Below are 144,179 nucleotides of genomic sequence, written 5' to 3' on the forward strand. Positions count from 1 at the left end.
GCAACTTCACGCTTTTATTCACGCTAGGTGTCTGCGCGGCCCGCAGCCTCGTCACGCTTTCTGACGGACGTTCTGTGCTGCTTGTGACCAATTTCAGTAATGAGTACCGGCACCTTTTTCGTCACACCGCCATCGCTTTTGCCTACCGTACCCTGTCGCAGTCGTTGCCGAACGTCTGCGACAGGGTAGGCAGACGAATATATACAGTCGGCCCAATAAGCGGACTGTGTGGTTTTGATTTGCCGTGGGGAGGACGGGGAGGAGCAGCCGAGGTGTTAAAACCAGTCTCCCCACGAAAGGGGGTTCTTGTCGCAGGAGCGGTGCTACACACTTTTCGGCTCTGCTGAGTTATGTAGCGCAAGTCCCTTGAATATATATTTTGTATATAAAGTCAAGTTGTTTCCTAAGGACCATTCTCCATCCCTGGGAAGCGGCAGCAACAACGACAAGGCAAGGCAGCTACAAACAACCTTGCACTCCCTTCTGCAGTAACAGAAAGGGTCGTGTGGTCAAAGTTTAATCCTAAATTAATGGCAGCTTAAAACAACAAACTATGCCCTAGCTGCTGCACCAGAGTATTCAGGTTATCGAATCGGGGAAAGAAAAATGAATAGGACAGATGTCAGAAGAAAGTTTTGAAAAAGGAAAAAAAAAAAGACACAACTACCGTTGTAGTTCACCACAGCGAAGGGAACAAGCCGGCAAGGTCAGCAGGTTTTATTCACGTTATTTGTGTCTATTAATACATATTTTCATACATTTGACATTTCAAAGCTTTCTTCCATCAATCCGCTTGACTTACAAGTATTCTCGACTTACGAAAATATATCAGTCTTCGATGTTTAACTTGAGCATACGTATCCTTGTTGAACTGTGGCTCACACCCACTGTAGGGGATTGGCCAAGAATTGAGTGGTTTAATAAAATGTTATAGAATTTTAGAATAAGGGAGGTTGTAGGATAGAAACATTACAAGTTTGACAGCAAATCTTGGTGCTCGATCAAATGTGTAAAAAAAAAAATTTTCTTTTGTTAGTAACAGATAATAAAATAAATCAGTACCCTAATATTTAAAACACATACGTGTCGACACAGAAGGATAATACAGATTGTTCTTGTATTTACACCACCTGGGCTCTGGTGCTTCTTCCTCTCCGAATCCTGCGTGTACCGGCCAAGGACACTGGCCACCCTGTACTTTCTTTGCCTTTCCCCCCCCTCCACTCCCCCTTCCCGCTGTATTTCCCCCTCCCTGCCTCTTTGATTTTGAACATCCCTTCGTTCTCCCCCCCCCCGCCCCTCCCCTTCCTTCCCCACTCGGATTTTGGGTCTCTGTCATTCCCTTACAATCCGGACGACTGGTATATTTTAGCGACTAAATATTTTCTTTGTACTTCAATTAATATTTCACATCAACTCTGCATCATTATCTTAGAACACTCCTAAACAAAACAGCCGTCTAATGAAAAACATCCATACTGCCAGCTCGCTTCTTGTTTTATTTTGATGTATTGAGTTTCACCCACAAAAGTTGTTAGCAACAATCGCTCGGCAAAGACCGCGCCGCAATCTTCGCGAAGCTTCACGTAGAAATACTCACGCGCCTTACCGCAGGTCAGATTCAGTATACAGCGTGCATTGCTTGCTTGCAGTTCGACTTTCCGTTTCCCAGCCAAAAGTTTGGCCAAATAAAGTTACGTACTTCCAACTTCTGCTGCAGTCTTCTCCGTCACGACCACGTGACAATATGACAGAGTATTTATCTTGGCCGATATTCCGCATTTTTTGTTTCTTTTTCTTTTTTCTGTGTACCTGTTTTATTTTATCTCTCTTCATTCTCCTTAATTACTTTTTTTTTTATTTGAACGGAGTCTCTTCTTTTTTTTTTTACGAATAGAATTCTTATTTTTCTTTCTTTTCCTTGTTTTCTCCCCCTCTTTTTGATTATTTTTAGTTTTCTGTTTGTTTTTTGTTTTTCTTTTGTTTATCACACATTTCATGAGTGGTCATGCCAAAGAGGTCATTGGATATTGTTAGAGAATTGTTAGCTTAATATATACTTTTACTCCCATTTTTTTTACTCCCCCCCTCCCCTTTTTTTTCCGAGCCTGTTTATTTTATTTGGAAAGGATGGAATGTGGGAACGGTGTGGTTATCACCGTAACCGCCACAGGCCGTTGGTGCGATTCATGCATCTCACCAACGCGTTGCATTTTCCTTTTCTTATACCTTTCGAGACCGGGGTTATGCTGTCTCCGACAGTCATTTCAACCAACGTGAAAGAGGGTATGACAGTGTGGTTGACCCCAGGTGAACTCCAAAGGAACAGAGGAATTAGTGTGGGTTCAACCTAGTTTAGTTGGTGTGAGTAACGAGTCATGCTGGGTTGACCTCACAGATGATGGTGAATCCACCTCAAAATTTTCCCTTTTTTTCTTTTTTGTTTGCCCCCTCCCTTTGAGCAGACGAAATCATGCATGAATACATATTTACTTAATCGTAAAGACCCCTGACAGTTGATGACAGCCATGTGGTAAATTTCTTTGCCAGGGCGGTCAAATTGGCATGAAATGCGACGGTCATTCTTGAGCTCGTCGGCGGCTGCTCTTGCTCGTTCTGGAACGTCTCGAACGTGACGTCCAGCTCATCCGCCGCCAGCTCTGGAACAAAGAATACACACCTGTTATTCACATCTAATAGATCAATAAGTTGGTGCTGTCGATAACATTTCTGGTTCAATGTTAAAGACAAAAGTTATATTGTGAGCATTATTCACATGCTTCATCCTCTCACTTGTAAATACTGATCATAATCACTTGGGTCTGAGTAGTGGGGCTCAGGCTCAAGCGAAATAAAGAAGTCTTTCGGCTTGAACGTCGTCTCACAATTTTTAGTCTGTAAATCTGTGTGCTTGTCTGTGGGCTGAAGACCACTTTTGCCTTGCACACACCACAAGACAGCTCAACTGCAGGTAAATGACGTATACAGGGTGTTTTTTTTTTTTTTAGACAGTACAGATTTTTAAAATAAAATTGCTATGAGAGTCAGGCCCTCGTAGTATTCGCAAGCGTACTCTACGCTTAGGCGGAAAAACTTTGGCACACCTAAAGTTTCATTGAAATGAGTAGTTATCAAAAACTCGTCAATTAATTGTAGAACGTGACAGTTAATGGCGTACCCATTTTTTTTTTTTAAGTCCCGAAAAACGCGCTTAATTTGAGATAATATTCTTCGAGATCCAAGGCCTCGATCCAGGCGATATTGAAACTGAGTTCCCCTGTCAGAACTGCCGAAACTGAGCTCTCCTGTCACGTTTCCTGCGCCAGGCGCAGGAAATTTGACGGGTGAGTTACGTCAGACCGGAAGCTCACGTGACGATTATTGAAAAAACGCACGTCGCAGCAGAATTTGGTCAGGAAGAACGGCAAGTCATCCCAAACACCCAATTGGACTACGTAGTGTTTGCATTTGATGTGTAGTGCTTATGCATTTCTTTCGCGCCATATACCTAAGAAAACTGAACCTTGCCACTTTTACTTTACAGCGTAAAACTGGGCGGCAGCCACTGCGGTGCTACTTCTCATGGAAAAGCGAATGAGTTCTTTGCACTTCTTCAAGAGTTTAACAAAGAAACAGATGAGCACTACACACCAAGCGCACAGAATGAGTGGTCCAATTGTGTATTTGAGAGGACTTACCATTTTTCCTGACCAGATTCTGCTGTGAAGCGCCTTTTTCCAAAGTTCCTCATGTGAACGTCCGGTCTTGACGCGGCACAACTGCTGCATTTCTAGCGCGCGCGGTGTGATCAGCTCCGATATCGCTGGGATTGGGGGCTTGAATTTCGGTAATTAATATCTCAAATTGCGTGTGTATTCCGGAAGTTTTAAAAAATGGGCACGCCATAAATTGGCACATCCTGCAACTGTCAATATAAACAACTACCCTCAAGTTAATCATAAAAAAATTGGAGTTCTTGTTAATTACTCATTTCAATGCAACTTTAGGTGAGTGAAGTTTTTCCGTTTCGACATAGAATTTGTTGGCGAAGACGGCAGGGGCCTGACTCATAGCATTTTTACAAAAACAAAAAAGAAGACACCCTGTCCAGTATCATGACATACAAAGCACAATTGTCCACCATGTTTACTTACAGAACTGAAAAAAATTTGGAGGAAGCCTTAGAATGGAGAACGCTTCATAAGGGTTGCAAAAATTTCAAACTTAGTATTGCCAAGTGCTTAATATGCCAGCGAGAAAGAGGCAGACAAAGACGCAGTAGTCCTCGCGCTAGTGCCTTTGTTTTGGCTGTGCTGTGCCGATCCGTTTTGGGACTTGGGCCTTGTATGGCCGCCTTGTAAACGTTGCCTTCGTTTTGAACATAACAGTATGAATAGAGTAAACAGTGCTATTCTGTTGGTACTGAAGTTTACAATTCACTATTTGCACTTGAATATTCGGTTTTTGGGACTATATGCGATTGACGACAAACCGTCTTTGAGTCTTCAACGCCTGATGTGAGCAGCGTTTGGGCTTATTTCTATGTGATACAGCTATGGTTGGCACTCAGCCTATTTTACGAAGTTTTTCCTATTCCTAAAACACTCCCTTAAGGGAAACAAATTCATGCCAAGAGTGGCACGTCAGTGCATCAAGAAAATCTGGGACGTCAACGTTATTGACAAGAATGCTTCAGTAAGTAAGAAATGAAGGTAAATGTAGGATATAATCTGCGACTCCGGGGTACATTCTAATACCAGTCAGATGGTGTACCATATGTACTTGTGAAACGGCCGCAGGTTTTCTTATTGAGATTGGCACGGGAAATTGGGAGTGCAGCCATCACACATAGAAGACGACTTTTATTTCGTTATGATTTAAAACAAGTGAATGGTGAAGAGAACAACAAGCTGCGAGGCCACTCTCGTCACAGCATTGAACATGTGAAGGCTTTGCCTCAGCCCAGCAGGACAGTACCGCACCAATCAGCTACACACCAAGTGTTTAAAAAAAATATAAACATATTCTCAAAGATCACTGGCTACATTTGGCATTGTTTTTATATGGCAGCATCATCTTAAGATGGCTACAGGCATTAATTATGGCAGTGGTTACGATAATTAAGACAGTCAACTTTATTGTTATGATTATTTTTTAAATTTTGATAGCTTGCCCTTGAGCATGTTACAAGAAAAGAGGTGGTTGCTCCAAATGGGAGAATGGAAGTCCTTCCTCCAAAAGGCCCACAGCCGCTTTTCGACTTCAGAAAAGTGGCCACACTCAATTTTTTTTAATTGACGAGACCCAACCAATTTTAATTTAATTAGCGAAACTGAGCCCGAGAGCGCAACTGTCGTATGTATTTCAGTCATCCAAAATGATGACAATGTTTGCGACAATGACTGCAGTGGTGTTGTTTTGGATTTGTTCAACCTATGTGCACCGTGCATGTTATCATGACAAGTGTAGCCTGCACACCCACAAAGCGAAGTCTGTCTACGTTTGACAGCAATGCACACTCATTCTGCTCATCCAGAAGGGTTATGGCAGTTGCTCTTTCAAGTGACGCAGTTTCCATTTCGCTGGTGAATACACTTGAATTTCATCCCTCCGCAAAAATTAGAAGCAATGGGCTACTCACAAAATAAACTTAAATTCTCCCACTTGGCCTGACCACCTGTTTTTTCTAATTAAGAAGTAATCACTGTTTCAGAAATTACTGCCTTAATTAATTTCCCTAATCGTCTTAAAAATGTCTGCTGCCACAGAATAAATGTCTAAAGTAGTAATCAAATATCACAATTTCCTTATTTTGAGGATTTTTAGACATTTTCGGACACGCCCAATATCTGCAACTGGCTGCCGCTGTGGACGACTGCACTTGACAACATCGCAGATTGCTTGAAGAGCGTGTAAAGCAGGCATCTCACTGTTGCCATTAGTAGCTATCTGTTTCACGCAAGTTCATCCAACATGTCCGGGATCATTTATCACTTGCATGTGATGAATAAAACTTACATTTTATTTATGCGATGGCTACAGAGATTGTAGCAGTTTAATGCCATCGGTTTACAAAGAAGCTTAAAAGGACAATTCAACTTACAGTGAGGACGACATAGCGAGCAATGGAAAGGAAAATGATAGATGTAACCTGAAGGGACAAGAAGAGAGCAGAGTGAGTCAGGGAACAAAAGGGTGTCAAGGACACCTTAGTCGAAATCAAGAAGATATGGGCATGGGCAGCGCATGTAGTGAATAGACTGTATTCCAAGAGGAGGCAAACGCACAAGGCGGAGACAAAAAGTTAGGTGGGCAGATGAGATTACGCTCGCAAGTATAACGTGGCCGGAGCAAGCGTGAAACCGGGTTGATTGGCGAAACGTGGTTTGCCCTGCAATGGGCACAGTCAGGCTGATGAGGATGATGAATGTCATCGGTGTCATTATGTTAAACTCTCGGGCTAGCATGCGGCACGTTTATGCGTGCCACAAGCTGTTGGCACATGTGTGAATGTTCCACATGTGCACTTACTCCCTGAAATTAATGACGATGCAGCTTGCAGCGACCAAGCTGCATTCGTCAACTGGCGACAACTGCGATTTTGTGTGGTAAGACATTTTGAGTGCTTGCAGTCTTTCTCCATAACACGCCCGAAATGATTTCTTCATGCAGGCCTGCAGCAAATTCTAGCACTTGCCCGACCATTCTGACTGAGAAAAGCACTGGAGAGTTCCCGGTGCCTCCATGCATGCTGCAGTGGAATGCCGATGTCGATGTAATCAACCAGTTCAAGAAATGAACATGGCAAACACGACGTGTCCTTGACCGCAAAGCTTAGCCTTTGAGATCTGAGGGTGCGGTCGCTGAGGTTTCAATCTGACAATAGTGATCAGACGATGATGATGCTGGCTAGGAAGTCGCGCAAGCTGTCGTTTAGTGGGGCCGCATAGTTAGAGTTATACAAGGCAGATCAGATTTGTATGAGAATCAATGAACATTACAATAGTACAAGGAGTTATATGGGCCAGAGTCTGACTAGGCTACTTAGTTCAAATTATTGAAAAATTCAAACTAATGAGCTGCAAAATTAACGATATTTTACCGTATGGGTCCAATTTTATTTCAGAAATGTGTTAAGTGCCACAAAAATTAATGAGGGCTTAATTTTTACAGCACTTCAAAAATCCCAAGCCTTATGTCTTGTTCTCTAGACAGTGATCTAATAACTATGCAACAATAAATAAGCAATATCAGAATTTTGCACCGTAATCTTAAAAATAGACAGTGTGTAATAAATTTAAAGAACCGATGGCGCCATGAAGTGCTTATTATGAGCAGCTTTTAGTAATGAGTGCATGGTGCATATTGTCGAGGATTCACAAATTTATGTTCCACATTTTGCGAGTTTCAATGATTTCAGTGAACTGTGTTTTGTTTGTTCATCGTGCATAATAGTAAAGTGTAGCAGAGAGTAGCCGACTCGGCAAAACATCCACGGAGATCACGGACAGGATTCAAACAGCTTGCAACAATGATGCTCTTTCTCAAGCAGACGTTTTTGCATGGCATCATCATTTTCATGAGGGCCAAGAAGCAGTCACAGGCAACCTCAGACCTGCCTGTCCGTTAACCGTTCGAACTGATCAAAATGTTGAAGTGGGAAAAAAGTACGCTCGAAATCATGGTCATTCCAACAGGATGATTGTAGAGAGACTGAACATTTAAATGACACCATTAAGATCGTAAAACAAGATTTGTTCCACATACGTGCCCTACAGCAGAGCAAAAGAAGACTGGGAGTCATCACGTCAGGAGTGAGACCAACTGGCCGAAAATGGCCCAGAATCACTTAAGAATATCATAACTGGTGATGAATGACTCTTCCACGTGTACAATCCTGCCACAAAGAGGCAATAAGAGGCATGGGTGACAGCGTTTTGACTCAACTTCAGACATCCAAAGGGCTATGACAGAGGAACTTCGTCACAGCCCTTTGTCTTGTCGAACAAAAGGGCTTCCAGAAAAGTACCCAGAAACTATACAGTCTTAAAAATTGCCTGTATGCAACAAGAGGGTCTTATATTGAAGATTAGCAGCCACTCAAGGTAACTTGAAACTTAGCAGGCACAGTGTGTATACTGTCGTCGTTTATGAAAGGGAACACACTGTGCTCTGTGGCGGCTGCCTACGGCACCATCAATAGACAGCTAAGGAAAGCATGTCTGCTTTTGGTGTCATCTATTGGCAAACAAAGTAACGAGTGAGGACTGGTGCACAACCGCTTCTTGATCATGCCCCCTCTCCGCTCGCGAAACTAGGGTGACTTAGAATACGAAACGGGCGAAGCCTGCAGCGTGTCGTCCGCTGGCAACAAATAGAGCGTGGTGCGCGAGCATGGTCGAAACGGAGAAGCTCTGTCACTCGGCTTACGCGAGTTGCGCTTCGACTGAACTAGACACTCAGGGGAAGGCTTGGTTGAGATTTGCTTTCACGAAAGTGTATCACTGAACGCCGTGAAAATGTTCTTGAGGCAGAATCCTGGTCCATTGCCAGAGAAAGTACTCTGTAATTTCGTATATCCGCGTTTGATTCTATAACGCCATGCACAATCAGACCACCCTGCCCATGATCAAAATGAATAAAATGTTTCGTTAAAAAAAGAACAAAAAGAAAAAAAAATGCTTCGTATGGTTGTAAACATTTTAATCACTGTTGCATCTGTAATGCAAAAAACAACAAAAAAAATCACCACCCAAGCACTCCATACACGTGGTTAACCAGTGAAGCTGAAACGTGTGGCCCCGGTGCTAAGTAGCAGTTAATCCCAACGGTGTATTGAAGCATTTCTCAGTTATTGGTATGGTTTGAACGGCGAAATCTGCTTGTCTTTGAGGATGCCGAGGATGACGTCGAAGAGCTTGTTAACGTATATCGCACACGCCACAGGATCATTGTTCCAAAGTTTGACACGTTCGAGGAACGACATCTCCTGCACGGACCAGCGTTGCGTGTCGCGTCACCGTGTAGCTTAATGTGTTCGAGCAGCTGAATTAAGCGGTCCCAGTGGACCTCGGAGGCAGGCAAAGTTAGAAATGCCGTTGGCTTGCCAAGTCATCTTGTCATCGCGAACACCTCCTTCTTGCATTGCTGCCAGTAATGGACCGTGTTTGGGACTCCACGCATGAACGCCATGTCTCGATCAAGCGCATCTCTCACGAAGTCACCGCTCTCTAGTTGTCGACGAGTGATGGTGCTCGTAACATCGTTGGTATGGAATGTGACAGTCTTTTCGCCAACGTTGAACTGGATCACTTTCATGGCCATGTACAAGATGTGAGCCGGTTCCACGCCTCGATGGTTCAAGCACCGTGCCTCACTGGTGGCTTTGGAGAACGGCGTGGCATGTGAACTTGTGATTTTCTGCGGATGGCCGAAATATATCTGCATGTGGAAGTAACTCCTCCATGTGTTCCTCGTAGAGTAGGAACACGAGAACCTGCCCTTCTCCGGGAGCGATGGCTAGGTAATACGTGCCGTCGACGAGACGGGCTGAGTCCACAGATGCGTCGTCGAACACCGCTGTGTGGCTTACTGTGTGCATAGCAGACCTGCAATGAACGGGATCGTCGGGATCCGTAACCTGGGCAGTGGCTTCGATCTCTCTTCGTTAATCGGCTCGCCTTCAGGGATGGCGTTTAGCGTGGCGGGGTCTACTCGTATCTTGTGATGTCGGTACAAAGGGGTGTCGAGGTACAGTAGCCAGGCTTTGATGTTACATTTCTTGACAAGGCCCCGCTTGTACGTAGGCTTTGCAAGGAGATGGCGCTTGATATATACCTCGATTGCTACGCCGTCAACGATGTTACCCGGCAGATATTTCAGGTTGTTTTGCGTGTTGATCGGAATGTTTACAACTTGTCCCTTGATTGCTTATTGTCCATTGCCGTGTGTTAATCACCGAATGCACATGAATGGCAGACACGGGGTCACTAGTCGTTCCTCGACGACGTTGAGCCTGGGCAAATTGAAGGTATCGGTGGGTGAGCTAAGCCATCAACGGTGCTTAATTTGGCAGACTGCCTTTGATTAGCGATTACTAGCATGTCCCTCAGACCCGAAACTGACGGACGTCGGGAGCAGCTGGGAACCACCGCGTCAGTACCTCCATGGCATTGTTCCGTTGTTGTTGAGACCGAATCCCGTTGATCGTAGCCAGGTTGTTGTCGCAGTTACAGCCGAAGTGCCGCTCGAGAAACTCCCGTCGAAAGCTGGCGTTGGCCCCGGCAAACACGTTCACGCCACTGCCACGTTGGCGCTGCTCTGCCCACACCACCGTCTCCTCGCCGCCTCCTTCAAGCATCAACCCGCCATGGCGGACATGGCGCACATGCTTGGGTACGTCACAGAGAACAATGTCACAGACGGCGCAGCCAATAGCGCACACGCTTGGGTACGACGTAGACGACGTCACTGATGTGAAGTTTCTATCAAGATTGAACAGACCGATTTTTGTTTCGCCTAGCCATATACAGCTTCACTTTAAAACACCAGACTCATGTAAGCCGAGTGACAGAGCTTCTCCGTTTTGAGCGTGCTTGCGCACGGCACTCGATTTGTTGGCAGCAGACGAGTTGCAGGCCTTGCCCGTTGCGTGAGCGGGATCAAGCAGTTGTTGTCTACCAGCCCCGACTCGTTATTTTGTTTGCCAATAGATGGTGCCAAAAGCGGACGTGCTTTTTATTTTTAGTTGTCTGTTGATGGCGCTGTAGGCAGCAGTCACAGAGCGCAAGCCGCGTGCCCACATGTTTCCCTTCATAAATGACGACAGTATATGTCTAAAACATTTTAAGGTCATATTAACAACCTGCTGTAAATAAGCCAATCAGCACTTAACAATTCTGCAAAACCCCGTAATCATTGCAATAATGTCAAGTTACCTGCAAATTGATGTGCCCCACTTGACCTTCTCTAACAATTTCCAATTAAAAAAAACAAAGTCTGTTTATGATGCAAGGTTATGTGGCTTCTAACCTACATGCTGCTTGTTTCTAGCTCACTTTATTACTATTTTTTCAAAGGCCCACAATTGAAGTTCTGCCTCAGAGTCGTTACGAAATATTTGTGACGCAACTGAGACAAAGAGGTGAAAAAACGAGAGAAAACAGGATAGGGCACCAGACTTTCAAATAGTTTATTTTCCGCACATCACCCAAATATATCTGTTTCCAGATATGTGCACCAAGGGAGGGTGCAGCATGAGCAAACTATCGCATAGCACAATAAATAAAACTATCACACAGTGATCGAAGGGACATTGACGCATCCGTCCATGACCTGTATGCGATACGCCTCAAGTACTTCATGTGCTAACGTTTCCCTGCTTCTACATATCACACGAGTTTCTCCGAACAGTAGTGCACAGTCATACAAATCACAATGGAACGACAGATGTGAATTCACACCATTTTGAATTGATAATATATGGTCCCTAAGGCGATTATTAATGCAGCGGCCCGGTTGGCCTATGTTGCTTTTTTTGTTCCTTGTCTCAGTTGCACCACAAATATTTCGTTAAGCTATGCACAACTCACCCAACGTTACACTCTACTCATGCCTCAGAGTTTACTTCAGATGCTGGACATCTTACTGGCAAAAACATGGGTGCAATACTAGTTACTTTTGACAACTTTACACGCTATTGCTCTCCCAATTGTTACTATGCAGCAAGCTACAAAAGAAGGGGAATGGACTAAGGCTCGTTGTTTGTTAGTCATAACCTAATGACCTTTTTTTCGTTTTGCAACAGAACTTCAGAGATACGAATTTTTCTGTGGGTCCCAGCCAAGGCCCATTAGCCTGCAATGTGTTAGAGTGCGGCTGATGCAAACAATTTCCCCCGCACAACATTTGATACGAACGTACGTTACCACACAGGCACTAACAGGTGCCGCCCGCGCTGCCATGGAAGATATGGAGATCAAGCCAGCCACGCCGCCAGTTTGACGGGTTGTCAGCATCGCCTCTCACCGGCGTGTCGTATCCTTCAAGATGATGCATGCGAATCTGGGATGCCATAATGTGTCTTCGCGATCAGATTACAGATGACACTGGCATTGCATTTTTTTTTTTTCAGCAAGAAGCGTGTGCAGAGTTGTCTTACTGCGTTTACACTTGCCACATCGAAGAAAATTAAGCGATGTCCTTGCAATTAGACATTATATGAAAGGTGTACAAAGACAGAAAGAGGAAGTGGACGGGCTCGGGGAATGAGCTAGGTCTTGCAACATCAACATGCATGATTGCTGAGGATGTGCACACCAGCCAACTCTCCCAATTTGTCCGAGAGACTCACGAATTTTGAGCAAATCTGCCGATTGTGCAGGCGAGGCTGTAAATCTCCCCAAAAAAATGCCTCACGCTCACCGTGAAAAGAAAATAACAACAAAGGACAGCAGTTGACAGCAATTCTAAAACCTCCTGGCATTCATGTATCGCCTGCGGAGTGCTTCTGAAGTCACTTTTGCTGCGGTACCCTGTGTCATGTGGAAAAGTGTCATTAAGATTAGGGACGGCCCTACTAGCTGTCACAGGTCACAGCGCATTTGGTCCCTCAATTACATGCACCGTATGTTTACGAGTACCAGTATGATCACTGACGTCCAAAAACTTTACATGCAATGTCTATGATGCAGTGGCCCTGAGAAAAATCTATGAATATGTGCACCAGCGTTCTTTTGTCGCAAACTAATTTTCCATGTTGTCTGGTCATACAAATTTCTCTTGACACAAATTTTTCATGACCCCGCGCGATTCACATGGCCGAAGTTTGACTGTAATTCCCTTCCATTTATGTCATAATCACTATACTGCAGTTAAGGACTTCAAATAGTGCCCCCCATACTTTTCTTGGCTTCATTTCTGCTGGTTTCATTAAGGTAATGCAGCAAGCTGTCACTTTTATACAACACCATTTCGTGCATCCCCGTGGAAGCCCCTATTAAGTCCTAAGCCAACTGAAGCTGTGCCTTCTTGTCTCAAAGTTTCTACGAAAACTCCGGCCATGGGTGACAGTCTGTGCATGCTCATCCTGAATGCACAGACTATCACCTGTAGATCAATAATACCACAACAAGCAGACAAATCATATTGGTACACAAAGTTTGTCAACTTGAGAATAAGTACAAGCTCCACTCACAGAACTCCAGTGCACCTGCCCCCACCAACCTTTGTAAGACAGTTGTGCTAGCTGTTCTTAGATTGAAGCAAAGTACTTTGTCTTTGCTAATGTAAATACAGTCGACTCCCGATAATTCAGTCGCTTAATTGGAATTGTCGGTTAATTGGAAGTGGAGTGGGGGTCCTGTCAGTTTTGCATACAATTCAACAGGAAGAAATGCTCCGTAATTGGAAGCTAGAGGTCTGAAATTTCGGTTAAATCGAATTTATTTTCAATCGAATTCCCGGAAGAAATCATAATGTTTGTTAAATTTCCTATTTTTAAAGTGCAAAACAACAATGCGTGTGCGACCGGCACCCAAGGGCATTGCAGTTGACCGCAGGGCCGCAGCTCAAAGCGTCAGCTGATGGCATCGCAGCTGCGTACAGCGCCGCAGATCACGAAGCAGCTAGTTGTGCATATGCAGTGAGAATGTTCTGGGCCTCATTGTTTATCTCGTTACGGTCGTGAGCGGACTCAGCGTTTCCACGTGCGACGAAGCTCCACGCGCATTTCAGGTGCAGTCGCGACTATGGCAACTCACGGGCCTTATTGGATGCTTGACTTGGTGACGAAAGTCAAGATTTTGAAAGAAGTTGAACAAGGAGGCACTGCCAAGCAAGATATTGCACGGAAATACGGCATCAAGCCTAATACCCTCTCAAACATCCTGAAGAACAAGCGCTCCGTGCTGGACGCATTTGAAAATGACCAGTTCAAGATGTCTCGCAAGAGAATGCGCACCGGCGCCCACCCCGAGTTGAAGCAAGCGCTGCTCATCTGGATTCGAGAGGCGCGAAGCAACCGACTTCCTCTCAGCGGCGATATCGTTGCGACGAAAGCCTCATCAATTGTGATGATGCTAGGCATCGAGAACTTTGCCTCGTCCGATGGGTGGCTCACACGCTTCAAGCAACGCCACGACATGGTGTTTAAAAGCGTGAACGGGGAAAGGGCTGCCGTCAACGCTGCAATATGTGCTACGTAGAGGAAAAATAAGCTTCGCAAATAGTACTTGGGAGAACATCGGCCAGAAGATATCTTCAACGCCGACGAGACGGCATTTTTTACAGAATGTTGCCGAGAAGACGCTCACCTTCAAGGACGATGACTGTGCTGGAGGGAAGCATAGCAAAGAAGGAGTGTCGGTGCTGATAGCGGCGAACATGACGGGCACTGAGCGACGTCGCCTGCTCGTGATCGGCAAAGCCGCTAAGCCTAGATGCCTGTCGACTACGCGTCTAACAGGAAAGCGTGGATGACCGCAGACATATTCAAGGATTGGCTGACAAAATTGGATCGCAGGTTCGCGTTATCTAAACACAATGTATTGCTCCTTGCGGACCAATGCAGTGCACACATGTGCCACCCTTGAGTGCCATACGTGTCGCTCACCTGCCAGCGAACACTACATCGGTGTTACAACCAATGGACCAGGGTATTATCAAAAACGTGAAAGTACTGTACAGGAAGCATCTTGAGCAGATGCTGTTGTGTATGGACAATGGAAGTGCGTATGAGGTGAGCCTTCTCAGTGCTATCTATATGCGGGCGCGAGCATGGGGTCGCATAAAGGACGAAACCATTGCGAACTGCTTTAGGGCGTACGGCTTCATTGCATGTGGTGTAGATGATGACTCGTCTTGTACAGTGGGGGAAGCAGGCACAAGTAGGCTTGACGTCGACGGTCTCCTGCCAGCTCTCGGCGACGTCCCTTTCGAGGAGTACGTTGCCACTGACAGTTCGGTAGAAACGTGCGGTGTGCTGTCGGAAATCTGAGATCATGGAGATGGTTCGGCCCAGCGAGGCTAGTCACGAAACTGAGGTTTACGACGACGACGCCGCAAGTGAGCCACTACCGCGGGCTGCTGATGTAGCCGCAGGCCTTGCGCTTGCGCAGCGGCTTTTCGCTGCTGAGAGCAACAATGAAGAAGCACTCGGGCACACATACAGCCTGCAGGACTTGCTTTCTGCAGCAAGATTCAGCAAACGGAAGCAAACGGCAATCACAGATTTTTTCTCATAAACTGCTTTGAAATAAATGTATCTTTCGTTCGTTGTGGTTAATTGGAATTCGGCTTAATTCGAAGTTTTTCGCGGTCCCCGTGAATTTCGTATTAACCAGAGTCGACTGTACCAGGCTCATTTAAAATTTGCCAGAACGCCTAAGTTTTGCACCTAGAACCAGCAACACAAACGTATATCTACATGGTGAAATCAACGTGAGATTGCTTGATGCCACTAAAATGATTGACTGCAACTGGATAGGACATGTATGTGAATTGCTTTTGGGCAGGACAGCCATGGCCGTGGGTTAGCATATACTACTTTTTCTCAGGTTGTAACCGACCAGAGAGTTCTTTCATTTGTAAACTATAGAATAACATGGCAAAGAAAATGCTACATATGGTAATGCGGAGGTGTAGTAAAAAGAGGATGGTCACACCATTAGATGACAAGCACATGCGTTACACGCAGTGAACAAGAGGGAGAAAAGCGTGCACAGTTATCTATCGCAGCTGCTATTGTTTCCACATTCAAGTAAGAGTGACCGCTTTGGATACACAAGCAAACAACCGTCAAGAATTATGAGATGCACTCCTCCAGTACTTTAGCACATGCTGCCGCGCTCACAATAAATGGGATCAAACTTAAAAAGTGACATATCTCACCCATCACAATAGGCTCAATGGCCCCCTCATGGTCCGTGTGGTTCTGCACAAAGTTTTTGGCCGTGCCTTGATGCCCCACCTTGAACCTCACATTCTTGGCCGAGAAAGAGGCCACCTGCAGCTGCAAAAGGAAGCATTCCTTTAATATTTTTGCTCACTTTTTACATAATCCAATGCACATGATCTGCGCTCTGCAGTATGGGTAAAGATCAGCACCAATAATGATTTTGGACACTGCACTGGATAACACTGAAGAAAAAAAAAAACGCAAGAATGAGCGAAGCCTTGATGTAACACAATATAAAATTTTTCAGAGCTCCATCTGTCTTGAATCTCCATATGAAAAGTCTGTTTATTCATAATTTCGGTACAACTAGATTTCACTGCCACGGCAAAGGAAGAGCAAGGTGACTGTAGTCACTGACCATCGACCACTGCTTGACATATACTGGGTCTAGGGAAACCAATGACTCAAGTCCTCTCACCAAAAATGACCAGATGATAGATCAAGTTATCTGCATATAACAACTATCTACAAGCATGACAAGAACCAGTGAAATGCAGATGCTTTCAGCCGATTACCATTACCAGAATGCATCGATGAACCACGGCCACCAGGCGACATACTACTGTTTGAAAAGTTATCAAGACAAAGATAGAACGTGTTATACAACAAGAGAGCATCCTGCGAAGGTTGTACAAGACAAAGCAGGACGGCACAGCGGACAAACTCACTGAAGATGAGTTTGCTTGCTACTGCCGAAGAGCAACCGCACAAGCATCTCACTGGGAATGCTTCAAGCTTAGATCATGGGTAATTATACCGATCTCACTATGATCTCGCATTCTATCACTTATTCATGCTGGTAACCGAGGCATAGTAGCCATGAAGAAGTGCATAAGGAGCTATGTACGACGGCCAAAGACTGACATGGTTATTGATGAAATGGCGCAACAGTACTGTGAATGCCAGTCAATGCAGAAGAGCCCACCCAAGGTGCCTATTCCCACCTGGGACTGTCTCCATACACCTTGGTACACAGAGCACCTCGACTTCACGGGGCCACTACTTACCTACTTGGTTGTTGTGGACACATAGACAAAGTGGGTGGAAGTTGGTCATGCGACACAATCAACATCTGCAGTTGTCATCGATGTGCTCCATAGTCTCTTCACTACGTTTGGCACCAAAAAGTTGCCTCTGACAAAGGAAAATCTTTGATTTCCAGTGAAATATGGCAGTTCTATGCATCAGATGGCATACAGGCTACAACATCAGCTGTGTATCATCCTGCGACAAAGGGCCAGGCAGAACGCCATGTGGCAGAGCTGAACAGAGAACCCCTAAGGGATACAAATTTGTCCATGCAGTACCAACTTGCGAAATAAATCAGCAACACGTGACGATTCACGCTGCTGCAGAAACGACACCTGCGAGAGCACTGTTTGGAAGAGAATGTTTATGTCCTCTCAATCTTCTCAAACAGGAGACTGAAACAAATCCCAGAATTGCCAGGAAACACCTAAACAATCATGTCACTTCACAGTAGAGGAAAGGGTATTTATCCAGCAATTTTTTAAAAGCCAGATTGGTTTAAAAGGGCCAGCAAACAGGTTCAGACTTTTTTTTAATGCGAAAGTGTTTTATGCTGGGGTCCACCAAGACTTTAGCGACGTATTTGCATCACAGATATGACGTTGATAACATGGACGCGAACTGATGAGAAAGAAAAAACTAAGAAAGAATTCCCCCCGTCGGGAATTGAATCTATGACTTCTTGGACACGACGATACGTGCCCGGCGCTCTACCGACAAAGCTACCGAGGCAGATGCACTTTGCTATACACAAACGCGCGTTGTATCTCGCACATTCTCTCTTGCATGGTGCTCTCTGTTGGCACGGGTAGGTGGGGCGGAGTGGTGCCGCCATCTGTGAGCAGGGAAGTGAAGTAATGCGGCATGACACTTACTAGCGCCGATAGAGAACGATTCGGTGACAACGCAGTGAAAGTGTGGCCATGGTTAAAACACGGACGCCTAGATCGGGGTGCGCGGCGGTGTGCCGCACGCCGATGATCCAGGCGGCCGTGGTTAAAACGTCTCGATGCCAGCGTAGAACACTGGCCGCGCTAGCATCGGGGAGTCGCCCAAGACGCAATTATGTTCTTTGCCTTTCGCTTCGTGTTAGCATGTGACGGCTCATTGTCAGAGTAGTGCAGCTTCCCCATCCACCAACGGTGTTTCGTCGCTGAGTGCTTCGAGTGCGATAGCACCAACTAATATAGCTGCTGCAGTAAGTGCTGCAGAAAGGCAACGATGTCAACGGGCGAATGTCGTGCCTTGGTGGAGCAAGACAGAGGCCAACGGGACGTGGAACACTTGCGCGCATTTGAGGCTCTAGTTACGAACCTCTCCTCCTCTGTGGCTGAAGCGCAGTGTGGTAGTGTATGCATGAGGACAGGCGTAGGTTACCCTATTACTAGGGAGTGCACCCTGTGTTGTTTCTCCTTAACTGACGACGCTTTGAAGAAGTGCATATCGAGCACCATTATTTTTTATGCACTTGTTGATGTCCTCTTTGCGCGGGATTCACGGTACGCCGAGTCCAGGTATATGTTAAAAACTCCAGCTACTAAAACGGTTAAATCATGATCACAGGCATTCGTCGTCGCTATGGAGATATGACACTAGGCGTCAACGTGGGTGCATCCCCACCAAACGGTGCTATAGCTGCAAAACACCAATAGACATTGTACAAGATCTCATATATCCCTATTTTTCGCACCTCCCAAACAAGCTTGTTAATTCGTGCAGAAGGCCGCGGTAATCACATTTTGCGAATATCACAGCGTTGCTTGCCGTGCAGACACTCCATTAAAAAAAAATTACACCATCTCCCGCTAAAGCAGCGGGGAGATGGTTCGCTTGAGCAGGAGATGGTGTAATTTATTTTAGGAGCTGGCTCGCCAGGTTCTTAAGCTGGGGAGAAGTCTCATGCCGTAAGCTGCATCCCTCCATTCAAAGCGTCGTGGAACGCGAAAAGGAACGCTACGCGCGTCGTGTCTTCCCTCTAGCTTGGCCGTTAATTCTCACAGGCCGAGCGGGGAACGCGGTCGACAGGCACGCGAGAGGGGCGGTGGGAGCGGAGAGGGGGGGAGGGGACGTGCATGCGCTGGTGCTCATAGCAGTGTTGCGCAGGAGAGAATGAGGCACACGAGAGGGGGGAGCGTAGGAGGGCACTCATCGCGGCGTTGCACAGGAGTTAATGAGGTACGTGAGAGAGGGGGAGCGTAGGAGAGTAGAGGAGAAAGAGTAGGCGCATGCGCAGTGTAGTGCGGACGCCACCGCCGAACACAGCCCTGAGCAAAAGCTGCTTTGCATCTAAATGACCCTCTCCTGCGCCTGACCAGTCCTTCTCGCCTGCGCAGCGATGTAATCTTGCCCATGGGCAACATTGCATACTGCCGACTTCGTCAATTGGTCTTTTGCACTAAAAAACGTGGCCTTGGCCCTGCGGTGATGCGATTTTGGCCGTTTTGGCCACGCAGTCCACATTTTCATTTTCCTGTGCTGCCCTCTGCCATTTTCGTAGAGCTGAGACCACCGGGACAAGCGGTTTGCCGTGAACTGAATGTGGGGATCCACGGAGTTCAAACGGGCGAGCAGGTTGCTGGCCTCGCCGGATTTCACCACGCACAAGCAATCATCTACGTAGCGAACAAACAACTTGGGCTTGGGTCACACACGGCAAGCGCTCGCTTTTCAATATCCTCCATTACGAGAGCTGCTACTGTTGCCGATATCGAGGCCCCCATGGCTGTCCCACTGGTCTGTCTGTAAAACACGTTGTTGAAAGAGAAATAAGTGCTTGAGAGGCAAAATTCCAACAGCTGGCATATCTGGTCTACCGAAAGTGGAGTTCGGTCGTTCAGGGTGGGGTCGTCTTCGAGGGCCCGGCACGTCACAGTCAGTGCGAGGGGCACGGGCACGCTGGTGAAAAGGGAAACCACGTTGAAAGACACCATGCGATCGGTTTCCTCAAGCGCAAGGCCCTCAAGCGCAAGGCCCTGCGCAGGAATGAGGGCGGTGGGGGTAGAGAGCCAGCGGCGCCGCCTCAGCGACGCCGTGTGCCGATTCCCTACATCGCGGGAACCAGCGAAACTTTAGCGCGCATTCTGGGAAAGGCGGGGGTCGGCGTGGCACACAAGCCAACCACCACCATCGGCCGTTTTTTCCCCCTTCCCAAAGATCGCGCGCCTGCAGAAAAAGCGCAGGGCGTCAGGTATAGGATCTCGTGTTCAGACTGCCCCGCCGCTTACGTCGGGGAAACAAAGAACTTCCGCGAAAGGATGCGGCAGCATAAGAACGATCTGCGTCAGCTGAACAGCGAAAGGAGTGCAGTAGCGGAACACTGCGAAAAATGTGACCACCGCATTAGTCCTGACGATGCAGTGATCCTGGAACAGGAAAGCTGTTGGCCCCGGCGGCTTCTCCTCGAGTCGTGGCACATACAGAATACAGCGGAAAACAACCGCACCACGGGGACCTTGCCCCCCCTCTATTGTCAAGGCTTGCGGCAAGTGACGGCAAGAAAGCGCATATAAGCGCCATGCACCTCGGGCCATCTCACCTTTGAAGAAGAAGCCGGTCAGGCTTTGAAACGTCGGGTTTCTTAAAATAAACCTTCTGGTTGGAGATTTCTCTTTTTGTCTTCAGATCACAATTGTACAGTAAAGGGCTGGTTACACTCCAGCATTTTCAGCGCATCATGTGGCACTGGCCGAAGATAGCTATGTTGCATGAGATACGAAAAGTTGAACATGAAAATAATTACGATGGGTATTTAATAAATATTACCGATATTTATGCCATGTCCACAGCAAAATTTCAGTAGTACGTTACTAAGTATGCACTCACTCCTTGGTTTGTAATAGCCGTGCCGATGGTTGTCTGATGGTCAGCTGTGAGATTGACGTCAAGGCCCTTAAGCACTGTTGACATTTTCCAAATGTTCTGGTTGGCCTGCATAGACGAAGAACAGTGTGATTAGTATTGAGTAAGAGTTCTAAGCTTCCGGAAAATGCTGACTTCAAAAAGGCATCTTCTATGCATTTTAAGTTTAGTCACAATGTTGTTGCATTCGTTTCACAAGTTGCTCTCTCATTTTTTTTTCAGCCACCATTTAACTACAAGGCCGTTACTCACTTTTGGTCAATCCCTGCACAAGATTGGTTTGCCCCGTGACCCGCTTCCCAAGAATTTAAAGAGATACTCATGCAAAAATTTTGGTTTGGCGTTTTCTTGCTGCAATATGTCGGTGGGTGCCTGCAAGTCATAACACGGCAAAATGCTTGTAGCAGCTCGCGACAGATAACTTTAGTCTGTTTATTACCGACCAGTGCCACTTTCGGTTTGGGAGAGCTCCGAGAACGACAAGCCACAATATGCAACTAACACCCTCACTCATGCGTGTGAAACCAACGTTACTAGAACAAACTCAGTTTCAAAGCTCCGTATCTCCGCCAGCGGAGAAGGGTGGTCCGAACGGCGGTCGCGAGAACTAGCGGCGCTGCAGTTCCGTCTTGCGCCACTATCGGCGCGTCGTCTGCTGCCACGGCATAACGCTGCGGTGCGCCGTGCAGTTGCTCGCGGCAACTGCGCGGCAACTTTCTTATTGTACTAGTTAGGTGGATGCTTAGGTGGATATGCATGAGGTCGTCTGTATGCATATTGGCCCGCGTGCGTTGTTCATTGATTGGCTAAGAATCGATGTTCGGTCTATATTGCCACGCCCACTTCTTGTTTTATTTTGATGTATTCGGGTTTGACCAGCAAGGACGGTTATCAACGCTCGACGCTGTCCGCGAAGCAGTGTTCGAGAAGCTTCGCGATTGTAATAGGTCGATTTGGTAAGATTGCGCGCTGCACACGAATGTTCCAGCTTTGTCGAGAGATAACGCCGCCACCAGCGATATCGCTGGAAAGTTCGATAGCGCCTGTATAAAAGCCGACGCGCTTGACTGCTTGTCAGTTGATCGACGGTCGGTGCTCTGTTCGCCGCTATCAGTGTATTGCTGTAGTTTGACTTTCAGTTTCCCGGCCACAAGTTCGGCCAAATAAAGAGTTTCATCTTGGACCTGCTGACTGCTGCCTTCGTCTACGTCACGACCCTTTGACAATATTTGAGCTGTCTACATTGCGCTTAACTTCCAAGCATAGGTGTTTCTAAGCGAATGAGGGTTTTCAGAGTAATTTTTATAACTACTACCACAATTTTAGCCGCTGCCGTCTTATCTAGACCAAGAACAACCCAACACATTTGTAAAAGCCTTTATAGTGCACAAAGAAGCGTACTTACTCGAGATACAAAAACGTTATAGAAAAACAGTACTCATGTTTCTACAATTTATTGAAAAAAACTTTCTCGAAAAGCGTCACCAATGCTTTGCAATGTTTACAAGACACGTTTTCGCGACGGTTAAAGGGATACTGACCCAAAATCGGAAAATTTTACGAGAACTCGGTAAATGAAATCTCAGTGTGCGATTACATCGAATAGATGTCTTCTCTGAGCAATTTTTTCAGCGGATAGTTGTATTTTCGGTGTCTCATCTTTCTACGTCGCATCCTTCTACGGTGCCTTAAACAATTCGAACAGATCGGCCGTGATGTGAGCACCGAGCAATTATTCGCGCGTACTCTGTCGCTAGAAGAGTCGTCAGTATTCAACTTCAGTTTTTCAACTTCACCGAGCAGATGTTCCATGCCCGCAGCACTTTACGCTGTACGACAGCCGTTTGCGTTTCGTGCTGTAGCCGTTCACTACGCAGTTAAACTGCTCGTCAACTACAATTATCTTTTCCACAAGTAAGTCTCCCTTCCCGAAGCAAAAGTGTGGGATTGGGCTAGTTGGTATTCCATTATTAAACTGCTCAGCGCAAAAAATTTGACACGGTATACATAGAAAAGACGAGGGCCAGCGCTGGGCCTCGTCTTCTCTATGTGTACCGTGTCAAATTTTTGCGCTGAGCAGCCCGTTCCCGAGCCGGCGAGTGTAAAATATTTCGCACATCTTGTTCAATACCTCGTCGTAAAATCTCTCGAAAATCCACTGCTTTGAAGGCATAGCGACAGCTGACAACTGATCGAATGTCAGTGTGATGCAACTCTCATTCTCGGTAGCGTATATATGCAATCGCCTGCCTTTCGTTTTGCTGTGCTATTTCTGGCGGCTCCTCCAAAATGGGCACTGGGCTTTCGCGGGACGCCGTGCGTTTTGGGGGGGATCTGCGCCTAAACCCCCAACATTTTGGCTTTGATATGTGGGGTGGAAGTGCTGGGAACAAGCGCGGCACGGCACCTGGCGCGAGTTCCCACTTTCCACGTGGGATCAAAACTTCTTGTCCCGAAACGACACGACGATAGTGCTTTACAATGTCGTCACTCTCAAAATGAACGTCACAGACCTTGCATTTCGCAGTAAGATTTCTATCTTTGCGATGCCAAGCTTGAATGGCTTAGGATCTTTTGGAGGTCCGAAGAAGTGTCGTGAAGCGGAGTCGTCGTTGCGGTAGCCGCTCTTGCAGCCCGGCGCAAAGCAAGTCGGCATACCGCACTGTGACTCTGTTCGCCCTCGTTACGCTTCGTACATCATGCACGTGTCTTCGTACAAGACGCTAAGCCTGGTCAAGAACAGTCGCAAAATTGACGAGCTAACAAAGCGCAGACGACGCTGTAACCAACGTGCGCTCGTACATCGGCGGCGCCGATCACAACAAGCGCCAGCCGCGGGAGCTAGACGTGACTGCAGCGCCACTAGTTCTCACGACCGCCACGCGGACCGCCTCTCCGACGGAGCTTTTAAACTGAGTTTGTTCTAGTAACGTTGTGTGAAACGGCACACAGAACTGTGACGCGCTTCTGCCATGCCTGCAACGTCTGCTGGCGTTCTTTCGCCGGCCACATGTGCTGCGCCGTTATTGTCGTCGTTATCGCAGTCTGGTGGCAACGACTTTTTTTAGGCTTCCACACTCTCTACACATTCGCCGAGGCACGGACTCTTTTACGATGGCATTATGGGAATTGTGGGTAATTTGTGTACTAATGGTTAAATGTACAGAGGGCTTATGATATAGTGCGCTAATTTCTTGCTCCTGCTTCTCGTATTGCACACTAGTTTGGGGCACTACAACGACTACAGATTACAACAAACCGGAGACAATGCAAAAGAAGGTGCTGAGGCTATTCCAGAATTATTTTGGAGAACTAAAACACTTACCTATTAATCCTTTGTTTATTAAACATAATTTGCAAAGTATACTCCTGCACGTACATAAACATAACTTGTTAAACTTTGCACATGCAACACCAGGACGTTATTCCCTGCATAATGAGCAGATACCAACACCGCAAACACCAAAAATTATGGGTGATCAGCCCTCACTTATCATAATAAATCGCGTGTCACCACAAATAAACTTTGACATCCCACGCCATAAAGTAAAAGCACAAATAAAATTTTTTTTAATTAAATGAGAGTAGAATCATTGCAACATAAGCTTATTTATGTCACTATACATTTTTTTTGCATTACTCTAGTTTTGTATATATGTGAAAAGACATTACATTTCCTGAATGTGCATTTTGCTGCACCTCTATCTTGCTTTGTATGATATTTCTGCTATTTTAATTACCAAGTTATAGAAAACCTATTGCCCTTTTTTCTGTGACTATTCATTTGCTGCTGCCTGTTGGCCCTTCAAGCTATTTTTCGACAGCTTTTCTGCCTGGGGGAATTCCCAACTTTTTTGTTTTGGAAATAAAGTTCAAAGTTCTATACCACTTGGCTAGTACCAGAATGTACCGCTGGTAACAACAATTGTGTCCTACATTTAACTTGATTTCTCGATTACTGTAACACCGCTTTAAGTGATATTGACATTTTAGACATTCTCAAACATTGACCACTCACTCTGACATTAATTGTTATTTGCTTTTGTTGTCCATTTAAGGCCAGTGTGGCATAGTAAGATGTTATGCCTACTTTTTCTGACCTCAGTTTCATATGGACCATTCCATCGAAAATCGCGGACAAAGCACAATCATAGTTATTAACACAGCCGCAGTGATGCTACCGAGGACTTCTGATTTGGAGGAATTTTTGGAGCAGCAAAATTTTCATTTTGGAGCACTTTGGAGCAACAAGATAACACAGCCGCAGTGATGCTGCCGAGGACTTCTGATTTGGAGGAATTTTTGGAGCAGCAAAATTTTCATTTTGGAGCACTTTGGAGCAACAAGAAGTTCCATCTGGATCACTTTGAAGCAGCTAATTTTGCATCTTGGAGCACTCTGGAGCAGCAAATTTCACCCTCTGGAGTATACTGGAGAAGTAAGTTGCATTTACATTCAAGCACCTGAATAATTATTATGGGGCTTTACGAAGAGTTAGAAATATTTCGATTCATTGCAAATCTCATGGAGAAAATCACCTCAGGGGCACTCCATATTTCACTCGATAATGCCAAAATAAGGGCGTCATGCACTTGAGTGTTCTCGAATAACCTTTTCAGCTATTTTTTTTTTTTTCGAAACTAGCAAACAAACAAAATACTGGATACTGAAAATTGTCCTCTATGACGTAACACTATGAATACATCTACGTAATTATCAGCAGAAGTGGTAGACGAACGCCACGACATACAACAGTGCCTAAATGCTAAAGATTACCACTGTCGCATTCCCCTAAGACGACTAATAGGCAAAAGCTAGTTTCTTTTTCTCCTCGATCGGTTGCATTGCTGGGCGCCACTTGACGTCACTTAGCTGAGCTCAGAAAGCGAACTTCTCCTGACAATCCCTGCTCTCTCTCTGAGGCCTCTCTGTGCTGAAACAAGAGCATTCTCGCAGTGCTTCCAGACGATCGCCTGCATACGCCGGGTTGCCTGGAAGATGGAGACCTGCTTTAAGCCGAGCATCTGCAAAAGTGTCCGAAAGTGCATTCAACAGGGGACTACGTGATATCACAAACTTCGTTTTCCTTTTACAGTGAAGTTGTATACGGCTAGGACATATCCTAGTACCCTCTAGAGAGCAGTGCAAAAAATAATGCGTACTGAACGTTAACAGACGGGCCGTTAACAACCTGGCCTTACATACCAAACTGGCGTCCACCATTTCATATCTTGGCTGTGCGCTAAACAGCTTCGCTGGTCGTGCAGCTTACCGGGTGGAATGGCTCCTTATTTTTGGACAGTGAAGCTGATTAAACTATCGATAACTTGTGCTCCGCCGTGCAAAACTCCTCAGGTGGGTATGCACGACAAGAATAGGGCAAGCCCCACTACCATGTACAGCAGGTGCGAGGATTAAACGAAAACTCTGCTCAGCTAAGTGGAGCACGTGAAACATGTCAGAGAGAGAGAAAAAGAAAGAGAGAAAGAGAAAAAATGCAGAAAAATACAGGGAATAAAGACATAAAAAGATAGAAAAACAGAAAAAGACATAGAAAGAGAGGGAAGAAAACAGCAAGAGGGTGTGTCCAGATAAGATCGAACACGAGGTCCCGGTCACCATTCCAGATTTTAATGAAATTTACTGTAGGTCTAGGCATTACACCCAGAACAATGGTTTCGAAGTTAGTTTTGCGAAAAAAAAAAAAATTTTGTTCGCCTGAAAGAAAAAATACAAATTTTGGCCGCAAAAAACACTTTTCCGCCAATTGAGCGATTTCTGAATTGTGAGCGCACCTAGGGAAACAACGGTGCACATCTTGGTCACAATATTTATTTCCCTTAAAGAACATGTGAAATACAATCCTACGAGTCTATTATTTTCCTTGTTTGTCGAAGCACTTTTGAAGAAAAAATTCGCAAACTTGGCAAATCGGTACATATTGACTGATATTTTTGCTCTCTTAAAATAATTTGCATGGTTTTATCGCGCTCCGTTTCACTCGATGATTGGGCTGAAACTTAAGTGATTTACCAAAAATGCTGAACTTTGAAAATAGTTTTCTCAAAAAGGCCATTCTTAATTTTTTTTAAATCCCTCTGATTGAAGTCAAGGACGTCATTACCATTCTGCCGAAAAAAACGTTGCATTATTTCGGTTGCTAACAAGTTATGGTGCTTCAAATGTGACCAGGCCAGCCTAGCGGCTGCCTCGTTCGTTATGTGCTAAAACTCAAATATTAGTTGTTAAAAATACTTGTACATGACATAATCACCAATCAGCAGCTCCACACCAACAAATGCGCAGCCAGGTGTCATGATTCAACAAGCTTTGTCTTGCGATCAGCCGCTTGACAAACACGCAGCAGCGGCCGCTCGATGCTGCGGCCGCTCACATTACACGAGTGCCGCTTCGACTGCGGATGTGCACCGCTTGTGCGCCAAACTACGCTCAGAGGACGAACGAGAGAAGGAATGCATCACTGTGAAAGCTAAAGGCCGTTACAAATGTCATAATATGCAACGAAAGCTCTGCCGCCAATTTCACAGTGAGCACCTTCAATACAGCACGCATGTATTTTTTTTATCCTGCTGTTATACCCGAGCCAAAAAATATCGTGATAAACGCTCAACTTGCATTGAACATTCTATCTGCGGACGCACAATAATACAGTATTGTAAAAGCAGTTCCTTAACGAAGCAAAGGACTTGGGCACACTTCTTTTACAGCCTGCTGACACAAGTGTTCTGGCACGAGGTGGAGAACAACTGCAGTTTGAGTTCGACCATCGCAAGCACGTATGACAGATTTTGTCGCAATTAAACGGTCTCGCGTTTTTTTGCTGGAATTACAAACTTTACGTTCACGATCTCATACACAATACAGAAGTGTCCTCTTTTCGATGGGAGGTTACCTCAAATACGCACACGTTGGCATAGCGCCGAATGGCTACTAAACAAGCTATTAAAATTGTGCAGTGCCACGTGAACAGCTCATCGGCCAGATCGGGAAATTGGGCATGAGAAAGGAAAAGAAAAGGCCTTACACCCACTCTTCAACAACCTAGGCTTAACGTTCCGATTACATGACATAAAGAGAACGCATAAATCGCTGCCAGCTGAGTTCGAATACGATGCTGCAGGCGCAGAATGTTTGATTGCGGCACGTACCAGTACTTTCTGGACTTTTGCAAAACAACGCTTCTCAAAGCATTTCAGCATGCAGCGCCAGTGTCTGCTACGCACGAACAGCCAGGTAAATGTGGGCTTACATTTCCCTGCATACTATAAAAACCGAAATATAGGTCGAATTTTTTTTCAAGAAACAGCCTTAAAAAGTCGACCCCCATCTTATATACCAGTCATTGGCAGAAAACCTTCGCAAGTCTGGCCACTATGGGCAACTGAAGTCAACCGCTTGCCGCAATCATCGACACTGCTTTGTTTACTACCAGCGTTGTGCCATGGGCAGCCTCATCTTGCGTTTTTGTTGTTGCCTTGTGAATCTATTTGGGCTGCAAGGTGCTTTTTTTCTTGTTCTCGACCGGTAGCCAACGACAGCTTACCGTAGCGTTCAAGAAAACAGCGATCGAGTTCGCGAAGGCAGGAAGAAATCTGGTCTGAAGTGTCTGAAAGGTGTGTTGTGATGCTAGTGCACGTGAACACGAGCGGGCGCCGTGAGTCCCAAACAATAACTGAAAATCTATAGTTGCAAGGGTGTTCTCGATGCTCCAATCTCGCCGTATATTCTTTCTTTGCTTCCTGCGATGCTGGCAGCCCTGGTTACAGTGGCACGTATGGCTATGATCAGCAGGCAGATCGAGTGCACCACAGAAGCATTCGCTACTGGTGGACGCTGAAGGATCACATCACGACACGCAGCGATCAGAAGAAAACTGTTTCGGAGCTGGAGACGAAGGTTGCACAGTTTAACCGGCAGCCGCGCTCGCATTGCGATTGCTACCGGGGACCTCAAAGTGCATACAAATTAAAGCTGTCAAGATGGTTGTGACGTTTAACGAAGATAATGCTTGAGCCCATCTTTTGGCTTTCTGCCATGTCGAACTTACATGTAAACACACGCGTAAATAAATGGCATTCTCACTGTGCACCATTTGAAATTGCGTTTGTCTCATGGAATAAGTTCTTTCTGATACTTTGGCCGTTGCATGTAACGTTTTTTTTTTTCGATTTTCAGAAGTGGGGGAGGGGGGGGGGTGGTAGGAGGGGTCGACTTATATATTTCGGTTTTTACGGTACAAGCCGCACAATATACGCTAAATTAACGCCAGGACTAAAAATATGCGAAGAAGCAAACCAGCACGGAGAGCGTGCCACAGGGTGTCTGCTCTTTTGTTTGCCCCATAAATTTGATGTCACTTCCGCCATGCTTTTCACAATGCATTGGGATACGATAGGGCCTCTCCTTAGTCTTTCTTCCTCCATGGGTTAAAAGAACAACAACAAAAAAAGACCATGCACCAAGCACTGTGCAGCAGTACCCGCTGTGATGGCAGCAGTGGTGTTTTGCCAACCAGTTTCGACACGTGCGCCAGTGACGTCACTTAGTGATGTAGCCCCCCACGGTGCGACGTATCCCTCGACAGATCCTTTTACTAGTACACTTACGTTTTGCGCTGGTGGTGCTGGAGCTCCGCCCCCAGGAGCATTAGAGCCACCACTTGTGCTAGAATCATTGCTGCCAGAAGTCGACGAGGCTGCCCCAGAAGAGGAGGCCGACCCACCGGAGGATCCAGAGGAATCACTGCCTGCGGAACTTGTCGTTCCCGTGGAGATTGTAGAGGTCTCCCCAGCAGTCATAGGCTTCAGCTCTGACACTCTTCCAATATGGCCCGAAAGCTACAACAAGTTGGCAGATGAAAATTTTTTCATTTCACCAACCTTGCAGGCTTTTTATTAGTTCATTATATAATTAGGAGAACAATCTCTATCGTTCTTCCTACAATAGAAAAATAACCACCACCCAAAAATTTACAAATGACATATGGACCAATAGAAGAAGGCACAAGACACACAACAAAGGAAGCACTTTTATGATTGGGTCATTATTTTTTATTTTACAGTGCACTAAACTCCATAGTTCTGAATGTGGCCATGGAGTTGATCACGCCTAAGACAAATTTTAAAAACTTAGAACAAAAAAAACTAAGATCTATTTGCTATGTTGTCTGCTCCAAACATCTAGCTACATGCTGCAACAAGAATTATTCTCCTATCTTTAACAGTTTCTGATATATTGCAGGAAATGTCATGCTGGGTGTACAAAATTGGTATTTGGAGAAAATGAAGAAAACAGACAAATGTGACATTTTGTTGTGGAGCTCGTAGTGTGAAGCGGTCACTGCGCGCAAGTATTTCAGCTGACTGCGCCTGCAATTTACTTTTTTTTTATTAGTCTTAATTCGTGCATACTTGTTGCTATTGCCCGATTACTCGTGTGAATAAGGTTCTTTTTTCGTTCTTTGCTTGTGTGTGTTTTTACGCACGCACCAACCAACGTTCCCGAACTCCGTGACCGGAACTAGGCCACGCTGATGCCGCTTGACACATGATTTTTTGCATTCTGTTGTTGCCCCAGCATTAACACAGCGCTTAAAAATGGATAAGTTCCATTCCGCACAGCATTATAAAAGTTAAGTAGACTTCAAGTGCCCTGTGTGTAAACGCGGCGCAAGAAACTACAGCGCGTAGCAGACGCCCCTCGCTTTCCGCGCGCTTCCCGAGCAACGTTACTAGAACAAACTCAGTTTAAAAGCTCCGCCGGAGAGGCGGTCCGCGTGGCGGTCGTGAGAACTAGTGGCGCTGCAGTCACGTCTAGCTTAGAGTCACTAGAAAATTTTCCAGTGACTCTAGTCTAGCTTCCGCGACTGGCGCTTGTGATCCGCGCCGCCGGTGTACGAGCGCACGTGGGTTACAGCGTCGTCTGCGCTGTGTTAGCTCATTTTTGCGACTGTTCTTGACCAGGCTTAGCGTCTTGTACGAAGACACGTGCATGATGTACGAAGCGTAACGAGGGCGAACAGATTCACAGTGCGGTATGCCGGCTTGCTTTGCGCCGGGCTGCAAGAGCGGGTACCGCAATGACGACTCCGCTTCACGACACTTCTTCGGACCTCCAAAAGACCCTACGCCATTCAAGCTTTGCATCGCAAAGATCGAAAGCTTACTGCGAAATGCAAGGTCTGTGACGTTCATTTTCAGAGTGATGACATTGTAAAGCACTATCGTCGTGTCGTTGCGGGACAAGAAGTTTTGATCCCACGTGGAAAGTGGGAACTCGCGCCAGGTGGCGTGCCGCGCTTGTTCCCAGCATTTCCACCCCACATTTCAAAGCCAAAATGTTCGGGGTTTAGGCGCAAATCCCCCCCAAAACGCACGGCGTCCCGCGAAAGCCCGGAGCCCAATTTGGAGGAGCCGCCAGAAATAGAACAGCAAAACAAAAGGCACGCGATTACCTATATACGCTACCGAGACTGAGAGTTGCATCACACTAACATTCAATCAGTTGTCAGCTGTCGCTATGCCTTCAAAGTAGTGGATTTTCGAGAGATTTTACGACGAGGTATTGAACAAGATGTGCGGAATATTTTATACTCGCCGGCTCGGGAACGGGCTGCTCAGCGCAAAAATTTCACACGGTACACATAGAAAAGACGATGACCAGCGCTGGTCCTCGTCTTTTCTATGTGTACCGTGTCAAATTTTTGCGCTTAGCAGTTTAATAATGGAATACCAACTAGCCCAATCCCACACTTTGCTTCGGGAACGGAGACTTACTTGTGCAAAAGATAATTGTAGTTCACGAGCAGTTTAACTGCGTAGTAAAAAAACGGCTGTCGTACAGTGTAAGAAGTGCTGCGGGCATGGAACATCTGCTCGGTGAAGTTGAAAAACTGAAGTTGAATACTGACGACTCTTCTAGCGACAGAGTACGCGCGAATAACTGCTCGGTGCTCACATCACGGCCGCTCTGTTCGAACTGTTTAAGGCACCGTAGAAGGATGCGACGTAGAAAGATGAGACACCGAAAATACAACTATCAGCTGAAAAAATTGCTCAGAGACGACATCTATTCGATGTAATCGCACACTGAGATTTCATTTACCGAGTTCTCGTAAAATTTCCCGATTTTGGGTCAGTATCCCTTTAACAGTCGCGAAAACGTGTCTTGTAAACGTTGCAAAGCATTGGTGATGTTTTTCGAGAAAGTTTTTTTCAATAAATTGTAGAAACATGAGTACTGTTTTTCTAGAACGTTTTTGTATCTCGAGTAAGTACGCTTCTTTGTACACTATAAAGGCTTTTACAAACGTGTTGGGTTGTTCTTGGTCTAGATAAGACGGCAGCTGCTAAAATTGTGGTGGTAGTTATAAAAATTACGCTGAAAACCCTCATTCGCTTAGAAACTCCTATGCTTGGAAGTTAAGCGCAATGTAGACAGCTCAAATATTGTCACAGGGTCGTGACGTCGACGAAGGCAGCAGTCAGCAGGTCCGAGATGAAACTCTCTATTTGGCCGAACTTGTGGCCGGGAAACTGAAAGTCAAACTACAGCAATACACTGATAGCGGCGAACAGAGCGTCGACCATCGATCAACTGACAAGCGGTCAAGCGCGTCGGCTTTTATACAGGCGCTATCGAACTTTCCAGCGATATCGCTAGTGGCGGCGTTCTCTCGACAAAGCTGGAACATTCGCGTGCATCGCGCAATCTTACCAAAACGATCTACTGCAATCGCGAAGCTTCTCGAACACTGCTTCGCGGACAGCGTCGAGCGTTGATAACCGTCCTTGCTGGTCAAATCAGAATACATCAAAATAAAACAAGAAGTGGGCATGGCAATATAGACCGAATATCGATTCTTAGCCAATCAATGAACAACGCACGCGGGCCAATGCATACAGACGACCTTATGCATATCCACTTAAGTATCCACCTAACTAGTACAATAAGAAAGTTGCCGCGCAGTTGCCGCGAGCAACTGCGCGGCGGACCGCAGCGTTTATATGCCGTGGCAGCAGACGACGCGCCGATAGTGGCGCAAGACGGAACTGCAGCGCCGCTAGTTCTCGCGACCGCCGTTCGGACCACCCTCCTCCGCTGGCGGAGATACGGAGCTTTGAAACTGAGTTTGTTCTAGTAACGTTGTTCCCGAGTGCGGAAGGCCACGGGCCCACGGGTCCGGCTTAGCGCGGGAGTTCACGGCAAAAGGCCCACGAGTACAGTGTTCTCGAAGTTTGTAGTGCGCTTACTGAGCGGCGGAGTGTGACGCACTTCATGTTGCCGCCGAGAGGCGGCGCGGCCCGCAGCATCACCTGAAACTTTCCGGCGGGTTGCAGGGCGCGGCTAGCGCGCGTCGCTGTTTTGCGCGCAAGAAAAGTCAAAGTTACGGTGCGCAACTCATGGAAGTTCTTTTGATGCAAGTTTTCTGTGTGTTGTGAAATGAGTTAATGTTGTTGCGACTGATTTACGGAGGGCGGGCGATGTTTTAAGCGGCTATTGCATAGACGAATGCTCCTCCACGCAGCCGCTGCAATGACAGGGTGTGTAGTTGGGGGCGTTAGTTTAGTTTTTTTTTTTTTTTATCCTGGTGATCGATACGATTTTCAATGCACTTTCGCAATTTAAGCGATCATAGCGACTTCACTCCCGCCTTTCGAGCCCCACTATGCCGAATATAAACAACGCCTCATTAAAAAAATTTTTTTTCACATATGAGCCGGTCTAACTAACCCACTTAATGTTTTTTTTTTTAGCGAATCAATAATGGGCGGAATCGCTCTGCTTCGTAATAAATGTATCCGCACCGTACTCATAATCTTTTTTTATTTAGACGTAGATCGTACAAAAACTGCAGTTAGACTCGTATGTCCAATGAAAAAAAAATATTTATACATAGTTATTATGAGTACATAACAAGTAACGTGCATCACGTGCGTACACATATTTTTATTGCACCGTAGAATTGCACCAGTTCTTCAGCAGCGCGGATAAAACAGGACACGAAGAAACACTCGACAGCGTCATGCGCTGACAAACTGATTTTATTTACACAAAACCATGTCTAATGTATTCGCAAATGTCTGCCATATCACATTATGGATTAACAATGCAGGAATTGTCACTCGTGGTCGAACAATAAACAGATGCAACAAACCTACTGTATGAACATCTGCTAATCGACTACGAAAATGAAAAATAAAGGACAGCAAGAAACGCCGGCGATGCTTGCAGTCAACAGCCGATGACAACGTCGATCTACCAGGCACGGGGGCATCCCAAAGAGTCCAATCTCTTTGGACCTCCCCCACTTCATGAGAGCTACTGAGAGCTCCTAATGAGGTGTCATGGTTCAACAAGCTTTGTCTTGCGATCAGCCGCTTGACAAACACGCAGCAGCGGCCGCTCAATGCTGTTACATGAGTGCCGCTTCGACAGCGGATGTGCACCGCTTGCGCGCCAAACTACGCTCAGAGGAGGAACGCGAGAAGGAATGCATCACTGTGAAAGCTAAAGGCCGTTAAGTGCCAACAAATGTCATAATATGCATCGAAAACTCTGCCGGCAATTTCCCAGTGAGCACCTTCAATACAGCACGGATGTATTTTTTTTTTATCCTGCTGTTATACCCGCAGCTGCAAAATATCGTGATAAACACTCGACCTGCGTTGAACATTCTATCTGCGGACGCACCACAATACAGTATCGTAAAAGCAGTTCCTTAATGAAGCAAAGCACTTGGGCACACTTCTTTTACAGCCTGCTGACACAAGTGTTCTGGTACGAGGTGGAGAACAACTGCAGTTTGAGTTCGACCATCGCAAGCACGTATGACGGATTTCGTCGCAATTAAAGGGTCTCGCGTTTTTTTGCTGGAATTACGAACTTTACGTTCACGATCTCGTACACAATACAGAAGTGTCCTCTTTTCGATGGGAGGTTACCTCAAATACGCACACGTTGGCATAGCGCTGTATGGCTACTAAACAAGCTATTAAAACTGTGCAGTGCCACGTGAACAGCCCATCGGCCAGATCGGGAAATTGGGCATGAGAAAGGAAAAGAAAAGGCCTTACGCCCACTCTTCAACAACCTAGGCTTAACGTTCCGATTACATGACATAAAGAGTTCTTTCTGATACTTTGGCCGTTGCACGTAACCTTTTTTTTTGCGAGTTTCAGAAGTGGGGGGGGGGGGGGGGTAGGAGGGGTCGACATATTCCGGTTTTTACGGTACAAGCTGCACAATATACGCTAAATTAACGCCGGGACTAAAAATATGCGAAGAAGCAAACCAGCACGGAGAGCGTGCCAAAGGGCGTCTGCTCTTTTGTTTGCCCCATAAATTCGATGTCACTTCTGCCATGCTTTTCGCAATGCATTGAATACGATAGGGCCTCTCCTTAGTCTTTCTTCCTCCATGGGTTAAAGAACAACAACAACAAAAAAGACCATGCACCAAGCACTGTGCACCAGTACCCGCTGTGACAGCAGCAGTGGTGTTTTGCGAACCAGTTTCGACACGCGCGCCAGTGACGTCACTTAGTGATGAAGCCACTGCGGTGCCACGTATCCCTCGACAGATCCTTTTACTAGTACACTTACAGGAGGATTCTTGGGGGCCGGAGGAGCACCACCAGCAGCACTGGAACCTCCACTGGTTCCCGACGTCGAAGCATCAGAGGATGTTCCGGAGCCGCCAGAAGTCGTTGTGCCACCAGAGGTGTTTGATGATGTTGTCGCCGATGAAGTGGTAGAGCCGGTTGAAATTTGCGATGTCTCGTTTGTCGGCCTCAATGCCTCGGGGCCACTTCTCTGCATACATCCAATGCGGCCCGAACGGTACAAGTTCGCAGAGGAAAATTTTTTAGGGGTGTGCGAATATTCGAAATTTCGAATATTTTTCTAATAGTGTTTGCTATTCGATTCGATTCGAACTCGAATTTTACTATTCGAACTATTCGAACTTCCCAAAGACAAATACAGTCAACGTCCAATTGAAAGTGACCCCTTCAGATTTTCGATATGCTTCACCTCATTACACTCTCGTATTGCGGCAAAGCTACGGTCGCACATGTATTCACTCAAGAAAATGCTGGTTTCAACGTGGAGATGATAGATGCGGCAGAGGTGGGGGCTCAATTAATGCTGTTTTGGACCTGAAATTTGGGCAGAAAGTCCGAAAAATCGGACACCGAAGATTTTAGCATCCAAAATTTCAGATTTTCTTATATATCGACGTCTACGAGGCAGATTTGGAACTCCGGACTTTAAGGGAGGACACCTTTGTCTGCCACATCTGTTGGGCTTCCACAGAAGTTGAAAGAGGAGGAGAGGCTGAGGAAATGGCATCTTTGCCTATCACGTGTAAAGTGTTGTCGGCAACACTTTGGGTGCACGAAATCATGTACATAAATACAATTCAGCCTCTACATTGCCTCATTCTTGATAAGACAACTATGAAACACCACACCGCCAGTGCTTCATTAACCTAGCGAAAAGAAACATTCGTTTTCCTATCTCATAAGATAATGCTTAGGAATCCTCTCCAACTTTCCAACTCCAAGTATTCAAGAAACATTCTAGAAGTATTCGAGAAATATTCGAAAAATATTCGATTCGATTCGCACTCACACTTCAATATTCGAATTCGCTTCGCACCCAAAATTTTGCTATTCTCACAGCTCTAGAAACTTTTACTGCACATAAAGGTTCTTTCGGAGAGTGCATTGCTGCAATAAGCTTTAAAAGGATCATGAACCACTTTTCCAAGTAATGATCTAATGACCTCGGTATCTGAGTTTACTGCCCTCCCGAAAAAGCAATCGTTGAAAAGCAATCTATTGCAATAATTCGTGGGAGGAAATCATGTTAATTAGTAAAACAACTATTCCAAAGCAATAAAACAACACGTTCCTCACATTTAGAGCAGTGACATACACACAAAAAAAAATGCAGATTCATGTTGCACCACGGGGCTTCATGCAAAGTGTTAAATCCTTGGAACACGGGGTGTCGTTGGAACCCATGTTTCGACAAATGGCCTTGTCTTCTTGAAGGCTGCTTGTCAAAGCGTTGGCTCCAGCAACATTCAGTGTTCCAAGGATTTTTCATCACTTCAAGCTTCCGTCATCCCCTGAACTTCATGTAAAGTGTGTCATGCAAAGCTTGAGTGAATGCTCAATGCTTCATATTCGATCAAATATGATATTCAATATTCGCTTCAGAATGACCTTCAAGACGCTGACCTTCAAGAACGATGACTGTGCTGGAGGGAAGCATAGCAAAGAAGGAGTGTCGGTGCTGATAGCGGCGAACATGACGGGCACTGAGCGATGTCGCCTGCTCGTGATCGGCAAAGCCGCTAAGCCTAGAGGTTTCAAGGGCGTGAAAACGCTGCCTGTCGACTAGGCGTGTAACAGGAAAGCGTGGATGACCGCAGACATATTCAAGGATTGGCTGACAAAATTGGATCGCAGGTTCGCGTTATCTAAACACAATGTATTGCTCCTTGCGGACCAATGCAGTGCACACATGAATGTGCCACCCTTGAGTGCCATACGTGTCGCTCACCTGCCAGCGAACACTACATCGGTGTTACAACCAATGGACCAGGGTATTATCAAAAACGTGAAAGTACTGTACAGGAAGCATCTTCTTGAGCAGATGCTGTTGTGTATGGACAATGGAAGTCCGTATGAGGTGAGCCTTCTCAGTGCTATCCATATGCCGACGCAAGCGTGGGGTCGCATAAAGGACGAAACCATTGCGAACTGCTTTAGGGCGTACGGCTTCATTGCAAGTGGTGCAGATGATGACTCGTCTTGTACAGTGGGGGAAGCAGGCACAAGTAGGCTTGACGTCGACGGTCTCCTGCCAGCTCTCGGCGACGTCCCTTTCGAGGAGTACGTTGCCACTGACAGTTCGGTAGAAACGTGCGGTGCGCTGTCGGACGCTGAGATCATGGAGATGGTTCGGCCCAGCAAGGCTAGTCACGAAACTGAGGTGACGACGACGACACCGCAAGTGAGCCACTACCGCGGGCTGCTGACGTAGCCACAGGCCTTGCGCTTGCGCAGCGGCTTTTCGCTGCTGAGAGCAACAATGAAGAAGCACTCGGGCACATATACAGCCTGCAGGACTTGCTTTCTGCAGCAAGATTCAGCAAACAGAAGCAAACGGCAATCACAGATTTTTCTCATAAACTGCATTGAAATAAATGTATCTTTTGTTCGCTGTGGTTAATTGGAATTCGGCTTAATTCGAAGTTTTTCGTGGTCCCCGTGAATTTCGTATTAACTGGAGTCGACTTTACCAGGCTCGTTTAAAATTTGCCAGAACGCCTAAGTTTTGCACCTAGAACCAGCAACACAAACATATATCTACATGGTGAAATCAACATGAAGATTGCTTGATGCCACAAAAATGATCGACTGCAACTGGATAGGGCATGTACGTGAATTGTTTTTGGGCAGGACAGCCATGGCCGTGGGTTAGCATATACTTTTTCTCAGGTTGTAACAGACTAGAGAGTTCTCTTATTTGTAAACTATAGAATAACATGGCCAAGAATATGCTACATATGGTAATGTGGAGGTATAGTAAAAAGAGGATGGTCACACCATTAGATGACAAGCACATGCGTTACACGCAGTGAACAAGAGGGAGAAAAGCCTGCACAGTCATCTATCGCAGCTGCTATTGTTTCCACATTCAAGTAACAGTGACTGCTTTGGATACACAAGCAAACAACTCAAGAATTATGAGATGCACTCCTCCAGTACCTTAGCACATGCTGCCACGCTCACAATGGGATCAAAGAATCCTTAAAAGTCGCACCATCTCCCGCTAAAGGCGACCATGAGGCGATGCGAAGCAGCGTTTCGGCATGTCAAGCCCGCGTTTCAGAGGGGAAGTGAAAGCGAGAGGGGTAGTGGAGAGTGGGACAGGAGAGAGCGGGAAGGGGAGGGAAAGTGGGAAAGGGGGAGTGGAGAGGGAAGGTGGAGATAGGGAAAGGGAAGAGTGCAAGGGGAGAGGAGAGGCGGTTGTGGAGAGGGTTTGCGCATGCGCAGTAAGGGTGGTCACGCCACACACCACCACTAGTATGAACTCCGCTATAAGATGCTTCGCATCTAAAAGTGACATATCTCACCCATCGCGGCTGCATAGACAGGTCCGGCATGTTCCGTTTGGTTGTTGAGGAAGTTGCCCGCAGTCCCTTGCTCTGCAACGTGGAACCGCAGGTTTTCAGCGGCGAAGGTCATCAGTGAAAGCTGCAAAAGGAAGCATTCATTCCTTTCATATTTTTGCTCTCTTTTTACACAATCCAACGCACATGATCTGCACTCTGGGTAAAGATCAGCACCACTAATGATTTTGGACACTGCACTATTTTGAATAACACTGAAAAAAAAAGAAAAAAGAAACATGCAAGACAGAGCAAAGCCTTGATATAACACAATATATAATTTTTCAGAGCTCCATCTGTCTTCAATCTCCATATAAAATGCCTGTTTATTCATAATTTCGGTATAACTAGATTTCACTGCCATGGCAAAGGAAGAGCAAGGTGACTGTAGTCACTGATCATCGACCGCTGCTTGAGATACTCAGTGGTGCCACTCACGAAGTGAGATTTGGACAATTATTGGAGCAGCAAAATTTAAGTTTTGGAGCAGTTTTGGAGCACCTAAATATGACTTTTGGAGCATTTTGGAGCAACTTCACGCACAGTGCTAAGGACTTGTAAGAGATTTCGAACATTTAGTTTAACAAGCATCACTCCAAATAATACTAGCATACTCAAAAGCAATAATGCCGTGCCTCTAAATACAAAAGGTGATAACTAAATTTGTATGTTTTCAGTTGAAATGAGAACAACCAACCTGTTCACATCGCCTGCACTTTTATTTCAAAATAAAATTGAGGAGCTGCCGAGACGTTGCCTCCTACAGCTCTTGAAGTTTTAAATTCACCGCTGGTAGCTTGGCCATATTTGCGGACAGGCTAGAATTAGCCTCAGCCAGTAAAACCTGGCCAGACTCAATGTCATTGATGTTGTTCTGAGCCAGGCCAGCCTTGAGTCCCTGGGCATGCTCAGGCATTACTTTATATGACGCAAGGCGTTTTTCAATGGTCTGCTTTTCCTCGCAGAGCTTCGTCCTCTTCTCGGCAATGGGCTGAATCTCAACGAACGTTTTCCTCTTCCGTCTCTCTCGCTCCTCAGACTCCCGTTGAAGACGCCAGGAGTAGACGTTGTGAGAACATTTGACAGCCTTGACAAAATCTCTGGTACATGGCACGCTGCACGAGTCACTGCTGAAACGCTTCATGTAGCTTTTCACCTGGCGGATACGACTGATTGTCGCGGTTCCTAAACTTGAGCGACTGTCAACAATGCGTTTGTTTTCGCTGAAGCCGCGCTCACAATCCGCATTCCCGTGCGGCAGGGGCAGCAATGCACGAACCAACACCGATAGTAGGGGGTACTTCTGGCTTTCAGAGGCGAAGATAGCAACCCAATAACTATCAAGTGGAGTTCTCTGAAAGAAAGTCCTTCAATCGCAGGCCGGCAGTGAAGGGAATGCCACTTAGTAACACCACTTGCTCGGTCTTTATAACTTGGGGTACACAAACCGCCACGTACTTAAGTGACTGAACTGTCTGTTACATGCCAAGAGATAGGCATGGGTCTAGGAAGCGCAAGTGCTTGAGCAGCTTATTGTCCAATGGAAGCTGTTTCAAGAGGTGCTTGGCAGTAGGAATATAAAATTGCTGGACACCCATCCTGAAAGCTTTTTTTTTCTTGGGTGCTCCATGTCTGCATTTCTTCTTCTGTGTCAAGCCCGATTTCAGGCATTTGAGGTTCTCCGTTGCCCCAACATCCAGTTGCTTAAGTTGGGCGCCATTCAATGAAGAGTAAGCATCGTCTCATGAAGCGGCTGAGCAGCTTTCTCACTAAACTCACACACTCTGAATAAACAATATGAATCAAAGGTTTTTGCCTTTGGAAAATTGCCTGAAATCCGATAAAAAGTTCTGCTGTGCTTCGCAGGAAAGGCATCGTGGCTTTGGTTTTCTTGTCCAAAAGTGCTGTGACTAGCCTGTTCCGTAGAACAGCCCCACTTGGCCGAACTTCAGCTTCACTCCTGAAGTATGCCTTCAGCACATTGTATTGCTCAAGCACTCTTTCCAAAGTGTCTAAACGTGAGCCATCGGTTGTTCACATGCTGCAAAAAGACATGCTCCGGAATGCCCAAGTTCTTCCGGTGTTCTTTAAAATTTGAAGACCGGACAGCATGTTTGAAAAAATAGTACACATCTATAACCAACAACTCCACATCACTTCCAAAAGCATTCAGACCTGTGCGGAAAGCATTGTGAACCTTGTGCAAATTGCACTCCCCTATGTTCAAGATGCTCCCGCCGAATTCTTCATTCAGTTTTTTGTTTTCACACTTTTCATAGTGTTCGGCCCATCACTGAAAAAACAAAGTAGCCTCCCTTTTGGAATTGCAGCCAAACTTCTCTCAATGCAGTCCACAACAATGGTAGCTGTTGCTCTGCCAAGGTTGAATGATTCAAGGTGCTCAACGACTACCTTCTGTTGACTCTTTGAAAAGTAACACAGCAAGATGTCTAGCTGTTGGACATGTTACTCAGGCTTTGGCGCTTCATCAATTTGGATTGTGTAATACACATACGGCCAGCCAACCTCTCCTAAGACTTTCTGTCTGAAGTATGGACCCAGTCCATCCGATATTAGATACGTAGCCTTTGTCCTACCTCATGAGAACTTTTCAGCAATCCTTGAATCGGGAAACGTCGCTGGAAATGTTTTGGATGCTGTTTCTGCATAGGAAAAAGGTACTCCCTTCACCACTAACGAAAGAGCAAACAATGCTCCTGCTCTCGTGACATTGTCACTCAATGAACATGATGTTGTCGCCTCCCCAGTAAGGTTGAGAGTCGCTTGGACTGTCTTCGGCCTCAACAGCTTTCCATCGGCACCACGGTGTTTCTCAATGGATTTGAGATGCATTTGAGATGCAGCGTGCATGCGTAGGAGAGAATGAGGCACGTGAGAGGGGGGGGGGAGCGTAGGAGGGTGCTCATCGCGGCGTTGCAGAGGAGAGAATGAGGCGCGCGAGAGGAGGGGAGCGTAGGAGAGTAGAGACAGAGTAAGCGCATGCACAGTGGAGCGCAGACACCACCGCTGGACAGCCCCGAGCAAAAGCTGCTTTGCATCTAAAACGACCCTCTCCTGCGCCTGACCAGTCCTTCTCGCCCACGCAGCGACGTAATCTTGCCCATGGGTAACATTGCATACTGCCGACTTCGTCAATTAGTCTTTTCCACTAAAAAACGTTGCCTTGGCCCTGCGGCGATGCGACTTTGGCCGTTTTGGCCACGCAGTCCACATTTTCATTTTCCTGTGCTGCCCTCTGCCGTTTTCGTAGAGACTACCGGGACAAGCAGTTTGCAAGAATGAAAGCCTCTGAGATTAAGAGGCGTCTCGCAACTTCACCGCTAGAAAAAGGGTGCACACGCCGAGACATATTTGTTTACCTCGCCAGTGTTTCACACCCCTCGCACCGCACTATCTCACCACACCGCTCTAGCATGAGTGCCACGCGGAGGAAGCGCTGCTGAGTCGCTGGCTACGAGCCAATAACATAAATGCTGATGTGGTGTTACACTGCCGAAGTGAGCGTAGACACAACAAAGGGCTACGCCTACCCCTCATCACCACTGAGAAGGGTGGGAAGACAGAGTTAGAAACTGAAATCAGTTGAAGCGGGTTGTTCTACACCCTGTAACTACCTTATCACAACATTTATTCACAAAATTCTTGCGGCAGCATGTTCACACCATACAAGTGTGTAGTTATATCTCCATCACAAATTTGACTGTGATGTTGTTTACTGGCCCTTGAAGACGAACTACTGTGCAGCGTCGGACCAGGATCCTGGCTTGTAGAAAGTGTCCTTGGAAAGGTTCTCGGCGTCACCTCAACCGCATCAAGAACACGAGCCAGACATGGCAAGAAATAAAATCACAGACCGAATGAAGCACCGCTGTTGATTTATCGGACACAACGCCACACACAGACACCATCATAAACTGCTGTTCTAGAACATGAATCGCTCAAAATGCTAGACAAGACCTCCTCGCAGCCATCGAACTCAACGTGACAAGCAGGAACGACCTATCAGCTGTGACCAACGGAGGTTAGCCGGCCTCCAAACTGCTATGGAGACATGGTATAAGGGAGGATGAATTAATATGGCACCTCAGAAAACAACAAAACAACAAGGATGAGGTGCGCTTGCAAATCCACTGACTTGTTCCCGATTCCTTCTGTTTAATAAATTGTTGGCAGCCACCAGTGGCTTAAATGATGAGACTATTGCGCAAGGCACAATGGTTGCAAACAACATAGGCGCAATCAGACACAATGGGCAACTGTGATATTCGTCCATTATTTTTTGAAATTGCCGTTAGCATGTACTTTTCCCAAAGTAAAAAAGAACAAAAAGAAATGAGAGGAACAATGAAGCTAAGGCAGCCAAACACCAAAATAAAGCATACCGCACTAATGCCGAAGCACCCACTATTGCTTTGGCAGGCCAGAGTATCATCACAACACGAAAGCATTGCAGTGCATTGTAGTATTGACTGAACTTCAAGAGTGCTTCGGCATGTAGCGAATCCGACAGTACATACACTTTTACATATATGTACTGTCTTGGACTAGCATAGAGTGAGAAAGCCTACTATGTGTCCAGTAAGGAAATATTGCTGAAGAGGAAATGTCGTGGGAGGCAGCATTTCAGCACGAGGACTTGTCTTCACCGGGTTAGCAAATGCCTTCCTTAGGAATGTGTCTATGTACACCTCGCTCGCCCTCCTCCACCTAAAAAGTGGAGCAGGAGAGGAAGAAGCTGGGGAAATGAATAAATGAATGAATGAATGAATGAATGAATGAATGAATGAATCAATAAATAAATAAATAAGGGAAGACAGGGTTACTGCTTATAGAGAGGTTGTCATGACAAACGGCACATCACAATTGTACAGTAAAGGGCTGGTTACACTCCAGCATTTTCAGCGCATCATGTGGCACTGGCCGAAGATAGCTATGTTGCATGAGATACGAAAAGTTGAACATGAAAATAATTACGATGGGTATTTAATAAATATTATTGATATTTACCCCCTGGTTTTGGACTGCCTGATCCAACGAAGTCCGGTGCTCACCAGTTAGGCTGACCTGGATGTTCGGCAGTGTGGACGTTATTCTTCTGGTAGTGTTTGCTGCTGCCTGCATAGACGAAGAACAGTGCGATTATTGTTGAGTAAGAGTTTTAAGCTTCTGGAAAATGCTGACCTCAAAAAGGCATCTGCTGTAAAGTCTCTTCTATGCATTTTAAGTTTAGTCACAATGTTGTTGCATTCGTTTCAGAAGTTGTTCTCTCATTTTTTCCAGCCACCATTTAACTACAAGGCCGTTACTCACTTTTGGTCAATCACTGCGCAAGATTGGTTTGCCCCGTGACCCGCTTCCCAAGAATTTAAAGAGATACTGATGCAAAAATTTTGGTTTGGCGTTTTCTTGCTGCAATATGTCGGTGGGGGCCTGCAAGTCATAACACGGCAAAATGCTTGTTGCAGCTCGCGACAGATAAGTTTAGTCTGTTTATTACCGACCAGTGCCACTTTCGGTTTGGGAGAGCTCAAAGAATGACAAGCCACAATATGCAACTAACACCCTCACTCATGCGTGTGAAACTGCACACAGAACTGTGACGCGCTTCTGCCATGCCTGCACTGTCTGCGGGCGTTCTTGCGCCAGCCACATGTGCTGCGCCGTTTCGTTATCGCAGTCTGGTGGCAACGACTTTCTTGAGGCTTCCACACTCTCTGCACATTCGCCGAGGCACGGACTCTTTTACGATGGCATTATGGGAATTGTGGGTAATTTGTGCACTAATGGTTAAATGTACAGAGGGCTTATGATATAGTGCGCTAATTTCTTGCTCCTGCTTCTCGTATTGCACACTAGTTTGGGGCACTACAACGACTACAGATTACAACAAACCGGAGACAAGGCAAAAGAAAGTGCTGAGGCTATTCCAGAATTATTTTGGAGAACTAAAACACTTACCTATTAATCCTTTGTTTATTAAACATAATTTGCTTAAGGTGAGTAAAGTATACTCCTGCACGTACATAAACATAACTTGTTAAACTTTGCACATGCAACACCAGGACGTTATTCCCTGCATAATGAGCAGATACCAACACCGCAAACACCAAAAATTATGGGTGATCAGCCCTCACTTATCAATTACCCGCACTAATACAGTGGAACCCCGCTGTTACGTTCCTCACTGCTGCGTTTTCCCAGCTGTTACGTCGTTTTCCGCCGGTCCCGGCATAGCTCCCATAGGATACAATGTATTGGGAACCCCGCTGTTACGTCGTAACTGTCGGACCGTTCCCGTATGATACGTCGCGAAGTGCGCTCGGAGCCGACCGAGTGACTACGAAAGAGAGCGGCCATGGTGAATTTTCACGCAGCTTGGCCTCGTTTGACCGTAATATTAGCCGCATGAGAGGCGCAAGCAACAGAATCTTTCAATTGATGTAAACAAAAGCATCGCCCTCGAGATTCGCATTGCAAAGATGGCGTCTATGACGTAGTTGCTCGCGAAAGCAAGGCCTTCGAGATTGGCATTTATTATTAACAAAAGCATAGCCTTTGAGATTTGGATTGAACAAACATGGCGTCTATGACGTAATTGCCCGCGAAAGCAAGGCCTTCGAGATTGGCATTCACTTCTGCCATCGCGTTGGCGTAGACTCATCATCATCGTTATTTGTGGGAGGATGGGAGGAGTTGGAGCTGGTTAGAGCTCGTATGGTCTGGTATGGTCGTGCGCACGGTTCGCGATCGGACTCGCCGCGCTGGTCGTGATTGCGTGTGCTTAGTTGTTTCATGCCTACAGCTATTGGTGTTAAAAAAATCACATAGTACGTTGATTACATTTCTGTGGATGAGGCCGTCCCCAGCTCCGCGTTTCTATCCGTCGACTAGATCGCGGCTGAGCGCGCCAATTTTCGTGCTGCTCGTAAGCACTGAAATAAAATTCTGTACCACTAAATATTTTGACGTTTTTCCTGTTTTTCGGCTCTTGCGTTTCCCGTCTCTTACGTTTATTTCTTACGGTCCCTTCAAAAACGTATCAGCGGGGTTCTACTGTAAATTGCGTGTCACCACAAATAAACATTGACATCCCACGCCATAAAGTAAAAGCACAAATAAAATTTTTTTTAATTAAATGAGAGTAGAATCATTGCAACATAAGCTTATTTATGTCACTATAAATTTTTTTTGCATTACTCTAGTTTTGTATATATGCGAAAAGACATTACATTTCCTGAATGTGCATTTTGCTGCATCTCTCTCTATCTTGCTTTGTATGATATTTCTGCTATTTTAATTACCAAGTTATAGAAAACCTATTTCCCTTTTTTCTGTGACTATTCATTTGCTGCTGCTTGTTGGCCCTTCAAGCTATTTTTCGACAGCTTTTCTGCCTGGAGGAATTCCCAACTTTTTTTGTTTTGGAAATAAAGTTCAAAGTTCTATACCACTTGGCTAGTACCAGAATGTACCGCTGGTAACAACAATTGTGTCCTACATTTAACTTGACTTCTCGATTACTGTAACACCGCTTTAAGTGATATTGACATTTTAGACATTCTCAAACATTGACCATTCACTCTGACATTAATTGTTATTTGCTTTTGTTGTCCATTTAAGGCCAGTGTGGCATAGTAAGATGTTATGCCTACTTTTTCTGACCTCAGTTTCATAAGGACCATTCCATCGAAAATCGCGGACAAAGCACAATCATAGTTATTAACACAGCCGCAGTGATGCTACCGAGGACTTCTGATTTGGAGGAATTTTTGGAGCAGCAAAATTTTCATTTTGGAGCACTTTGGAGCAACAAGAAGTTTCATCTGGATCACTTTGAAGCAGCTAATTTTGCATCTTGGAGCACTCCTGAGCAGCAAATTTCACCCTCTGGAGTATACTGGAGAAGCAAGTTGCATTTACATTCAAGCACCTGAATAATTATTACGGGGCTTTACGAAGAGCTAGAAATATTTCGATTCATTGCAAACCTCATGGAGAAAATCACCTCAGGGGCACTCCATATTTCACTCGATAATGCCAAAATAAGGGCGTCATGCACTTGAGTGTTCTCGAATAACCTTTTCAGCTATTTTTTTTTTTTCGAAACTAGCAAACAAACAAAATACTGGATACTGAAAATTGTCCTTTATGACGTAACACTATGAATACATCTACGTAATTATCAGCAGAAGTGGTAGACAAACGCCACGACATACAACAGTGCCTAAATGGTAAAGATTACCACTGTCGCATTCCACTAAGACGACTAATAGGCAAAGGCTAGGTTCTTTTTCTCCTCGATCGGTTGCATTGCTGGGCGCCACATGACATCACTTAGCTAAGCTCAGAAAGCGAACTTCTCCTGACAATCCCTGCTCTCTCTCTGAGGCCTCTCTGTGCTGAAGCAAGAGCATTCTCGCAGTGCTTCCAGACTATCGCCTGTGTTGTGTAGGGCAGGAGCGCGGCCAGGGGTCGCACGACACAACAGCCTGCATAGGCCGGGTTGCCTGGAAGATGGAGACCTGCTTTAAGCCGAGCATCTGCGAAAGTGTCCGAAAGTGCATTCGACAGGGGACTACGTGATATCACAAACTTCATTTTCCTTTTACAGTGAAGTTGTATACGGCTAGGACATATCCTAGTGCCCTCTAGAGAGCAGTGCAAAAAATAATGTGTACTGAGCGTTAACAGACGGGCCGTTAACAACCTGGCCTTACATACCAAACTGGCGCCCACCATTTCATATCTTGGCTGTGCGCTAAACAGCTTCGCTGGTCGTCCACCTTACCGGGTGGAATGGTTCCTTATTTTTGGACAGTGAAGCTGATTAAACTATCGGTAACTTGTGCTCCGCCGTGCAAAACTCCTCAGGTGGGTATGCACGACAAGAATAGGGCAAGCCCCACTACTATGTACAGCAGGTGCGAGGATTAAACGAAAACTCTGCTCGGCGAAGTGGAGCACGTGAAACACGTCAAAGAGAGAGAGAGAGAAAAAGAAAGAAATAGAGAAAGAGAAAAAATGCAGAAAAATACAGGGAATAAAGACATAGATAGAAAAACAGAAAAAGACATAGAAAGAGAGGGAAGAAAACAACAAGAGGGTGTGTCCAGATAAGATCGAACACGAGGTCCCGGTCACCATTCCAGATTTTAATGAAATTTACTGTAGGTCTAGGCATTACACCCAGAACAACGGTTTCGAAGTTAGTTTTGCGAAAAAAAAATTTTGTTCGCAAAAAACACTTTTCCGCCAATTGGGCGATTTCTGAATTTTGAGCGCACCTAGGGAAACAACGGTGCACATCTTGGTCACAATATTTATTTCCCTTAAAGAACATGTGAAATACAAACCTATCAGTCTATTATTTTCCTTGTTTGTCGAAGCACTTTTGAAGAAAAAATTCGCGAACTTGGCAAATCGCACAGAATACCCGTATTTCGGGAATTTATTGCTGTAAGCAAGTTAAAGTGAGGATAATAAAAATCGGTACATATTGATTTTGATACTTTCGCTCTCTTTTAAAATAATTTGCATGGTTTTATCGCGCTCCGTTTCACTCGATAATTGGGCTGAAACTTAAGTGATTTACCAAAAATGCCGAACTTCGAAAATAGTTTTCTCAAAAAGGCCATTAATTTTTTTTTTTAAATCCCTCTGATTGAAGTCAAGGACGTCATTACCATTCTGCGCAAAAAAACGTTGCATTATTTTAGTTGCTAACAAGTTATAGCGCGTCAAATGTGACCATGCCAGCCTTGCGGCCGCGTCGTTCGTTATGTGCTGAAACTCGGATATAAGTTGTTAAAAATACTTGTACATGACATAATCACCAATCAGCAGCTCCACACCAACAAATGCGCAGCCAGGTGTCATGATTCAACAAGCTTCGTCTTGCGATCAGCCGCTTGACAAACACGCAGCAGCGGCCGCTCGATGCTGCGGGCCCTCACATTAGACGAGTGCCGCTTCGACTGCGGATGTGCACCGCTTGCGCGCCAAACTAAGCTCAGAGGACGAACGAGAGAAGGAATGCATCACTGTGAAAGCCAGAGGCCGTTAAGTGCCAACAAATGTCATAATATGCAACGAAAACTCTGCCGGCAATTTCCCAGTGAGCGCCTTCAATACAGCACGCATGTATTTTTTTATCCTGCTGTTATACCCGCAGCCGCAAAATATCGTGATACGCTCGACTTGCGTTGAACATTCTATCTGCGGACGCACAATAATACAGTATTATAAAAGCAGTTCCTTAACGAAGCAAAGGACTTGGGCACACTTCTTTTACAGCCTGCTGACACAAGCGTTCTGGCACAAGGTGGAGAACAACTGCAGTTTGAGTTCGACCATCGCAAGCACGTATGACAGATTTCGTTGCAATAAAAGGGTCTCGCGTTTTTTTGCTGGAATTACAAACTTTACGTTCACTATCTCGTACACAAACAGAAGCGTCCTTTTTTCGATGGGAGGATACCTCAAATACGCACACGTTGGCATAGCGCCGAATGGCTACCAAGAAAGCTATTAAAATTGTGCAGTGCCACGTGAACCGCTCATCGGCCAGATCGGGAAGTTGGGCATGAGAAAGGAAAAGAAAAGGCCTTACGCCCACTCTTCAACAACCTAGGCTTAACGTTCCGATTACATGACATAAAGAGAACGCATAAATCGCTGCCAGGTGAGTTCGAATACGATGCTGGAGGCGCAGAATGATTGCGGCACGTAGCAGTACTTTCTGGACTTTTGCAAAACAACGCTTCTCAAAGAATTTCAGCATGCAGCGCTAGGGTCTGCTACGCACGAACAGCCAGGTAAATGTGGGCTTACATTTCACTGCATACTATAAAAACCGAAATATAGGTTGAATTTTTTTTCAAGAAACCCATCTTATATACCAGTCATTGGCAGAAAAACTTCACAAGTCTGGTCACTATGGGCAACTGAAGTCAACCGCTTGCCGCAATCATCGACACTGCTTTGTTTACTACCAGCGTTGTGCCATGGGCAGCCTCGTCTTGCGTTTTTGTTGTTGTCTTGTGAATCTATTTGGGCTCCAAGGTGCTTTTTTTCTTGTTCTCGACCAGTAGCCAACGACAGCTTACCGTAGCATTCAAGAAAACAGCGATCGAGTTCGCGAAGGCATGAAGAAATCTGGTCTGAAGTGTCTGAAAGGTGTGTTGTGATGCTAGTGCACGTGAACACGAGCGGGAGCCGTGAGTCACAAACAATAACTGAAAATCTATAGTTGCACGGGTGTTCTCGATGCTCCAATCTCGCCGTATACTCTTTTGCTTCCTGCGATGCTGACAGCTCTGATTACAGTGGAACGTATGGCTATGATCAGCAGGCAGATCGAGTGCACCACAGAAGCATTCGCTACTGGTGGACGCTGAAGGATCACATCACGAAACGCAGCGATCAGAAGAAAACTTTCTTTCACTGCCAGACCGCAGCGTATCTAGAGCTGGAGGCGAAGGTTGGACAGTAACCGGCAGCCGCGCTCGTGTTGCAATTGCTACCGGGGACCTCAAAGTGCATCTAAATTAAAGCTGTCAAGATGGTTGTGACGTTTAACGAAGATAATGCTTGAGCCCATCTTTTGGCTTTCTGCCATGTCGAACTGACATGTAAACGCACGTGTAAATAAATGGCATTCTCACTGCGCACCATTTGAAATTGCGTTTGTCTCATGGAAAAAGTTCTTGCTGATACTTTGGCCATTCCATGTAACTTTTTTTTTTTTTTTGTCGAGTTTCAGAAGTGGGGGGGAGGGGGTAGGAGGGGTCGACTTATATTCCGGTTTTTACGGTACAAGCCGCACAATATACACTAAATTAACGTCGGGACTAAAAATATGCGAAGAAGCAAACCAGCACGGAGAGCATGCCACAGGGCGTCTGCTCTTTTGTTTGCCCCATAAATTCGATGTCACTTCTGCCATGCTTTTCGCAATGCATTGGGATACGATAGGGCCTCTCCTTAGTCTTTCTTCCTCCATGGGTTAAAAGAACAACAACAACAAAAAAGACCATGCACCAAGCACTGTGCATCAGTACCCGCTGTGACGGCAGCAGTGGTGTTTTACCAACCAGTTTCGACACGCGCGCCAGTGACGTCACTTAGTGATGTAGCCACTGCGGTGCCACGTATCCCTCGACAGATCCTTTTACTAGTACACTTACAGGAGGATTCTTGGGGGCCGGAGGAGCGCCACCAGCAGCGCTGGAACCTCCACTGGTTCCCGACGTCGAAGCATCAGAGGATGTTCCGGAGCCGCCAGAAGTCGTTGTGCCACCAGAGGTGTTTGATGATGTTGTCGCCGATGAAGTGGTAGAGCCGGTTGAAATTTGCGATGTCTCGTTTGTAAGAGGCCTCAATGCCTCGGGGCCACTTCTCTGCATACATCCAATGCGGCCCGAACTGTACAAGTTCGCAGAGGAAAATTTTTTACGGGTGTGCGAATATTCGAAATTTCGAATATTTTTTTAATAGTGTTTGCTATTTGATTCGATTCGAACTCGAATTTTACTATTCGAACTATTTGAACTTCCCAAAGACAAATACAGTCAACGTCCAATTGAAAGTGACCCCTTCAGATTTTCGATATGCTTATATATGACCTATCAGCTGACCTATGACCTATCAGCTGTGACCAATGGAGGTTAGCCGGCCTCCAAACTGCTATGGAGACATGGTATAAGGGAGGATGAATTAATACGGCACCCCAAAAAACAACAAAACAACAACGATGAGGTGCGGTGCAAATCCACTGACTTGTTCCCGATTCCTTCTGTTTAATACATTGTTGGCAGCCACCAGTGGCTGCACTGATGAGACTATTGCGCAAGGCACAATGGTTGAAAACAACATAGGCGCAATCAGACACAATGGGCAACTGTGATCTTTGTCCATTATTTTTTGAAATTGCCGTTAGCATGTACTTTGCCCAAAGTAAAAAAGAACAAAAAGAAATGAAAGGAACAATGAAGCTAAGGCAGCCAAACACCAAAATAAAGCATACCGCACTAATGCCGAAGCACCCACTATTGCTTTGGCAGGCCAGAGTATCATCACAACACGAAAGTATTGCAGTGCATTGTAGTACTGACTGAACTTCAAGAGTGCTTCGGCATGTAAATCCGACAGTACATACACTTTTACATATATGTACTGTCTTGGACTAGCATAGAGTGAGAAAGCCTACTATGTGTCCAGTAAGGAAATATTGCTGAAGAGGAAATGTCGTGGGAGGCAGCATTTCAGCACGAGGACTTGTCTTCACCGGGTTAGCAAATGCCTTCCTTGGGAATGTGTCTATGTACACCTCGCTCGCCCTCCTCCACCTAAAAAGTGGAGCAGGAGAGGAAGAAGCTTGGGAAATGAATAAATAAATAAATAAATAAATAAATAAATAAATAAGGGAAGAGAGGGTTACTGCTTATAGAGAGGTTGTCATGACAAACGGCAGATCACAATTGTGCAGTAAAGGGCTGGTTACACTCCAGCATTTTCAGCGCATCATGTGGCACTGGCCGAAGATAGCTATGTTGCATGAGATACGAAAAGTTGAACATGAAAATAATTACGATGGGTATTTAATAAATATTACTGATATTTACCCCCTGGTTTTGGACTGCCTGATCCAACGACGTCCGGTGCTCACCAGTTAAGCTGACCTGGATATTCGGCAGCGTGGACGTTATCCTTCTAGTAGTGTTTACTGCTGCCTGCATAGACGAAGAACAGTGCGATTATTATTGAGTAAAGAGTTTTAAGCTTCTGGAAAATGCTGATCTCAAAAAGGCATCTGCTGTAAAGTCTCTTCTATGCATTTTAAGTTTAGTCACAATGTTGTTGCATTCCTTTCAGAAGTTGTTGTTCTCATTTTTTTCAGCCACCATTTAACTACAAGGCCGTTACTTTTGGTCAATCACTGCGCAAGGTTGGTTTGCCCCGTGACCCGCTTCCCATGAATTTAAAGAGATACTGATGCAAAAATTTTGGTTTGGCATTTTCTTGCTGCAATATGTCGGTGGGGGCCTGCAAGTCATAACACGGCAAAATGCTGGTCTGAAGTGTCTGAAAGGTGTGTTGTGATGCTAGTGCACGTGAACACGAGCGGGAGCCCCGAGTCAAACAATAACTGAAAATCTATAGTTACACGGGTGTTCTCGACGCTCCAATCTCGCCGTGTACTCTTTCTTTGCTTCCTGCGATGCTGGCAGCTCTGATTACAGTGGAACGTATGGCTATGATCAGCAGGCAGATCGAGTGCACCACAGAAGCATTCGCTACTGGTGGACGCTGAAGGATCACATCACGAAACGCAGCGATCAGAAGAAAACTTTCTTTCACTGCCAGACCGCAGCGTATCTAGAGCTGGAGGCGAAGGTTGGACAGTTTAACCGGCAGCCGCGCTCGTGTTGCAATTGCTACCGGGGACCTCAAAGTGCATCTAAATTAAAGCTGTCAACATGGTTGTGACGTTTAACGAAGATAATGCTTGAGCCCATCTTTTGGCTTTCTGCCATGTCGAACTGACATGTAAACGCACGTGTAAATAAATGGCATTCTCACTGTGAACCATTTGAAATTGCGTTCGTCTCATGGAAAAAGTTCTTGCTGATACTTTGGCCATTCCATGTAACTTTTTTTTTTTTTGTCGAGTTTCAGAAGTGGGGGGGAGGGGGTAGGAGGGGTCGACTTATATTCCGGTTTTTACGGTACAAGCCGCACAATATACACTAAATTAACGTCGGGACTAAAAATATGCGAAGAAGCAAACCAGCACGGAGAGCATGCCACAGGGCGTCTGCTCTTTTGTTTGCCCCATAAATTCGATGTCACTTCCGCCATGCTTTTCGCAATGCATTGGGATACGATAGGGCCTCTCCTTAGTCTTTCTTCCTCCATGGGTTAAAAGAACAACAACAAAAAAAGACCATGCACCAAGCACTGTGCAGCAGTACCCGCTGTGACGGCAGCAGTGGTGTTTTGCCAACCAGTTTCGACACGTGCGCCAGTGACGTCACCACTTAGTGATGTAGCCCCCCACGGTGCGACGTATCCCTCGACAGATCCTTTTACTAGTACACTTACGTTGCGCGCTTGTGGTGCTGGAGCTCCGCCCCCAGAAGCATTAGAGCCACCACTTGTGCCAGAATCGTTGCTGCCAGAAGTCGTCGAGGATGCCCCAGAAGACGAGGCCGACCCACTGGAGGTCCCAGAGGAAGCACTGCCTGTGGAACTTGTCGTTCCCGTGGAGATCGTTGAGGTCTCCCCGGCGGTCATCTGCTTCAGCTCTGATACTCCTCCAATATGGCCCGAAAGCTACAAGTTGGCAGATGAAAATTTTTTCATTTCACCACCCTTGCAGGCTTTTCATTAGTTCATTATATAATTAGGAGAACAATCTCTATCGTTCTTCCTACAATAGAAAAATAACCACCACCCAAAAATTTACAAATGACATATGGACCAATAGAAGAAGGCACAAGTCACACAACAAAGGAAGCACTTTTATGATTGGGTCATTATTTTTTATTTTACAGTGCACTAAACTCCATAGTTCTGAATGTGGCCATGGAGTGGTCATGCCTAAGACAAATTTTAAAAACTTAGAACAAAAAAAACTAAGATCTATTTGCTATGTTGTCTGCTCCAAACATCTAGCTACATGCTGCAACAAGAATTCTTCTATCTTTAACAGTTTGTGATATATTGCAGGAAATGTCATGCTGGGTGTACAAAATTGGTATTTTGAGAAAATGAAGAAAACAGACAAATGTGACATTTTGTTGTGGAGCGGCACAAATGTGTGTGCACATCAGGGGCGTAGCCAGAAATTTTGGGGGGGGGGGGGGGGTTCAACCATACTTTGTTCGTGCGTAAGTTTGTATGTGTGCGTGTATATATACGCAAGCAAAATTGAAAAATTTCAGGGGGGGTATGAACCCCCCCAACCCCCCCCTTGGCTACGCCCCTGGTGCACATGCACACTTGCAAAACATTACTTGTCTACAATTAGTAGACCCTCAAGGCAGCGAAATGCAAGCATGGCATCATTGAATATGTTGTTTTTGAAGTAACGTAGCTGACACAGGCCAGAACCACAAGTAAAACAAGGTTTATTCCAAAGACCTGCGATCGTCGTCTTCCTCAGTCTGCTCAGACCTATGTGCACGCGCCGTGCAGATGCGCTCAGCCGCAGTTCCGCAATTGGCGCGATACAGCACTTCCTTCCCCTAGAGTGTCTGGTGAGAAATTGCACTTTTTTTCTAAAACCTGTCCGGAACTCTTCTTTTGCGAGTTGAACGTCTGGGCAGGACAGGGTCTTCCACTGCGCTTGCAGGCTGGTCTGTACCCGCCCCTTCGTCTGTTTGTGCGCCGAGTTCCTTTGCGGGTAGTAGTTGTGGCAGCGAACCTTCATCGCCGATGTTCGTTTCGCTCTCCCTTGAATGGGTCACGGAGGCTTCTTGCTGCGCTTGCTGAGCTTCCCGAAGTCGCACCTGGTCGACATGTCGTCGCTGTTCTCCTTCTGTATCAACAGTAAGCAGCCGACCCCCGCTGGCCGCCGTCACCGTACCAGGCAGCCATCTCTGTCCACTGCGGTTATACTGTCGTGACCAAACTCGTGTTCCAGGAAGAATCAAACGGGAAGGTGGTGCTGCAGCCTTGACTGTCTCTTTTGTGACCTCTCGCACCGGGAAATGAGCACTTAGTCTGGTTCTTGGTTGGGCACCTAGCAACATCTCTGCGGGCGATTTGCCGTCCTTTACCGGCGTTACCCTGTACCGAAGCAAGAATTTAGCAAGTCGACATTTCAGTGACCCTACTTTGTTCTTCTTTAGTGCTTCCTTGACAGTGCGCACTGCCCGCTCTGCTGCCCCGTTCGACTGCGGATAATAAGGGGCAGTTGTCACGTGACGGACATGGTTATCCCGAAAGAAGGTCTTTGTCACCACACTGGTGAATTGGGGCCCATTATCGGACACCACTGTGTGAGGCAGGCCGAAACGAGCGAAAATACTCCGAAGAACTTCCACTGTGGTGTCAGCCGTCGCTGTTTTGAGTGGGACTGCCTCTATCCATTTCGTACCTGCGTCCACCAGCACAAGGATCATGTGACCTTCCACAGGACCAGCAAAGTCGACATGCAGCCGAGACCAGCGCTTGTCAGTTTCAGGCCAACTTGAAGGAACCTGAGCTGTAGGTAGTGGCATACACTGCACACAGTGCGGACAACTTTTTACCAGACTCTCTATATCGTGGTCCAGAGCCGGATACCAAAACAACGCGCGTGCGAGGCTCTTCATTGCCGTGATGCCCGGATGGCTTTCGTGCAATTCTTCCAACATGAAAGAACGCGCTCCCTCCGGCAGAATGACACGATGACCCCAATAAACTAATCCGTTGCTCACTGTCAGCTCATCCCTACGAGTGAAGAAAGGACGGAAACACTTGTTCCGCACTCAGTTCTCCTGGCCAACCCCGCAGAATCCATGTCATTACTTGACGAAGCACTCTATCTTCAGCGGTGTTCTCTGCTAGCTTCTGGGGACACAGAGCAAACTCGTTTAAAGCTTGCGCGTGCAGCACGTATTCTACCGAAGAGGTTTCTGTTGCGCTTTCTTGATTAGTCAGAGGTAAGCGGCTCAAAGCATCGGCGTTACCATTCAGCTGTCCTTTCAGATATTCGAGCTCATACTGATACGCTGACAAAAGTAATGCCCAGCGTTGGATCCTTGCTGCTGCCATTTGTGGAATGGGCTTGTCCTGATGAAAAAGCCCGGTCAATGGCTTGTGATCAGTGACCAGCGTAAACCGGTTGCCAAAAAGATAATCTCGAAACTTGGTCACACCGAAAACTAAGGCAAGCCCTTCCTTTTCCAACTGCGAGTAGTTTTTCTCTGCAGCAGTCAATGTTCTCGATCGAAAACCTATCGGATAATCTTTGCCGTTGATGCGATGAGACAGCACAGCACCCAAACCATACATGGAAGCGTCACATTCAAGCCAAAGTGGCTTACAAGGATCATAATGAATTAGAAAGTTTGCCTTTTTCATAGCCTTCTTCGCTTCTTGAAATGCGCTTTCTTGCGCCTGTCCCTATTTCCAGGCAACTCCCTTCGTCAGCAATGCATACAGTGGTGTAGCATGGTTGAGAGGTTAGGCAAGAATTTGGAGTAATACGTGATTAAGCCCAGAAAAGATTTCAACTGGCTCACCGAAGTTGGCGACGGTGCACCTAGTATGGCGCCGAGATTGTCTTGCAAAGGATGCAGGCCTTTTTCGTCGATTCGGTGGCCCAGAAAAGTCGCTTGTTTTTCTCGGAATCTGCATTTGGTTTTATTCAGCTTCAGGCCGCTGTCCTGCAGTCGTTGGAACACTTCTCGCAATACCGACATATCGTGCTTCTTTTCCGCGACAATAATGTCATCTAGGTAGACTTTCACTCCTGGCAGACCTCGGAGGACTGAACAGAGCTGGGGCTGAAGCGATTCCAAAAGCGAGGCGATTGTAACAGTAGAGTCCCTTATGTGTGTTCAGCACTGCGATGCTTTTAGCTTCGGCGTCTAGAGGAAGCTGGTTGTATGCGTTCCGTAGGTCCAACGTACTAAAGACTTTACCTCCAGCAAGCGCTGCGAAGATATCGTCACCTTTCGGCAGAGGATACTGTTCCAAGTAAGTAGCCGGATTCACCATTAACTTGAAGTCCCCGCAGAGTCTTATGTCACCGTTCTTTTTCGCCATGGGGACTACCGGCGTTGCCCATTCAGAGACGCTGATCTGGGAAAGCACTCCCTTCTTCCACCAGGCGATCAATCTCTGCTGACACTTGGGCACGCATTGCATAAGGCACGGTCTGTGCTTTGCAAAAACGAGGCCGAGCACCTTCCTTGATGTGTAGCTTAACGGGAGGCCCTTCACAGCAACCCAGTTTGTTGTCAAACAGCTGCGAAAATTCGTCAAGTAGGGCTTTCAACTGCGCATTCTGTTGAACAAAGTTTACACACGCAGCGCTGTTGGCGTCCAAAAGAGACACGCCGGCCTTGCAGAATTCCTCGATTGTACGCCGGCCACAGAGGAGTGGTCCATGACAGCCCACCACCACTAACGTACTGGTCACGGTTACTGCCCCAGACTTCACGTCCATGGTTAACTTGCCAATGACGGGCAGGGGTCCAAGAAAGCATGATAGCCGCAGGGCAGTTTTTGCGAGAGCTGGCCACCGCCTTCCGTGTCTCTCGTATACACTCACTGGAATCACACTCACCGGCGAGCCCGTGTCTATTATCATGCTCAGTTCCTGCCCTCCCCACGCCAAAACCTTCGAGAGGCTGCGACACGTCCCTGTCGGTCACACTGTGTGCCACCAAGGCAAGCATAAATTCTTCGCTCTCACTTTCATCTTCTTCCACGACATATGCACCTGACGTCCGGGAACGACTCCTGCGGCATACCCTGGCCAGGTGACCTTTCCTCCCGCACATACGGCATTTGGTGTTTCGATGGCGGCACGCGTTTGAATCATGCGGCCCGTCGCAACGTTCGCACAGTGGGCGACTGCTTTCCAGGTTGCTGCTCGGCGCCCGGGACTCTCGTCGTCGTAGTCGCAGCAGGGCGTTCATGGTACCACTTCCGTTGCCCACGCCAGTCTCCTGCATGTCACGGACGTCTTCCTGTGCCTTCTTGGAAGCCCTGGCGAAGTCCTCGGCCTCTTTCAAGGTCAGCGTAGCTCGCGTCAACAAAGAACGCCGTGCGTCGTCCCGGATACCGCAAACGATGCGATCTCGTAACATACGGTCCATCATACTACCGAAGTTGCAGCTTTCGGCTAGCCTCCCGAGTTCCGCGATGAAATCTCGCACACTCTCGCCTTCCTTTTGCTTCCGCATGAAAAACGCATAACTGGCTGCAATTTCATTAGCTTGCGGGTTGTACTGATCTTCCAAACATTCCACAACCTGGTCGTAGCTTAAGGTGTTGACTGGGGTGCTTGGATTACGTCCTTGTAATATCCGTACAACGCTGTCGCTCAGCGAAGAAATCAGCAAGGTGCGGCGCTTCCCGGGACCCGTTACTTCATGTCCCTCGAAGAAGGCTTCAAGACGTATGCGGTACGTACCCCAGCTTCCCGCTGCTCCATCGAAAGCTGGTAGGCGAGATCCCATGTCTTCTGGTCGTCCGCCTTCAGCCGAAGATTATACCGGAGTAATATCCCATCCTCGTCGCCACTGAAGTAACGTAGCTGACACAGGCCAGAACCACAAGTAAAACAAGGTTTATTCCAAAGACCTGCGATCGTCGTCTTCCTCAGTCTGCTCAGACCTATGTGCACGCGCCGTGCAGATGCGCTCAGCCGCAGTTCCGCAATTGGCGCGATACAGCAGTTTTAGTGTCAACACAGGCAAAAAATCGGGTGTTCTACGTATTTTGAAATTTATGTTACAGCTGAAATATTAACCTCAGAGACAGCAAACTTGGAAGATAAGGAGAGTAATAAATGCAGTTTCCAAAAATGCTATTTCCGAAAAATTGATTTTTTGATGACTCACTACTGCCCTTGGTCAGGCAGAGACAACACCTTTTGTTAGTGGTAAGACCACTACCAGCACAAACTGTCATACTCTTGACTGTGCCTCGACAAATCATTTTTGAAGGCCTGAAAAAGTAAGTTCATCGCATCAGCCACTGAAACCACACTTTTCCTCATCAACACTGTGCATGCACTACCAGAAACTGAAGGCACTACAGCTGAGTTCTACAGTGCGGAGTGGAAAATGTAGTATAATGTAATAATAAAAGTACTTGGCCAGCGTATAAGAATGAGAAGCAAGGGAACTAACAGACTCAACTTCTGCTAAAACCGTGTAAAGCCAACAAACCACGAAGCTGTACAGTTCAGTTAAGGGGGGACGCGGGGATCAAGTCGCGAAAAATGGCAAGAAAATTGATTTTCTGAAAATCACATTTTCAGTTTCTGTAGCCCTTTTTCTGTCTAATTCCAAGACATCTTCGCTGAAAACCACGTAGAAGTGCTTTTAAAAATTGTTGCGCCCGCTGAGGTGGCGAAAATTATCGCGGAAATCGCAAAAAAGAATGCGTTTTTAAAAAAATTGTAGCTCCGCAACGGAGCGACCAAGCACCACCATCTGGGCTCGTCTGAAAGAGCATTTCTCCGTCTTCAAATTCCCCGCCTTAGCTGGCTCCTCCGTTTAAAAACAAGCGCACAAAAAGCAAACGTTTAAAGGTCGTTTCGAGGCCCCCGATTGGCCGCGGCCGCCATGATGCTCCAGCGCGCCTCTCCATTGGTCCCATGGTCGCTCCCGGTGTGCGTCGTCTGCGGCTTCCGCGTTGCGGGGTCACGGCTGTCGAAAATCACGCTACTTGTGAAGCGTTCGCACTCGTCAACGATAATTACGCTGGTCGACGATAATAGCTGCACCCGGAAGCTCAATTGTCAGACCGTGCATCAGACTGCGATAGCCCGACGCGCTCGTCGCGAACGTCGCAGAAGCACGTCTTGGACCTGTATTGCGTTCACTCGTGGGCCCCGCGGTTAGAAGTTCTGCCCGTCGGCATCTCGGACCTCGTGACGAAGATCACCGCGGGACGACTTTTTATGCTCGTGATCGAACATGGCTAACTTTGAAACATCGGGCACCGCGGCAGCGTACACCGCGATGCCTTACTGCTCGGAGTCGTGGTTAGTCCTAACTACGTTCACGGCGCCGACGAAATCGAACTTTGCGGGGAAGAACATCGTGCTAGCAGACATGCGAAAGCGAACAAGCCGCAATGCGCTTTGTTGCAAGCAACTAATGATATTCGCTGGCAGCTCGGAATCGCTGATCGGCATTTGACGCATCGGCAGCGCCGCGGATGCCACGGCCGCTCGATCTCCCCAAGTTCGTCGCACAGCGATCGCTCGAAGCACCGCGACAATTTCGCGCCTCGGCGCCCCAAAATGCGAGGCCGCAATGCGCTTTGTTGCAAGCAACTAATGATATTCGCTGGCAGCTCGGAATCGCTGATCGGCATTTGACGCATCGGCGGCGCCGCGGATGCCACGGCCGCTCTATCTCCCCAAGTTCGCCGCACAGCGATCGCTCGAAGCACCGCGACAATTTCGCGCCTCGGCGCCCCAAAATGCGAGGCCGAGAACCGTGAAAACATCTGAAGTTGAGAATGAGTTGTTTGAAACTGTTTTCATTTCGTATGGTGAAATCTTGAAGCAATGCACGCATCTCGCGCGAACGTTTCATACTGACGTTCAGCGGTCCAATGCAACATGCGATAATTACAATGGCGCAGTCGTCGAAAGGCTTCGGTTAGCTTGAGGCAACGCGTCTTCCAGAGGAACGCCGTCACGCTTCCTCGCTGATGGAACCCGCAAGTAGATCACCGCGGCAAGTATCCATCCCACCATCAGCGGACGGCGTCCAGGCCTCCATTGTGGTTCCGGGGAACTACTTGTCCGGTGACGTGCTCCTTCGCGGCACCAATGCGCACGGGCTCCTCTCGCCCAGGGACGGCGTACATGCCTCTTCGCCACGACCTGCCATCTGTCGGCTCTTCAGGCACCGTCCGTGGACGGCGTCCAGGCCTCCTCGGCGGCTCAAGCCTCCATCGACGCCGCAGTACCAGTTCACGACAAGCCATCGCACTGGTACCGGTTACCTCGGAACGCGGTTGACGCATCCAACGGCAAGGACCCCGGGAATGCCGTCCACGCTTCCCGCAGCGACAACGGCTTACTCAGTACTCCATTGGCACCCGAGCCGCTTAGGGGTGCTGTCGAAGCTCCCTCGGACAAGGGTCCCTCCTCTGTGAGTACTCTGATCGTGCCATACTCCTCGGACGTCACCACAGGCACCACGCGCGGACCGCCCGAGAGCGCCGCTGAGCTTTCCGCCACCATCGCGCGACTCCGAGTCACGGTGAACGCCTTGGCAGCGTCAATCTCCGTGCTGTGTCCTGCCGCCTTGCCAGCACTGCACTCTCTCAATGCCGCGTTGGCCGCCTCCGCCTCGCAAGACCATGAAGAGAGCTCACCCGAGCGCCGCAGAGAGCTGCGGTGTGCCCTCACGGAGCTCTCATACCAACTCGACTGGTTGGCGTCGTCATGCCCCGGAGTTTCGCCTACCGTAGCACCATCACCGGCTGTTTGGGCAGTTCCGGTGTTCCGCGGTTTCCAGGACGACGTCTTCGGGTGGGTTGAGACTATCAACTCGCTCGGCACCCACCACGCTTGGTCGGACCATCAAAAATGGCTCATTGCCATCAACCGCCTTCGCGATGCTGCCAAGACATGGCATGCCTACGAAGGTGTCCGGCAGCGATCGTGGCCGGAGTGGTGTGCGAAGTTGACGCGTCTCTTTCGCCCGCTTTTTCATAGCCCCACTGCCGACCCATTCTCTACCGCGGATGAGAAGGGTGAGGCGCACCTCCTCGACGCTGCTGTTTGGGAGTCCACCAACGTGCCCTCCCTCGGAGACCAAGCTCACCAACACCATAGAACAGCCTCCGTAGGCACACCTCATCCGACCCAGTTAAAGACTAGGCCCCAAGTTTCGCCGTTGCTACAGGTGCACGTGGTGATGCCAGCTCCTGTCGTGCCTGACACGCAACGAGCATCGAAAGAGCCCATGGCAACCATAAACGTGCTCGTAGACCCACCGGAGCAGCTTCCCCAGATTGCACAGCAGTCTTCAGCACACGATCACCTTCCACCGAGCGAGAAGGTTCTTCCGGACAAGCGCAACATTGTTGCGGCGTCGCTACTCCATCCGCCTGTTGACGTGCCATCTATTCCGAAGATGTCTTCGTTGGACCTCCCACTCAAGGCACTCGGTGTACCAGAAGGACCGCCTCCGGAGCTGTTGGACGTGGAAAATGCGGCTGAAGAACATGATTTCTCGATCTCCACACAGTCATGGAAAATATTTTCTGACGATGGTCCTCACTGTCCTCCCAGTGGTGACCACGACTCATATTCAACCGGCTTTCAGAAAGACGTGGGTATGACACACCGACAAGCCGTGCCAGCCCCTATGGTTTCTCGGATGCTGTGCCGGCAGCCTTCTCAGAGCAAACCACCTACGCCGTTACGATCATGACAGCAAAGCCTATGGCGCCCTCTTGAGTCGCCATCTGCAGCTCTCCATGCCAGATGCCAGCGTGGCCAAGACCAGCAACCCCTACGACACAGCCAATGCCGACCGCCAGAGGCATCGTTGGCACCTGATCGGACCAAGTCGCAGCTGAACCGATATCTACAAAGACCGCTAAGGTGCAGTCAGTTTCGCCCACCAGAGACATTTCGGCAGCTCGTCATGCTACGTCGCAGTCGTGGCCGAGTGTAAGGAAAACAACGCCGCTATTGCAAGGGCGCGCGCTAGGCAAGCGGGAAGACGAGAAAGACGAGGGAGAGATAGAACAGCCGGCCTAGCGAACAGGCGTTGTGTCTATTTGTCTCGTCATTACAATATATATCATCGCATGTTGCATTTTTTCAGGCTAGGTGCATAAGGGATCTCTGCATTTCAACAATTTTCTGAAGTGTTTGAGATATTACACTTCTATTTGTCAATTTCTTAACGTATCTTCGTTAAGGCAGCTTGTACAGCAAGAATGGGGGCATTTCTAACTTTGTTTCATGATATATGTGGATATTTATAAAGCATTTTCTATATTACGCCTTTTATGCAAAAACTTGTGGGATAAGGTTAGTTTACATGGTATTGCTTTTCTTTCAAAAGTTTGCGCACGGAGAGCCTTGTTGTACGCTACCTCAGAAGCAAATATAAGCCAACAGCATTGTGGCCGTCTCTACTCTTTTTCTTTTTTTTGGTTCCCTTGCGTCTACCCGGTGTGCTCCGTCCATAATAAAGAGCTAGTGGAGGCTAATGAATTTTCGAATAAAGCGGTGCGCATATGGCTAGCAAACCAGGGGCGACCATAAGTAAAAAGCTCGTAGTGTGAAGCGGTCACTGCGCGCAAGTATTTCAGCTGACTGCGCGTGCAATTTACTTTTTACATCAATTTACATCAATATGGGTGGAATCACTCTGCTTCGTAATAAATGTATCCGCACCGTACTCATAAACTTTTTTTTTATTTAGACGTAGATCGTACAAAAACTGCAGTTAAGACTCGTATGCCCAATGAAAAAAATATTTATACATAGTTATTATGAGTACATAACAAGTAACGTGCATCACATGCGTACATATTTTTATTGCACCGTAGAATTGCACCAGTTCTTCAGCAGCGCGGATAAAACAGGACACGAAGAAACACTCGACAGCGTCACGCGCTGACAAACTGATTTTATTTACACAAAACCCTGTCTAATGTATTCGCAAATGTTTGCCATATCACATTATGAATTAACAATGCAGGAATTGTCACTCGTGGTCGAACAATAAACAGATGCAACAAACCTACTGTATGAACATCTGCTAATCGACTACAAAAATGAAAAATAAAGGACAGCAAGAAACGCCGGCGATGCTTGCAGTCAACAGCCGATGACAACGTCGATCTACCAGGCACAGGGGCATCCCAAAGAGTCCAATCTCTTTGGACCTCCCCCACTTCCTAATGAGAGCTACTGAGAGCTCCTAATGAGGTGTCACGGTTCAACAAGCTTTGTCTTGCGATCAGCCGCTTGACAAACACGCAGCAGCGGCCGCTCAATGCTGTTACATGAGTGCCGCTTCGACAGCGGATGTGCACCGCTTGCGCGCCAAACTACGCTCAGAGGAGGAACGAGAGAAGGAATGCATCACTGTGAAAGCTAAAGGCCGTTAAGTGCCAACAAATGTCGTAATATGCAACAAAAACTCTGCCAGCAATTTCCCAGTGAGCACCTTCAATACAGCACGGATGTATTTTTTTTAGGGGCGAAGCTCCTTAAGGCGGCACCCGTTCGTCCCTCGTAGTCGTCGTCATCGTAGTAGTTCGTAACAAGTCTTACGCTTGGACCTCCAAGGTGGTGCCGGTGGGAGATTTCTCCTGTGCGTTGTTGAACAATAAAAAATTCGCAGCGTGCGCGTTAACTAAAAGCCAAATTCTTCTGTCTCTCATTCCCCATTAGCAGCCATTGGCATGTTCCAGTAGGAAACGTTAGTAGAAGTGTAAGTGTTAGCTAAAAGCCGACTTCTTCTGTCTCTCATTCCCATTAGCAGCCATTGTTTACCTCCAAGGTAGTGCCTGGTGAGATTTCTCTTGTGCGTGATTAAACAATAAAAATTTTGTTCAAAACGCCGTTGATTGATGAAATAAACCAACGAAAGACGCCAGATGTTTTGTAAAAGCACCGTACGAGAGTTAAATCACACTAAAAGACATACTTTGCGGGCGATACACTCTAGTGAGCTTTCAACTTTTCGTCTTAAGGGGGGACGCGCCCTTTGAAAATCGAAAAATCGCGAAAAACTCGGTTCTTGAAAAACCGTATATTTGGGCTGTACGTATTACAAACGACCTTTCCTGTAATTATGAACGCCTAAAACATCGTAAAAGTACGTCAAATCGGGTAATAACGAGCAGCGGCAGCTGCTGCGCCGGCCAAAGAAGCGCCGAAACAAGCCCAACTTCGAGCGAGCACCGTTCCCGCGCCGTTCAACCGATCGGCGCCATCTTGGTTTTGTTTTGTTCGTGAATTCCCGCGCATTTCTTTACCGCCCGCGGCGGTAGGGGTGGTGGCGCGGCCGAAGCATGATTCGCTTATGATTGGGGGGGCTCGCAGGGGTTTGAGTTTCCCGCGTCTCGACGCGCAGCTACCATTGGACTAAGCGCGCGCTCCTCGAGAGAGTGGGGGAACGCGCGGCTGCTATTGGCTGCCGCGCGCGATGATGCGATGGCCTTCTCCGCGGCTTGCACCGTGCGTCGTCGGTTGCGACTAGTGCTAGCGCTTGCTTCGTTCTTTGCTGCCGTCGTCACCGTCGTGCAGCCAGCCTTTGTTATCGCAGCTTCGCATTTCGTTATCGCTCGCGGCACTTTCTGAACTCTACACCGTGTTTACGATATCGCATCCTGCCCGCCGACTAAGAAGTGTCATGTGCCTGCGATCGTTGTGTTATCGGACATGCCGCTGGTCACGGTACACGCGTTCGGTGGATTGGTGCGCTGAATCGTTATATAAACTGTGTTACCGTGGTCAAGCGAACCTCCAACGATTATGACGGCCCTTTTCACAGCGAAGCAACCTCTGTATCGGTAAAGACGATTGCATCGACGGTGTCAGCCCTCGTATCTCCAGTGTGCGCCAGCGGCACGTGAATGCATAGTTGAAATGAGCTTGGCGTCTCGAATCAAGCTCGGCGATCGCAACCCCGACTCGTATGAAAAATAGAAAAAAGCCAGTAAAGGTGGCAAAGAACAGAAATCAATAAAAACGCATTTTCTTTAATCTACAGGGTCATTTCAGACCAAGGTATGTGATCGAAACTTTCGAAGCCCAATATCTCGAAATGACTTTTTTGGCTGGTGATACTGCTTAGTCGAGACATATCTCTGGAACCATTCATCCGATTTCCGACAGGTTTTTTTTATTATGCACCTGAATAAATTGCCCAAACAAAGACAAAGCCGCTTTTTAAATTTATTGTGTCTGTAATTTGTGATAATTAAAATTTCATTGATAAAAGCCAAATGGCAAACACTAAATCCAGTGCCCTGCTAAAAATTTTCAGCAAGGAAATTTTAAAAATGAGCTTTGTCTTAGTGTAGAGCACCCATCCAGGAATCATCATAGTGAATTTCACAGTGCTAGCACATTTACCAAATTCACCAGAGCCTGACTAAGAAACCCATGTGGACTATCCTGATAAATGGCTGTAACTTGGGAACCAGTGAGCATAAATGCATGAAATTTTGGGGTTATTCAAATGGCTTTGCTATTAGCCTACCCTGCAAATTTCAATAGGATATCTCAACAAACAAAAAAGTTGCCCTTCCAAGGTAGCCTCCCCCCTTAATGTACATGATAAAGAAATTATTTCTACGAAAAACGCAAGGCACACCTTGAGCAATATATTTGGTTTTGGGACGCTAAATGGAACCATGAGGCGATGCGAAGCCGGAGCACTTGCACGATCGCGTTCCGTTGGCTTTCGTTGGGCATGCTACCGACCTCGCGTCGTGAAACGCGCGTCCTGTCTTCCCTCTAGCCTTGCCTTTAATTCGCACAGGGCGAGCGGGGAATGCGGTCGCTCTTGGCGCTCTTTCACTCGGGAGCGGACTTCTTCCTTGCATTTCACCGATCACAAGTGATGTTTAATATATACACGATGTTTCACACTCTTTATATTATGTACTGGGCGCATTTCACGGAAGAGTTTCACGGTTTACAGATGATTCCCTCCGTAGCTTCGCCCCACTCATCATCATTCACCCCGTGGATATGCTGTGATTTTTTTTTATCCTGCTGTTATACCTGCAGCCACAAAATATCGTGATAAACGCTCGACTTGCGTTGAACATTCTATCTGCGGACGCACCACAATACAGTATCGTAAAAGCAGTTCCTTAATGAAGCAAAGCACTTGGGCACACTTCTTTTACAGCCTGCTGACACAAGTGTTCTGGTACGAGGTGGAGAACTGCAGTTTGAGTTCGACCATCGCAAGCACGTATGACGGATTTTGTCGCAATTAAAGGGTCTCGCGTTTTTTTGCTGGAATTACAAACTTTACGTTCACGATCTCGTACACAATACAGAAGTGTCCTCTTTTCGATGGGAGGTTACCTCAAATACGCACATGTTGGCATAGCGCCGTATGGCTACTAAACAAGCTATTAAAACTGTGCAGTGCCACGTGAACAGCCCATCGGCCAGATCGGGAAATTGGGCATGAGAAAGGAAAAGAAAAGGCCTTACGCCCACTCTTCAACAACCTAGGCTTAACGTTCCGATTACATGACATAAAGAGTTCTTTCTGATACTTTGGCCGTTGCACGTGACCTTTTTTTTTTTTTTCGAGTTTCAGAAGTGGGGGGGGGGGGGGGGGGTGTAGGAGGGGTCGACTTATATTCCGGTTTTTACGGTACAAGCTGCACAATATACGCTAAATTAACGCCGGGACTAAAAATATGCGAAGAAGCAAACCAGCACGGAGAGCGTGCCACAGGGCGTCTGCTCTTTTGTTTGCCCAATAAGTTCGATGTCACTTCCGCCATGCTTTTCGCAATGCATTGGGATACGATAGGGCCTCTCCTTAGTCTTTCTTCCTCCATGGGTTAAACGAACAAAAAAAAAAAAAAAAAAAGAGACCATGTACCAAGCACTGTGCAGCAGTACCCGCTGTGACGGCAGCAGTATTGTTTTGCCACCTGTTTCGACACGCGCACCAGTGACGTCACTAAGGCTCTGTTATACTCCGACGTCCGACGCGAGCGCACGCGAAGACGTTGCGTTTCGTCACGCCGAGCCGGCGACGCTACGCCAGGCGCAAATCTACCTCCGCTACAGTCGAGCCGGTTCCAATGCGCTGGTGCGATCGCATCTAGAGGAGCGCATGCGCAGTCAAGCGAAGAACGCCCGCGCCACCTGTCGGGAACAGACGAAACAGCCCGCGAAGCAGGTTCCTGTACATGCGAGTCCGACGCGACTGGCGCGATATGCAGCAGGATCTATTCGTAGCCGAGCGACGCCCGGGCGCGCGAGCAGCCGTCGGCTGCGTCGGCGGTTAGCCGACGCCGGACAATGAGGGCCGTTTCTTGCTGACGTAACGTCGCCGTGACGCGCGCGTCGACGTTACGCTGGAGTATATCAGAGCCTTTAGTGATGTAGCCACTGCGGTGCCACGTATCCCTTGACAGATCTTTTTACTAGTACACTTACCGGTCCATTTTGTGGAGCCGGAGGAGCGCCACTGGCAGCGTTAGACCCTCCACTGGTTCCAGACGTCGAAGCGTCAGACGACGTTCCGGACCCGCCAGAAGTGGTGGAGCCACCAGATGTGTTTGAAGATGTAGTCGCTGATGAACTCGTAGAACCGGTTGAAATTGCAGATGTCTCGTTTGTCAGAGGACTCGATGCCTCCGGGCCACTTTTCTGCATACATCCAATGCGCCCCGAACGGTACAAGTTCGCAGAGGAAAATTTTTTAGGGGTGTGCGAATATTCGAAATTTCGAATATTTTTCGAATAGTGTTTGCTATTCGATTCGATTCGCACTCGAATTTTACTATTCGAACTTCCCAAAGACAAATACAGTCAACGTCCAATTGAAAGTGACCCCTTCAGATTTTCAATATGCTTCACCTCATTACACTCTGGTATTGCGGAAAAGCTGCCTTTCAAGCTCTGTTACGGTCGAACTTGGCAAAGACGCAGTCAACGTCTAATTGGAAGTGGTCCCTAGATTTTCAATATGCTTCACCTCATCACACCCCCGTACTGCGGCAAAGCTGCCTTTCAAGCTCCGCTACGGTAGCACATCATCATCATCAGCCTGTCTACGCCCACTGCAGGGCAAAGACCTCTCCCATATTCCGCCACTCAACCCGGTCCTGTGCTTTCTGCTGCTACGTTATTCCTACAACTTCTTAATCTCACCTACCCACCTAATTTTCTGCCTCCCCCTCACGCGTTTGCCATCTCTTGAAATCCAGTCAGTTACCCTTAATGACCACCGGTTATCCTGCCGACGTGCTACGTGCCCGGCCCATATCCATTTCTTCTTCTTGATTTCAACTATGATATCCTCTACCCCCGTTTGTTCCCTGACCCACTCTGCTCTCTTCCTCTCTCTTAAAGGGGCCCTGCAACACTTTTCGAGCATGCTGAAAAAGCGCTGCCGATCGGTAGTCGAGGCTCTCGAGAACACGCGAGCCAAATATTATAGCGATGCGCACGGCCTGGAATTTACAATAAATTCTCAAAGTCAGCTGAAAATCGCTCCCTCTTCTCTCTACAAATGATGTATTAGTCCGCAAAATATGACGCGATTGTCGGCAGTTCCACCATTGGCTGATGTTATAATCACGATAACACCCTCATTATTACTTTCGTTGTTAATTTTGAGTTCAATAAGTAGATAATATGTATGTTTATATTATGTTATCGCGTTAAAAACACCGAACAAACATTAATATTAGCACTTCCGGTCTCACCGACAGCTAGTCTGCTCGTAGTTGCGTGGTTCCGTTTTCTTCGCCATGTGCAGTGCCGAAAACGTGAATATTTCTGTGCTTTTGACCATCGCCGGTTGCCGTTGAGAGTGGCAGCCGTTCGAGTGTTGCCTCGTCAGCTGAGAACTGCATCGTCGGCACGTTCTCACGACCGACCGAGGCACGGGCGCAGCGTGTCTCCGATAACAATGCTGGCGTCCGGTAATGGCGGCGCTTCGGGGTCGTCTGCCAGTGCCGTCTTACAAGGCGGTGTATCGGAGTATGGGCCGAAAGCGATCTCAGCTGTCATTCGTTCCAAACGAGCGCGCACGTTTGCTTCCATGGTTGGCAGAGTGATGAAAACACTACGGCGTTCGAGGTGCACACCCAACATTACCAAACCGACGCGCAGTTTTCAAGCACGCGCGATACACAGCGCGATCGACTCCGCTCGACGAGAACGACGCAAGCCGACCGGAAGTGGCGGCACAGACCACGTGGTTGCGCCGAGTCGCCAGAGAGAAAAAAATGAAAAAAAATTCCGCCGGCGCTGACGTCGCCTCCTCGCACCTCCGCCCTCCCTCCCTCCCCTCACGCCGCGCGCAGCTTTCCGCGCGCTCGCTGCGTTGAGTTGAGAGAGAAAGCTGCGGAACGTGATCTCTATAATTTGGTAACACCATTTAGACTTGACGGATTCGAAAAATTTTTGCGGCATATGACTCGTGAAGAGTCATACGTCAATAATGAGACTATTCCAATATAATTAAGAAAGGTGTTGCAGGGCCCCTTTAAGGTTACACCTATCATTTTCCTTTCCATCGCTCGCTGCGTCGTCCTCAATTTAAGTTGAACCCTCTTTGTAAGTCTCCAGGTTTCTGCTCCGTAGGTAAGTACCGGTAAGATGCAGCTGTTATATACCTTCCTCTTGAGGGATAGTGGTAGACTACCATTCATGATTTGATAATGCTTGCCGAATGAGCCCCATCCCATCCTTATTCTTTTAGTTATTTCACTCTCATGGTTCGGCTCCGCTGTTACTACCTGTCCTCAGTAGACGTACTACTCCTTTACAACTTCCAGTGCCTCGCCCCTTATCGCAAAGCGCTGTTCTCTGCCAAGATTGTTCCACAATACTTTAGTTTTATGCATATTAATTTTCAGACCTACTCTTCTACTTTCCGTATCCAGTTCAGTAATCATGAGCTGTAATTCGTCTCCCGCGTTACTCATTAATGCAATGTCATCAGCGAATCGCAGGTTACTGAGATACTCTCCATGAACTCTTATCCTTAATTCTTCCCAATCTAGGGCCCTGAAAACCTTTTGTGCACGTACCTCACAGGAGTACGGCCACTAGAGTGGGTTCGGACTTAGCGAGCCACAGGGCCGCGTTTGCCGTCGCCTCGCGTGAACTAGCGCGCCGCTGCACACGTACGTTCGAGCGCAAAGGCGCCGAGCGCAACGCGGCAAGTACACAGTACTGCTCTCGAGATCCGCAACAGTTTATTGCCTGTGGCAACACCACAAAACGCAGTACAACGCCCGCTCCCAAAGGCGGCGGGAGAAGCAAAACAGGCTTCCCCACGCCACGGGCGAAAGTACAACACAAAGGGTGCCGCTAGCACGTCTCCGCGGGCAAAGGGCTCACGGCGACACGCCGCTGAGAGAAAACGGGTCCCTCGCGACTATGCTGCGTACTCTTACGATCCGCGACCACAGGGCCCGATCGCTCGAGTGAGGGCAAACTCCGCTCGCGTTGGATTCGATAGGTACGGTTTCGGCGTAGTATGACCACGCGCGAATGCACCGCACTGCTCTTTGGCCTAGCGTTCGGAAAAGGACAACGTAAGGTAAGCGCTCGCCGCTGGCGCAAGGCACCGTTAGCGAGTTCCGCCCGAGCGAGCCCAAACGAGGAGCCGACGGACGGGAGAGAAAATACGTGCTTACCCTACGAGGTTCAGAGAGGGTCTCAGCCCCCTTGATGCGCGAAACGTCTCGCGAGACGCGAAACTCGAGCGCATCGCCCCCGTCGAGGTCCGACGCCAAGAGAGGGAGGTTAACGTCACTCCACGCTCGCCCCTCCAAAGGCCACGATGCAGAGAGCGAACCCGTGACGCCGACGCAAGCGGTGGTTGCTGCGGTCCTGAGTGGGCGCGATACCAGGTTCCCCTTTGGGAGAATGGGAATCGCTTTCAGCAGACAAGAACTACGAAACAGCGGCTTCGCCGCCGTTCGGCAAAAGGGGCGAGTGCGCATTCGGACGAACCCTGGCTGCTATCCAGGCAAACAGCGAATCGCGAAGCCGGCCAGCGGGTGAGCTCTCCAAAGGCCACGATGCCGAGAGCGAACCCGTGACGCCGACGCAAGCGGCGGTTGCTGCGGTCCTGAGTGGGTGCGATACCAGGTTCCTCTTTGGGAGAATGGGAATCACTTTCAGCAGACAAGAGCTACTGAAGGCTCAGCAAAGTACCCATGACCGGTCACCTGAGTGGCTCCAAAGTTTTCGCAAAACTGAGCAAGACGGTGACCTGGCCCGGCATGAAGCGTGACATTTATCGCTATTGCTGTTCCTGCCACGTCTGTCAAACGGTGAAGTCTAGGGGTGGCAAGCCACCTGGTCTGATGAAACCGATTGTCAGTGAGCGTCCGTGGCAAGTGGCCACCTGCGATCTAATGGGACCTTTTCCCAGAAGTAAGCAGGGATTCATTCACCTCATGGTAGTCGTGGATCACTTTTCGAAGTGGGTGGAATTGTTCCCTCTTCGGAAGGTGACAGCGAGAGCGGTGCTCGAGAAGCTGCAGGAAGTGTTTTGCCGGTTCGGCTTTCCGGAAAGGCTCATCACTGACAACGCTTCGTATTTCACCGCTCGGGTGTTTGGTGTCACGTGCCGTTCCCTTGGAATTGATCACTGCACCACTTCACCCTACCATCCCCAGTCCAATTTGACGGAGCGCGTCAATCGTACGCTCAAACCAATGTTGGCGGCCTTTGCCAAAAGTCAAAGGGACTGGGCAGATCATTTGAGCGAGCTCGCGTTCGCCGTTCGAACATCCGAGAGTCGCTCGACTGGTTTCTCGCCCGCCTTCTTAAATTTTGGAAGGGAGTTGCAAATCCGGTGACCAGTGTCATTCAATGCCAGCTCGGGGACGAGGAGACGCAGGCAGACTGCTCTGCTTACGTGTAACAGCTTCGGGACCGGCTATAAATTGCGTCTGCTTGCGTTGAACTACACCGAGCACACACTGTTCACTCATGACCGCCACGACTCACAAAACGCTGTCCACTACGCAGTTTCAGAAACGCTGCACAAGACCAGGCCCGTAGCCAGGAATTTTTTTCGGGGGCGGGGGGGGGGGGGGGGGGGGGGGGGGAGGCGGCACTTGCTGAAAACCTTGACTATTTGAGAAAACACATGTTTTCATTATTTATTTTCGGTAGAAACACCCACTTCACCGAAATTTTTTTTTCGGGGCGGGGGGGGGGGGGACTAGTTTTGCCCCCCAGCCCCCCCCCCCCCCTCCTTGGCTACGGGCCTGCACTCCACTCCCAGTTGACATTGTTCCAAACAACTTTGTCTAAAACACTTGCGATAGTCAACACAGAACTATGTTTGCTGTATTCGCAACACATTTCAGTGAACATCTCTCTTCCTAGCTCATAACTAATACCAAATCCCAAACTTTCTTCTCCTCACATTGCGCGTCTTTCGCGACTTTCTTCCGCGTCTTCGTACTGCGCGCCGCTGCGAACGCCCAGTACAAACGCTGCCTATATTTCTGCTCTTACCAATCATCGAACGCCTCATCCACGCTACTCGTCTATAGTCTGAGCGTTGGCTCCACACTCTTAACATCCGTGTATCTGATTAATTTACGGGGGCGGTTTTCTTTCTACTTTGCTTTAACACTATCGGCATGCCATGCACTAACAACTTTAATATTACCACTACATGCCGTATTCCTTTCCCTCGCCAATTACTAGCCCGATTTCCTTTACACAGCTCCCACGGTCGCTAGTAATCTACCCAACATAATCACAGCTGTGAACGTCGGGCAATTTAACTTCCCGAGGTAAATCCGCCTTCGGCAACCATACATCCGTCCGTCTCCAGGGGCCTAGAGTTCTGGCAGCTCCTTTTCTGTTGCATGCGCTCCTCGCTCAGCGGCACGTTCTTTCTCGCCTTCAGTTCGCGCGAGCTCCCTCTCTTTATGCACGCGTGCGTTCTCTTTTCCTCCTTTGCAAAGCCCGAGTCTCTCGCTAAGCTGAGAATCTTGACCAAGCCCATAACTAGGCCTCCGGAATCCGTAACGGGCAGGAAATGAAATCCTAGTAGGCTCGATGATTGTCACGGATTCGAGTGGTCCCGGGCGATAGACTCAGTCAAGACTCGGGGCTCAGTAAACATTTACCAAACGAAAAAACATGGCACTCCGAAATATACAAATGTACAAAAGTTATAAATATAACTGCAAACCAACAAACTCAAGCAGCAACAAACAATCCCTGCTAAAGAGACTGCCCTACTCGTATAGGCTGGCCGCTCTACACCTATATAACACTGATGCGTTAGACCAGTCTTACTTGTCAGTGCTGAGGACTCGGTTCATAGCCAAAGTTCCCTGGTGTCCATGTCGTCCGCTCATTCCTCTGGGCCAATCTCCGTAGCACGACGCGCCAGCCATCGCCTGTGCCCATTAGGCCTAACATCCTCGTCGGCTCGTTCACCCGTTGTGGCGTTCCACCGATGACGTGGCCCTCCGGGGATTGCGGCTCGCTTGACAAGGGGGTTTGGGTCAGGAACGCTCGTGCTTGCCGTGCGCGGTAGCTGCATCGCCGAGGAGCCTTGCTCGAACGCCGGCCACACCTCGGGACGCCCGCGTCAATAGTCGCAGACTCGAACGCCCGTCGCTCCCGTCTCCTCTGCGTCTGCTGCCGATGCAACCTCCTCCTGCCGAGTCCACGCAGGTAATGCCAGCTCAATGCTCTTCGTCGTCCTTCATGGCTCGGTTCGCGTGCCTCGAGCTCGCTGGAATATTCCGAGCACGCGCTCGTGCCGCTTCGAATGCTTTGAGGGCTTCTCTTGTATCGTACGGCTTTCTCCTTCAGCACGGTCACATAGTCCAGGGAACTCTCTCCAAGGGGTTGACGCCGACTTGTGAACTCGTGGCGTTCGACGAGCGGATTCGTGGACGCGGCGAAAAGCCGGTCAAGCTGCTTGACGAGACTGTCGAACTTCGACACGGACGCCGCGTTGCTTGGAGTCGTCAGAGCTTCCTCCTGTTCAGTTGCCGCAAAATATTTCCGCTGCCCTTCCCGTCCCAGCAGGCTGACGAGCGCCGACGCTCGACGCGCGTCGTTCCAGTCGTTGCCGCCGGCCGCCTCGAGGTGAGCCTGAAAAATTTTCTTCCAGTTAGTCCACGGAACCGGGGGCGGCCCCGGCAACTCGAGGAAGACGGAGAGGTGCTCGAAAAGAGCCATGCCGACAGGAGAGGCACAGGGAGGTGCAGAACGGAGCAAGGGCGAAGACCTAGGCGAACGCTTCACAGAGCGCACACAAAGAGAGCGCTAGGCCTCGCGGACGCCAGACGCGTCAGACAGGACAGAAAACAGGCGGGAGTCACGGAAACTCACGGGTTCTCTCTGCCGCGGTGGAAACCGAGGCGAAAAACATCCTCGTCGCCATGGTGTTGTGTCGGCGAGCGGTGACCGACGGCGAGGGCCCGACGACTGGCACGAGACGCGCCGCGCGCCGGCACGGCCCGCGACACGAGTGGGAGAAGTGAGAGTCCGGAGCCCGCGGAAGCCCAACAACGACTGAGCCGGCCAGCGGCCGTTTATTCAAACATGACACAACGGACACGCGTGCACCCGTGATTGGCCATATGCCATCACGTGTGCCGATACAAGACGGCCTCTGCCGACAACACAGCACAATAAGGCGCACTCTCAGTGCGCGCGCCATTCGCAGATGGCGCCACTATACTACAGCTTCGTCGTCGTCGTTTTCCCGCCGCATGGCTCTTACCTACTAGTGACAGTCACTGCAAGATGGTATATTTTTTCTCCTTTTTTTTGCACTCGCGTAGCCGCTGCTCGGTGCGCGGCCGCACGTCGCTCTTGCTGCTTCGAGCTGCTCCCGCTTTCTCGTGTTGTCCTTCACTATAACACCGCGTGCTAAATTATCGCTATCACAATGCGACGCTTTGAAGTCGATGAGCAACGCTGGGTCTTCTGTAAAATTCAGTTGTTGCCTTTCTGCCGCCCTCAATAACAAGGCATATGTATGACACACGCAAACATCCACTGTTGTGTCGCGGCTAGCTGGCCCACAACAAGAAGGAACGCGACAGCGACGGCCGACGGCCGACGCGGCCGGCGGCAGCGCCGGCGAGCCACGGACACGGATTGGCGCGGAGCGCCGAAGAAAAGCAGCCGGACTCAAGCTATGCTCGTCAAACACTGATTCAAACTATTTTACATGGCGCCTACATCATAGAGTAATATAAAAAAGGTTAAGAGAGGACACTCCCGTAGGCCCCTGCGGCTGATTTGGGTTCGCAGCGCACCAAACGGAAGTGGGGAATCCTAACAGCCGCCTCAGAGATCGGAAATCGCAAAAAAAAAATTAAAAATGCCCATCTCAGAGGCCATTATTTAGCTATAGGTAAAATTACACGGCCCCCGCGACCACTTCTGTTCATGTGATTGTCTCGGAGGTCATTATATATATATATATATATATATATATATATATATATATATATATATATATATATATATATATATATATTAACGCTTTATTTGCATGCGTAAGTAGCTTCGTGTGTAAGCCACACCGCCAGAGCGGCGAGCACACAATGCCATTGTTTATGCAGACACGACAATCGTTGGGAGAGACGAAACATTTTATTTCAAGTGACATTCTCAGTAAACACATACAAAAGATGGGTGCACTGCACAATGCAAGACAGCTGCCACATGTTGAGAAATTGCACAGTAGGAATAAATAGGCGATATTTAGAACATTCCCACAATACAATAAAAGTGCAGAAGACAGCATTAGCATCACAGAGGAAAAGGGGACGATTTTTCAGAGTGAAAAGGGGCCACTCGATTTAAGCGAATGAAGAATATGTATGACCATCCAAACACTAACTAGCTGAACGGCAAAATAGTGCGAAAGATACGGACATACTTTGATAGTTAGCTAATGATAACCACAACTTCAAAATTACATCTTGGAAAGGTGCAAAGGGCTACCTGTCGTCTCGCGGAATCCTGAACCAGTTTAATACCACGCTCTCTCCCTATCCTGCCGTTGTTGCACCACGCAGCGCAGCAGTAGCTGCCGTAGTACTTGACTCCGGACGGCATGACCTGGAAAAAAAGAAAAAAGTTTACCGTATTTTCTCTGGCCTTCGCACAAATTGTCTCCGACGCACTTCTCAGCGCCCTTTCGCGAAAAACAGTCCCAAGCAGTTGCCGCAGTGAAAACAAAGCAACCTTCGGTGCATGAACTACTGAGGCAGCATTTAACGAGAATATTACGTCGTAGCCACGGCCAACGAACACTGTTGTCATTTCTCAAGTTCTCTCTAATTCGGCTCTTAACATAGGCGTGAAGCAAACTGCGAATACCACAAATAACGATTCTAAGCATAACTGCACTCTTTCACACATTTGCACACCCACGCAGTGAATTACAACTGCGTGTAACGGCATTGTATGTGCAAAGAAAACCTTACGACGCAAGCGGCGACTCATTTTTGGCGCCAAGAAACGATTTCTTCGCTAACGTGCTGCGCAGCATTTCAAGTTGCTATTTCTTAATGCAAAGCAATTCACGAGCATCATACGCGAAGCGTGAAGCACAAAGAAGCTTTCGGCGCTAAAACATAAAGTACGTCAAATGTCAACTTAAAGCTGTAGCGACAAATACATTGCAAAGTAATGAAGGGAAAAAAGAACCAAATGAAGGCGTTCTTACCAAGCAGTCGCCAAGCAGAGTGACTTCCCGGCAGACGATCCCAGCGAATTCCACGGAGCAGGTAGAGCCAATTTTGTATGCGTCGCCGCTCATGCCGCGTCGTCGTGCCATGCCGGCAATCCTGACCATATATGGTCATGACAGCTACCAATCGATGATTTCGAACTGTCCAATCGCAGACGATAAAAACGGATTTAGAGCCGCACTGCGAGCCAGCGGAAGCCACTGCCGTAGCCACATAGTCTGACAAAGACAAGTAGATGTATCGTGAACCAGAAAAGGTACTGCAGTAGATAACTAGCACGCGCGTTCTCTTGGAAACAGGGAGTGACGTTCTGCCGTCTAACGGCTGGCGAGAAGCTGCGTAGCTCCGCCGCTTATGGGCTTGTGTGTCCACTCTTGTCATTTTCTGTTACTCTATGCCTACATGGCTTCGGAGCCGAGTGAGGCGCCACCCGGCAACGCGATGTTGAAACCACACACACACACACACACAAGCGCGCGCGCGCGCAGGCAGACAGACGCGTACAAAAACCACACGCAATTTCACGCGTCTGTGGGTGCCCTCGTAGAAACGAGAGCTTCGTGGGCCGATGCGTCTGTCCCCGCGTGCGGCGGCGCGTCTACGCGAGCGGTCGGTTGCTATGACAACGGTAAAGCGTTAACAAAAACGGCGCACACGGCGCGGCCAAACGAGACGCGTTCTTTCCGCTACTTGCGCGGGCATGCGTTCCTGTATTTGCGTTAATAGGCAGTTTTAGAATAGCGTACGCTAAGTTAGCGTTAGCGTTTGCGGCCCGCTATTTCCGTCACTTAAAGGGGCCCTGCAACACTTTTCGAGCATGCTCAAAAAGCGCTGCCGATCGGTAGTCGAGGCTCCCGAGAACACGCGAGCCAAATATTATAGCGATGCGCACGGCCTGGAATTTACAATAAATTCTCAAAGTCAGCTGAAAATCGCTCCCTCTTCTCTCGACAAATGATGTATTAGTCCGCAAAATATGACGCGATTGTCGGCAGTTCCACCATTGGCTGATGTTATAATCACGATAACACCCTCATTATTACTTTCGTTGTTAATTTTGAGTTCAATAAGTAGATAATATGTATGTTTATATTATGTTATCGCGTTAAAAACACCGAACAAACATTAATATTAGCACTTCCGGTCTCACCGACAGCTCGTCTGCTCGTAGTTGCGTGGTTCCGTTTTCTTCGCCATGCGCAGTGCCGAAAACGTGAATATTTCTGTGCTTTTGACTATCGCCGGTTGCCGTTGAGAGTGGCAGCCGTTCGAGTGTTGCCTCGTCAGCTGAGAACTGCATCGTCGGCACGTTCTCACGACCGACCGAGGCACGGGCGCAGCGTGTCTCCGATAACAATGCTGGCGTCCGGTAATGGCGGCGCTTCGGGGTCGTCTGCCAGTGCCGTCTTACGAGGCGGTGTATCGGAGTATGGGCCGAAACCGATCTCAGCTGTCATTCGTTCCAAACGAGCGCGCACGTTTGCTTCCATGGTTGGCAGAGCGATGAAAACACTACGGCGTTCGAGGTGCACACCCAACATTACCAAACCGCCGCGCAGTTTTCAAGCACGCGCGATACACAGCGCGATCGACTCCGCTCGACGAGAACGACGCAAGCCGACCGGAAGTGGCGGCACAGACCACGTGGTTGCGCCGAGACGCCAGAGAGAAAAAAATGAAAAAAAATGCCGCCGGCGCTGACGTCGCCTCCTCGCACCTCCGCCCTCCCTCCCTCCCCTCACGCCGCGCGCAGCTTTCCGCGCGCTCGCTGCGTTGAGTTGAGAGAGAAAGCTGCGGAACGTGATCTCTATAATTTGGTAACACCACTTAGACTTGACGGATTCGAAAAATTTTTGCGGCATATGGCTCGTGAAGAGTCATACGTCAATAATGGGACTATTCCAATATAACAAAGGAAGGTGTTGCAGGGCCCCTTTAACGGCAGCCCGCGAGCGGTTAGCGTACGACGCATGCGCAGTTGCGCGAAAAGCCAACGCAAAGCTTTGCGTACGCTATTCTAAAACTGCCTAATGTTTTGAGAAGCATGAAGCCGTGTTCAGACTACGTGCGCAACGTACGGATCTTCGGTAAGGATCGTGACCGTGAACGTAATCAACGTAATGAGCTTGTTCAGACGTTGTTGTATTTAGCGTAAAGTACGTACGTAACGTTTGAGGCGTAAATGTTGGCAGGCCCGCGACTTTTACGACAACTACTGATGTGACCGCTACGTACGACCAATGGGCAAAGCACTTTCGGTTTTCATTTTCCGTTCACGGGGCTTCCGTCCTCCCCAGATTCCGCGTCTTCATGCGCGTCTTGCAAGTCATGCAGCAGCGTGTCTGTGCAGTTGGTTTCCCGGTGTTAATTGCGTTGCGTGCCCGTGATAACCATGACCCGTAGCCAGAGCCGTACCCAGGAATTTCTTTCAGGGGGTGTTTGTGTGTAGAACGGCTAACTCTTTTACTGAGTCTGCCCATCACGGTTACATTGATACAGTAATTTACACTGTCACCTGTTCCATAACTTTCAGAACAACAGAGAGTTTTTCAAACACCGAGACACAACCTATACTCGGTTAAAACCTAAGTAAGAAAAGCAGCTCCGCCCACACAGAAATGCGGTGCCTGCCCTTCACCTGTGAAAGACAGTCGTGCTAGTTGGTTTCCGCTCGAACTGTAAGTATTTTTTCTCGGCTAATGTAAATACCACACATATGAAGAGTTAAAGGTTCGTCGTTAGTACTATACCTAAAACATGAAGTTTTGCAGAGCAGCGATGTCAGAATCCCTGACAAAATTTACCAGGACGTTCAAGTTTCTGACCAAAACCAGCTACACATACGTGGGTCTGTATGGGAAAGTACCAGTCAGCTATTTGAAATGTTCAAGAAGTGCCTGACGTCACCGAAATGAGTAAGCACTTTTGGATGGAGCACTTATGCAAATTCTCTAAGGAGGAACAGTGATGGCTGTGGGCGGAGCCATAGGTCGGCAAAATAAATTGAGCTCAGACTCGTTCAATAATTGTTTTTCGCTTAGGACTCGCTCGGAATCAGACTAACCAACATTTTGCTGAAGCAAACTCACTCAGACTCACGAAACTTTTTTTCAACAGGGCTCACTCGTACTCAGGCTCACCAAAACTCACTCTGATTCAGACTCACAAAATTTTTCTTCGACCAGACTCACTCGGGCTCAGACTAACGAAAAACATATTTTCGTCAACCTGACTCACTCGGACTCAAGCTCGCCAAAATTTTCCTCAAGTGGACTCAGACTCGTGAATATTTTCATCAAGCGGACTCAGCCAGATCGCTCAATATAACTCAGCCGGCTCGCTCGAACTCAGACTCATGGATCAATCCGAGTCTGAGTGAGTCGACTCGTGCATGAGTTTTGCCGACCTATGGACGGAGCTGACATTTTTTTCGTAGGTTGTAACCGAGTATGAGTTCTAACACAGGCCGGGTGCTCTTGTTTACACATCCTGTACAGAAACTGCCAACTGTAAGTGCAACAGTCAGGTCAGTTATCCCAGAAACACCACCTCGAAGTAATGAACTGACTCTACAAGCACTCACCGATTTTCTTGGCAGGAGGTGCGAGCTCGAGCGACGACCACCGCGATGGCACCTTCTTCTTGAGCACAAGCTCCAGTTTGCAGGGGCTGAGCCTGCACCGGCAGTCCTCCGGTCGTATGGCTTCCCTGCAGTATGCGAGGTGATTCAAAGCTAAGAATAGAGGTATACACTTTAGGAAGAGGACAAAGGGCACCATGCTTGACAGAGCCAGTATGTCTACAAACAGTCAGCAGCAACACCACTCCACAGCAGGATGAAGGAAATAAAGAACTAGAGCACATATGAAGACAGAGGTTTACAGAAAATCATCTAACTGCTATTCACCCTCAATACATGTTACCTCCAGCAACCATTCTGTAGCACTCTTTCTGTATCCTTTATACCAAACACATTTGTAGATAAGGTTTTTAACGTGTTTGTTAGTATTAAAAGACTGTATCAATGGGAGGGAAATCAATTGTCTGCACTCTGTAACTTGTTCGTATCTGCAGTGTTATAAGAGAGACGTACCGTAATTCGCAAGTGGTTTGTGAACACGATTTAAGGGTACAAAAACATGTAAGAACAGCAACTTGCCTGCCCCTGTCATTTCAATTATTCTCCCAGTGACATAACTAGAGGTGCATCTGTATTTGAAAGTAAACACCGCAGTTTCAACACCGGTCAACGTGTCCTCTTTCGTTTGACCTCTCATAGATGTTTTATCAATGGCATTCTGACATCACAAAACTTAATTCTGGGGTTTTAAGCATAGCTTCCTAAAATTAACTAGAGGGGAGTCTGGCGCTGCGATCATTCAGCCACCATGGGAATGATGGGTAGTACACGGATTTGCCTAATCTTCGTGCTTACGGCTTCGAACGCACTTGTGGCTTTGTTTATTGCTGAGTTTTGGCGTTCGTTTCGGATAAAAGAATAGACCGTTATGAACTTCGTGACAAGATTTGAAGTGGTGAGCCTAAAAAAGTTAAAGTGGTAAAGTGCAACTGCTGACTTTTCCTGAACTTTGTTTTGTTGCAAAGTGGATGCATGCGACCCGGAGCCAAGCGGAGCCGAAAGAACGAAATTTAGACAAATCCGTGTACTACCCATCATTTCCATGCTGTCTGAAGTGCCATGCATTGCAGCTCCCATAGACACTAGTAACAGAGTTCCCTCTAGTAAGTATTGCAGGAAACTCTATGGTTTTAAGTACCAAAGTTGCAGTAGGATTATGAGGCATGCTGTAATACGAGGCATCGAATTAATTTAGACTATCTGGGGTCCTTTTATGTGCGTCGAAATCCAAGCACGTGGGAGTTTTTGCACTTATCAAAATGCAGCCACCGTGGCCATGAATCAAACCCGCACCCTCATGTAATGTCATAGCCCTTACGCAACCTCAGCAGGTGACATTATGACACTACAATGACCATGAATGGTCTTCATCACCTGATGACAACACATCACCATTGTCAACGGTGAAACAACTCTTACCGTGATCATATCACGATGACATTACTGATGTTGTGGTTAAATCGTGATAATTTCATTATGTTGGTGATATGATGTGATTACATTGTGATGTAATCACGCAAGAATTGTCAACATCATGGCTGTGTCATTATACCCTTCAGTCACGGATTATGATGGACTGTCTGAAAATGTGCCAAATTCACGCAAACCTGAGGATGCAGGTTCGGCCCCTGCCGGCGGCAACTTTTCATTTTGTCCACTTTGATTTCTTCATATCTACGTCACGATTACTGCAACACGTTTAAAACAGTACAATTAACGTCCCCTATACGTTCCTTGACTTCATTATCTGCTGGTTTTCATTAACGTTGCATCAAACAAAAGAAATGAGCCCTCAAGGTTCTCTTCCTTCAAACATAATTTCAAGGCACTCAATATTACACCCCAGAAAAGAAAATGAGGTAATGTGTTGTTTTGTGTGAGTTTCAGTAATTAATGGCAATTAGCATGTAATTAAATATCTAACTATATTCTGCAATTAGTCAGGTTCAAACCTTGCATATAAAAAATCAAATATTAGGCTCAAAATGCATGCCCAGTTTGTTTTTTGGTTGTGTTCGTTTTGAGCAAAGAAAAATAATGCTCTGGACGTTGGTCCTGGAACGCGGCCCGTCAAACGATCGTTGAACATGGCAGTGTCTCCAGCAAAGTGATCCTCTGGAGCGATAAGTGGCATTATTAGTTAAACAAGCACTAGTAGTCCTCTCAGGAAGCGTGTACAGATGTGCACACTGCTTTTGAAGCCACTTCAAAAAACACGCGGTGCGTGACGCACCTCCGTAGTTGATGTTTACAACTGTACACACTGCCGCTGAAGGGGTTTTTGTCGCTGATATGTCATGATGACGCATCGTTCACAGGACATCTGTCGGTGGTCACTGTCATGATACAATAACGAGTCTAGTTTTCTGGCAGCATAGGCATAGCCAATACAATTAATCGCAGACTTATTAATTGCTGACAAAAGAACCAAAACATGTACTCACTTAACGTTGACGCGCCACGTGAACGTTGTCTCCTCTGATGCCCCATGCTGCTTCAGAAACTCTGTGTTGGTATTTCTGAAACGGATGTACAAATTAAAGGCTATCACTACACAATATGAACACCTTTTAGAGGGACAATACTGCCCCTGAAACTTAACACCGAAAGTCCAGCATTCCAAAATGTCCACACCCAACCAAGAAACTGAAGGCCGTGGCTCGCCGAAAATCGAAACGTACATAGGAGGTAGCATAAGCAACGTGTGGGCAACGTTAAATGTGCAATTTTCAATCTGTTACTGTAAATTAGATGCACTACACGAAATCACACACACTTTGTTAATTGCTTGCCTAAAACATTGTCCACTGTTCAAATGGGACCAGAATGGAAGGTCTCATACTAACAGCCTTGTTAAAAATTATGTTTCGCAGGACTTTTTTTCTTCTGGGGTTGGGGGGGAAGGGGGGGGGGGTTAGTGATAAGGGTGTGCACATGAGCCTAGCTACAGTTTACAACCAAATTTATCACAAGAACAAAATTGTTTAACAAACTTAGAAATTGGTGGGTGGGCATCTCACCAGATAAAACTCAAGCTTTCATTGACAAGGCTATAAAAAAAGCTTGCTGCATTGTTTCAGATGATTAGCCTCATTAGCTCATAATAAAAGACAGGTCTCAGATTACACTGTACTGATATGCAAGCCTAGCGCATTTGTTACATTGTAGATAGCGACCAATAAAAACTGCAAAGACATAACAGCGTGAATAAGACATGTTTTAAAATGGAAACGCTCCAAAGCTTGTGCACAAGATCAAAACAATTACTTCAACCCTGTGATGCCCAAAATATTTCTGCTACATTAAACCTGATACCTCTAAATGAAGACTACAAGACATTAAACTTACTGCACAGCTTATACTAGTTGTGCTTTTAATGCACTGGATAGATTATTTGCTTGAACGTAGCTAAGCATACAAACGATCAATTAGGTATTACATTAAGTTTATATTGTAATAAGATATTATTTTTTGCACTAATGTACCTTCCATAGAGGTAAACAAAGGTAACAAGTTGTTCTAATTCTTCTTGAAATCACACTATGTCTGAGTATTGCACAGTTAATCGGGGGAGTAAAATTCTTTCCACATTTTGGAAATTTCGTGAAAAAAAATTGAGCCTGAAATCAACAAGTGAATAAAGTTTTTAAGAACATTTCAAACAGCGAACTGGCCAGTTACAAGACAAAGAAATCAACGTTCACGCATAAACATCTTTAAAAAATCTGCACTAACCGTTCACAATTCGAAGCGTTCTTGAAAATATGGTTATTGTTATATACCGCATGCTACTAAAATATACCACAGAACCTGCACTGCTAAGTGCATAGCAAACCAAAATAGACACGTACTTGGTGTGAAACTTCACCAGGAGGCCCCTTTCGTCAAAGTCCATAGCCAATGCCTCCTTGGAGATGCTTTTAACAAACAGTGTACCTGTAACAGTGTCTCCACTTGCCTGCAAGAAAAGTAATACCCAACTTCAAATACAAGTTTCCGGTTGAACAGCTTTCGCTATTCGATTCGTACTCAAAACTTTGTGTGTCTATACTTAAAAGAGCTCTGCAAACAAAGAAACCAAACACTCTGTCTTTCTCTCTGCATGACATCTATGCACGTTTCAGCCCTAAGCAGTTGTACTACACTCAAACTTCATTATAACAAAGTCGCATCTGACACGAAAATAAGTTTGTTACAGTCAACATCCGATTTTTCGGACTCCCTAGAGACCGCGAAATCGTCCGAAAAATCGGGCAGTCCGAAAAAACGAATTCATGCTTTTTTATTCCGCTCAAGCGATCAAATCACCACATCCACGTACAAAATAGCTTTAATGCCTCCCAGTACATTTATCAGGCATTTTGGTGCGCGCCCAGGCTCTCGCAAATACATTCGGTACCTGCCGCGAACCCCGCTTAACTACGTGCCAACTGCCACTTGCAACTTTGCGTCTCGTGATGAGCGCCGCAGATACCAGCAAACTGCGGAATAGATTGCCGCTCACTCGCATGGAACGTTTGTAAACTATGACGCGGAACACAAAAACTGTCGCGGAAAAGCGGACAACTCGTCCGGCGTGTGCGCACGTACACGATGCGCACACGGATCGCCGAATCTCCGCCGATACGTAGCATTTGCTGCCGTGTGAAGCCGATCGTTTCTAGTTGTGTGCAGCACATCGCCAACTAAGCTGACGCCGTCACTCTACTGTGGGTGTACCGTACGCACGCATTTGTGATGACGCGTCTGTGCGGCGCATTTAGCAGTCTCGCACAAAGCAGCAGCATGAATGGCGGCGCGGCGCGTTTGGGTTCTCACCTACTAAATGCGTGCAGTACGCATGCAACTGCGCTAGGACACATGCACTACTGAGCAGTTAACTGAAGATGCTTATTGTAAGGGTCGTCAGCAATTAAGCCGTACTGACGCGTTTGCCAACTGCCGCCATCACGCCTCCGTGCATTTCCGCTGCTGATCCGTAAGGACATCGCCGCACGGCGCCGTGATGGCGGCCCCTTTGAATTTCTGGTCTGCTTCACCCCAAGACACTTCGGCATTGCGGCAAAGCTGACTTCCGGACTCTGCTACTGTCGCAAACAGATCGACCCGCGAAAGCGCTGGTTCGAACCTATGAGATAATAGACGCGGCAGATGTGGGGGCTCCAATTAATGCCGTTCAAACCTGCAATATGGGCAGAAAGTCCGAAAAATAGGACGTCGAAGAGTTTCAGTGTCCGATATTTCGGACGTTCTTATACATGGACATCTATGGGGCTGGTCACGGTGCCGCGAAAGCATCCGAATTTTCGAGCATGTCCGGAAAATCGGGCGTCCGAAAAATCGGCAGTTGACTGTATATCCAAAAATTCGTTATAAATGTATATTTGTAACACTGTATATATGACAAGACTATTCATTTACTTCGTTATAACCGATAATTCGATATATCCGAGTTCGTTATATTGAGGTCTGAATGTAAATGTAGCAAGCCATGAGCCTGATACACACTCCTCGCAACAAGCACAGCAAGACAAATAATCGAAGCAAATGCTTCGTTGGGCACGGTGGTTCATTCTGTAATAGACTGAGCGCAATAGATTGAGCGTGTGTAGTCATCTTGTCCTCTTGTGTCTCGCCCGCAGGCACTTAATCAAAGCAAGCACACTCACCCCGCTCTTATAGTAGTCATATTTCAGGCCGACAAGTTCCACCGTCGGGTTCTCGTCCTTCAACTCTTCGTCCGACGAGGGCAGCGAAGGCGACCCTTCCACTTTCTGCAAAGTAGAGATTGAAATCAAAAGAAATAATGAGAATCAACATAGATTTACATTTAGCAGAAAAGAAAAATGTGAAGCGATACATTTCTATGGTATTGTAATTTTTCTTTACCAATTCTGTACAAACGTGTTCAAAAAGTATTCAATTTCTTTTTTTGTTCAACAATGTGAGAACAGAATAGACCAAGTCCGTGCATCACCAGGAGTGAGTATTTCAGCCACCACTTGTTATTACACAACTTCGGAGCAGTGTAGTGAGGATTTTATATCAAAGAGGGGTATGACGTCTGTATGCGTGCGCACACATACATACATACTGGAAATGGAAACTTCAAGGGATGAGGGGCTATCCATATGCTACTTTGCTTCACACTTGCCAGTGCGTGCTGCTGACATTACACAAGTGGTGACTTCAGATAGTATTTTCACTACGCCCATTTTGCAGTGCATTTCTTTATTTATTCTAAATGCCTTTTACGGAATAACTTACTACATACCACCCAGATGTAACATTGCATCAAATCACATATTTCTGCACCGTTACGCTTCCAATATGTGACGTACCACATTTGGGTCGTGAACAAAGAACAGTTCGCCACGGGCATCTGTCTCAGAATTGTGTCACTCCATTCATTAGGTGGCAAGTACATTCATCTCCTATGATTCTTTCAATGTAATAACTGTACCATGTTTTGCAATATATTAATTGACTTAATTTGACATCGAAATGCCTAATATGAACCTATATCTTTCCTTTGCATACGATAAACAACATTATCTTTTCTGCAAATGAAAGCTGTTAGAGATGCCTCTGCAGCCTTTATAGTGCAGCTTGTTGAGTGTGGAACTGAGTTTAGTTCAAAGCAGTTTGTCTTGGAATGAAGAACGGAGTGTTGTTATACTGTGGAGCTTTCGTTAATGTACGCTATCATTTCTACAGTCAAAGACAGTTCCAAGAAACAGGCTCACACATGAAAAAAAAAAATCAACATGTCACGTAGTTTGACATGCCCGAGCTTACTGTACGTTTAGCGATTTACCTGACCGTACACCTCTTGTGGGGTTCATGTGTAATTTGTGAATGATGATTCACCTTTACGTGGAGTACACGAGCAGCAGAAAAATTGGAATACAAGCTGAGAAGCTGCACTTAGAATGAAGTGATTTCGGTTACTTTCATCGCCTCCTTGGAATACACTTACCTCAAGTTGCTGCCAGTCGATGCTTGGATCCCGTTTGACCATCTTCACCACGACTTTCTTGGATTTCTGGACCAGACTAATGCATTCAGCCACCACAGGTGCATACAGCTCACACTGCCACTGACGACCATCTGCGCGAAGTTGTTAAAAAAAAACTAGTCAGACCTCTGCCACAGATAGTTGCTACTGCTAAGTATCATTATGTCATACATGCCTACTGGCAACACTGAGAACACATGATCGCCAGTTGATGTATATCTACTACAAATTCTTTAACGTTTGTGAGATGTTTCTGTGTCGCCTCCAGGAGACATTCAAACCATGGGTGTCCTCGTTTTCTCTAACGTTCCACTTAGGCTAGCACTAATTCTTGTTCTGTTGAATTAGTACAACACAACGTGACCAAAATATGATGGGTTTAGTTTTACAACTTTTGCTCACACGATAAGCACTACAAACACATAACTTGTACATAAAAGAATAGCACAGAAAGTACGAATTACATTTTGATGTAAAGAACAGTAGCTCGGACAACATAAAAGGAAAGGCACATAACCCACACGGAGCGGTGGTTGCAACTGAGATATTTACTGCCGGGTCTGTGGATGAAACATTGTAGCACAATTAAAAGGAATGATTTAAATTTGCTTTATTAAAATAACGGCCGTCAATTTAAACCCATATTCTGCGAAATGTGTGCCACTTTGAACCTCCTCTCAAACGAAATAACATGTCATTAAACTTGGTTCAGTGAGTGTCTGGTGAGAAACTTTTCCCCGAGTCAACTGTACTAAATGACCAGGAAAATCAGCTATGTGATGTGACCGAGGAGGGGTTTAGGCTGCCACCCAGGTTCCGACGAAGAACGACTCTTGCAACGCTTTACACGTACAAGAAGAAAACCTGTTTAATTTACATATTTACAGGAGCTTTAAGAACCAAGGCGTAGAGACGCGCCTTAACATCACAAGGGACCAGAGCGAGACGAGAGGGCGAGCGAAGGCCAGTGAGTCCCCAGCGCACTCCCGACGCGCTCAAGCGTTTTGCTGGACGCTGACGGCATATTGCAGCAACGCCGACGCGCGTTCCCTGCAACGCACATGGAAATCTCTCGCGTTCTTGGGGAACGCGGACCGCGTATGGCAGACGCGCCGATGAGAGTCTCTTGCAGGCCGGGTCTTTGCGTCGCCGGTTACAACAGATGGCACTTTTATGTCATCAGTTCAATTGGCTTCAAAAGGGCGACACCGAAAGATGCAGTGAAAGGTTGCACAAAAACGAAAAAAAAAAACGCTGACTCACCCGGAAACGTGACCGAACATTGGCAGTCGGTGCATTCGAGGGTCACTTGGTTGGAATCCAGAGGAAAACCCACGTCCAACGTAGCGCTCACTTCGGCCCGTGTTTGACTCCAGTCGTGCTTCAAGACACCTTTGACACGATTAACAGAACGGACGCAGGTTACTTAAAACGCATTGCCGTCCCGTCAACGCGCTGTTTATGAATGTAAACACAAGACCCGCTTTGGTTTTTCCTTCATTCATTCGAGGAACGCGCGCTGGCGTTTTAATTGAAACGGCGTCTCAGCACACTGCGACGTACGAAAGACGTAGTTTGCAGCGCACAGCCAAAGCGTATTAGCAGAGCTGTTCGAGCTAACCTAAGCCGTATGTCAACAAAAAGCACGCTTTACGATTACACACGAGAGAAAAAGGTGTCCGAGATCGAGTGTTACGGCAACGCGAAGCGTTGGCGAAGAAACAAATTCAAGACTTACGCGGCTTACGCTACGCTTCTTCTCAGCGCGAACTGGCGCGAATTGCCCGAATGTTGACTTGATGATGATGACCTTTATAAATGGCTCACACCCACTCTGGTGGATTGGCCAAGAAACGAAAAATTTGTGGTCCCATGTGAAAATGAATTATAGAAGGTTAGAATATATTACTAATGCTAATTTAAAAATTCAGAATCAAAATCGCCCTTATTCAATTAAGAATTTTTGTACAGCGGACCAAGGATAGAATCCTTGCCAGAGTTTTCTTTTTCTTTCCGTCGCTTGCTCTCAAGACGTTTGCCTTCCATGTTGCATCGAATTCGCTTGAGACGCCTGCGCGACGTTTTCCGAAACGCGACTGCTTGAGCTTCTGCAGTTTTTCTCTGCGTTTCTCTCTCTCTGGACGAAGACGGAAAAGCAATTTTTAAAGATCCGAAATCATGCGCGAATGGGTGACCCGCAAAATCGACGGGTTCAGTCAGGAAGCTGGTTCACTCTTCCGCCTAAAGACCGCAGGCGCGGAAAATTCTCGAGCGGGATTTTTTTTTTTTTTAGTTTTCCTTCGATCGAACCCCAAAGCACAACACCGCCGCGCAACCAACACATGATTCTGTGTAGAACCCGTAGAGAAGTACCAAAGAGTTGCTGGGTCAGTATTATAGTGTACTAGAACTATAGTCAGTATATTAACAAACAGGCCGCGTCCATGTTTTCCCTATTGGCAGAGACTGCTGCGCCGCGCGGCGCACGAGCCACCCCCACACAGAAACGGCTGCTGCGCCGCACGGATGTGACGTCATGCACTTTTCCGGTTCGGCGCTTCGTTTGAATAATAGTATATGGTTTGAATAGTCGGGAGTGTCTAGCGTTACGTCTAGACGTAACAATAGAAGCTGTGAAAGTTACGTCCAGACGTAAAAATGAAAAATGTTAAAGTTACGTCCAGCGTGACTACAATACAAAACCGGCTTGTTAAACCCTCCGAACTGATCGGCAGCTGTGGCATAGTTAGCTAGCGCAGCACATAGAGGACGGGTAAGGTCGCTGGTTCGAGCCCCTTCGCAGTTTGTTTTATTTACTTTTTTTTTGGTCGCGCTACTATTGTTTTTACATTTGCGCCTCCTCATCGGCCTCCCGTCAGCTTGACTTGCTGCTGGTGGTCCTGTCCACAGGCCCTTTGATGATGACCCTCGCAGAATTGGCTATATTTATTATGATAAAGTGTTTTGCGAATTAATGCTCTTAATCGGCGAGACGCAGGAGGACACGAAGAGTTCAAATGCAGCTGGCTGCATCAGTTTCTCCGGCACACGTGTCAGGAATGTTGATTTCCACGGTTTATCAAAGTTTTGATGACAAAAAGGTGGACTGCAACGTAGCCACGCCGAATATGCAACAGGAAACTTTTTTTATGTCGCTCAACATACCGTCACCACCTGACGAGGTAACCGGCAGGCCGCTTCAAAATACTGACGTGCCAAAGTAATGCTATAGGCGATTAGCACTTGATAAACGATACCCAAGGGCAAGTGCCAACTGCATTAGCCCATCTACCTACAAAACAGCTTCTCTGCCTTGCTGAATAACACGCACGGCCTGTGACAGCACGGGAGCATTTCCGTAGCAACGGATGAGAACGGCCGTACGTTTTCTCACTTAGCAAAACAGCCTGCAATGCAGTAGCTTTGGCCTTCGGAGATCACAGGCTTCGTAAGTACACTTCGCAGACGCAGTGGGGTTTCATGCATGTGCGTACGGACATTCACACGCGAACTGTGCAAAAGCATTTATTTCATCGTCGACCTTGCCCTTCGCGACAAGCAAAACTCGGCGGCAAGGACACTTTCACCTTCCACAACAACACGCTTGGCATTGCAATCTAGAAAATGCAGTACGTCCAACAACAATAATCCACACTTCACACTGAGAAACTTTATGGTGCACACACTCTGATGAAGCTGCGGCGCGGTGGACGGCCGCGCTAGCTCCAACCTCCAGGATCAACTGGGCATCCAGCAATCCCTTCAGGCAACGACGACACAGGGTCTTCGGTCCTCCTTGGGGGCGGCCTAGGCCCAGGCCACGAATTTGCCGGAGTTTTCAATAAGGTTGTTACCACCACCACACATCGCAGCTACCATCTCTGCCCACTACCTTTCGCAGCCGCAGCGCCCATGGCGCCCCCTGTATTTAAAATGCTTGTGATATGTGCTTAATTAACAAATATAGGTTAATTGACTCGTGAAACACCTGTTTAGTAATATTTTTGTAAATTTAACGTATTATACAATAATAGTTTATACATTCAAATAGCTTTAAGTAATAATTTTTAAAGTGACGTCACTTCCGTGCGGCGCAGGAGCCACTTCTGTGTGGGGCTGGCTGCTGCGCCGCGCGGCGCAGGAGACGCTGCCTTTCTCTATCATCAACACCACGTGCCACTGAGCTTCACCTGGCTTCACTCTACCAGCCATAGAGATGTTCCCAGTTCATTTAATGATCTTAGGAGCTCATTAGAGCGTCCATAGATCATGTTCGGGGCACCCGCTCGAGTCATTCTCAATCAGGAAATCAGAGTGTCACTGTGTATTGCCTTTCAGCCAGTTTCCCAACGACGGTTTCCGCCAAGTAATAAATTTGCCGATCTCAAAGGCTATGCTTCCTTACAACATGAACGCCTAAACTGATCTGAAACAACGCCATGACCGCCATTTCTTAGACATTTGTTGCGATTCCACGTGTGTCCTGAAGGAATGAGTATACATCGGCATCCAGGAGAATGTGATCGCTGATCGAATGAACGTCTACACATGCAAAATTATCGTGAATGAACGTACTGCCGTCATAATCAGCAGGAGAGTCAGTTGCTGCCGGCCCAAACTCTATGCGGCCGGCCCAAAGTGCTTTTGTATTGGACATGATAGAAAGTTCACAGTGTGCCGGTGAAACCACACCACCCTTGCGAAGCTTGATTGGTCATGATGCGAGGGCAAGCGTGCGCATTCGCTTTATGAACCATCAATGACTTCCATTCGTTTACGGAAAGTGTGCGCATTTTCACAGCCTTGTGCGATTTACAAAGTCATTTTAAAGCGTGCTTTTGTCATTGCATATCCACAAAGCTGCAGGGGATGCGATATCGATCGACTAGCAATGAGAATCGAAACTCGTGACGAGCTTGTGACATTTCCCTGAGCGCTCTCCATTAATGCTCAGCACTAAAGACTGGGGCCACATTCATTATTGTACTTAGCGATTACTGGTTATCATAGCCTCAGGGCAACGTAATGCACTTGCACAGTCGCTGACACGCTGACTCAAGACAAAAGCCACAAAAACAGCATGGAAAAAGCGGACATTGTGCTCTTTGGTGCTCATGTGATCAATTTTCAGCCAATGGCGGGGAGTGTTTAATGCACCTCCAATGAAACCGCCTCTTTCACTACGTCCCTGACCGGGACAAGATGGCGGACGCAGGTACACAAACAGCTAACATGTGCCGAAATCGCTTGTTTCTTTGCTGTATTTACATCATCTATTTACGGACTGCGGTATTGTAGGGCCTCCCGGAGAGACTGCCAACTTTGCCCTTCTCTTACATATAAACATTGGTACTCCGCTAACTGCGGAGCCCGTTCCGAGCGCCAGAGTTCGTACGTAGTAGCAACGATTTCGTACTTCTCCGCAGACTTCGTTGCAAAGCTGCTGCTAGACTCTTACGTGAACTGCAGCTGTCAAAACAGGGCGCGAGCTTTCTTGCTTTTTTTTTAGTTCTCTCACGTCGCCACTCGGTGCGACGCGGTGCTTCTTGTAAAACGAATAAGCTGACAACAGCTGCTCTCGAACTCACAGCGATCGGTGTTGCTCGCCTGCCGTAGTAACCACAGCGCTTGCCCCTCCACGATTTCCAGCGACTACGGCGAAGAAAATGGGCAAAGCCAAAGGCCGCGGGCGCGGTCGCAAGAGCGCGCGCGGCCGCAAAGCCTCGTCCACCGCTGCGGGGAAGAGGAATGCCGCCGCCATCGAAGAAGAGGAAGAACTCGAACAGAACCTGTCGGCCGTCGAAGAGGATGCCGAGAACAACGCAAAAGGCGAACCCACCCTGTGCAACAGTACGTAATCACTGTCCTCTCGTGTCATCGGCCATCATTGGTGGCGGGCTAAAACCCGCGCGCGAAGTGTATCGTGTCTGTGTGCCGTTTTCCAATTTCCGAAGCGTGTGTGCGTGCTGTGCCGCTCGTACCGGTCTTTTGCGCGTGCCACTGAGCGCCTCTTCTTCCTCCTTCACTGCGCATCGGTGTTTCATTCTTTTTGTACGGTGCACGCGCTTTTCGGAATCTCCTACTTTTTCTTCTTCACTGCATCACGTGAAAGTGGAACGCTGCAGTAGTTCCGGCGATCTCGCCTCTCTTTGAACCCACCCCTTTCCCGCGTCGCTATGAAGTACCACGACCCTGCTGCTAAGAACGCTTGTCGCGTTCACTTCGAGCACATCCACGGGCTCCTTTAACGGGCCCACGATGTACTTGTACAGGACTCCACCGCCTCGCAGGTTCCCATTTCGCGATAATTCCATGTCCAACAGAGCAGCGGGTCGCGGTATCTTCCAGTTCGGCATCGGTACTACTTCCAACAGGCAGCTTTTTTGCGGACTGCCCAACGGAGGCGACGCGTTTAGAACGAGTTCAGTGCTGTCCCGTTACCACCTGGGTACTGCCAGCTCGTGTGAACTTGATCCGTTCACGCGAATTCGAAACTGCTTCGGTGCGATCATAAACCGACCGCAGAACCGCAGGGGTGAGTGGCGGGATGGTATGGGGTGGCGTTGCAGTATTTTGTGTAATGTTGCTGTGTCGTTGTGGTGTTTCATAATGAAATAAGCGCAATTTGAACAGAGGCTAAGGCTCATGTTTTAAGTTTCCGTACTCTACGTGTGTTATAAGGGCACAAAAATGGTAAAAGATAACTACAAGATTGGTTTGCGAATACTGACTTGCTTTGTTTATCAAGCGCACTAAAGGCACAGAATCTAAGGAAAACGGGAGAAGGATGAGGTTGGTTTGTGATTACGGGCCTAAGAAAGAACACAGGACAGAGCGCTTACCAGTAAGTGAAATTTTTGTGGGAAAGAACATTCTCATGACATGAACGTACGTTACGACAGACCATCATTACTTGAAAACAATACGAATCAACAAATGACAGCACGCGGCTTTCACATGCGCAGTCTTGCATGTAATTGTTAGTTATTGCTGTTGTTCGTTGATTCATACTGTTTTTAGATAATGATGGCTTGTGATGACGTACTTCATATCACGTATATATAGAACGCTCTTTCTCACGTAAAAATTTTCAGGTGCTAGTAAGCGCTGCATCCTGTGTTCTTTTAGTCTCTGTTCAAGTGCACTTTTTTCGTTATGAACCTATACCAAAATGTCCATTTGGCAGTTATCCTAAATGTTGTAGTGCTCGTTGCGTGAGACACAATGTTCGAAAACCTCCCTTTTGCAGAGTTTGAGGAGGAAGATGATGAACGAAGTCTGTTGGCCGACACGATTGAGCCCCCGACGTTCTCACCGTTGGGTCGGACGGGGCCGCCCGAGCCGTTGCACCAGAACAAGAAGCTCAGATGGGACCACAAGGTGCGGGAAAACAACTTCTGAAGGAAAACCTCATAAAATGAAACCACTCCGCAAGTGTGCTCACGCTGGTGAACTTTCAGTGTGCCAGAGTTCCTAAGTCGGCCTGTTGTGCGTGTGTGTGTGTGTGTGGATGCAACAAATTCTCATGTAGAGCTGCTTGCATGTGACATGTGCTGGCTGAAATGTTAAAACTGAACCATTGGAGAGGCAGTGTGCATGCCGGAACTGGTGTAACCCAAAACACTCGGGCGGGACTCTCCTATTATTTTCTGAAATTCACCCGCACCACATTTTATCGTTCCCACCTAGCAAAAGTGACGTACCAGATCACCAAGTTTAACATGCCTTGGCAATCTCTTTTGACCCTGTAGGCAATGAAGTTTAGACTGTTTGCTTATGATTTGTTCTGCGAGCAGCGTAACAGGCGTGGAGATGCGGCTGGTTGTTTTGTAGTGTTTAAGAATGTCGCGCAGTACTCGTCATTGACTTGTGTCAGATCAGCCTGTATGTATTGAAACGAAAAATTACAACTCGGATGCAGGTTTTAACGTATCGAACCACAGCACAGCCTGCAAAAGGCACCATTGCAGGGCTTTTCAATCAACTTTTAACTAGCCGGGGTATACTAAGAGGCATCTAAATGCAGAAACGTTTGTCCCGTTCAGGTTCCATAACCAGGAGTCACACCTCCGACATTGTGCAGTATCAGTGTCACATGGGCGCTTTTGATCGTGATCAGGGCTGACCCGAATTAGTCTCAATCGGGATCAGTTGCTGCTACACGGTCACCTTTAATTGCGATTTGTGCATCGCAATTTGGCTGACAAACAACAGACACGATCCGAATTTGGACCATTAGCACTGACCATTCTTGATCACAATGAAGAAATACGATCTTAATCAGCTCTGTTTTTGATCAAAAGTGCTTGTGTGACACCGGTATTAGGCACTGTGACAAATTGCTTGAGAAATCATTACTGGGAAACAGTTGATGTAGCCTGTGACAAACTGTTGGAAGTTTTTGTTGTTGCTTACTGAACTCTACATGTTGCAGAGAGTTCGTATTTATTTTTCCGTGTGGTATCGCACAATATGGTCACATCCACTGCACGTAGTTGATAGCGTCTCTCATTTCATTGTAACATTGTGCCTCTTATGCTCATTGCCTCGGTTCCTTTCACAGGTGAATCTGATCGGCGAGAAGCTGATCAACCCGATGATCCACTGCTGTGACAAGTGCACCTTGCCCATTCTGACTTACGGACGAATGGTGAGTGTTTTCAAAGAGCGGTAACTCTTCTGTAAGTGTGCGCGGCTGGAGCATTTTTTAGACACGGCGAAGTAGAGTAACCAGGCCACGTGGCATGTCACGTGACAACACTGAAGGCATTCGGTCACCAGATGACACGGCTCTTTACATAACATGGTGCAACACCATCTTAAGGTAGCCAGTCACACGACCGATTTGAGCGTGGCTTGTCGCCTGACATCAGATAACAAATCTAGGTTTAGATAGATTGTGTTTACATAAACATAGATCTGTGTTTAGATAGGACTGCATTTCTGATGAATGCAAAAACAAGAACAGCGAGACAAAGTTTTAAAGCAGCTCACGTTGCCAGAGCTGGGGATCGTAGTGTTAGTGCTTTTTGTGTAAATGTTAGTAGTAAAGGACTGCGGTTCCTGAATTGTCGTCACTAGTGTGTGTTGTTTGATAACATGTCTGTGTGTGTTAAAGATGGCTTGATTCCAAATAGCAGGAAGCAAGTGCCCGCCTGTGGGTCACTTGTGTTTCCTTATGTCTTTTTTGTGCTGCACAAACCGAGTTTCCAACACCACCATGTGTTCATGTCACATAAGAGCACAAATGAAAGCGTGTGGTAGTTTTGTAGTTCTTTGCATGTAAACAAACGGAAAAGGTGGGACGGCAGCACGTCAGCTGCTACATCTGGGCGCTCTAACCATGAAATCGAACGTTCTTTGCCAACAAACTATACTGAGTTGTAAAGAATATCGTGTGAGAATGTGTACAGGTTACTTGGTGGTTCGTTGTGGGAATTTCGGCGAATCGAACATTTAATTGGCAACTGTTCCTGTTCTGGCAAATGTTCCTGTCACTGAGAAAGAAGAAACGCTTCTTTGTGCCAATGCGATGCAAGCCTGCTTCAAAACGCCAATAAACTTACAAAGTTTTCCTTCCCTTTCAGATACCGTGTAAACATGTGTTTTGCTACGATTGTGCTAAAAAGGCTGACAAGACGTGTTACAGGTACGTTATATTTGCAGGCTCATGCAGCTAGCTACCTACATCACCCGGGACGTGGTCTTGTATGCATCATATAATAGAATGTTCATCCTAGCCACACGATTCGTTGAGGCTTACGTAAGCATCCCGAACGGACCGTTGATCGATTGCGTGCGGCTAGAATGGACATTTCATTATAGAACACATACTAGGTCCAACAGCAAATGATGTGGCATCTACGCAACACACCTATCGATTGTTGTTATCTACAGCCTGTCGGTTATTGTCGTCTGCAGGTGCAACGACAAAGTACAGCGCCTCGAGCAGAGCAATCTTGGGACAGTGTTTATGTGCACCTATGGTGGGAGTCGCCAGGGCAAGGATTCTTGTCGACGGACATACCTGAGTCAGAGGGACCTTCAGGTGACTGCGTGTTTGTCATGTTGGCAGTGTAGTTGTTGCTCAGGAACGTCCTTCTTACTGCTTTGTAATGTGCCTAATTTACTGCAGTAGTAAGTGCAATCTCATTCTTTCTGGAGAGATTTATGATGATATGACAGATATGGGCCAGAGCTCGTAGTAACGATTTGGCCAAGGGTTACCCATTGCAGTGCTTTCTCACATGATAGGAGGCTTGTATTAAACTTGTCATTGAACTTCATCAGTTAGATTTGGTTATGTGTAGTAACGATGCTCATTTCACAGTGATGCTATGGGACAAGTGTTGGAAAGATATGGATGTTAACATTTTTTTGAGCCACTGAAAAAGAACAGTCAGGTGCTGCATGAATAGTATGCTTAGATGAATCACAGCAGTCTTTCAGTGATATGCCATCTTTTAGTGACATTGCTAAATTGTAGGCTCCATTGTGCTTAAAGAAGGCAGGCCACTCATTCACTGTCAACTTGCGCACAATTGGCTGCGAGGCAGCGGCGAGACTTGCCTTAGTGCAACGCTGGTGTAACCGCAGGCCCACATCACCCATCGCCACCTCAAGGGCGCAGCCTCGGCGGCGGCTGCCGCCGCTGCAGCCTCGCAGTCGTCTGCGCTGTCGCATGGCCTGCCCTCTCAGCAGCAGCAGCAGATGGCGGCGATGGTGGCCAGCCACCCTCCGCCACCGCAGCATCTCATGGTTCGCGACCCCCGGCAGCATCCACCACCGGTGTCACAGCACCCGCCCCCACCCCTCGAAGTGTCGCGCGCCAGCGTCCTGCAGCAACCACAGCAGCAGCAGCCTCAGCAGCAAGCACCGCCCCCGCCTCCGCAGAAGACCCTGCCGCCCGAGTACCGAGACATGCCGCCACCTGTGATGGCGAGCCAGCAACCGCCACCCCAGCAGATGGTGGCGCCACCCAGGGCCTATCAAAGCCAGCAGAACCCCACCGTCAGTCGACCAAACCTCATCACCGTCCAGATTCAGGACGACAGCCACAAGAGGGCCGCCGCAGCCGCTGCAGTGGCGGCGGTGAACGCCGCCTCGGCGAACATGCCGCCTCCGCAGATGCCTCCCCCGCCGCCGCAGTACGCCCCGCAGCCTCCGCATATGAGTCAACCGCCCCCGCCCCAGCAGTCATACCCGCCGCCGCAGGCTCCGGCAGCGCCGCCCATGGCCTACAACCCTTCACAGCCTCCGTACACCCAGGGCATGCCTCCACCCGCCACATACAACGCCTCGGCCCCGCCGCCGCCTCCACCCCCGGCACGACCTCTTCCACCGCAGTTCGTGCACCAGCCGCCGCCCCAGTTCGCGCATCCGCCACCTCCGCAGCCGCCGCCGCGATTCGCATCGGCCCTGCCCTACGAGGAGCAGAACCACCCGCCCACGTTCCACTGGAGTGGCACGACCAGTATGCCGCCTCCGAGGCCCTCGACGGTCCTGCCGCCACGGCCCATCACCGGTCCGCCTCCGCCGTCGACGCCTCCGGGAGCCATGATGCAGCAGCGGACATGCGCGGAGCCGCAGTTTCCTTACTACAGCCAGTGAGCGCATCTCGAAAGCTGTATCGTCGAAAGTGTTCATCGATTCATGATGCCGCTGCATATGCAAAGGGGAGCGTAGCTTCTCCCGTTACAGCCTGTGAGTGCGCATTAAAGGAGCTGTATCATTCAACGGTGCATCTCGCTCATTGATGTGCAACTGTCTCGGTGAAGGCAGCGCTTCGCGGTACATTTTAATCCATTACGCATGCAAGAACCATTTTCTCTTAGAACGCATCGTAGTAGTACTTTCACGAAGGACCTCAAATGCTTCCCTACTGCAAGGACATGCTGGAAATGACTATTGCAAGGGGCTTTGCGAGCTTGCTTAGCTTATTCCTACAGACTTCTGTTCTATGCATCTAGTAGACACATTGCCAAAGAGTGTGACTTTCTCTTGGAAGAGCGGTGCTTTTTTGCATTTGAATTGACTTGGTGTGAGGTTGATTGGCGTGAAAGCGTGCTGCGTAGTAGCTATACTGATAAAAATATGAAATCGGAGGGAGCATTCTAATATACCGAAGTGCCAATGAGTTAAAAACTGACTGTCAGATCCTGTGCACACGGCAAAGCTGAATGTGCGGACGGACTATCTGTTGCAAACAAAAGCCAATTCATATTTGAGTAAGTGTTGTCCCGCGTCATTCATTTCATTGCCCAAACTTGTACATAATGTGGTTTTAAACTGTTCAAGGCTGTGTCTGTCATCCCGGTTTGATTTTAAAAATGTCATTGTGTGTCTATCTTGTGCACAAAGTTTCGTTGGTGTCTAGAGTTCACTGTTTGGGTGTGCTGTACATAGCATCTATAGACTGATGACGGACAAGAGACCACCCCCCCCTCCTGGTGAACTCGAACAGTAGTCTATAATTCTGTGATTTGACTGATGCCGCAAACTACTGCTTTCTTGAATGCAAATGCAAAGGCGTGCTGTGCATTCATGACTTGTATGCAAAAGCCTGGATATGCCTATATTTGGGACGATGGGCCATGTTGTGTGGACTTGTGCAATTTTGAACTCTTGAATGACAGCATAGATAGTGCCGTGCTGCTCCAAGAACAGCTACAAAAAAAGAAAAAGAAGAAAAAATGCCTGGGGGGAGATTTCCGCAGCTGCCCTCAACAACGAAAATCCCCATGCAGCTCTGCAAAATAAGGAAAAGTTGTGTGCAGTAAAAGAATTGGCTGCAAGGAGAACCGATTTGATTTGAAGGATACGTCTCATTTCTTCTGGAACAACTTGCATGCTTGGAAATTTTTGTTCTGTAAGAAAGTTTGCACATGCGTTACGAGGCTCGGAATGTTCCGCTCCCTACATGTCTAGCAGGGGTGTTCAAATATTGGCTATATTCCCAAATATAATAGAATTATATAAAAATTCGAAATACTGAATCAAACATTATTTTCGGATTCCTAAAGAAAATTAAAAGTAAGGTCTGGAATTCATCATGTAAAAACAATAAGAACTCGTAGCATTTGCATTATTTGATGAATCAACGCCATCTGCAGCTGGGTGTTTGGTCAACCGAAAAGGTTGCGAGTGAGAAATAACGTAAATATGATCATTCCTACTGATAACTACGGGAATGAAATGCAGAAACAGTAGATCGCAAAGCATTGAATTATTAAAATGGGGGGGGGGCTACAGCTCTACATAGACATTACCGTGATGCAAGCACAGCAAGATTGTGCATATAAGGAATTGCCTAAATCGACATGAATTTGCAGGCTTGCTTAAGCCAAGCATCCTTGTTGAATTACTGGTAGTTGCTAAGCTAAAGTTAGATACTCTGTGCATTCACTCGGTTACTAGCACTTCTATTCAATAACCGTGGTTTTCTGCAGCAGAATCGACGAAGTCGCCGATTAATTGCATCTGGTATTCTTCCAGTGTACTTTCCTAACTGTTATCGCTTGTACAGTCTAATTTCAGTATTCTTTATGGGACTAATGTGTTTGCATCATAGAACGTGATGCTGGATGCCAGCGGGAAAAAAGCTGCCGACATTGATAGCCTGACAAAATTACTAGGGTCGATGTGACTACGGGGAATACCGTAAAAAGGGAATGGAATTGAAAAAACTTTACTCAGGTCCGTCGGGACGTGAACTAGCACGTAGCGGGCCGCTCTCACATAGGGACAGATAGGCCTAGCCTCACCGCCACGTCGTGGGCCCATTGGACTGCCCATAGTTGTGTTTTCAAATCCGGACTGTGTAGCGCAGCATCCCACTTGGACGATGTAACTTCTTTGTCATCCCGTAATGCGGGGCACCACCAGAGACTCCGGATTAATTTTTTACCACTAGGGGTTCTTGAATGTTCACCTGAACATAGGTATACGAGAGTTCTTGTATTTTGCCACCCTGGTCAGAAAAGAAGCACACTGTCTCCTGCTTAGCTATGCTAAGCCACAGCCCGTAAGTCACCGTGAGTGGTGACAGCTTGGCAAAGCCACAGGAGACCGTTGCTGCGCACAACTACACAATCCCACATGCCAGTTACTCTTGAAATAGGTTTCTTTACCTATTGGCTTGTTACAAAAATGAAAGAACGTCATCATCATCCGCCTATTTTATTTTTATGCCCACTGCAGGATGAAGGCCTCTTCCATTGATCTCCAATTTATCATGTCTCGCACAAGCTGCTTCCATTTTATACCTGCAAATTTTCACGAACTTCATCACCAAACCTAACGTTGCCATCCTTTGCAGCACTTCCCATCCCTTGGTACCCACACTATCACTATGACTACCGGTTACCTTTCCTAAGCATTACATGGTTTGACTGGCTTAATTTGTACAGTACAGCTGTTGTATGCTAGTTTCCAGCAGATCACTGTGTGCATAGACCGAGCCCGTAGACCAAAAACAACAGCAGTTGCTGTCTCACCATTGGTTGCTGTGGTGGCGCGCCTGTCGGGGCTGCTGATTGTTATACGGTGGTATACTAATGGTGGAAAACCTAAAAGTAGAGCTGTGCGAATAGCAAAATTTTGGGTGCGAAGCGAATTCGAATAATAAAGATTGAGTGCGAATCGAATCGAATAATTTCGAATAATTTTCGAATATTTCTCAAACATTTCTCGAATAATTCGAAGTGAAATTACAGAAAAAGTTGCAGAGAATCCCTAAGTATGTTCTTGTGAGATAGCAACATGAAAGTGTTTCTTTTCGCTAGGTTGATGAAGCGCTGGTGGGGTCATATTTCATAGTTGTCTTTCTTATCAAGAATGAGGCAATGTAGAGGCCGAATTCTATTTATGTAGATGATTTGGTTCAACCAAAGTGTTGCCGACAACACTTTACACGTGATGGGCAAAAATGCCATTTCCTCAGCCTCTCCTCCTCTCTCAACTTCTGTGGAAGGCCAACTGGTGTGGCGAACAAGGGTGTGCTCCCTTCAAGTCCGGAGTTCCGAATCTGCCTCGTAGACGTCGATATATAAGAACATCTGAAATTTTGGATGCTAAAAAGCTTTGGCGTCCGATTTTTTGGACTTCCTGCCCGAATTTCAGGTCCAAAACAGCATTAATTGAGCCCCCAACTCTGCCAAATCTTTCATCTCCATATTGGAACCAGCGTTTTCTTGAGTTAATACATTTGCGACCGTAGCGGAGTTTGAAAGGCAGCTTTGCCGCAATACGGAAGTGTAATGAGGTGAAACATATTGAAAATCTAGGGACCACTTCCAAACGGACGTTGAATGTCTCTTGGCTAAGTTCGACCGCAACGGACCTTGAAAGGCAGCTTTGCCGCAATACGGGGGTGTGATGAGGTGAAGCATATTGAAAATCTAGGGACCACTTCCAACCGGACTTTGTCTCTTGGCTAAGTTCGACCGTAACGGAGCTTGAAAGGCAGCTTTGCCGCAATACGAGAGTGTAATGAGGTGAAGCATATTGAAAATCTGAAGGGGTCACTTTCAACCGGACGTTGACTGCATTTGTCTTTGGGAAGTTCGAATAGTTCGAATAGTAAAATTTCAGTGCGAATCGAATCGAATAGCAAACACTATTCGAAAAATATTCGAAATTTCGAATATTCGCACACCCCTACCTAAAAGCCCTTTGCAGGGCAACATTCAAAGTCGACATGGAGAATAGCACAAATCGCGGAAATTCTGGCTTTGCGAAAATTTGATGCCAAACATGCATTTGACTGTGCGCTCTATAAGGGGCCGCTCAAGATGCTGACGAATGCTAGGAAGGAGACTCAACGCCAATGCCACCTGAAAACAGCGTTCTAGGCAAGGCCTCAGCTTACAATAACAGTCTACGCTTATGCATCCCTCAGACAACTCCCAAAGAAGATTTTGTGCCCATCACTTCTGCTGCTCACACATCTTCACCGAGTAGAATGGTCTTGTATGTATATATATATATATATATATATATATATTTTTCTAAGTGTCAACTAGAACGATGGTTACCCTGGTTTGCTCTATGATTTAATCTTCTGTCTTCCTGTCATTTTTGGTTCCGTCGCACGCCGCCTATTTAACTACTTCTAAGTTTGTTATCCTCCGTGTTTAAGTTTCAGCTTATTGGTTCCTTATACATCAGTTACATAATATCTGCATATAGACGAGGGTCCCATATTATAAATATCGAAAATGGGAACCTCTAATTGCTCCAATGTGTTAGTACCGGCAGGATGCATTGATTGCACACTTTTCGCTTTAAGGGTAGTGGTAAGCCCGGTCATGATTCGTAAATGCGTGCCATGGGTGCTCCAGCCCATTCTCATTCTTTGGTGAACAGGGGCTCCTCTGTGAGTAATTGACCCAGATGTACACAAAGAAATAAAAAAGAAACATACGTTAGATACCAGGGTTACACTCTAAAAGCAGCATCTCCACGTACGTGGACAAACTATAAGCTACATTCGTGTGTCTTGTAGTAACTATTTTGCCTAAGCACACCAAGTAAGTAGCGTAAGGTGGTGGTTCTACGTGTTGTAGGCATTCTGAATGATTGCGGAGCATAGCTACAGTGATTCCAGGTCGGCTATGAATTGGGTGCCTAAAGGAGTATTGACACTGTGTTATTCACATATTTTTTTACGCATTAAATGAACCAGGGCCTCGGAAGCGTAGAAATAAAAATACCGGCATGGCTTGGAGCACCCTAGATAATTTAATGTAGTAGCTTTTCTACATGCGGTTTCTCTGATGTGCTTCAGAGCTGCTCTAGCATTTTCTGTGATGAGACGGATGTCTATATCAAAGGGGTGTCACTTTTTGCTAGCAAAGTTGAGCAGGAACATGATTACATCGCTCCCATACAGTTCTGCATGCATCTGAGACAGTGTTGTGAACGGATATTTTACGTTATCGCCATTGGTTTAACTTTCAAAATGACTGAAAATTCTGTCTAGTATAAAATGAGAAAGGGGTTGAGTGAGGATATAGCCTGATAAAACGAATTATGAATGATCATATAAAGTAAATTTAATACCCCGATCACATGGGACGCATTCAATTGTCATTAAACCAGATCAGCATTGGGTATAAAACGTATATCACTTGTGTCAATGTGTAACGAATTTGTAATTTTAGTGGGTGCAAGAAATACCTATTTTGAGATTGCATTTTGTTTGGTTTCATCATAATGACTCATATTCAAAGTGAAATCTTAATCGAACAATTCCGAGTAGTGAAGACCATTCCTGTGAGTTCCATGCGACAAGCGATAGACTCGTCGCTCCACATAATGATGTCTATATTCAAATTGAACAGGTTATTCAATTCAGAACAGTGAATTTTTTAAATTGAATACCGAGTACTCATCAATTCCTATTTAAATACAGAATATTCGTACACTCCTAATTTCTATGTGTTGCTGCACAAATTCCACACAACAAGTAAAAATTGGATTGATCTCTTGACATAATGATGTTCCTGTTTGAATCGAAAAGGTTATTCAAAAGGTCTGAATAGTGGGTTATCGTACTGAATACCAAGTGCTCTTCTATTTATACTTTGATGTAGAACATTCACAAATCCCTAGTTTTTATGCGTCATCACAGAAGATGCACATGAGCAAAAACCATCTCGAACGAGTTCAAGGCATGCACACACTTGCAAAAGTCGTGACACTGGCAGTACATATTCACTGTATTCCAGCTGTACTCAATTTCATGGCAACCTCGAGGGCGACGCCTAAGATGGTGACATTGCAAATTTGGCTTGCAAATCATTGGAAGTGATTATTTTGTACACATCTACTGCAGGAATTCAGATCTACTTTCATTGCTCTGGCATGTGTGACGGGGGTGAGCCAGCCGTGGTCAACCATCTCTCATACGGACCATAAATATTATGGACACTTAGCGAAAATCGAAAAATAAGGGTGAGGAGGACAAGGTGAGGACGAATCTCAATTTTTCGAGCAACCTTCAAATGCACGCTACAATACCTGCATCAAACTTTCAATAAAATGACTCCCCACTAGAAGGAGGGCTTCTTTGCAGTAAAAATGCGCAAACCAGAGCTTCTGTTTGGACAACTGTGAGTGTCAAAAAATGTCGTAGCGCTAGCAGACACAACGGGACGAGCGCTAACTTGCAACTGAATGTTTATTGTCAGAAGCATCAGTATAAGCAGATCCGTACACAGAAGAAGGCCCAATCACCGCACATGAAAACCTGCCGCATCCAGAAGGGCGAATTCATAATATAGTTGTGTCAGCTGCCCTAATAGTGGTGCTGACTGCAAATGAATTCGCCTTTTCATGTACTGTGATTGGGCCTTCTTCTGCGTAAGGATCTACTTATACTATTCCTTCCGACAATAAACATTCAGTTGAAAGTTAGCGCTCGTCCCGTTGTGTCTTCCTCATCCGTGTCTGCTAGCGCTACGACACCTTTTGATGCGTTTAACCAACTAGCCCAAAAGCCACCTTGACAAAATGAGTGGATGCGGCACCTGGCAGAACAATATTAGTTGGTACTATTCCTTTGGAGGATCGTTTTGTTGAAAGTGTGACGAGGGTGTTGTAGTGTACATTTGAAGGTTGCTTGAACAGTCGAAAATTTTCACGTTGTCCCCTCTTTATTCCTTGATTTGCTGCAAGTGGCATTAACAATTATGGTCTGTGAGACATCCTGAACCAACTAGGTAACCACGCCACAAGTGCCACCGAGTAAGCCGTTTGCTATGGACATGTTCTGGCATATTCACACTCCGTAAAACATGCCTCGCCGTGCTACACCGCTTTGTCACTTAATGTCAAATCACTGGGTCCTTGCAAGAAGAACCTCTGCTCACCTGACAACTACATACAACAGCTTGCTGTCGTGACACCTGTTCAGGAGCAAAGCAGTCAAGCTAATTGTGGCACTTCACCAGAAGTGCCACAGGAGCTGCCCTTAATTTGCTTTATGCCGACAGCTGTTGCTAGCCTGGTTGTTTTGATTCAATGCTCACTGGTGCCATCGCTGGAGTGCAAAACCTTTTTGCGAGAAAATTGCTAAGTTCTCGGGATGTGATGACTCGAACTTTCGAGCTACAGATAACCAGTTCAGGAGTCTACATTCTCAGCGAATCAGTTCTGAACCATGATTGGCTGACACGTGCTCAGCACGTTGTCTGTTGTGGGACAGAGCTGGTGTCCATGCATTTTTATTGTTCTGGGGAAATTAGGTGCACACTTCGATGCAAATATCCAAGCTAAATGGTACGACATGAGCAAGCTTTAATTGCGACACTCCAATTTCTGAAAAGTATTAAATTTAGTATCTAGCAGATGCTGGTATTATATATGTAAAAATCCCTCGGAGGCCTCGTAATAGCATTTGGGCGAGAGCCATAGTAAAGAATTGATTATAGTAAAGAATAAGTGGGAACAGAGCATCTAACATGGTAACACAAACAAACCTGTGACAATTACGTGTCAGTTTCTGAAAATCAAATTTAGCGTCCTATTAGTTGGTACACAACCTAAAATAGAATATGAGCAAGAATATGAAATAGATTATGAGTCTGTTGCTTGTCACCCAATTTCTCAAAAGCGTCAGATGTGGCACCAAATTTGGCGGCATTGTGCAACCTAACATGGTATAATATTTGAAAGCTCTATTTCAATTGCACATCACCCAATTTTTGAAAAGCATCAAATTTGGCACCCAATTTGATGCCGATACACAGCTTAAGATTGTATACGTATGAAGTTTGCAAGCTGCATGTCAACTGCACATCACCTAATCTCTATAAAGCATAAAGTGTGGAACCCAATTCCATATTGATATGCAGCCTAACATTATGTGACATGAGCAAGCTTCATGTCAATTAGGTGTCTCCTAAATGCTGAAGAGAATTGGGTTTCAAACCGGACTTGGTGCTGATATGTGGCCGTACACAGTATGACTCCAGAAGTCAAGGTTCATGAACGAAAACAATAATTTGTAGTGTTTTATGAGCCACAACTACAGTATGATTATGAGGCACACCGTCATGGAGGGCTCCGGAAATTTCTCCCATCTGGTGCTCTTTTAACGTGCACTCACATCGCACAGTACACTGGCCTGTGGCATTTCGCCTCCATCGAAATGTGACCGCCACGGCCGGGATCAACTTTACGAGTCGGCAGAATGGACAAAAATGGAAACCAGGCTTCTTTCTTGAAACATTTTTATTAGCAAAAAAGAAAGAGAAATAAACTTGTACAAGAGGTGGAAAAAACATGACTAGCACGACTCGGGCAAAAATGTGAGCCACTAAGGCAATAGAGTTTAGTTGTACAATGTGAAGAGCACTGCGAAGAAAAAGAGCCTAGTAGGGTGATGCAAGTCGCTGCTTCAAGGTGGCATGTACATAGTGTTATTCCGACTGCATAAAATGCAAGTTACATTGGTTCATGGACGGGCATATCTCCCTCGAAAGCACTGTACAGTGAAGTGCGGTATGACGTGGAACGCTTGGTTAGAATTTGAAAAAGCTCCCTCCCGCTGCTTTGAACTTGGAGAGACGACGATGTGAGTGAGTACTTGTGTGCGAAATCTGCATGTGATGGTTTGGTTACACAAGAAATTTCAAGAAAAAGAAGCCCCTGGAGACTCTAATGCATCAAATTACTTCGAAAAATTGATAACACATGAAACTTTTTCAGACAAGCGTCTTTGCACCTTTTTTTTTCATGTTTATAGAGTAATGTCTTAGCTCTATATCATACCTAAGTGTAAGTTTTCTTTATAGCCACAGATGAGTCTTCATTCCTGTCCCATCCACAGACACTGCATAAACTCAAGACTGTTAATTTCACGAATTCTGATCGCTCCTCAACAAGAATGAACAAGTTAATGATGCAGCCATCGTGTGTTCACCCATAGCTTTGTCACAGTGCCTGGAATCTCGAGTCGAAACTACACAATTGCTGATTCGCAACCTCAAACACAGTTAGTACCTGTTTGGGTACGACCTTTTTTTACGTTACTTCATGCAATGCTTCAACCGTAGTGCGAGGAATAAATGTTGAACACAGTAAAGACATTTCCTAAAGAATAAATGCCGTTAGCCGTCAAGGATCACTGCCACAACAAATAATTAGGCGTTCCCTGCAATGTTTGGTCCACATTTTGACAAGGTTGCGAGGAGAGATTCTAGTAGGCACAGTAGACTATGCTACGTGGAATGATTACACAAAAGTGGGTGTAGCTTTGTTGCCGTAGGCCACTTGCTGTGCTTAACACACCGCTCCAGTGAAGGTAATTAACAAATTCCTTTGTGTTTGAGACTTTGCACTTGCCCATTGGTTATCACCAGTCTTGGCTCAGAGAAGGTTGTTAAGCCGAATGTGCAAACGAGGCAAAGAATGTTAACATCTTGTACAAAGTCATACATGAAAGGATAGCACAGAGCTGCAGGTAAATACACATGTAGGTTCCTCAGAGGTACAACTTCATGTTTTCTTTACAGTACTCTGTGCTTACTCTGTGCTGTTTTCAACAGATGACCCTTTTTTTCTCCCTTCATAAAACTGTCTGTACCTAGCGGAATTTGACAAATCTTACTTCCTTAATAATGAACTTTCCTATGGGCATAGCTAGAACTTACGGGGCCGGTAATCATAAGAGTATTGCCAATAATCGACAGAGAGTGTTGGGAGATTTCGCTAAACCTACATTCCAAAGTGTTCTGTGTTGAGCCATGTAAAATCCTGCGAGAGCGATCGTACCATTGGCAGAATAAACTACTTGAAAACACTTCTGATGAGTAAACAACTGCCACAAGCACTTTACATGGCACATCGTGTGTGTGTGAGCGGCATCTTACTGTGTGGCACTTGCGGACTAATTCGTGTGGTACTACACCCCACTGCCAGTACGGACACGCTACGCATTACGAAGAGGCTTAGTACACGCTTGCGTGGTGTCAGCAACGTACCCTTGTGGGAGCAACTCTGTTTCCCGCGTCACACCATGTATTAAATGCGTGTATGTAACAAAGCGCAAGTGCCACAGCAGAAGTTTGTTACAGAGCCCACTTTTTTATGGGAATAACTTCCCTACTATGTCTCATAAGGCAAGGTGAGGTGTATTTAAACAGTATACAAGGGTCATTTCATAGGGACAGGAATTCAACCTGACTTCACTATGGGTGGAGTAAGCAAGTCTGAATGCGCAAAATCTGAGAGCTTGCATGGAGCTGTAAGAAATAGCTGCGCTTTGGACAATTGGAAAAGTGGACTACTTTTGGCCTCTGGTATTTCCGATGTCAGAGCATATGACGACACTATGCTGCTGTAGCCTACAAGCCAAAGCTTGTTACAAACTGTCCGCTCAGTCTAACATTCCAGCGATTGCATTCACTGCAGAAACACTTCGCTCAGATTTCTTACACAACTTTAAAGCAGTTGTATTGGTCCGCTCCTATCACACGGCTGCAAATCTTGCGGCTTTCAGGCAATTTCCTTATAATGGTCATAGTGGCAAGCTTGAATTTCAATTATACCCTTGCCTGTATCTTGCTGCTGATGTGCAAGGACCTCGTTTACAGTGTACACAACTAACGAAAGAACACTGACGTAGTAACAGCTGCTGGTAGTAACCGTCTGTGACAATTTCAGCGCTGTCTTTCCTACAGAATGCAACAGCTCACAGTAAAACCTCACACACTGCTTAGAGAATTAAACAAAATACAGCAAGTCTCGATTGAGTTCCTGTAACTCTCACAGTAAAAACCTTGACGTACTGATCGGCAAGTCCCACACACTCACTGCCCAGTCAAAGAATACGAGACCAGCTATGGTAAGCCTATTCAAAAGAAATGCACTACCAAGGAAGTAATTGTCATGTCAGGACACAGGTTCTGAGCTTACACATGTGTCACAACATCTCTTTGCGATGCATGTGTCACATTTTGCCACAATTCTTTCTATTTTTCACTTTATATGGCTTTTCTTCACTGTCATTGGCTGACACAAGGCCATGACTCTGCAGCCATTGGTGCAACAAACAACGCCTACATAACAGCAAGGAAACGAATGTTACAAAAATTAGCACCGGATTTGTACACTTTGTTGGTTTACAAATACAGTGACTTAAACTGACGCATTTGCCTCACGCTTGTTGTACCATCAACATTTGTGGATCTGCACAATTTATAAACGAGTAAATTCCAGTTTCATTCCTCAGAGAAGCAACATTGTATGAAACACCATTTGCAAGTGGTGCTGGTTAAGATCAGGGTTGAACTACAAATTGCTTCGTCATAATTGGTTTACTACGAAGGTATATACTACTGACTCATAACTAATTTAGCCAAGGTGAAATTCCATTGCAGTAGGCTCTTCAAAGGCCTCTGCCAGATCTGCTCAATACAGCAATGCATGGAAAATTCTCTGTGCTAGTTAGGGTAAATGAGAGACAGTTAAACACGTCCAGTTTCTCATTTGAACCAGCACACCACTCAGTCACTCAAGCCGCGACAATGCCTTGGGTGATTGAACATATCACAGCCGTGCTAAAACAAGAGCTTGCAAAGAGTATTGCACTGCAAAGCATTTGAAGAGTTCACAAAAAGGCAAGTGGTAGATTGGGCTAGCCTGGTAGACTACTTTATACTTCCAACATAATTAAAGTGAAGCTAAAAATTTTGGCAGAGCCAATGTATTTACAATTGTATCAGCTCCTTAACACAGCACGTATTTCAGCTGCTGAGCTGCTCCGTTTTTTATTTAACTTGAACTTTTCAGTCAAACTTTAAGACTCGCAAGTCAAAGGGACACTAAAGTGAAACAATTAATCAGTTTAGACTGATAAATTATACTCTGAAAATTCTGTCGTTAATTTCACCATCATACGTTTATCAATAGATGATAAAAGCAAGGCCAAAGTCTTGTTCTTAAATTTCGTGCCTAGATCTCCACAAGTGATGTCATGGATTTCAATGTTTTTGTTTGTTTGTTTGTTTTTTCATAATTTGGTGACATTGGCTCAACGCAATATCTTGAAACTTGGTTAATTCTGTGGTCCCCTTAGAGCACATTGTACTTCATTTTTACAGATTAGGAACTATGTAGGCCCTAGTAGATGCCAGCAAAATCCATGAAGTCACAGCGACTGGTGCAGAAACTTCAAGGTGGCGTTGCCACCCGCATTTTCTTTTTCACATTTTCTTGCTTACCAAGCGTCTTCTCGCGGCAAGTGTGGTGGTTTTGGTAGAGTACTTTACTGAAAGAGTAGTTTACTACCATGAGAAAAATTGTTTTTCTCTTTAGTGTCCCTTTAACCCACATCAAGCAACAATTTCTACAGCTTACAAAAATGTAGGAGGTTTCTTTACATATTTGGCGATATTACCATCAATCTTTCGATATGACATCAGATTATGACACACTTGTGCTCTCATTGTAAGCAGTTGATCAATTCATGGCATTCAACATATAAAAGATACAACGGGGCAACGAAAGGCGTTGCAGTGGATTGCTCTAGATTACTTCTGATGACTCGAGATTTTCATAATGTGCATATTGATCTGAATACTGCACATGTGCAGTCTTGCATTGTGTACACATTGAAATGCAGCAGCAGCAGCCTGGGAATTGAACCCATGTCCTCGTGCTTGGCACAAGAACCTTGGTGAAGGTAGCCTGTTTGCATATTTCACAAGTGTACCCAGCAATCCATCCCTACCCAGCAGCGCCCTTTTGTAACTGTTCCAAGTATAACGTTTTGCAGCGATACGTGGAAGTCTCATTTGTGTAGAAGGCAAATGTGCTCAGGAGGTACAGCCAAACTCTTATTTGAATAAAGTTTGAACTTCTAAAGTCCCTGAAAAAAAATGGAAAAAGAAAATCACAATTAATCCACTGACAAGTTTTAAAAGGAGTACCAACATGTGGCTCTGTTGAACTCGGGAGTGAAAACACAGCGGCTGTACAGTACAGAACGCTGTTAAAGGAAACATCCATGCGGTACTTGGCTGTGAACTAGCACTGAATTATAATACGAAGCATGTAGACTATACTTTGATACATAGATGTGTCAGCCAAATCAGGCTAGATTTGATTGGGTTGGGATCGGTTAGTGAAAGAAAAAAGGCTTAACCTAATGTAACTGGAGTATGTGTTAAAGGAGCCCTGACACTGTTATTTTTAGGTTACCTTTCAATTTGGCAGATCTCCCTCGTGATTCGATGGCTTTACCATAGAACCAGTGTAACGCCACAGTCATTGCTGCAGTGATTCAGATGGCATTTGCAAAAACAGGTGCCAATCTTGATTGCTAGAATTTAAGAGTGTGATTTGTCCGTGACATCGCAATCTCACTCGATACATTTTTTTTTTCATGGCATCTTGCCTAGCATGTTTCATGGGCCATAGGTAAACTGACTATTCTGACACTGGAGGCACAAGTGCTTCTGCAACACTACAGCTTGTCCATGTCTGAGATCAGCGCATGGTTTTTCGTCAGCTATGCTTCCTTGATGAAACATGTAATATAAATGTGTAAGTTACACTATTTCAGAGACTTGTGTGTTGTTATATCAACATTTACACACTCACATTGACCGTTCACACAGTTTTCGAAATCAAGTAAGCAAGCTTAATGGCAACAGCTTCTTGCCAGGACTCCTTTAGCTCTTAACGTATCAGCAACAAAAGTAGGTTAGAAAATCACTTATAATAGCTCTGAGCGCAAAACACAGACAAGGGACAAGAGAATGAAGATGTAGCGCTTGTGTTGTCGTTGTTTTGCACTCAGAAACATTCTGCGTTTGTTCCAACTAGCCCAACTCACAACTCTCTTAGGTGAGAAAAGCAAACCTGCACACAAATACATAGTATACAAGGCAAACTATGTGTGTTGAGTTGCACACAAAGGCTATGTGTTTACTACAAAAATGGAACTCTAATGAAAGTGTCTGCAGGAGAAAAAAAACATTGGAAGTTTCAAACGCAAAGATCACGCAAATACACATATTTTCCATCGTTCCAGTGGTCGCTCAATGAACAAAGCACCAGAATTACCTATAGCAATTTTTTCAGGCACTGCAACACGAAACCCTTCCGCTTGCTCGGCAAACAGGCAGCGCTATCACACATAAGTTATGTCGTGCCGTGAAAAATTAAGTTCTCTCCCTTCTGAAGGTAACACCCGCTTGTTGTGAAACACACACTCACACAGAGCGACCTCCAACAACAGTTCAAAGAACAATTCACACTATCGGTAAGGATGGAATGTGAGGACAGTGTCCTCCAAAAATCTCACAGTCTGTACTTGCCAAAGTTAGCAAAGACAACACATATCGTGGGTGAGGCACCTGATTTATCTTCTAGACCACACTAAGACTAAATATGAAAGTGTGAGACTTTCAGGAAAGAGCTAAAACGCGGCTTCAACATACGTTGCGTAAATGTTACCAAACGTTGTGTATACGTCTCAAAGAAAGATTAAGGAAACAAACTATATCAGAATCTTCACGATTAGAATGGCCTTTTTGAAATGTTCGTTCTCATAGAAATGTCTAAACAGGGAAAGTCGTGAACTGCAAGAGTATCGGGATGGTTCTGCGGAAACCAGTCTGAGAAAAACATGCACTATACAGTGTGGTCAACTGTCAAAGGGAACACTCCAACATCACTCTGCCGATGCTTAGCTGCAAGTACCAGCTTATGCTACATCAGTTTGCCGCATAGGAGTGTAGAAAGTTGCCAGAGCCACCCAACTACCACGAGTCATCTGTTTCCAATAGGCGCGTTTATACGCTTTGTCAGATTAAAAAAAATTGCACATTCTTTAAACTCGCGCGTTCCCATTAACAATGGACTTCGCTGCAAGTGCTTCAGCTTTTGTGGCAGATGTTACAAAAGAAGCCACAGGTATAGCAGCAAACAATCGTCTCAGTTTCTTACACTCGTGAAAATGACAACTTGGTGGGGGGGGGGGGGGACATCCCACATTGCAGCCACAGTCTAAACTTTCTTCTACGGAGGCTGAATAAAGGAGAAGGCGCTTCCTGTGCTTAAGGAGGATTGAGTTGTTCTTCGCTTGCGTTGTCCACACCACTAATTCTACTTCGGAAGCATGGTACTGGTACTGCCTCGGGTGCTTCTGACAAACTAGATTTGCAGCTTCTTGCCATTACTGCATGATAGAATGGTTAGATAGCCAAGAAGGACTTCAAAACTTTCTGCACCCTGGAACTAACAGTGCTTCCTCTGAATGCATTCATCAAGCTTCCATTTGCCTTTCATTGCCTTTAGTTTATACTATAAGAAAGCATTTGCATTGCTTTCAGTATACCTGCAATTAACCTACTAGTTGAACACTGACATAACGATCATAGATATATATATAACGAACGTACAAAATTTGGTCTGCGTGCTTGACTCCGCAGTGTGTTCTACTGTTATAATTAAGCGGAAAATGCGAGATCTGAGGCTATACCGTTTGCAGTGAAGTCAACATTTGTTCTCTCGCAGTAAAAGCCTGCAAGCCAGCTCTTTGAGTAAGTAGGTCGCCTTTGCTTGTGTGTAGCACTCTTTTGGTTTCAAATGACAACCAAAAGATGAGCAAGGATGCAAGCTAGTTTTCAGGGATTCGTCATAGAAAAGGTTAGGCTTGCGGACGTATCAGTATCAATCTACAAATCATAAATGTATCAATATCTGATACAAATTAGGCCTATCCATAACCTAATCAGTGAATTGAAATCTGATTATGTTCACAGTGGACACTTTGTCACGAGAATTTCAACGCACTTAAACGCAATTCAATGCACTTGTCACAAGCAATTCAACTATTTATTTATTTATTTATTTATTTATTTATCATAGTACCCACAGCGCCCAAGGGCATTACAGTGGGGACTATCACTGTGGTCGGGTAAATGTTCCTAGCAAAGCTTCTAGGGCCTTTCTGTAGTGTCATGTTAGTGACCTCTGCAGCAGTTTATCTTCATTCTGTATCACAAAACTTGCTACAACAGCAAATCTGATGCAATCAACAAGTGGCACAGATGCCACTGAGGGCACACCTAAACAAAAGACCAGAAATTTGTTTGTGCATCAGCAAAAGGCTATCAAGACATGCTATGCATTTCTTTTGAAGGCAGGCAAGTGGTATATCACAAGTACTAGACCACGCTTTTCTTTTGTTCACTTCATAATGAGAGGGCTGAAAAAACAGCTGAAAAAAAATTTTTTTTCTTTTACACCTGATTACTTCACCTTTTAAACTACGGTATGAATAAACATCCTTTCTTTCAAAAGACAGAACGAATGATAACACAAATGCAAAAAAAAAAGTAAAGAGAAACGTCTACACCATGTGGGTACAATTCGTTTGAACTTTCTGAACAGTCACAGCATGCTTAAATTTCCATGCCAGTGGGAAAGCAAATTAGGTCTTGACACACATGAAAATCTCAATAATGAATCCACGGGCACTTGGAGACATCCGAGTAGGTCACTCAGTTAGCCATTCACAAAAAGAGCTACCCACATACACTTTGACAACATCAGCAACATCATGAGTACATCTTTCTTGAGAAATTAAAAGTACCCATAATTCGTGTCTGCTAGAATGAGTGTACTGAAGGAAGGGAAGGCTTTCTTATGCAGAAGTGCATTACGCAAGAACATAATTACGTTTGATGAACAAGTCAATGCGCAATAAATGCGGGCGCAAGTCCACATACAGACATTTAAAGTGATAATAAAGAAGGTGTCTGTGTCGCACATGTTGCTGTCAATAGCATATGCCAACAAGGAAAGCTTCGGCACGGAGGTAATGTTCCAACAAGAGGTAATGTTCCAACACTCATGAGCGCACCGATTCATACTCGTGTCACGGTCATTTGACAGGTGTCACTTAGAGCAATAGCGAATGAGTGGACTTTAGCATAAACCACAGTGAGTTTGAGTGGGTATGTGTATGCTAAACACTCACCTAGTCAGGCGACCGATTGCCGTTGCCTTTCATATCCAATACCACAACAATCATGCATTGTCAGTCAGTCAGTCAGTCAGTCAGTCAGTCAGTCAGTCAGTCAGTCAGTCAGTCAGTCAGTCAGTCAGTCAGTCAGTCAGTCAGTCAGTCAGTCAGTCAGTCAGTCAGTCAGTCAGTCAGTCAGTCAGTCAGTCATCAATCAATCAATCAATCAATCAATCAATCAATCAATCAATCAATCAATCAAATAACAGTGGGTGATGGAGAATGCGGGTATGAACAAAAGTCTTTGCCTGTGACTTTGAGCGGATGTGAATATGAACCTAAGCGACTGTCGTCAGCAACTGTAAGGGGAAGTGAGTATGTACGTGAATGTGTGCGAGTAAATAGGAACAGAGGTGACTACATGTATGTATAAGCGTGAATGGAAGTGACTATGATTGCATGTTGGTGCTGGTGAATGAGCACAAGTAGCAACGTGAGCAAGCGCTAATGAATGTGACTGAGTATGCAGCCTGCAAAAAGTATTTGTGAGCATGAGTACCTGCTTGGTATGCCACCAATTGAGAAAAATCCCGTTGTTGAAATATTGCCTCCAAGCTGAGGCCTCCGGCGTTCACACAATAATGACCAGTTTGCCTTCATCATCTTCTCAACCTTCTATCACATGCGTTGTCAAAAACACTGCAAACGTCTGACAAAGATGACCACTTATCATTGCCTTCTACAGAAATTCGAATCAAGTTGACTTGCAGCTACATCTTCTACAAACGTAGTCGCCTGGCATCTGAACTGCCGGCAGCAAATTCAAAGACCGTGTAGAGACTGCGAACCAGATTGAGCTTCCTCAAGATTTACGGTTTATACATGAATTGCCACCAACTTGCCCAACTATCAGTTCTACATCAGTGTTCTAACAATTAAGGTTCCAGTAAAAAATGTAGGCGTTTGCTTTAACTTCAATACAAACTTTGATGCTGTGTCTAAACTGTGACCAGAATCTTAACCTCCCTCTTAAGTAAAATGTACGGACATTCAAAATTCGTATAAATTTATCAGTCTGAAAGTCGTGTCAATTAAGGGCTGAAAGCTTGGTGATGACCGATTGCTTTGCGCTGCCTGCGTGTTGTGTACTTTGAAAAAGAAACAGCTAACGCCATTTTCTTTGGAGAGGAGAGTATGTAGTGTTGTTTCCGTTAGTATTTTAGTTGCATAAAGGGGCTCTGGAACACTTTTCAAACTTCGCAATATTATTGACTAGACAATACTATCACAAACATGTAGAATGGTAGAATCTTAATCGTTGGTAGAATCTTAACATAACAAACACGGATATAATCATATTATCTAATGCAATTAGGCATCCAGTACAATATATATACATCTCATTGATACCGGTACACAACAAATGCATGCGTATATAAAATACTACAACGAAAGTATTTTCGTATTGGATACTATTTCATTGTAATGACATGACTGTACGGTTCCTGTACTTGCAAATGGAAGTCTATCGTATTGTCCTAAACAAGTGGTGTTATTCTCTTGGAGCTTTTTGAAATTAGCAACACTTATTTTGTGTATTCTTTCAGATAATTAGAACCGATGTTCATAGGTCAGACCTTGTGAGAAATTACATAGAAGGTGTATGCCTGGCAGATTCAAAAGCCGAGAACTTGTGTAACCAATAGAGCAAATGGCGCTACCTGGCAGGAAAGAATGATACCACTGTGGTGTTACCATGTTCTCGAAGATAACGTAGAGCACTGAAAGGTATGTGACACAATCTTAACGTCATGTTGAAATGAACGCCTGACACATTTAGGGTTGAAGCACTGCAGGCATCTTTCAGCTTCACATAGCTGAACTTCAAGCATAGTTCCAATGACAAAAATGACTATAAGGTAGGCATGAGGGCATGTTAAGGGCACCGCTTTGACTGCAGACCACTCTATTTATACGAGGCGCATTAACCCTTTCCGTGCCACACTGGTATCCGGAGACCCAAAATGGCTAGATTTCATTATTGGCCTTGCCCCTGCTTTCACTGCCCAACTGGATGGTTGGCAGTACTGCCAACCATCCAGTTGGGCAGTGAAAGCAGGAGCAAGGCCAAGTATACTGCCAACCACAGAGCATGACAAAGCACCGAGATGAAGCCAGCTGGTACGTGGCTGTGTGACAGTGCATAAAAAGGTAAAGTTCTGTCGACAAGATGAGCTGGTCCGTGGCCATTTTTACCAGGAATGCACGGATGAGAGCACAGCTCGTCTGTGGCACGGGAGAGGTTAAAGAACCCTGCATTCGAAAAAGAGTGGAGTGAAGATGCCCTTTTATGCTATGCACACTCCATGCCTTTCGTGAGCTGTGTTGCAGGGCACCCCTTAATTGATGCGGAACATTCAGACAGCAGTAATATCAAACAGCAAAGGCAGAGGCACAAGTGTGTGTGTGAGTGTTCGTGTCATTTCAGCTGTGGCATTTCACCGGTGATGACTGTACAGATAAGTGCACCATCTTTGGCCTGTGCTCGTCTCGTACGTACATCTGGAATGACTGAGCTTCAGCTTGCATCTACATCGACAACAAGGGTCAAACTACCCTCAACTTACCGCTATTCGACAGCAAGGCCAACGTGAAGGCTGCATATGTACAGTAGCACTCAATATGAGTTGCAACACGGTGGCCGCGGTTGACGGGAACCCCAAGCCTATACTGTCACATAGGCAAAGGTGAAATTGGTTTTGAAGTACCAGTAGTCGAAACAGTGTTTGCGTCACTGATTGTTTTGATGTCGCCGCCATCGTGCAGTGTTGGCGATGCTATGACCACGGGCAGCAGGTTGCAACTCGTACTGGGCGCGAGTGTACTTTCCCACGAATCTAACTAAGCCCCACCATTTGCGGACGTGACCCCAGTGCATGTGAGAATATTCCTAAAATTTGCTTTCGCTTTGAATTGCGTAACTAGGTAGTTGTGGCACAGACGGTCACGTGATGCACTCCGAGCTGCACCACTCGGCATCGTCGATGCGCGGACTGGACGGCGGCGTGCAAAACTCGACGGAGCCGCAGGTGCTCACGCTGGACTGCGACTGGACCCAGACAGGTGGACGGGGTGGAACCTTGGGGGGTGGGGTTTCAACGAGGGGTGTCACAAAGTTGGTGACCGCGACGTCGTTCTGATGAGGCTCCCCCTCGGGGTCGTGATGGGTCACGTCAAGAGGGGGTGGGGCCTCGGTGTCGACGGGAGACGTGTCTGAGGCCTTTGAGGGTGGACACGTCGACGTGCCCTCTGGAGGCGGGGTCTCTGCCTGAGGAGGAGACGAGGAAAATTCCGGAGGCGGAGAAGACGAAGAGCCGTGGGGCGGACTGAGCAGCTCCGAGGAACACGGTGGTGGCGGACAGGGCTTCTTGAGCACCAGCGGTGCCTGGCTGGGACTCATTGGCGGCCGCCGCTTGGCCCGAACGCCGCGCGGCAACAGGCCTCTGCAGCGAAACAGGGGCATGCAACATGCACGTTCACAATCCCCTACACAGGCCCTGATAGGTTAAGCACGAAGAATTGCAACAATGTGGACCTCAGCATTAGGGGGGGGATTAAGCCACCTTTTATGCATGTTCGTGTATGTGTTTGTATGTGTGCGTGTATACACATGCAAAATTGAAAAATTTTGGGGGTAGGGGGGGAGCAGTTGAACCCCAATGCCCCCCTAGATAGGCCAGTGCTCAGCACTGCTAGTAATGTAAACATACTCTAGAAGTTATTTCCCACAACTTGCTTCACTTTTGCTCTTTTGTTTTTGTAATTGTACCGAACTAGGGTCCCATTGCAGTTTTGTACTTCGAGACTCTCGTCTGTATTTCTTACGCTGTAATGTTACTAACACAAATTGAAGTGATTGATTAAATGATATGATGCAGAGAAAGAAAGAAATGAGATAGGCTTACGCTTTTTCACTGTCAGAAGACTCTCCACCGTCGCACGAAGATACCGATATAGATCGCGATGTTTTGAGTTTTCTGAAAAGAGCAACGCAAGCATCGGGCACCCTTCATGTAATTTCTGTTCTTCACCAATCATTACCCCAATTTTAACTGTGGATTTGCGAATTCACATAAGCCGTTGGCATACCCTTTATGACGATAGAACCTTTGAACATCTCGCAGGAGGTGTTTGGCAGTTGAGCTCAGGTTGGTCCTTAGGATGGGCTGAAATGAAGTCATTGCACAATGCACACAAATGCTCACACATTAACACCACGCATTGCACACGCGATACAACGGGAACACGGAATATAAACATTGAACTCGAACTTGCTTGACAGTCAACAGGTGTTAATCCTGCAATCCCAAGCACAGTTGTACGTAAAGGAAGATTATAACAACCTGTTTACCTTTATCCCTGGCTATAAAAATACATTCGTACAATAAAAGCAAATTGGGGACAGACCTTTCTTAGTGCAGTAAGTAGTCATTCATTAATAGGCTTGCCGAAAACGTCGATGCAGCATATAAAAACTGCCAGTATGGCTTCGAGTTAGATTTCCTCGACTTAAATCAAAATGTTTAATTTGGCATTAGCATAAACAGGACGCTGGGAATTACAGGGTAACTCAAAAAGGACTTGGATATTTGTCTGAAATGATGATATAAAAAAGCGAGTGGCTGGCGCTCATACAGTCACTAGCAATGTGAGAAATTAAAAAAAAAAGACCGCTATACATGCAAACAGGACATCAGACTAAATACACAGCTCCTATACACACGACAGGTTGTCAGACAACACAGTGAGCTATGAGTTTGCTTTCTCAAGTTGTCCAAAGCCACTATTAGTTTGGCCAATCAAAGTGCATCCCTTCATGTCTGTCTGCAGTGCTCTGACACTACCACACTTGGTTCGTTCAACAAACGCAACACACTAGTACGTGGCATTGGTGACATGCACTTTTTGTTTCCTTACTGTCTTTGTCATGGTGCTCTTCACAGTTGACCGGACATCCAGCTGTAAACGGATGTCGGATGACTTCCTTTAGTCATGAAAAACGTTTCTAATATATCTGATTTCATGTTGAGATGTCATCTTTTTTCTCGAACATTCATACGCACTTAATCCAATTAGGAAAATTCACTATATATGAGCAGCACTGTGCTCCATTCCATAAATAGCAGGCAACGCCATGACGGCAGGAGAAATTTCTCACCTCGTTCACTTTAGCGACTAAAAAACTGTACGTCACGCTTGAAAGACAGGTGGAGGTACATATCGTGTAAGGTTAACGTCAATTATTGTACTTTCATGTCACATATTACACATGTATTACATAAGGGGCCTGGCAGATCCTAACCTAATCACGATCAAATGAACGAAGAAAGGTTTATAGCGTGGCTTGCTGAGTAGGAAATCAAAAAGGCAGTTTCTCAGTTTTTCCGAGAGCAGCATAACAGTGTCTAGCAGATACGGTGGAACGCAAAAACAATGTCCCAGTACTCACAGGCACGGTGTGAGTAGTGAGCTCGCGTAGGTCGATATTGCGAAAGAAATCCAGCGTGGCAACCTACAAAAGAATGAAGAGTCTCAATTGTCAATTCTTATAAATAAGTTCGGGTGTTTTACATGCCAAAACCAAGACATGGTTATGAGGCACCCCATTGTGGGGGACTTGGGATTAATTTCAACCACCCACTGTTCTTGAACGTGCGTGTAAATCTAAGTACTACACGGGTGTTTTAGCATTTTTTTTAAATTGCAACATAGACTTGCCCTTAAGGCATAGTAATATTTTGTTTGTATATGCGTATAAATGTGCGCCGTTAGGCCAGTGTTGTGTATAAAGTGAAGCAGTGTCTTGTGGAATCTGTTCAACCACATCAAAACGTGGCGGCCGTGGCCGGGAATCAAACCCCCTGCCCTCGTGTATAGCGGTGCAAAGCCACAGCTGCTGAGCTGCCAGAGTGGCTGGGAGTGCTCGATTCACGCTTCAACATAACGCAAGCGTCTTGGATCGTTGGTCTATCTTGGACACAACACAAGACAGATGCTATGCTTTGGGTACAGTCTTGGAAATCGTGGGAAATCCATCCCACAGAATCTTCATGACTTCTACAGTGTGTTTTGTTGTATAATATCCAACGCAATATCAATGTATATTCCTGCATATGTTACTGCAACATTTTTTTTTTCCTTGTTCTCCATTTCCCTCTCTCTCTCTATATATATATATATTGTGGGGTTTTGCGGCTGCATCTAGCCCTGAACCCTTTAGATATGAGGCCAAGACCCAAAGAAATACATCTTTACTGGTCCAAGCCTTGGCCGCAACTGCCCGCTGCCAGCGGCTGCCGCGTGACACGAGCGCACATGCGATCGTCATTTTCTTCTACGCGCTCACAGCCGCCGAGCGCCCCCATAATATACACACACACACACACACACACACACACACACACACACACACACACACACACACACACACACACACACACACACACACACACACACACACACCCCTTCCTCTTGTTTTCAAATTACTGTACAAGTCTTAAACATTTTTTTTGTATTACCCCCCTCACGCAATGCCTCTAGGGGCCTGTAAGGCACTTTTAAATAAAGTAAAATACAATGTGAAAAGCTATAAAACAAGTCTGGCAATGCTAACTTGCATGCAGTCTTCATTTACGCATAGTGTTCACCAAAACAAATGCATCGCACAAAACGTGCCACACGAAACAATTTCCCCACATTTTTTTTTAAGGACGAGTTCTCACAGGTTAGCAAGTCATAAGGTCTTTTTATCCGTACCATTACCGCTCCCTACTGCTCCTGTTTCCACCGTTTAAGCAAAAGTGTCAGATAAGAATCCTCTGTCAATACGTGTTCTTGAGGTTGACATGCATAAGCGTTGTTTTTTCTGTCTGTGTGTTTGGTGCACTTTACTAGCAGTTCTGCATATTTTTAATTTGTTACAAACTGCCGGCCTACTTTGGAGGCCTTAGGCAGGAGTGAGAGCAGAAATAAAGCATAACACGAGCTCAGTAAAATAAAGTAAAACGAATCAGAAGCCACACACACGTCAACATGTAAATGTAAAGCAAAAAGGAATATCATAGTAAAGATCACATGTGAATCAATGAGCTAATTCATAGCATTGTACGTAAATAAAACCAAAACAAAAAGAACATGAAGGAACAGTTTGCCAAGGATGGACATTGGTATTATGTACAAACAAATAAAAGGAACAAATTCTAAGGCAGTCAATGCTAACATCCATGGTATATTAAAACGAGAAAAAAGTGATAACTGGTGGCATACAAGTACGTGACTTAACACACTTCAAGAATGTTGGCGCATACAAAGATCTATTTTTTGTTGTTTGCAGAAACGAATCGATATTTAGACATTTGACGGCATCAGCAGATAAGGCATTCCACTCGGCAATTGTCCGAGGAATGAAAGAGTATATAAAAGTGTTTGTTCTGCACTTCAGCTTAGCCCCCTTTTTTTTGGGTGAAGAGACCAAGTAGAACGGGATATGGCAGGCACAATGAATGCAGATTGATCAACTCTTCAAGTATTGTGATACGGCGAATAAAAGAGTTTTAACCTGTCGTGATAGCGCTTCGTGTCAGTAGTGTTCACCGTTTTGTGACACAGTTCTGACAAACAAACAAGGAAACTTACCTCTTCTAGAGTAGGATAGTGGTGATTTTCGTTCTCAAAGATGAACCTCAAAACCTAGATGTCAAATAGAAGAGGCCAGATTTTAAAAACAAAATTGCAGTACGCGATTAAACATTCATTTGGAGTAGCATGCTAGACATCCCAACTTTGGTCTCTAATTATGGGACCAACAAGCATTAAAGCAGCAGTAACTACCCCCTTAACAGCAAGCAAAAAAAAAAAGAAGAAGAAGAAGATAGTGCCAAAGTGGTTGTTAAGTTTCAAAGGTCCAAGCCATTATTGAAAGTTTGCCTCCAAATGTTACCTTTATAGACAGCCTGAATATTCAACAAGGACGTAAGGCTTGACAGGCATCAGTTCAACATGCATCACAGTTTTCACATATTTCACGCATGAAACAGTTTCGTAGCTACCACCAGACACAACAGATTGGGTGCTGTTGCACTCAATGGTAACTACGAAACCATTATAATCACACAGTTTATCAAATACCCGACAGCAGCTTTAACCTCTTCACTACCGAACAAAGATGTAGACAAGCAAAAAGAAAGGCAGTTTGCAAAATCTTATTTCACATGGTTCCACAAGTGGAAAAGGAAAAAAAACATTACGACAAAACTTTTGTTTTCAAAGGGTAAAAATGGGTGTCCGCAAATGGGGACCTTAGTTGCATATATTGCAAGACCACTGCCGATAAATGCGAATTCTGGCTTTCAGAGCTTCAAATATTTTTTTTTAATGATTCCCAAAGACCAATAGCATAGGTTGTGTTCACACTACTTTATATGCAAACAAAATATTATTAGCAAAACTTTAAAGGGGTGGTGCCATCAAATTTCGAGGCTACAACAAGCCTGTTGTGGGTTTCCTCTGTATGCAACGCCACTCCACACAAAGGGTCGGACACAGCAAACGTTTAGAATATATTTTAATTCCCTTCCAAAGTGTACCTAAACGCCCATTCTCCCGACCGAGACCCATCGCTAGCGCGCCAACACTGACGTAGCTCTGTAGGATGGGCAACGAAAGTTGTAGTGACGTCACACCAGATCTGCTGTAGTGACGTGAGCGACCACCGGACCTCTGTCACCTCCGCAACGTACGTACCGGCTGTAGTGAACTAGAATATATTCTAGTTCACTATAGTACCAGCAAAGCATCGGTTGCTACATCACTCGCCAAGTTTTGATCGCTTCCTGGTAGGGGTGTGCGAATATTCGAAAGTTTCGAATATTCGTCGAATATTACATTCGTAATATTCGTATTCAATTCGAAAATCGTGTATTCGAAAAGTTTCGAATATTCAATAACTTCGAATATTCGAAAAATTCGAATATGCGATTCGATTATCATGCATAAAATAACTCGTCTTCCACATTTCTACAGCGTTCGTATAGCCAAAAACGTTGCCGAGAGGAGCGATACACATCGTAAGTACATGGAGGCACGATATCTGCCTGCGACGAGCGCCCCAATATGTATGATTTATTGTCGGTGCATCTCCGACGTGCAGCGCTGTTGGCGATCACGTAACCGTACATTTTCAATATTATGCGGCCGTAACGTGCCGCACTACCACTCGTTCACTATGCGGGACCACTTCTGAAGAAAGACAGTGGCCCATGTGACTGGTGGCGGACTGTAGGCACCTGCAGATACCCCAGTCTGGCAAAGCTTTGCCCCATGTACCTCCCTATACCAGCCACTTCTGTTCCAAGCGAGCGTGCCTTTTCAGTGGCGGGGGGGGGGGATGTCTCTGTTAGAAGGGAGCGCCTGCTGCCTGATCATGTGGAGCAATTCATATTTCTTCATGATAACATCTAGTCATTACTTTCATTATGACGTGATATTTGCTTGCGTTGTGATGTGCATTGTGCTAGCCTGGACATTGTGTTCTGGAGAAAGCAGTGTATGTTTTGTTGCCAGTCAGGCTGTTAATGTTTTTTTTCAAATAGCTACATGGTAAATAAAATATTGTTACTGTGGAGGCATTTTTCCTTTGATATTCGATATTCGATTCGATATTCGAAGGTGAATATTCGTATTCAATTCGTATTCGAAAAATTTGATATTTGCACACCCCTACTTCCTGGTTAAGTGCGTCACAGCCTTGTGTGGTCACGTGACCAAGCTCTTACACTTCTACGTCACTGCCCAACCTCAGCGCCCAGAAACTGAAACCGAAAGTTGTCCACATCAAAAGGCGATATTAAATTATTTAGCGAGAATACATGAATCTTGGTGCGTGTATCATGCTTCCTGGAGCTATAGAAAACGCTTACAGCAAAGAACGCGCAAGCCACAAAGTTGGTGGCACCACCCCTTTAAGCAGGCATAAGCAGCTGCGTGCTGCACGATCTACCCACCGCCATTTTGTTTTGTTTGCACACCAACTACTAATGTTGAGTTCTGCTGCTTGCACTTGGAATATGGGTAAAGGACACTCTGGGCAACAAAGGCACGAGTTTTCAATGACACTGAGCAGTTTACTGTTGTGTAATTTGCTGAAGAGTTCGTGTCCACAAATGTAGACACAGATAGCGAAGAGGTTAAGGAACGCTAGGCAGTTTCACGAAAAAAAGAAAAGAGTTTTGACTATAAACAAACTGAGCTTGACAGCAGAGTCTAAAAAGCGTGACATGGCAAAGCGGTTGCACGAACCTGATACACCTCGGGGCAGTGCTCAACATCGGCATAGTTTTTGTCCGTAGGCTTTGTTGTGGACATTTCGTAACCGGCAGCCATTTCAAACAGAGCATGACCTGGTTTTTGAAAGTGCGCAAAAAATACATTTGAGGAAGAGCATGCCATATCCTTTTCTTTTTTTGCTTAGTCATAAAATGTTAGTCAGTACCCTTTTCAACTCCTTTCCACAGAAAGCGTAAATTTTGGATGGTAAAGGATTTAAGTTTGCTAGGTGAGTGTGTATACAAAGTGGTGGGGAGCACTTACTACTAAGTAGTCTGTGCACTATATTGAGCTCATTGGATTCTATGTCATCATGTGTTCCCCTAAACTCGTTCCTCTATGTTACAGTGCGATTATCCAAGACAGTTCGGGTTTCTTGCTTTCTATGCTAGAAACTGCTTCGCTGATTGGTGCCGGCTCCTCATACATACACGTACTATATAGTAGTGCTACATAACATTTGAAGACAACAGTGGCCAGCAAATTGAAGACATTAACACGCTTTTCATTATGTGTGCTGGCTTCCACTTTCACCATTAATTGCTATCTCAAATTCGTAAGCTTACCATGTGAACAGTTTCACACCTAATTTAATTGCTCGAAAAAATATCACACTTGAACCTTGGTACAATCAACACGAGTGCATAGAATTACTGCATGTAACGCAGTAAAACGTGACTGGCCATTCCTTAATTCAGTGTGACCTCTACTACAGCAAGAAAATTTCCCAAAAATGCATGATGTGACATGGTATCAGTTATAAGGAAGCAAGCCTTGTTTGCACATGGCCTGTTTCGTTCCTGCAATTGCTGCGACCACCGCACGTGAGTGCGTCCTGATGGCATGCACACAGCACTCCTGTTTGCTCTTTTTTTAAGCAAGAGAAATAGCATCACATTCAGTCTTATTACTACACAATGTCGGCACATGTTGCTTCATGTCATGATTCATCACTCACTTACTCACTCACTCACTCACACAATGAATGAATGAGTGAATGAATGACTGAATGAATAAATAAATAAATAAATCAATCAACCAATTTACTTGGCATTTATTAGACTATCAGCAACAGCATTAGCTCTTGTGATAATGCTACTGACAGGTTCTACGTTTTGAAATCAACATTAAGTACCAAATTTAAACGTCTTTTAATTGAGTCCCGACCTTCGTGTACTTTTTAAATGTCATCCCAACAGATATGACAAGTGCGTGAAAGAACTTTAATGTCGTTTAAGAGAATGTGTCTGCACATTTTTAGTGATTCATGAAAGTGACTACTAGTAATGCAACACTCACCAAAGCAGACAGCGTCGACGACCTCCTTGTCTTCGCAAATGCGCTTGCGGATGAACGCCGAGACCCTGGGCACATAGCCCAGCAGGACGTTCTCCAAGCCTGTCAGCCTGAAAAGCACAGGGTAAGAATCAACAATAAATGTTGGGGTTTTACGTCCTAAAAAAAAAAACTCACAGGGTCCCTTATGCATTCATTTAAGACGAGTTGAAGGCAAAAGCGATCTTATTTTTCCTCTCAGCCGATGTATTGATGCTGCCCCACTACCCTTCGAAAGCTTTCTGCACCTAATGTCATTTCGCACTGCCTCCAAGATTGGAGGCACCTCAGCTGGTTTTGCATTGCCTCCATGTTCAGAGCACCTTTGACCAAGCTATGATGCAATGTGATGACGTCATCATGTGTCGTTACGTCACGTCACGCTATGTCACAAATTTTGGCAATCTGCGATGTCACTGTGATGTTATATGGGGACATCATCTTGTGAAAATAATTTTTTGCATCACCCATCCCCGATGCCGTGGGATGTGAGACGCCACCAACGCGGGATGCTGACAGTCAAATTTTGTGTTTGATGAGGCATCTACGTCTTTCGCCTTAATAACAATATGATTATGAGAGACGCCACAGTGGAGCGCTCTGGTAATTTCGACCACCTGGGGTTTTAATGTGCACCTAAATCTAAGCACACGGGCTTCTAGCATTTTTGCCTCCATCGAAATGCAGCCACGGTGGCCGGGATTCGTTTCTGCAACCTTTGGGCAAGTAGTCGAACACTATAACCACTAGACCACTGTGGCAGATGGGTAAGAATCAACATGTGTCACGCCGTCGTGTCTCCCAAATAAAGTTCAACCTTAGTAGGACAATGGGTTCAATAAAACATCAGATAGAATGGTCACATGCAAGACCGAAAGCACAACCCAGAAGGCTTGAAGTCGACAACAGTGTTTTAATGTAAAATTTATGTTCAACCTTGCCCTGAAGTCGTCGCATGGTACACAAGTGTTACACACTTTCACAACAGTATAAAATGTTACTAGTATACTAACCAACAACAACCCTGCTCATTCCCCCCCTCCCCTTCCGTGCACTTGAATGTACAGTACTCACGGATTGAAGCATGACATCATTTTTTTTAGTATAACAACTGCTATGAGCAATTGCTCGAGATAACCACTTCATGCCGCTGCAAATCTAGCCGCTAGAGGTAATTCTGGCTCTGATGTAACTGTTTGAGTCCAAATTGCACCAATACAACACGAAGTGTAGATACTGGAAACAAAGATACGTGAATTACCTAGCCCTAAATATTCGTGTTTCAATCTGTGAGTACTGTACAACCACCTAAGCTGTGGCATACCACGCGATCATTTCACATCTATGAACGTACACAGTTCAGTTGTTCTTGTTGGGTTGTATGTGTATGTGTGCGGGCATTAGGGCTGTTGTGGTCAGTATAATGTCTGGTTGTGTCAACACGTAATGCTTACTTACTATGCCACAACATCCAGGCAAGATTGCGTATGACATTCAGCTGGCTACTAAATATTCTTTATTTTAGCGTGCATTGGGGCTAGTTGAAATAATATGCGCGTTGTTATGCCAGGGCTCCCAACCCAAACTTCCTTGCTTCGACAAGGAATTCAAGCTGGTAAAACGTCTGACGCAACCAGCGTCAACACCCGCTGATGCAACGAAGCGGGAGTCTTACGCAATCCCCGGCAACTCCGGCGATGAGGCTGACGCAACCAGTGTCAACACCAGCTGATGCAACGAGGCGGGAGCCTTACGCAATCCCCGGCAACTCCGGCGCTGCGCCTGACGCAACCGACGGAAATCTCTCCCGCAACGTGCGGCAAGCCCTCCTCCCCGCGGATCCGGTTCGAGCCAGCGACCAACGGCGGTTCCTGATTGGAGGCTTCGCGCTCCTGGCTGATGCAAGCGATCGCCCAGGGCTATAAAAGAACCAAGCTGCGGAAGACAGCGAGACAGCGAACGAAGAAATCCCGGGTCGTCGTCGCACCGCTGTGCGAGCCCAATAAGCTGTCGGCCCCAGCGCCGAATATGTAACGCCTCTGTTTATATGTATATAAATTTGTCTTCACTCACCGTCGCCTTGATCGCTCCGTCTATCAGCTCTGCGCAGAAGCAGTCGCAAGCTGAGACACCCGTTTCCCAACAGCGTACTTAAAGAACAATGCTGCAAATTAAAAACAGACACAGGGACGAAACTGCATTGACAAAGTACTTCATTTGTGTAGTTTTGTCTCTGTGTCTGTATCTACTTGGCAGCGCTGCTTTTTGAGTACAAGTAAATATTAAGGCGAAAGCCTTAGACGCCTCATCAAACGCGAAAAGAGACCGTCGGCGCAGGTGGCGTCCACACGAGTGATGCAAAAGAATCATGTGATGATGTCACCCTGTGACGTCATCGTGACATCGCAGGTAATCAAGTTTGTCACGTCATCGTCACGTCACATCACATGCCATTGTCGTTTGATCAAAGGTGGGCCGGCCATGGAGGCACTGCAAAACCACGTGATGTGCAGAAAGCTCCCAATTTCTTCGATACCGGAAGCAGTGCAAAACCATGTTGGGTGTGGAAAGCTTTGGGGTGGGATCAATACGATTGACTGAGAATAAAAAGAAGATGGCATCCGTCTTCCAGTGGTCTTAGGAAAATGCACGAGGCACCGTGTGACTTCTTATGTTGTTCTACAACACTACTTGACGGGACTCAGTGCATCTTGCTTGCATATCAACCAAACTTTCGTTAGCTTCAAAGTGCACTAAACCCAGGATATCCCCCGACTTTCGGTGACAGACAAATTTTTTCGCAGTGCTAGCCATATGATACAATGCTTATGCATTACACTGGCAGATGGAGTGGCAGTGCATACCTGGCCACGCCATTCTGGAGGATGACATTGCCCAGGTGAAGGTTGTAGAATGCCGGGAAGTCCTTCTCGTGTAGGAAGAGCAGGCCCTCAACAATCTGCTTGGCCAGTCGCTGCACCTGGTCCTGTGGGAGGCCCGTCCCTTGCGGACGGTACTTCTCCTGCCAGTCCTCGTTGTACTTGCTCTGCACATGGGCAGGGGGTAGTATCGGTCGATGCGCGGTCCACAGTCTAGATGGCGCTGCCTTCTCAAATGCATGCAGGTGCTCTCGCATCACCTACCACGCGACCCTTAGAAGCTTGGCATATCTGTTACATCTCTGAAGAGACATGTTTCTAAAGAGTGACCCTTTGATTATTCCTTAATGTGCACAATCAAAGTGACACTATACTAGGTTACAACCTAAGAGACAAACTTAAGCTCCGCCCAAAGAACTGCGGGGCACCTGCCTTTCACCTGTGAACGACAGTCCTAGCTGGCTTCCGCTTGAACCGTAAGTACTTTCTCTGAGCTAATGCAAATACTATGCATATTAAGAGTTAAAGGTTCGTCGTTACTACATAATACATTAGGTTTGCTGGAGCAGTGATGTCAGAATCGCCGGCGAAATTTACCTAGACGTTCAGGTTTCCAACCTAAAACCAGTAACACAAACGATTGTCTGTATTGGAAAGCCAACTATCTGAAACACTCGAGAACCGCTTGGCATCACAAAAATGAGTAAGCGCTATTGGATGAAGGGTGTATGCAAATTCTCTGTGGGAGGGACAGCTATGGCTGTGGGCGGAGCTGACATCGTTTTTTAGGTTGTAACAATGTGTAAAGTGAAACACTGCATCAGTTTAGACACTAATAAACAATTCCCAACCTTAAACTAACAAAGGCCACACGCAAATGTGGCAGCAGCGCCACTTTTGAATGAAGGCAAGATCAGGGACACCCCTTCATCCCCACCCTTTACATTGGTGGAGAGAAGGGAGGGCCCCGCGGCCTTCTAGAGTACATTCAATTTTGTGCTGAATACCTCACAAATTTGTCCAGAGTTTATATAACACTGTAACAGCATTTACAGATGTGCCACACTGATTGACTACCTCAGCTGGGACTTGAGTACCTCAGCTGACATTTTTCCTAGACCATTTCTAAGCAACTTTTCCCGGCGATCGAGAATGTGCAAAACTGCGCTCACGTGGTATATGAGATCTTTGAGTGATCCAACGTCGTTCAGTGGAGACACCACCACCACGTGCGGGCGTTCAGCCAACACCTGCAAGTTCGAAGGCTTTGCATGTCGGGCTGGAATTGAAATTTCTAGCATGTGCTGCTTTCACGTCCGTTGGCAAACGTTAGATCAAAGAAAGTGAGCAATGAGCGATCGTCGCCTAAAGTGATATGTACGAAAAAAAGCCCACAATGAACCAAAATGAATTTGTGTGCCAGATTTTATTGCACATTAGAAGCCAGAGTAGCATGAGGACATATAAAGTGGACCTGTGAACCATATGCAGTATCGCATTATGCTAAAGACACGCTCTCCAGGCAGACTTCCCCTCCTTTCCTTCACTGAAATATCCACTCCCTCTCTTTCAAAACGTGGCACACCAGGTGTTTTGCATTCTTCCCCCACAAGACTATGGTCAACTCAGTTGGTAACAGACTCCACTACCTAATGGTTAACAGCGTAACACTACCACCTTAGCATCAGAACTATTTTTGACTGTTTGAATGAGAAACGACCACTGTTTTATCATCATAAATCTGCTAATTTTGATTTCTCGTGCATCAAGCAAATTACGCTTGACATTTGTAAATGCGAGATACTAACTTGCTAATACTTTGAATACTTGTGCAATATCATTATATTCTCTATCTTCTTTCTTTACCGATGTTACACTCAAACACCGATATAGCAAACACGGATATAACGAATTATCGGTTATAACGAAGTAAATGAAGAATTGTCTTGTCATAGATACAGTGTTACAAATAAATGTTTATAACAAATTTTTGGATATACAGAAGTTATTCTCGTGGCAGATGTGACTGTTATAATGAGGCCTGAGTGTAGATCTATTTGCACACTCAAAATAATATATATTTTTATGGTTTATAATTTCACTGATTAGTATGTAATATGTAATTGTGTCTGTGCTGCCGTGAAACCTGGTAATGGGGGCAGCGGGCTCATCAAGCTGTCAAAAGACAGCTTTTATTTGCTGCTGTTTCGGAAATTTGTCAAATCACATGTTCAAGGTACCTTGATGTCGATGTCGAGCACCGGGTGTACGTAAGGGTGCTGGAGGTCCAGGAAGATCTCCTGCAAGCCCGGTCGCACCTGACAGGGCGAGTGGCGCAGTGGACACGCGTCCGGCAGCGCCGTCACCGTCAGCAGGCGCTCGGTGCGCGTCGCGCTGTCCCGCACCACGAACCAGTGCCGGTCCATGCGACTGCCTGCGCGGCAGAAGCGTCGCAACTTCCTTTTACAATGAGTTACAGTTGTCGAGTGCTGCATGCTCTATAATACCGGCAGTGTTGCATATTCTATGCTTCTACTAGGGGGACCTACTGCCGCCTAAGCTCTGCTGGTAGATCATTGCACGTGTAACGTGAAGGTTTCAGCCAGCAAGTTGTTTCTTCGTCCATTTTCATTTCCCCTTTATATCACAATTACTGCACATCAATTAAAAACTACGAATAAAGCCCCCCTGTACCTTCTTTAGAATTCACTATCTATTGGCATCATGTGACTGTGTCTAACAAGAAACGGGTGCATCAATTTATTTCTTTTTTTTGTGACTGAAACAATTGCAACTTTTCCAAACATCAGCCCCTACAACCTCCATCTCTTCAAATTTTAAGCACACCACACATCTTCCGGTTCCTCCTTGATACGCGCAGACACCTTCAAATGTTGCACATTCTTTGTTTACATCTGTTCAGGTTGCAAGGATAGTTTCAGCGTAAATGGCTACGAAGCACTGATTAGGAGAATACTACACTTATCCCTTCTTGACTTGCCATTTGCCAACAACAACACGCATTGCAAAATGAAAATATGAAAATCAAGTAAACACATGTGGTAGAAAGAAGATATTCTGTTCATTGAGGCTGCAGTTGTTGCTCTGAACATACCGCAGCTTGTGTACTGTTATTTTTCATGAATATGGATTTAATATGGAAATTTAAAACACCATCCTTAGTACACTCCGACTGAACAAGCTGGTACACAAAGAACAGAAAAAGTTTCTCGTTACGATGGTTAAACTTATTGTTTGTGCAGAACTCACCTATGTTGCAAAGCTGGTAACGCAGGAAGTACCTTGTTGAGCCCCGAAGGTAGTACTGGCAATTGATCAGGGCCTCATCTGGGAAAGCATAAATTCACTCACTTTTCCAAGCGCTGCACCTCAAAACAGGCACAGATAAGTCTACTAATGTCAGAGATGGCAAACACACTATTTAGAGGCATTTCGGATTGAGTTTATTTCTAACCATGTGAGCAATGATTTCAGCTCAGCAAACATACGAAGGTGCAAGTTGGACACTGTCAGGCGACTAGAGCAGTGGCCACATTTTCAGTCAGACAGATCAAAGCTAGGAGCAAGTATTGCTTAAATACTGTGTTGCCTCCAAGTATTTCCCGTAACTGCGTGGCTGGGCGCAAGATGTTATCAGATGTGGTGTTTCCGAAAAAAAAAAGAAAGAATTATTATGAAGCCTGCATCGAGATCTCAAGATGTAGCAGCTTTCGCAACCTACACAGTGATCGATTAGCTAAGAAGCACCCCACCTCAACAGAGAAAAGATTGGCATTTGTCAAAAAGGCTGTGTACCACAAAATTTTGTTGCAAACTATACACTATGCAAAGGTAAAGTCCATATTGAGAAACAACTTTACTGTCCCCATCTTGTACATTGCTTAACATTACGGCATTAATAAAGATTAGATTACTGAACAACATGCGTCACTCTGACGAAGTTCCGTTCTAGATTGAAGCAGTGAAAACAAAAGAGAAGAAGTTAGAAGGACACAACAAGTTGTCGACTTTGCTACTCTGACAAAGAATTGATCTAAAAGACGTCCCTAATGGTGTCCTTACTGCATTGAGAGTGTTTCGGTGCATGACTTTTAATTGAACTGATCTAATGAAGTATTTCAATGTCCTCAAGGACTTCATTATAAGGACTGTAATTGAAAAAGCTTTAGTAAAGCTTATGAAACCTTCGAGCAACATTTCTGCTCGGTCAGCAAATTACCTTTCATTCTGCTATGAAGTACGGGGACATTTGTTCTAACACTTTCTGCCCTCACATTCTTTGACGATAGGCTCTGCTAAGAAAGCACATCAAATTCTTTGAAATTCCTTTTCTAAATGTATAAAAAGCTAAAAATGATAGCCCACTACACCTGCAACAAATGCCATCATAAAGGTAAGGGTCAAGTTTTCACGCACGGTATTACACATAGATGACCCTCATATGTCATTACTATGTGATATCCAAATGAAAGCACAAGTTCAGGAGAAGATGAAAGCTTGAAAAGATGCAAAATCCTTAAATGAGAGGGCAGGGGGTCTGTTGGAGCCAACATTTCGACAAGTGGTCTTGTCTTCTTCAAGGCAGAAACTCTTGCGCGCTCAAGCATAACAGACGATCCTAAAGTAATATCAAATGTTCTCAGACATTCTGGCACAGTTTGCGCAAGGCAGCAGCTACAAGTAACATAACATAAAACACACAAAGAAAGGAGCGCGTGTTACAATACGATATGTGTTGCAAACAAGATAAGTAAGCGATTAATTACAAAAGCTGATAACTAAACTATACTAGTTCCACAACAGCTGCTTCGTTACTGCCTGTTATTTAATGATAAGCACTTACTGCGATCAATATCACCACGTAGTTTCCGGCTCAGTTCGAGCCGATCTGAGATGAAGCTGCTTTCGTTGTCGAGAGCCAGGTACTCGTGTCGAGGATATCTGCGTACCAGAACAATGAATTTTGAGAGAGGTATAGTCATTACATTATGCACTCACCAATGTTCCTTCATTATGATGGCAATTGTGCTAACAAATCGTTCATCTGCTCGTTAATCGTTCATCTGCTCAGGTAATAGTACTGTACTTTAAACGACATTAGCATATAAATTTTGTTAACTGGTACACTGGAGAGCGTTTACCTACTTAAATTCACCCGGCAAGCTGGTCATTTATTTGCTCAGCTTAAAATTTTTTCCTATTGATAAAAGACCATGAGAATCCTGATATTTAACTTAAACTATAGTGTGGAACATTTTTTGTGCAAATGTTCACCCACCTGCATCGTAGTATTGCCCAAATTGCTATGGCAGCTAGTGCCATCACAGCAAATATCGCTAGAAGAATTACCTAGGAGAAGGAAGGAAAGGGAAAAGAGAGAAAGAGATTGCATGCATATTTTATAGGTTCGCAGTTCACAGGAAGCAACAACCAGCAGTTTAACTGAAAAAGATATGGCGTATAGGACCTCAGATACTACAAGTTATATGTAGCTTCGTTTCGGACTTAAGCACGTTCAGAGAGCGGGCATCAGTTGCGTGCAACAGGTACACAGCAGGGTCGCGCGAGAGTGCGAGACTCAACGCATTGAAAAAAAAAAGGGGCCGAAACCGGCCTGCATTTTGACACACTGTATAGCTAACACGGGTACGTTTTACTGCACACAACTATCTTCTGCGAACGATGCTTCTTCTTCTTCTTTTTCTTTTTTTTTCACCAAGCGCAGCCGGTCAGAACTGCGTGTTACACTTAGCTGCGCGTGACCACAGTGGCTACACATTTCGACTCCGCGAAGTGGGACTATCTCGTTCGAAGAAACGCTTTCAAAAACACGTTCACTATACGAGCACACATTTCGCAATTTCGCGAGCGAATCGTTGGGCGGTTAAACAATTCAACTGTTCTCGAAACAGCTACATTACAATGTGCGAGTGCCGTGCACTAAGCGCGCGCCGAGGTGCCCAAAGTCGTGGTGCCAATAGCGAATTCGCTCCGCTTACCCAGTAGTACTCCCTGGCGAAGTCGTCCCACTTAAACGTCATGCTGAGAACTTAGTAAACGCTGGGCTAAAATGCCGCCGAAGGCAACGGCCAACTGCGAACGGTTAAAGCCAAGCAAAACGAAACTCAGAAGAGGCGTTTGCTGGAGGAAGCGGTGGGAGGGGGGATTTGTCGCACTAGCCGTCCTCCATAACTATCGGACGCCGAGGCGAAGTAATTTGAGTCCTACACTGGGAGAAATGCATCTAGAGACTGCTGAGCGAGTCATCTTTGACTACAACTTAGACATTTAAGAGAAAAGCGCCTCATCGCGCAAGCACCGCACACGGGCGCACACTTGTTTTCAAAGCGGCGTCGCGGTATCCATGACGTCGGGCCTGGCCCTCTAGCGAGCGCCGCGTAAAACAGTATTGGAACGTTTATTCGTTTCAAAACAGAAAGAAAGCGCAAAAGGTAAACGCAGCGAGAAGCCTTGGTTTACACGGAAGCATGCCTGTTGCGATTCAGTTATTATTAGCACATTGATACGATACGTGTCAAGCCTGCGAAGCAGAACGACCTTCCCGGAAAGGCGTTGGTCCCGGGTTCGAGTCTCAGATCAGAACGAACTTTTCGTCAACTCTAAAGTTGTGTTGCTGGTAACTCTGCATTGGCTTTCTTTGTAGTCCTGTGCTCAAGAATGGTGACACATGTTTCTTTGATAAAGTGCTTTGAGTTCCGGTTTCGGTTTCAGATTCCACGATCGCATTGTGAATTTTTTTCTTTCGTATTAACTGCTTTGCACCGATGCAAGCTCCAAAATATATTCAAGATTATTTTACGCGTTACAAACCACCTAAACATGTCACACATGCGGCTACAAGGACAAAAATTCGGCAGATCCCACGCCTTGTGGGAATCGGTTTCATGCGAAGCATTCAGCGTTGTTCTATGCTGCATTTTTTTTTTTTTCAGCCAAGCGTTGCGAGGTGGATCGACGTGTTTTTGTAAATGGACTTGTTGTGTGCACATCATGGGCTTACCAGGCACGTCGACATCACCGGCGTTCAACGGGTAACTTGGTCTGATCAGCATTCACGTTATAGCGCAGACGTCAGTTTTCTCGAAACGAAGTGCACGCTACGTTGCGATGATGTGAATATTATATACGTAACTTTCGTTAGCGTATTCCTCCAGGGTCCAGCAACGCTTTAATATAGCTTGCTGAATCATAAGAATACAAAGGTAATTAAACTGCTATAAAAGCGGAGCCAACAATTGGAACCACAATTGACGTTAACCCGACATGACGTCTGTATCAAATAGGAGTATACATACCCAGTGTTTATTGCTTTAACATAAAATTGAATAGCCAGCACTACAAGCACGTTGCACAGACATTACGCCTGCATAGCGTCTTTTTGCAAAGCAGTTTATAGACCTGGCGTGCCTGTGTGGAAGAATGCGTGACTGCCACGCAGAATGCTTGGGTTCGATTCCTGCTGGGATCCCAATTTTTATTCTTTGCATTCGTCTGATCAACGCTGCCGGTGTCGGTTTTTGTTAGCGCTCTCGCATTTAAATTACCGACGTGTGGTGAGTTGCTAACTGCACACGGTGTCTCACGGTGTACGATTAAGCTCAATCGGGATCAGACTTATCAAAAGTGAATTGATCCCGTCTGCAGCTTGCGTAGCCAATCATGATCAAGAAATTTGATCGGGATCGGGTCCGACGCGCTCAATCAGTCATAAGATGTTATAAACAGCTACCAATAGGCGGTAGCTGTTTGAACAATAAAACTCCTGTTGGCCTTATACATCTTCTGTTAGTACACTAAGAAACCAATAGGAGTACTTATTTGACCAATACAACTCCTATTGGCCCAATAAGTCACCGATAGGCAGCACCGATTTGACCAATACAACTCCTATTGGTCCAATAAGACACCAAAAGGCAGCCCCTATTTGACCAATACGACTTCTATTGGTCCAATAAGACACCAATAGGTGGTGGCTATTGGTGTCTATTGGTACCCATCGAAGTCTTATACAACCAATACAGCTCCAATAGATGTCCTATAGAACCAATAGCGATTTCCTATTGGACCAATAGGAAATCCTATTGGTATTTTTGCTAGGGTTCTCGCCGTGCCTGGTTGGACTACCCGTCAATCACCTCTGGCGCATACCCGTATATCGTGGCCCGTGGTATGCGGGTATGTGTCACGCGTGTCTGGAGGAAAGGGTTTGAAGACGTACACGACGTACGCGACAGGATTTTCACGTTATTCATGTCATGACCAGACAGTCATATTCGCCAAACCCTCTTACCCTCCCATGCCAATTTTGGTCCAACACCAAGTTATAAGAAGGAGATCACGAGAGTACCCAGACGTACGTAGGCGGCTAGATAGATAAATACGTAGATAGAAACGCTCAAAGTGCCTACAGGGTTCGCTAAGAAATGCTTCACATTTAAAAATAACCGGAATACGCGGCGCAGTGCTGAAATCTAGTCAGCTGTTTCATTTCCGTCAACTTTAAATACCAACTCGCATAACTTACGGTTCCTCGTGAACGAATTATTATGGTGCGAAGCGCAGCACTAATTCATGTTTCAGGGTAAAGAGATGGGAGAGAAAAGTTCATAACAACAAGCACATGATGTTATTCAGCCCATCCTAACTTGTGCTGGGTATGTCATGTGCAGAAGTAACCATGAGGTATACTACAATTAAGGCAACCTATGCGAATAATTTTTACCGTGGTGATATTTAACCTGAGGTAAATGCTTCTCAGTAAAACGCCTTTCAACATAACAGCACGTTGTCATACAGTAGCGCGTTCTCCGTTTCATGTTAGCAGAAAATTTCGCGTATAGTCACTTTTGTTTTTGAGTAAAAAGATGTTTGTTTGTTTACTATGCTGAACTCAGCCCAATTGATGCTCGGCGTTGCTGTTTACCGTAGTGAACCGTTATTTAAACTGCTGGCAAATCAGTTAGGCGACGTCTCTGCAACATCCAGTTTAATTACTTCTCCGAGGGTAACCAGGATGCAATTGATTATCGATGGATGCGATTATATGAAGGCGATTTCTTGAGGCTTTCCATATCGTGCAAGTAAAGGAGATGTGGATTCAACCGAAGGACGAAGACTACAATACGTAAACTTTTTTTTCCACTACGTAGCGTGCTGTGCGACGATTTACTGCACTTGTGATAAGCAAACTAGGCCACTGTGCACCTGTAAAGGTGGCTTCTCCACTATAACGCTCGTTGTGGGGTAAAGCACGCTTCTGGGTTGTAACAACGCCACGTATGTATGACTTTTAAATGAACTATAAATATGTATAAAAGTTTATTTATGTTGTAATTATGATAAGATTAATCACATTTAAATGTAACTATACGTACGGTCAAATGTAATTAGATGTATTTGACTTTCTTGCTTTTTTTCCCGTTCTATTTTGTTTATGCGACTATTTCTTTTCTTTTCTTCTTTTTTTTTTTTTTTGGAAATGTAACCCACCCTCTCTGTAACGCCCTGTGGGCCTTGAGGATATTCAAATAAATAAATAAATAAATAAATAAATAAATAAATAAATAAATAAACTACTCGTTGGTTCGCGCTGAGACTTCCTACAGAGGTAGACTTTTTCGGTGAGCATAGTTTAGTGCGACGTTTGCGTGCCTTGCATCAGTTGCATACCCGTTTCGTTCATAACAAATAGGGAGTGCGCGCCGTTCGTGGCGACATCACAGCGGAAAAAGGTGGCAGTGGCATTGCAACGCCACCTATCAGCATTGTGGTGAACTACGGCGTTCGCCGTGTACAATTTCAGCGTCCTCTAAAGCGTCGTCGAGTGGCCTCACTAGGGTGCGCCATGCAGTCTATCGACATACACACGAAAGGCAGGGCGAACACATTGTTTCATGAAAGAGAAAACATGGAAAAAAGTGTGCCCAGCTTGCACTAGCGGTGCAAGGCTGGAACCAACAGCGGAACAAGCGTTCGGACTCCCGAGGAAGAAGCTGCCATCCCAAGGTCGTGCCCTGCTGCCCCGCTTAAACGACATAGATTTGGCGGTAACATGTCACGTGACTTGTGCTACGTGATTTGTTTTGGCGGGGACATGTCGCGTGGCTAGTATCACGTGATTTCACAGCAAGTGACTTGTTTACATGAATTTGGCGGGAACGTGTCACGTGACGGGTGTTACGTGATTTTACATCACGTTCCCCTCCTATTTCTATTTTCCTTCTTTATGTATATTCGTGCGCGTTTGTAGGTGTTCGTGTGTACACACATGCAAAATTTAAATATTTCGGGGGGAAAGGGGTGGGGAGTCGAACCCTGCAACCCTTACCCCCCTAGCTACGCCAATGGTAACAACCTTCTAAGAAGTCACGTTTCGCAGATGAAAGTACCATCTTTTTTTTTTCAACTTTTGTCGACATCAAGCACCCGGAGCAGACGAGCGCACTGCCCATAGAATACGTGTTTAGCGCATGTGAAAACGAAACTATACACACAAGTCACACAGGCACGGATATCTAAAAGTCAACAGAATGGCAGATTCGCCTTGCGCCGAATCTGCCATTAAAAAGCAGTCAGCTCAGTCTACATGCGTCACGACACGCGCACCTTTGTATAAAATTCTGCAGATACATTTACCTGGAGGATCAGGTGCTGATGTCGGAGGCATGCGTGTCTTGCAAATTCTCTCTTACATTTGGTATAATTAAGACGCTATAGGTTACAAAAAAAAAGAAAAGAAAAACAACAAGCGGACTAACGCAGAAAAAAGAAAGTCTAGCCATGCCATGAAAGCCATCGGTCAGCGAAGCTGTTGCCCCTCTCATCGGGTCCACTGAAGTCTGTTCTTTAGTTTTGCCCAGCTACTTCTAATCTATATAAGCCTAATAAGGCGATCCTTTTATACTCATAGCTGAATCCTGAATCGCTGAATCTGACGCACATCATGCTCACGCCGCCCTTCATCATCCATCGTGCAGGTGATCCCCCTTTCGTTACACTCACTCTCCTCAGCACTACGTAAGTTTCATGACGCATGACCCTTCTTTCAGACCACTCTTTGAATCGCCCACATTATGTAAACTTCACCACGTGACCCCCATGCCTCTCTTTCCCTTATCAGACCTCCTCCTCTCCACCCTGGTCACGTGACCTTTCTTTAGCATGGCCGCGCCAACGATGCCGACTCACAGGGTCCGCATAAACAGCCTCGCTGTAAAATGGAACAAATGGCGGATTTTAGTGACGTCACTCTCAAGTGCAACGTTAAAAAAATGAATGAATATAGCCAAATCGTCGCACACTTATCGCTTATCCTCTTATCCACTTCACATTTCTATCTGGCGAGCGAGCTTCGCACGACACACATGTTGCTAGCGCCATTCGTAACAGCGGAAGAAAAAAAAAGGCTAGTAGAGATAAGGTAAAGCCGGTAAAACACCGGCTCCCCTGTCCTCCTCGCCGCTGTAAGCGCCGTATATATCCTCATCGTTCAGCCACCTCGGATTAGTGCACGTAGATCGCGTACGCGTGTCGGTTGCCGAGCAGGTCAAAGATGGGCGCGTCTATTTTATCCGTAGTTTTACTAGCCGTGATTCTTCTCTCGGATTCCGTCGTCATCGGCGGCGGGCGGCGCACGGAATTCGGACACGCAAAGGACGTCGACGCCGCGGCAGTATCGTCCAACCAAGGAA

The 144,179-nt window shown here is 46.2% G+C and overlaps 4 protein-coding genes across 13 annotated transcripts in view; 2 read left to right on the forward strand and 2 right to left on the reverse strand.

The window, feature by feature from the left end:
* Window positions 1-1,954: 1,954 nt before the first annotated feature.
* LOC119407163 (secreted protein C) lies at window positions 1,955-90,661 on the reverse strand. Of its 7 annotated transcripts, none has more exons than XM_037674029.2 (9): window positions 87,521-87,625; window positions 85,703-85,809; window positions 84,296-84,370; window positions 81,795-81,919; window positions 68,928-69,140; window positions 29,470-29,700; window positions 20,807-20,911; window positions 15,889-16,009; window positions 1,955-2,660 (listed from the first exon to the last, which is right to left on the reverse strand). In XM_037674029.2, the coding sequence occupies exons 3-9, from the start codon at window positions 84,339-84,341 to the stop codon at window positions 2,494-2,496; spliced, it is 1,008 nt and encodes a 335-aa protein (XP_037529957.1). In that variant the 5' UTR covers window positions 84,342-84,370; window positions 85,703-85,809; window positions 87,521-87,625; the 3' UTR covers window positions 1,955-2,493. The 7 variants fall into 7 exon arrangements, with proteins under 7 accessions (XP_037529957.1, XP_037529959.1, XP_049275754.1 ...); XM_037674035.2 differs by lacking the exons at window positions 1,955-2,660; window positions 15,889-16,009; window positions 20,807-20,911 and adding exons at window positions 88,831-88,961; window positions 90,133-90,261; window positions 90,608-90,661 and having other exon boundaries at window positions 29,537-29,700; XM_037674034.2 differs by lacking the exons at window positions 1,955-2,660; window positions 15,889-16,009; window positions 20,807-20,911; window positions 29,470-29,700 and adding exons at window positions 54,296-54,403; window positions 88,831-88,961; window positions 90,133-90,261; window positions 90,608-90,661.
* A 3,394-nt stretch (window positions 90,662-94,055) lies between these two features.
* Window positions 94,056-100,605, forward strand: LOC119407166 (E3 ubiquitin-protein ligase Hakai). 2 transcript variants are annotated; one of them, XM_049419796.1, is made up of 6 exons: window positions 94,056-94,719; window positions 96,119-96,249; window positions 97,433-97,519; window positions 98,457-98,518; window positions 98,791-98,917; window positions 99,466-100,605. In XM_049419796.1, exons 1-6 carry the CDS (start codon window positions 94,536-94,538, stop codon window positions 100,477-100,479), a joined length of 1,605 nt encoding a protein of 534 aa, XP_049275753.1. In that variant the 5' UTR covers window positions 94,056-94,535; the 3' UTR covers window positions 100,480-100,605. The 2 variants fall into 2 exon arrangements, with proteins under 2 accessions (XP_049275753.1, XP_037529964.1); XM_037674036.2 differs by lacking the exon at window positions 94,056-94,719 and adding an exon at window positions 95,098-95,404.
* A 20,201-nt stretch (window positions 100,606-120,806) lies between these two features.
* Window positions 120,807-138,831, reverse strand: LOC119407167 (slowpoke-binding protein). 3 transcript variants are annotated; one of them, XM_037674038.2, is made up of 15 exons: window positions 138,468-138,831; window positions 137,747-137,817; window positions 137,312-137,409; window positions 135,718-135,795; window positions 134,688-134,881; window positions 133,620-133,697; window positions 132,433-132,614; window positions 129,533-129,639; window positions 128,207-128,307; window positions 125,546-125,599; window positions 123,360-123,422; window positions 122,828-122,869; window positions 122,000-122,076; window positions 121,816-121,887; window positions 120,807-121,353 (listed from the first exon to the last, which is right to left on the reverse strand). In XM_037674038.2, the coding sequence occupies exons 1-15, from the start codon at window positions 138,507-138,509 to the stop codon at window positions 120,855-120,857; spliced, it is 1,758 nt and encodes a 585-aa protein (XP_037529966.1). In that variant the 5' UTR covers window positions 138,510-138,831; the 3' UTR covers window positions 120,807-120,854. The 3 variants fall into 3 exon arrangements, with proteins under 3 accessions (XP_037529966.1, XP_037529969.1, XP_037529967.1); XM_037674041.2 differs by lacking the exon at window positions 137,747-137,817; XM_037674039.2 differs by lacking the exon at window positions 122,828-122,869.
* A 5,150-nt stretch (window positions 138,832-143,981) lies between these two features.
* LOC119407169 (mucin-5AC) overlaps window positions 143,982-144,179 on the forward strand; it is a 3,140-nt gene continuing 2,942 nt past the window's right edge. Inside the window, exon 1 of the mRNA XM_037674042.2 lies at window positions 143,982-144,179. This exon is cut by the window's right edge and continues 1,980 nt beyond it. Within this exon, the coding sequence (XP_037529970.1) occupies window positions 144,041-144,179 (139 nt within the window). The 5' untranslated portion in view covers window positions 143,982-144,040.

This window comes from Rhipicephalus sanguineus, chromosome 10 (assembly GCF_013339695.2).
Source record: "Rhipicephalus sanguineus isolate Rsan-2018 chromosome 10, BIME_Rsan_1.4, whole genome shotgun sequence".
In the NCBI taxonomy this organism is placed as follows: domain Eukaryota; kingdom Metazoa; phylum Arthropoda; class Arachnida; order Ixodida; family Ixodidae; genus Rhipicephalus; species Rhipicephalus sanguineus.

What these genes read in the sequence shown, in the direction of transcription:
- LOC119407163 (XM_037674029.2), bottom strand. Translation starts at nt 84,341, where the DNA reads ATGGGGCATCAGAGGAGACAACGTTCACGTGGCGCGTCAACGTTAA. An exon ending in ACGTGGCGCGTCAACGTTAA is followed by an intron (nt 81,920 to 84,295) that starts GTGAGTACATGT and finishes CGCATACTGCAG; the next exon opens with GGAAGCCATACGACCGGAGG. An exon ending in CGGCTATTACAAACCAAGGA is followed by an intron (nt 16,010 to 20,806) that starts GTGAGTGCATAC and finishes TTCCTTTTGCAG; the next exon opens with CTGCAGGTGGCCTCTTTCTC.
- LOC119407166 (XM_037674036.2), top strand. Translation starts at nt 95,128, where the DNA reads ATGTACTTGTACAGGACTCCACCGCCTCGCAGGTTCCCATTTCGCGAT. An exon ending in CCGACCGCAGAACCGCAGGG is followed by an intron (nt 95,405 to 96,118) that starts GTGAGTGGCGGG and finishes TCCCTTTTGCAG; the next exon opens with AGTTTGAGGAGGAAGATGAT. An exon ending in TGAGTCAGAGGGACCTTCAG is followed by an intron (nt 98,918 to 99,465) that starts GTGACTGCGTGT and finishes GTGTAACCGCAG; the next exon opens with GCCCACATCACCCATCGCCA.
- LOC119407167 (XM_037674038.2), bottom strand. Translation starts at nt 138,509, where the DNA reads ATGACGTTTAAGTGGGACGACTTCGCCAGGGAGTACTACTGG. An exon ending in TTACCAGCTTTGCAACATAG is followed by an intron (nt 134,882 to 135,717) that starts GTGAGTTCTGCA and finishes TCTGCCGCGCAG; the next exon opens with GCAGTCGCATGGACCGGCAC. An exon ending in CTCCAGAATGGCGTGGCCAG is followed by an intron (nt 129,640 to 132,432) that starts GTATGCACTGCC and finishes TGTGCTTTTCAG; the next exon opens with GCTGACAGGCTTGGAGAACG.